The 126,268-nt window shown below is 41.4% G+C and overlaps 3 protein-coding genes across 3 annotated transcripts; 2 read left to right on the top strand and 1 right to left on the bottom strand.

The window, feature by feature from the left end:
- The first annotated feature begins 18,440 nt into the window (after positions 1 to 18,440).
- ZDHHC2 (zDHHC palmitoyltransferase 2) lies at positions 18,441 to 68,866 on the top strand. Its single transcript, XM_087814128.1, has 13 exons — positions 18,441 to 18,571; positions 40,728 to 40,754; positions 41,997 to 42,091; positions 47,246 to 47,366; positions 48,749 to 48,818; positions 49,637 to 49,669; positions 52,131 to 52,251; positions 54,401 to 54,533; positions 58,152 to 58,278; positions 58,578 to 58,670; positions 62,261 to 62,373; positions 64,313 to 64,387; positions 66,764 to 68,866. Exons 1-12 carry the CDS (start codon positions 18,445 to 18,447, stop codon positions 64,351 to 64,353), a joined length of 1,101 nt encoding a protein of 366 aa, XP_087670254.1. The 5' UTR covers positions 18,441 to 18,444; the 3' UTR covers positions 64,354 to 64,387; positions 66,764 to 68,866.
- Positions 68,867 to 75,882: 7,016 nt separating this feature from the next.
- CNOT7 (CCR4-NOT transcription complex subunit 7) lies at positions 75,883 to 93,385 on the bottom strand. Its single transcript, XM_016209036.2, has 7 exons — positions 93,206 to 93,385; positions 91,746 to 91,956; positions 89,379 to 89,572; positions 84,292 to 84,453; positions 81,500 to 81,644; positions 79,108 to 79,218; positions 75,883 to 77,531 (listed from the first exon to the last, which is right to left on the bottom strand). The coding sequence occupies exons 2-7, from the start codon at positions 91,860 to 91,862 to the stop codon at positions 77,403 to 77,405; spliced, it is 858 nt and encodes a 285-aa protein (XP_016064522.1). The 5' UTR covers positions 91,863 to 91,956; positions 93,206 to 93,385; the 3' UTR covers positions 75,883 to 77,402.
- A 122-nt stretch (positions 93,386 to 93,507) lies between these two features.
- Positions 93,508 to 119,230, top strand: VPS37A (VPS37A subunit of ESCRT-I). Its single transcript, XM_016209034.2, has 12 exons — positions 93,508 to 93,870; positions 103,258 to 103,332; positions 105,029 to 105,143; positions 105,747 to 105,847; positions 108,507 to 108,732; positions 110,158 to 110,228; positions 111,448 to 111,575; positions 111,656 to 111,714; positions 111,792 to 111,860; positions 115,451 to 115,594; positions 116,739 to 116,819; positions 118,642 to 119,230. The coding sequence occupies exons 1-11, from the start codon at positions 93,746 to 93,748 to the stop codon at positions 116,817 to 116,819; spliced, it is 1,194 nt and encodes a 397-aa protein (XP_016064520.1). The 5' UTR covers positions 93,508 to 93,745; the 3' UTR covers positions 118,642 to 119,230.
- Positions 119,231 to 126,268: the final 7,038 nt, after the last annotated feature.

Raw genomic sequence — 126,268 nt, 5'->3', positions numbered from 1 at the left:
AGATGTGTCCAGTATTATAAAGGAGTAGAAGGACACATGTTTATGAGAACTAGAATAGAGGAAATAAGAGGATGAAGTGGGAGTCTGAATGAGGATAGATGTTTAAAATTGGGATTGAGTAGACAGTTTTTAGAAAAATAACTTTTTTAAAAATGCAATAAAGCAATAATGTCAATACATCCTTTCACATACCAGGTTGAAAAGATAGAGAGGCTCTGGAGTAAATAGTATTGGTAAGTGTGTGGGCAAGTGCTGGTGAAGCTATAAATTTGGATGAACATGTCAGAGGGAAATGCAGAAATATCTCTATGCCTTGACCTAGGATTTTACTTCTGGGATTGTAATATCCCAATACATATGTTTATAAATTTGCATTTCAAAAATATACCTATACAATGAAATAGTTTGCAACTCTGAGAAAGAGTGAAGTTCATTTTTCATGCTGATATGAGATGATCTACAAGATATTTTTATGGGAGCATAGCAAGGTATGGAAGAGGGAGCAATATGCTTCTGTCTGCACTCAAAACACACTTTCATTGCAAAGAATTCTATCTTAATGTATCTTTACCAAAATTATGTGTACGACTTAAAAGTCAAAGAGCTCTAAAGGGTTTAAATAAAACAGCATTCCTTTTTCCTCACTTCTGCTCCTTAGAAGCAATCACTTTCAAATCCTTTAGCAGTTTCTTTTGGTATCTGCCTTCATATTTCAAGATAACATGCTTATACCAATATTTCTTGATTGATTTTATTTTTAGTATATTAACTGTTGACTTCCTACAATGGAAGATAAGGATTTAGCTTTATTACTCAAACCCCCTTCAAGACACACACACATATTTTCCCTTTTCCCATCCTTTCAGTATAGTTAGAGCATAATTTTTGTTAAATCAATTATTACATCATCAATTACTATATTTCCTTCCTTAAACATCATCTTACTTTCCCTAGAGTTAATAATTTTCTCCTTTTCAGCTCCTTACTTTTTGTATTGTTCTCACTTAACTGTCATTAATTCATCCCCAGTCTCACTTCCAGAACTAAACACATATTGTTAATACATTGCAACACATCAAGTAATATGTAAAATTTTATTATAATTTTAGAAATGCCTCCTGGAGCTCTCTGTCTTACTGTCTCATATTGAATGGTTGTTCTCTAGTCCCAGTGCAGAGCCTTAATTCCAGGATCTCCCTTCATCTCTCGAAGATCCTGTTTTACCCTTTCCATATCCTAGGTCTTCCTCTTATCTTTTCATTTTTTTGGAGTGGAGCACAATGCTCCATATTTCCTGAGAAAAGCTGCATGGTAAATAAATGTTAGAGATCTAGTATGCCTAAAAATGCCTTTGTTCTACTCTCGTGCTTGGATAACAATTTTGAACTTTGAACTTTCAAAGCATTGCTCTATTGTCTTCCAGCTTTCAATGTTGTTCTCAAGAAATCAGAAGCCATTCTAATTCCCAACCTGTTTTTTCTCTCAGGAAGTTAGTAGTCTCTACTGTTCTAAAATTTCTCAATAATATTACTTGGTAAAGGTCTTTTACTCATTGATTGTGATGGGCACTCAATAGTCCTTTGAATCTAAAAAAGCATGGCATTTAGTTCTGGGGAAAAGAATTATTTCTTTGAGAACTTCCTCTCTTCTTGTTTTCTCTGTCCAGTTTTTCTGGAACTTCTATTACAGGTTTTCCCTCCATTCTGAAAGTAGAGCATTTCTATGAAACCTTTCGTTAGCCAAAATGGCATAAAGCAAACTAAATCCTCTTTTTCCGAAAGTTCACATTGTCTCTTCACTTTTACGAGAGCCCTACACCAGTACTTCTTTCACTAGCCAAAACAAATCTGAAGAGGACTTCTCACTTAAAGAGGAAGTCATTACTGTCCTACTTAGGGGTCTTTCATAAAAGCCAAGCGGCGTAAGGTGAACGTTGGGAAAGTGGGGGATGCCTGTTATCAGATACTGAATCTCCTGTGCTCATCCTATCATTTTTCTTTTTTTCTTCTCCTTTTATTGAACCATTTTTAAAAGAATTCTTGAGATTTCTTGAGAACCTTCTTGCCTTTTATCCATTATCTGGATATTAATTTATTCCATTATATTTTTAAATTTTTTCTCTGCACCTTTTATCTCCTGTTTATCTTTAGTGTATTCAGTAGCTTTTATTCTCTTATTATTAATTTTAGTGTCTGAAGTTTTCTGCTTCCTTCATGGCCTCATTCCTTTTTTCTGTTTGTGGTTTGGTACCTCACAGTAGAGGTTTTCCTCAAATATCTGGTAATTTTTCACTGTATGTTCATGTTTGTAAAGAACAACTTGGAAGCTGAGTGCATGAAATGAACTTTCGACTGATGGGTTTCCCTCACTGCTCTTGCCGGGCCCGTTCCAGTGAGAGACCTTGACTAATAGTATTGCTAGATCTCTTCTTGGTCAGATTTCTGCTGCCTCATAATTCTGCTATTTGGTGCAGAAGGCCCTTTGAAGATGGGACCGTAGGTATAGTTAATGAAGCGGGTTATAAGGTCATATATTTAATGAGCATTGTCGCACTGTTTTGAGTGTACTTACCATATCTTTGTTTACTTTTTCAAGAAAGGCACATTTTTTAAACTTAGGATCTCAGTCTGGAAAAAGTGGGAATACGTCATAAAGATCACGTATGGAGTAGAGTTGCTCACCAAATCCAGAGATAGGTTACTTTGTGAAGCAGATATAGCTCAAAAGTGGAATGGTGATTGTGAGTTTATGGAACTATCACATGGTGTGAGCTTGGATGGCAGGGACGGGAAAGAGATGAACTGATGAAGGAACGTCAGTGGAATAAGTTTCTGGATTTAAAAAGTTAAAGACAGCAGCCATGCTCTCTTACAGAACATTCTGGTGACATTCACCGTAAGAGACAAAGAACTGAACTTGATTACCAGTCTAATTCAGTGTGGCATTTCCTATTGCATATTTTCAAGGATGAAGCAAGAAGCTTGAAAGCAAGCAGATTAGTCTACCAGCAGATTGTAAATGGAGGTAAAATGAGAGCTTAGGACAGAATGAAAGGCAGTTAATAAAGATATTCCCAGTCTGTGGTATATAATGCTTTACTCTTTGCAAGCTCTAGGTGCAAAGAGTTAAAAGTTCAAGCTGAAAAATCTACAAAAACACTCTGAAAATCTATACTATTTAATGTCATTGCAGTTTGGTGCTAAGAGGTTCTCAAGAAGGTGAGTATCTTATATACCATTTGTGCTGTAATATTTAATTACAGTGAGTGTACAGATTAGCTGTCTCAAAGATTCTTTTGAAATCAGATTGCACATCAAAACTGCATTGTGCCCGGCTAAGCAAGCAAATTTAAGAAAGTGGAGAAGGTGATGTCAGGACTTATTGCAAAATGAACAAATAAAGGAGTAGGATTTGCTTGATGTTCAGCCTGTTAAAGCACCACCAAATGTTAGCCTTTGTTTGTCAACTTGAATGTGTTTTTCTAAAATTTACAGCGACTCGGGACATGGAAAGTGTCCTTTAGCTAGTACAGTACTTGTACTTGAGAAATAAAATAAGCAACACGAGGTTGTGAGCTTTTCAAAATCTATTTAATCCCTTTGTATACTAAATCTATAAATCATTTGACTGTCATAAATTGCAAATATTCTTCCAATGTTTTTGTTGAGTTTTATTTATATATATCAAACGTATTTATTTTTATGTATTTGAACGGTCTTTTTTTTTTTGCCATTTTCTTCCATTGCTTTTAAGCTTAGAAATTTCTCTCCCAATTTGATAAATATTCTCATATATTTTTGTAGTTTGTTTTCTTTGCACTTCACTAAAAAAAAAAAAAAAATTCACCTAGGATTTTATTACATGGCGAAAAAAATGAGGGCCTAACTCTAAATTTCTCTGCAAATATCTGACCAATTTATCCAGCAGTACTTACAGAATAATTCTTCCTTTTTGCTACCTAATATAATGCAAATTATATTTTACATACTTGGATCTGTCTTAAGATACTATTCTCTTCCCGTTGACTGTCTGGCTACCTTTATAACCATATTGTTTTAGTTATTGTAGCTTCATAATGTCTTCATTTTCCATAGGACGAGTCTGTCTCCCCCTCAGTAACCACACTTAGATTCCTCTTGCTTTACATTTTTTGTTAACTCTTTTTTATTCTTTCAGATAAACTTTAGAATTGTGTTACCATATCTCCTTTATTTTAAAGTTATTAATTTGGAAAACAGTGACACCTGTATCAATCAGGGCTCTCCACAGAAACAAAATCAATAGGATGTGTGTATGTATGTGTGTGTGTGTGTGTGTGTGTGTGTGTGTGTCCTGTTATATAGAATAGTATAGATGTATATATTATGTATATATATCCATATATATGAAGAGAGAGATTTATTATAAGAATTGGCTCAGAAGATTATGGAAGCTGCCTCTCTTGGGAGACCTGCAGGGGGAGTCACCAGCTGGAGACCCAGGAGAGCTGACAGTACAGTTCCAATCTGAGTCTGAAGTCCTGAGAACAAAGAGAGCTGATGGTTTACTTCCAGTCCTGAGCCTGGCAGACTCAACACCGGGAAGAGCTGATGTTTCAGTTCAAAGGCAGGCAAGAGGATTTTGTTTTGTTTTTATTTGGGGGAAAGTCCCTTAATTGTTCTATTCAGGCCTGCAACTGATTGGATGAGGCCCACCCCCGTTAGAGAGGGCAATCTGCTTTACTTGGTGGACTGATTTAAATGCTGATCTCATCCAAAAACTCCCTCACAGAAGCACTGAGAATAATGTTTGATCAAATATCTGGAATCTCCATGGCCCAGTAAAGATGTCACCAAAAATTAATCATCCCAGTCAGTACCTTTGTAATATTTCCATCCTACCCAGGGACAATTATTACAATTATTTATTCTCAAGATCTATGGCTTTTATTATCTAGTCATACTACTACCCACAAGGTCTTTTCTAGATCCTATATGCTTACTGTTGCTTTCAAGAATGGAATTTTCCAGTTAGGTTTTCTATCTGATTATTGTTGACACATAGAAAAGTAGTTGATTTACTCAGCCACTTAACTGAACTCTAAGTAGTTCTGATATTTTTTCAGTGGATTCTCTTGAGTTTTTGGTGGATGATCATGTTACATGCAAATGAAGGTAAGTGTGTCCTTGCCATTCCTATATTATTGCTCTTATTTCTGTTTCCTATATTATTGCATTGATCATAGTTTCCAGAACAATGTAAAGTAATAACAGTGACAGAAAAAATTATTCTCTGTTTTAATAGGATTATCTGTTTCAAATTAAGCATAACATTTTGCTGTCAGTGTGGGGAAAATATTCATCTTGTGAAGAAAGCATTCTTTATTTCCTGGATTTGGAAGAGTCTGGAAAAATGAATCAGTGTTGAGTCATCCCAAATGCCTTTCCAGCTTCCCAACATGGTTATGCACTTTTCCAATCTGACCTCCAGATGGGAGATATCGTCTTTATTGGCTTCCTGACATTAAATGATTCTACATTATTGTAATAAATTCTGATCATGGTAGCACATTTTTTCATTTCCTGGTCTTAGGCACGTTGGCGTCCCTCTATCAGGTTCCTCATCTCTAAATTGGGGCTAAAAATTGTGTTTTTCCCAAGTTATAGGGATTAGATGAGGTAATTGACAAAGTAAATTTATATAAAATAAGTACCCAGCACAATGTCTGGAACATAGAATATGTTCACCTAATCATACAATCATTACTATTATTATTATTAACTCAGAGGCTTGAATACAGTCTGAGTGGGAAAATTGAATTTCCTGTAGGGTTTTTATATTCGTGAGTGAGATGTTCCCCGTATTTTCTTAAAGAAAAGAAAATAGCTATTTTACATTTTTATGTGTGCGTCCTAGGAAGGAATAAAAAGCCACTGTCTCATGATCTTACTTGACAACTGTGTTGTTTGCTTCACCTGCCCCCTTGGAGGTTAAATCCTGACTCCCTCACAGTGTCCTGGGCAGGGCTGGCTCCTGGGCGGTGTGACCAGGCAGGTGCACAGAGCCCAGGCCAGAGGGGCCCCAGCTTGCGTTTAGTGTTCAGCAGCCACCACCCTATGGTTCTTACAGATACTCTCCTGAAGCTTTGTAAGCGAATCAGTGGGAAGTGGAGCCTGTGCGCGGAGCCTCTGCTGGCACACGGTCTCCACTCCTCGGAGGGGCTCCTATTCCGTTTCGCCCAGCTCAGCCTCCCCACCCACGCCAGCGACGGCCTGCACCCTGCAGCCCCGTGCAGGGGCCCGGTGCAGGGACGGATAGGAATGGGGACGGGTGCCGCGGCCGAGCCCTGCGGCAGAGGTGGGGCCGTCCTGCCCTAGGCTGGCAGCAGCCCCAGGCCGCAGCCCGGTGGGGGGCCTTTCACCAGGCCTGAGCGGAGCACCAGAGCTTTCTAACGTGTTGGAGGCGACACCCTTGGAGGTGCCTGTCCTCTGGGGGCTGGGGCATCAGGCCTGTAGAAGCAGAGATGTCTGACTGGACTTCCTCAGGGCGCTCCCCCAGCTGGAGCGTGGCTCCTCCGTCCAGCAGCAGGCACAAGAGGGGGCCTGGCATCTGTCAGGCCCAAACAAATGTATGTGGGTCCCAGGGCACCTGTGAGGGTCCATGGCTCGCCCTGAAAGTACCCCAGGCTCAAAGCAGCGTCCCTGTCTGGCTTTGTGCTGGGAGAAATCTCTTCCTCCTTCCAGCCGTCGGGGGTCTGACTGGCGCCCGCTGGAAGCACTCTCGGGAGCTGGGGCATGACTTCCAAAGTATGTCATTTCAGGGATTCCACCTAGCAGTACGTGCTCCAAAGTTTGCATTTAACACTGGCATTGCACATTATAAAGACGCATGGGAAAGCCATGCTAATAATTTAAATTTTATTTACTTAAAATGACATGAAATAGCAAATAAAAAACATCATGACAAGTTGAGAAAGAGAGAGACCACGGAAGAAAGAAAAAAGCTTTATATTTTAATACCTTAACATTTTTTTCCTGTTTTGTTTTGACGAGCCCTGCATTTTCCTTTTGCACTAATTTCCAAATATGATGTAGCCAGTCCTTCTCTGGGATATGGAAGTTCAGGCCAGTGTGCAGGGGTCTCAGTGGGCTTGGTGGGATATAGGATGGTAAAAAAACAGATGAATAAAGAGCAATCGTTTATGCTATTTGGAAGTGGACATGGGTTTCCTCAAAATTACAGTGAGGAAAACGGTTTCTGTATTAGAAAACTAAGAGAAAGGAATATTACGTATGCTGCTTGCAATAGACAACACAGTGTTAAATTCTAGAGAATTTGGTGTCTAGGGAACAGTTACGATGAACTGTCTGAACTGATTTTTTAAGTCTCATCAATATGATTTAGGAACTTAACAACCCAATTTCAAATGGGGTCGCTTAAAAAAAGATACAAAGTTAACCTTGTAACTCCAGCAGAATGGAAACCTGTGAAGAATAATAAGATGTTATCACATTTTAAAATTTTTTACATGAGACAGAAGCTATTTAGGTTAAAGTGGGGATTTAAAGGACACACGGAACATAAAGGCCACAGAGAACATACTCTCAGCCGAGGGTAAGTCACGGCACAGCCGAGGACTACGGGCAAATGGCTGGAATGGCAGGGAGCCTCGTCGGGGGCAAATCAGGGAAGGAAGTGATAAATGACAATCACAGAGAAAAAATGCAAGAACTAGCGAATGATGCTATCGGCTTTGTCTTCAATTTCCCCGACGCTGGAAAGAACACCGGTCGCTGGCGTGAAGCGGGGAGGAGCAGTGCCTCAGGGCCGCGTCTCCTGGGCCTGAGCGGTCACTGATGCCACAGGATGTCCTGCCCGAGGCACTTCCACCCAGGACGGCTGTGTCGGGGGTGAGCACTTCCGAAAAAGCAATTGTCTGAGGCTCTCTGCACTTGAGGTCCCTGATATCAATTTCTCATTAAGGTGATTCATGAAATTTTTTCAATTAGATGCCTATGGCATTTGTAAAAAATCCATTTCTACCTTTCAACGAAGCGAGCGAGTCGGCGTGTCATTCCGACGGGCGGACCTGCATAGCTATAAAGTTAAGTGACCCTTGGGTAGAACTGAGAAAATGGGCAAGGGCAGAGCGGGAGCCGAGAAGAGAGAACGATCTGGAAAAAAGAGAAACGAAAAGACGCGCAGACGGGCGAGGCGCACTCGGCCGGCACTGGGAACAGGCTCCCGCCTTCAAACCCACCGTCGCTCCCACCCGGAGTGAACAAGCCTCTGCTGAGAAAACAGCAGCCGGGTCTGTTACGAGAATTAAATGGGAAATTGCCTGTAAGCCCTGAGCTGCACAAACAGTAAGTGTTGGTGGTTATTATTCGTAAAATAATATCCCTGTTTAGAATCAGCTTATTTGTACGTTCATCAGCGTGGCCTTGGGGATTAAGACAAAGTGAAATGCATGGGCGACTGAAAATACGAAGTGCTGCTTACTGTTAAAGTGGAATAAAAATCATGAGAATAGATTTCTTTAAATTTTCTTCTGGTAAATACTGCTCGATACTTTAAACCTGTCCCGTACACTTTTCCTGTTTTAATTATCACCACCACCTTCATCTGCTGAATTCTCGGGCTCCTACTTAACTTTCCTGAATATTTTGTGCTGTGCCTGTGAAACATACGTACAGTCCCTGCACCTAGAACTATTTCTGTCTACTAGTTTTGTTCTTAAAAAACAGAAAAGAGGAATGCCTACAGCAGAAAAAAGAAAATCCACCTTTCTGTTAGCTCCTTCTGTGATATTTCAAGGATTCTGAATGATAGATTCACATAATTTGCATTTTCCCACGCTTAGTTTAAAAAAAAATTAAGTCAAAAACTAAAATAATTTCTTTATATAGCAGAAAATTGTTCTATTGCTCAGAGCTAATTTAAAATAAAACCCAGTCATCCAGAAAAACATATATATTTTTTAATTTAGCGTCAGATCCCTAGTCACTCATGTTCCCACACTACACCTTTATTTTTCAAGTGTAATGCTTCCCTTTAAATAAATGAGCCTTACGGGGGAAAGCCGTGCTCCATCCGTGACTAGCGTAGCACCTGGGATCCAGTGAACGAACATGAATAAATGAGTGAACAAAGTGAGGCATAACCAAGCCCGGAGAGCAGACAGTCTTTGCCTGACCTTTGCTTTACCCTCAACACATCCCCTAAAGTAGGCCTCTGCCTTCTAATATTAAAACTAACAAATACGATTCGTCCCGCACTCGAGGGCCTGCCAGTGAAATACACGCCCGGCGGCTAAGCCCCTCGGCCGCGGAGAGGAGCTGCCCCTGACGTGTGTTCACAGACACGCGGGCGGGCGCCTGGCACGGTGCGGTGCCCGCCGGCGCTGTAACGCGAAGCCGCTCTGTGTGCCGGGCACCGGGCTGGACATGTTAATGATGCTCCTCGACGGACGACGGGATCACACACCCACTGTGAACTGAAAGTCACTAAGTGGAAAATGCATTTAATACACCTAACCCCCCAAATATCACGGCTTCGCCGAGACGACCTTACGCGTGCTCAGGACACAGCGTGCCCTTGAATATCTGAAGAAAAGGCGGCAACGCAGCGCCCGGTGGAGGGCCGGCGGGTGACCCTCGCGAGGCGTGGGGCCGGCTGACCCGCGGCCGCGGAGTGCATCCCACCAGCCGACAGCCCAGGCGAAGGGCGACGTGCAAGCCCAGAGTCGCTTCTGCTGAGCCTGCGTCACGGCCACACCATCACGAAGCTGGAAAGCTCGTGAGCGGGACCATCCTAGGTCGGGGTCTGCCCACCCAGAGCCCATGACCGTCCTCGACAGTCCGACGGGGAGCCGAGGCTTCAGCTGTGCAAAGCCCCCCTCGTTGCACGAGGCTCAGGTCCAGGTCTGCCTCTTTTGGGGCCGGTCTCCGCTGGGAAGCGGGCGGAGGCGACAGGCTCGGAGCCAGTGTTTCCGAGCGGCCGGGACGGGTGGTGGCCCACGGGGCGCGGGGAGGGTGGACCATCGGCACGGAAAGCTGGGGGAGGGAGGCTGAGACACTGGCCCTGTCCGGGGCCCTGTAACTCCGCACCCAGACCAGGACCCTGGAAAGCCAAAGGGGCGCGGCTACGATTGCACCAGGAGAGCACCACGCCCGGGCCTGGCCAGGGGGAGCCGGGGCGCACGGCCGCCTCTCCCATGTCCCCTCCGGCTAGCTTTCTCTCCTCGCCCCGCCCTGTTTTCCCCAGCCTCTCTCCTCCCCTCCTCTTGGTTCTTCCCGTGTCCCCCACGGGCCCTTTCCTTGCACCCCGAGTGCCCAGAACTTGCCACGACTGCCTGGCGTTGGGATGCTCGCTGAGCGCCTCGTTTCTAAAATTTACAAAAATGGTACAGTGCCTATTTCCTCTGCTGCTGCATGAGTTCCGTATTGCGTAAGAAATTAGCCCAAAACGCAGGGGCTTAAGAACACATGTATTCCCGCGTAATATCTGAGCGCCCGCAACGCAGCGGCGGCCCCTGGGCGGCTGCCCCGGCCGCTGGCCCCTGCCCGTGAGTCCGGCCACGCTCGGGGCCAGGAGACTGGCCGCCACTTCCTGAAAGGGGGCAGCGAAGAACTCTGGGCACGTTTACAATCAGTACCTCTGAGGAAGTTTTTCAAACTTTGACTCTTTGATTCAATTTTGTCTCTGGGACTTGATCCCAGCAAAACTATAAAATATGAGGAAATGTTATGAACTAAGCTATTTGTGTTATATCAGTGAGGAAAAAACATCAGAAAACACACCTACATATCTGGCAATAGAGCAATGGTTTAACAAATTATAGCACTTCTACAGAACAGAATATTGTGCAATATTTAAAATTATCCCGAAGCCGGTATAGTCACATGAAAACCATTTGTGATGAAATTTTTACGAGCGAATGCAAAATCGTACGTTGAAAAAAAATATATGCAAAAAGAGTCCCGATGGGAACATACGACATAACAACAGTGGTTGTGCTAGTTGGTGAAATCATGAGACGTTTTTGTCTTTCTCTGTTACCAAGATTTCTGTTATGTCTTGTTCTGTAATGTATAATTCTGTTATTTTTTATTTTAAAAGAAAGATAATACTGACTTTCAAAATAAGGATTCAGTAGGCACTTATGTATTTTTTTTTCCTATGTGGCAAAAAATAGACTGTACTCAGATTTACAGACAGGCTCGTTAGGGGTTACAGTAGCGATGGAAGAGGCAGGGAGGAGATGGTGCACAGGGTAGCGGGGCTGAGAGTTTAATGAAAAGGAAACCAGCAGGGTGTGGCTGAGCACCCCAGGGAGGCAGGTCCTCACCCAGCCCCAGGCCTGACCAGACAAAGGGGGAAAGCAGCTGCGGCTCACAGGAGCCGTGGTCAGTGACGGGGCTGGGGGGTGAGACAAGCCCCCCCGTGCTATTTTCTGGCCCCCTGGGCCTGCCAGCTCCCATTCACTGAACCAACCGGAATCCGAGTGCAAGGGAATCTATTCCTGCAGGTCTTAAAAGCTGGGCCTTGCGTGACACAAAGAAGGGCAGAGAGAGGATCTGGAAGGGCAAATGGAAATTTCCAGCCCAGGGGACTATTTGAAATGCCGGGGATGCTCCGCTGCGGCGAGAAGATTCCAAAGATCTTGCGTGCAGTCCGTCTGCCTTTACACGGAGACCCAACATCGGCCACGCCTGACGCATACACGTTTCAGCATCGACCTGTTAATGTACACGAGCCCAGGTACGCGCCAGGGGCGGACAGTGTCACCTTTAGGCCCAGCCAGCCAGCCTGCCTTTCCCATCAAGGCGATTCCAACGGAGTCTCACATCTGGAGGTGCACGCCGCGCACCCTGCTGTCCGTGGGAATAAACCGTACAAGCCAGCGGGCATTTCCCGTGACACCCACACCCGTGACCCTCCTAGGGAAGCTGCCCGCTGACCTAACCATCGGAAACGCGGACCTTCTCCCAGCTGCACGGTGAGCTTCACGAAGGCCTGCTCCTTGTTTGGTCTGGGCTGAGTGTCTCTGCTCACCAGGAAACCACCACCACCTGTCGCAACACCTCACGCACAGGAAGTCGTCAGAATTGGTTAAATGGACGAAGGCATGACTTATTAAAAGACTTTCATGCATTGCTTTCCCAACTGATTTGCTGAGCAAACAAGAGCTATCCCAAGAAACGCCAGAGGACTGACGTAACCTGCGGCAGCTGGGAGCGCCAGTCGGGGAGGAATGGGGGTTCACACCCGGGTTTTCCAGCGGCAGCCCCCCAGAGGGAAATCATACCCCGACGCTGGTGCTTCAATTATATTGCTAAATATCTGGCCTGGGGTATGACCGTGGGCTCGCAATGCGAACGAGATAAAACGTCATCTCCTCCTCAATGTCTCTGGACATAGATTTAACGTTCTTCCGCATGAGAATGTTTTATTACATAAACACTTATTACATACATGTACCCTTTTTCTATATGGGTGGATTACGGAAAAGTAACCCCACACCCCACTAAGACGGAAGCTCCTGGACCATTCCTTCGTAGTCAGTGGTGGTCTCCAAGGCCGCGCCTCGCATGCGAACTGTGGACCCTCAGCCACTATCCTGAGCATCTGAAAAGCAAAAACTCACGTTGTCTCATGTTCCAGGTACAAAGGGTATTGATGCCCCACCGCCGACCCGGCATTTCTCACAGCGTGGCCCGTTCTCGGAGAGACTGAAATACGAGCAAAGGGAGAAAGGGTTTATCCACCCGGAAAACAAGACAAAAAAAATAAATCCACAACCTGGAGAATGCAAATATCACTTCAAAATAATCATGCTCCAAGACTACACGGAATGAGATGTAATTTATGCTGGATTATTTCCAGCTGTCGGAAGAATCCCCGAAGATCACCATTTTTTCTATGACAGATATGAAGCCAGCGTGCCTTTTTTGTTAAATGTCAGCATTAAATATTTATTTTTTCATTTGCCGGCTCTTTTTGAAGACCTGAGAAAACCCTGGTGAGACTTTTCCCCTCTTACCATATAAACTGCAATGTGACCTTGAGCTCCAAGCTACATTTGAGTCATTGACAACAACTGGAAATACTTATTAATATTAATATTAAAGGTTTTTATAATTTACTTTCAGAAGCGTGTGCCTTGAATCGGAGCCAGTGCGGATGTACCCAGACCACGGGGCCAGTCACAGTCATTCCACCCCCAACACACACGCGGAAACCCCCCGACCAGTCCCGCCTGCAGCTTGAGAGGCACAGAGCTGCGTGTAACAGTGACGGTTTGGGTGCCCCAGAGATGATCTGATCAACCAACAGAGCTGAAAGGTCCCCAACAGGGCTGAAAGGTCCCCAACAGGACTGAAAGGTCCCCGCGGCCGCTGGATGGAGGCGCGATGCTGCGTTTCAAGGCCAGAGGTTTCCAGAACAGCCCTAGGCCTTCAGGCCAGGCCTCGGACTCGGCTCTGCACGCAGAAGTCTGAGCACAGCGGTCGCTAAGTTTCTCCCCGCGTGTCCCTGGAAGGTGATCATTCGCACACCAACCTCGGGCTAAAGACTCTCTAACGTTACCTCTGATCCCTCCATTTTCACCCGCTGGTTCCCGTCTCTTTAGACTCATGTCTTCAAGGGAAGAAAGCTCCCAACACCATGAAGCTAAGTGCGTCTTCAGCTCCCGAGTGCCTCTCGTTTTCTGTCCCCGCAAAACAGCAGACATAGAATTAGAGAGGGGCGTCGTTGTTTCTGCCGCCGAGGACCATGAAGCCTGCCCGGGGAACGTCCAGGCAGGACAGCGTGGCCAGCCGGCTCTGCGGGGCCCGGGCGTGGGGACGGGGCCGGGACTGTCCGGATCCCCGCTGCCCAGCACAGCGGGCCAGCCACACGGGCGGCGAGCCCTCGCGGTGCGGCCCCGCGGCGAAGGGAGCTGCGGCTTCCATCTTATTACTTGCATGAGCTTCCGTTAGACCTGACCCGCCTCCTGCGGCCAGCAGCTCCTTACGGCGCGGCGCCAGTGCCGCCTCCTGAGCCCCGCCGCCTGGGCCGACAGCCGACAGGCTCTTTAAGGGACGGGACGCAGAATGGGACGCACACTGCGCTGCGGCCGGCGTGCGCGGCTGCAGACAATCAGTGCTGGGTGATGTACACAGGCCGGGAAAAACGTTTTGCAGGTAATAAACCCCGCAACCTCAACGGGAAGCCCGGAGGCTCGAGCGGAGCCCACGCGGACCGCCCGATGCAGAGCCAAGGCCCCGCGCGGGGAACAGCCTGCCCCACGCCCGCGCCGCACGGGCCTGCTGCCCGCGGCCCCTCCGCTGGCCGCCGGCCTCTGTCCCGCAACGGCCGCTTCCGATGGCCCGGCTGAGCTCGCGCCTCGGGCCACCCCTGGAGGTCCTGCCGGTCACCGGGGGAAAGTATCTGCTTGCCTTTGGGTTCTAAAGACGGCGCCTTCTCCCCATTCTGGCACAGGGGAAGGGCTTAATGTCGGCAAAAGCAATCGTTTAAGTGAAAAGTTCCTATTTTATCTCTAAAGAGGTTAACTTGAGTGCCCACTGGGAAGAAGCGGAAGCAGAGCAGCGCGACCGGCTACACAGAAAGAACGTTCTCTTCATTCTTTCCAATTTCCTGAATAGGGTTTTTATTAATTCATCATTAGTTCCCGAACTGTAACATAAAACTGTACAATTAAAATGTAACTGGTTATAATGACATATAACCTGTCATGAAGCTGTGACTCACAGCTCGTAGCGGGCTCGGGGAAGCGCCGGGCTGAGGCCGCGTCAGGGCTGGCGGCCTGGAGCGCGCCTGCCACCGACGGCGGAAGCGCTCATGCCCAGGGCGCCACGAGCGCGGGAGCAGGGTCCTCGCAGCTCGCCCCAGCTTAGCTGGCATTCCAATGTTCTGAGCCAGTTAACCACACGTTCCTCAGGCTCTTGAAGTCATCTTGCACCGGGTCCCATTCCATCCCAGGTTAACTGCGAACCGTCGTTCTCTGGGAGGCGGGGAATCATCTTAGCACGGCATCGGCCCCGCGTCCCCGACACCAGGTTCCCTTCCTGAGGCCGCTTGGATTCCACATGTGTCCAGAACCATCTTGGTCATTGCCACAAACGTGCAGTTAGCACCAGGGTCGTGGGTATGGACGGCTGGCTTCCAAAGGATGGGTTGAGTTTAAGAAAACGGTGGAAGAGGGTCTGGGAGCCTTTTCCCAGACCACTCAGTGGGAATGGGCGAGCCGGCAGTAAACGAGCAGATCCAGGCCGCGGCGGCCCTCCTTCGGGTCCTGGGAAAATCTGGAAGGCAGCACTGGCCCAGCACCATGCTCTGACAGGAAGGTCCACGCAGTTTATCACGTCTCAGTAAGAAAACTGACCTCATACTTCAAAAATGCAATGTTTCCCTCTAAGAACTCTCCCCCCTCCCTCCAAGAGCACTTTCCGAAGGAGGTCACTATCAAACCAGCCACCTAGTAAAGTCTTGGCTAGGTGATCCGGCTGGCAAGATGAGCGGGGGTTGTCCGTGTGGGCCGCACGCATGCCGGTCTGTGCTCCCTAGAGTCACGGTACGTTCGTGGGTCTAGCTGACGGGCTATTCTTGATTCGGACTATGAAAGGGAGTAAGTGAAAATTTAACCTGGATCTGGAAGTGGGAGGGAAACTTGGAGAATTAACTATGATGGCAAGATACAGTTGAGGTTCGGGGACCGAAGTATCTGGGGGACTGGTCCAAAGTCCACCTTGGCTAGCGGGACAGCAAGGTTGTTTCCTTTGTGGGAGTGGGGGCTGATAACAGGGGTTTTTTAATTTCCAGAGGTTAATGACTTTGATAAATCACTGAGTGGGTGGAGCATGCGGCAGAGGCCCGTAAGAAGGAACTGCGGCTCTTAGGGACTCGGGGGGCAGGGAAGGGGGCCCTTCTTCTGTTCGATGCTCCCCTCTCCCTCCCACCTGCCTGGCCATCCGCTTGCTCTTCATAGTATTGCCCTCTCTCTCCTTTGCCGCGGCCGACTCTCTTTTTCAAATAAATGGCTGTAGCAGTTTTATCGAAATTATTACATGAAAGTCACAATTTGTCGTAATTGTGGAAAATCTCAAACTGGCGAGTTAACCTTCTGTACGTCTCTCCAAGGAGTAAGTCTCTAGTGAAGTTTCTTCTTGTCTGTGAACTCCACACCGTTTCCCAATCCATGCACAGCCCTAAATAATGAAACAGTTCAAAGGCTCTCTATTCCTAAAAATTAAAGTTATTTTTTCCATTTTCACCAAAGCCTGATATTTAGAGGCTGGCAGCTTACCAAAGCGCTAACATGCGTGGACACATGCTCCTCCTGTCTAATCGGTCCTGTCATCCTGTGGCTTTTGAGACAATTCTTCCTGAGCTTGACTGTTCTTTTTTTTTTTTTTTTAAAGAGAAGAGCAATACCCTTGGAGAACTCAGTAACAGTAATCCTCTTAAAAATGGTTAAAAATCAGTGGTGATTATCCCACAAGTATTTATAATACGTCTGAACAATTAAGCAACATTTCAGATAACTAATAAAAATGTAGCCTCCTGCACAGATGTCACACCTGCGTATTTTCCCAAAAGGGTAAAAGACGTGAAAACTGTGTAGAATGCTATTGCATTTCTGACCTCAGGACCCCGCACGACTGTTAGAAGCAAAGCACCCGCCACACAGAGGCACAGTCGGCACCGTTTCCCACTGTGGGACGTTGGCACCCTTCCTTCCTATGTCACCGCAGTCCTGACGCGCTTCAGTCACGGGCCCGCTTGTCTCTGTGAGGGCGGTTCGGGCCTGGGCCGGGCTTTTATTTCTTGTTTTCAGTCTGTTCTGATTGGGAACATAGGGGTAACATCCGTGGGAAAAGTTAAGATTTTTAAGGAAGTTGTATATTTATACTCATCTACCCTGCAGGGAATCCGGTAGAGGGTAAAAGGTGCTGCAGCAACGGAAAGAGATTCCCTGGGCCAGGAATTTTCTCATCGCCATTATTTCAAGTCCGTGCATTTTTGAATAGATGTGCAGAGAGACCTGGGATGTGAATGTAATACAGTAGCTATTTCAGGAGAGAAGATTAGCTTAATCCAGTCACAGAAAGATAATGTCAAACACACAAGAGCTTAGATTTCTTTGACCAAATTTATGCAAATAAGTGCTTTTTCCCCCTACTTTATCTTTTCATTCTCTTCATGAACATGAAGTAATACCATGTATAAGCACATACATACCCACCGGCGCCGGGGGACACTGTCCAGCGCGCACGGTAACTATGTACACGACTCATGGTAACTATGTACACGACTCATGGTAACTATGTACACGACTCATGGTAACTATGTACACGACTCGGGGCGCTACACTTACTGAGGTTCCCGCGGAGCCGGGCGCGGTCGCGCTCAGATGGAGGGATAACAGGAGCTCGCAGAAGCATTTCTATCTTTTCCGTTTCATCCATCAAAATCCAGGCCTTTGGTCTAATTACCTTCAGGATCCCTTCCAGGATTTTCAACAAGCACTTGAGAGCCAGCGCTGCGCCAGCTCGGCCCCGCGGAAATGGCTGGGAGCGAGGACCCCGGGGACCCGGCTCTCGGAATCGCCGAGCGCCCCAGCAGAAGGCAGTTTAAATTCTCCGAGCAAACAGTGCGGGTGTCTAACTCGGGTGCTCCCTGGATCTCAAGCGAAACTGCTGCTTCCTCAGTCCCCAGCCTCTTCCAGGCCAGAAGACGGCCCCGCACCCCCACCTCGCGGCGCACCCCCCGCCCCGCCCCAACCCCGCACCCGCCGGGGCGCTCGCCCGCACGCCCGGAGCCACAAGTGGAGGCGGCGGTTTTCGCAGCAGCGGGCCTGGGGCCCGGGCGCCCAAGGCTCCCCCCGGCGCGGGGCCCGGGCGGGCGGCTCGCTGTCCACCCGCCTCGGGCAGGCGGGGTCCCGCGCCCAAGGCCAGCTGCGGTCTGCCCCGCCCCGCATCCCCCGCGTCCCCGCGGGCCGCTCGCGCGCAGGGGCCCCTCCGGCCGCCCCGCCCCCCGCTCCCGGAGCGGCGCCTCCCACCCGCCCCGCGGGGTTCGCCCCCGGGGTTCACCGGCTCCGGGGCCCCAGCGGCGGCGCGGGGCCTCGTGGGCGCCCCCGAGCGCCCGAGAGCGGGCGCCGGGCGCCGCGCGGGGAGGCGGCGGCGGGCGGGGCGGGGCCCGGGGGCGGGGCGCGGGGGCGGGGCGCGGGCTCCCGCCGCCTCCCGCCGCCTCCTCCGCAGCCCCGCTCGGCCGCGCTGAGAAGCCGGGAGCCCGCGGCGCGGGGAGGCTGCGGGATGGGGAGTTAGCGCCACGGCGGCGGCAGTGGCCGCAGCGCAGCCGGCCGCCGCCCCCGGGCCCGTTCCGCCGGGGACGCCGGGCGCGCCCAGCCCGCCTCGGACCCAGGCCCGCGGGCGGCGGGGGGCGGGGGGCCGCTGCTGGAAGATGGCGCCGTCGGGCCCGGGCGGCGCGAGGCGGCGCTGCCGGCGGGCGCTGTACTGGGTGCCCGTGCTGTTCATCAGCCTGCTGCTCGGCTGGTCCTACTACGCCTACGCCGTGCAGCTGTGCGTCGGTGAGTGCGCCCGGCCCGGCCCGGCCCGGCCCCTGCCCCTGCCCGGCCCCTGCCCCTGCCCCTGCCCGGCCCCTGCCCCTGCCCCTGCCCCTGCCCCTGCCCCTGCCCCTGCCCCTGCCCCGGCCCCTGCCCCTGCCCTGCGCCCGCCCAGCCCGGCGCTGGGGATCCCCGCGCGCCCACCCGCCCCCCCCCCCCCCGGGGACCCCGGGCGCCGCCGACCAGCTGCCCTCCCGCTGGCACCCGGCCGCACGCAGCGCGGGGCAGCCTATTCCCCGCCAGCCCCGGGGGACGGGCCACCCCGCTCCAGCGCCCCCCTCCTCCCCACCCCCCGCCACCTCGCACCCGCACCTTGGCCCCGGGTTTGCACCGGGGCGGGAGGCTGCGGGCCCCGCGCCGGGCCCAGGATCGCAGCCGCACCTGACCGCGGAGGGGGGTGGGGTGGCTCGGTGTCACAGCTGTCCCCTTCTGGTGCCCTTAATCCACTTTTTAAAAACCTGCCGCCGCGCCCAGGGGCGTCTTGGCCGCCTTTGGGGCGCGTAGGACCCGCCGGACACTCGGCGGGGGGCGGGCGCGTGGGGGGGGGGGCGCCGCAAGGAAGTGCTTTTTGGAGACAGGGGCACAGCGTAGGCGTTACCAGGACAGAAAAGGGGTTTCATCCAGAAAGCCAAGCGGCTCAAGCCCCTGCTTTAGGCTCCCGGGCCGTTGGGTAAGGTGCTTTCCATGCTGAAGATTGAAAAATGGGCAACGGAGCGGGCGGCGCACGGCGGGGTCGGTCCCTCGCGGTGAGCGGGCTCCTGCCTCCGGGGTCCTGAGAAAGCCGACCCGCGCGCCGCCCGCCGGCGACCTGGGGACGCCGCTTGTTTGGGGGTACACCCAGGAAAGTGTCTGCGTTGTTGCCCTAAGGGAGCGCCGCCGAGCCTGAGGTGGGTGGGGCAGGGAGAAAGGTCAGACCGCGGCCTGCTCGGGCGACCCTCCCCAGCGCAGGCGTTTTCAGAGTTTCAGGATTCGGGCACAGAAACTTGTCCAAAGCCGCCTCCTCTCCAAATGCTGCCCCTCTGAGAAAGGGTAGGTGCCAGAATAATACACAGAGATGACTGACGTTTAAGCGAGCTGGGACTCACGTGCAATTCCATGTAGTTTTAGAAGTTGACATTATTCCTTTGTCGATTGAATTTAGAAATATTTCAGTTTAAAAAAAAAAAAAGTGTTGTTTGTTTTTTACAAAAGGGTGGGGTTGTACTGAAATCGGGAAGAGAGTGCATCTAAATATGCTCTTACCGCCCTCCGAAATGCCCGGGAGGAACGTTTTCAGGAACAGGTCTGACTTCTCTATGAACTGTTAATGTTACAATAACTTGCCTTTCCTGGGTGTATGTTACATAACAATCGGAGACCTTTGTGGTGTTTCAAAGCAGCGAACTGTTTCAGTTAATGTAACTGCAAAGGAGGGAGGTGCCAGGCAGGCGGCGTGGCCATGAAAACAGGCACCTTGTTCTCTCGTCTGGTCACATTAGGCTAAGAAGCTTAGCCCGATACAATGTCTCAAGTCCTGTGATGGCCCGGAGAGCTTTCCTTCCCTACGGCTCCCCCTCCCCCGGCTGAGGCGCCACGGGAGGTCTCCCTGTACTGGGTAGACAGGTGATGGGGGTGGAACTAAGTGGAAAACTGTTATTATGTCTGGATGATTTTTTTTTTTTTATAGACACGGTGGGCAAAAGTAGGTTTCCAGTTGTGAGCTCGCGCATTTATTCTTGTGTTATTTCCTAAACCTGCGCGTCTCTTTCCAGATAAACAACTGTAAGCCTGCTTTTGCCCCACCCTGTATGCTTTCTGTATGTTTAAGATAAGTTTAAAGTATCCATGAAACCCACATCACTGTCTTAGCAAGTGAACATTTGACTGAGAGGGGGAATATGTCTTTTTAAGCTGCCTGAGTCACGCGGCCTGTTATTGGTACCCTGCCTCGTGATCAAAAGTGAAGCCTTGTATCGCTTCTCTTCCTGCCTCGCCTGGTGCAGTGTCTCTCACCTCGAAAGCAGTCCGTGAATGGTTTTGAATGAACCAATGCATGATTCAGAAGCAGTGCCTCTGAGGTTGTCAGAATGTGGTTTTTATTGCTTTAGAAACAAATAGCAAGTCGTTCTATGGAAAGGTCTAGATCCCAGAGTCCGGAAGACAGAACAAGTTGAGAATGAACTTGATTCTAGAGACGATGGCAGTTCAGGAGCGGTAAGCTCTACAAGCTTGGGTCCCTTGGGTTGAGTGGGAAATGGAAATTAACTGTACAATTCGAAGATGGCGACTGGTAGGCAGACACACAAAACCAGCCTCCCCTCCTTTTCACAAACAAAGCAATTGGGAGTGAATGCCAGCCCCCCCCCCCCCAGCATTAATCACAGCCCAGACTGCCCTGCCCTTTGTGGATTCTTTTTTCCTCTTGGAAGTTGCTATTTATAATCAGATCTTCCCTCTTTCACCTATAAAACATTGGCCAGGGTTGGGACCGGAGTGGGGGGGTCAGGGGCTGGGACCTGGACTAGGTAAGGAACAGAATGGAACAATCGGGGTGATTGACCCTGGCCCGCCTCCTACATCTGCTCTCAGCTGGAGATGACCCTGAATATAAATTACTCGGTGCCCTTTGCTGAGTGAACTGCAATTTAGGAGTAGCGCTTATCCTGGTATCCTTGGAAACCGGAGATAATGATTCTCATTACAGTTCGTTTCTATATTTAACAATGTGGATGTGTGTGGCTCTCTAGGCACCTTTTCAGTTAGCATAATGTTTGCGTAATGTCTGTATTTTATAGAAATAGACTCATATCTCTTCTTGGAATATGTATATATAGAAAGGACATGGGAGGTACCTGTATGAAGGTGTGGGGTAAGTTTTCTTTCTGTTCTGCCAGAGAAAAGCGAAAATAGGACTACTAATGCTTGTGGTCCTTCAGAACGTGTTCGTCTCGTTTGTCGATTAACTTTATTCCTATTATTTCCTCCCCTCCTTCCTTCCCTCTCCCTCCCGCTCTCTCAACTCCAGCTTCTTCTGTCTTAAAGTCTTTTGATCCCTTTAATGATCAGTTAGCTTGTTTTCCATAAAGTAAGATAAAGCCAAAGGGTAAAATTTGTCAGCTGGTACTTTAGGCCACGGAATTAGAGGGAGTAAAGGCAGTCTGCAGCCTCAGGCGTGCTCCAGTGGGCATACCAGACATGGTTTACATGGCTTACAGATCCACTGTGGGAGACATTGTATTAACTTCGCTTATTGAAGAAGGTAACATTGAAATTTGTTTTAACTATTTTTTAAATCTCTTTATTTTGTTATAGTTTCAAATTTACACTTTTTTTTTTAATCCCCACCTGAGGATATTTTTTCCATTGCTTTTCAGAGAGAGTGGAGGGGGGGGGAGAGAAACACCGAAGTGAGAGAGAGACATTGGTTGCCTCCCGACCGGGGTGAGGGATGGAGCCTGCAACCGAGGTACCTGCCCTTGGCGGAAATTGAACCCAGGACCCTTCAGTCCGCAGGCCGATGCTCTAGCCACTGAGCCACACCGGCTAGGGCTCTACTTTTAAATTTATAGAAAAGTCTCAAGAATAGTACAGGAAACCTCCACACTCGCACCCTTGTTTAACCGTGTGTCATTTTCTCTTGTGCTTGATTTAATCTCATGTTGCTTTGTACAGTGACATGCGGTGCAGGCTTGTAGCCGAGGAGCAATAGGCTAGGCCTCACGTTGCGTGTCTCAGAAGGTATCCCCTTCATTAAGCAGCACATGACCGCTCCACTCTGCTGTTGTAGCAGAAAAGCAGCCTTAGCAATGCTTTAGCAAATAGGTGTGGCTGTGGTCCAGTAAAACTCTACTTACCCGAATAGTTGGCAGGCCAGACCTGGCCCGTGGGCAATAGATTCCTGACCCTGGAGCGTGTTAGAAGTTAGCCCATTAGAACATTGGGGTTTTACTCACAGTTTTGCAGTCTTTATGGATAAACATCTCAGATGTTTGCAGCGTCCTATATTCCACAGTGATTATTGAAGACATTTAAGAACTAGGCTACATACTTGGGGTCAATTTAGGAGATATACACTCATGTTTTACTTCTTTTAAACAAACAAATACCCTCAAGGGTAAAATGCATAAAACCTTATACTTGGATACTGTTAAGCCATGGTCTACCATTAATTCAAGGCTATTGCAAGCTCAAGGATGGAGACTGAATGGGGCTCTAAGTTGCCTTTTATCATGAAATGAATGAGCCACACAGACAAAGCAGTGTGTTCTTGGTATTGGAACTACCATTTACAGAATTATGCAGGACATTAAACCTTTTTAAAGGAAAAACAGGTGATCTTAGGAACACAAGCTACTATCTATAATAAGAGTATTGTTAAAATACTCTTAATTGAGATGAAGGACACATCCATAGAAAACCGATGCATGGGAAACATTTAATGTGTGAAACACTAAGACATTTTTTCTTGTTGACTGTAATGATGCAAAGTATATTACCTCTGTGACTTTTCTTGATATTATCAAACATTTTGAAGATTTAAAGTTCTGTGAACATGTCTTCAAATCTAAAACTTAAATGTATAAAATATGATATGCTCCATCTTCTTGATCTGTGTTGCCATTTGACTTTAATATAAATGATCCCTGGGAAAGTAGAAGACTGGTTAATGCTGGGGTGGGCAGTTAGACAGACATGAGCAGAGCAAGGACAATGGTCCAGGTACAGAAGGTCACCAGGATGGAAAGCCCTGGAAGCCTAGCAAAGGACAATTGTAGGGTGGGACCTCGCCCCCAGGGTGGCCTTTCCTCCCCTAGCATATCGCTGGTCCTGTGGTTTGGACCCTAGAGATACTGTCCTGTCCTCCCTAGAGGTAATATCTAGGCCTCAGTTGTATTTCAGCTCCAGGCCGAGAAAAGCAACAAAACCAGCCATGGCCAACCTCAGGACCAGCTGCGTTGAATAATGACCCCCACCCTGGTGCCCACCAATCAATCAGTGGACACCACAATCCTGAAAGGACACACTTGGAAAGCTGCTGAATGCTTTAATGAGCTCTTCCCCTGGGACCTCCCCTAAAATCTCCTCCCTTAAAACCCTTAGGGCAGAGGACCCAGTGCACTCCTGGGAGCACGTCCTGCCTGCCCCCTGAGTTAGCGTTAGCATTAGCATCAGCTTCCTCACTCCCAAGCTCCTGGGGCCCTTCTTTTGCCTCTTATAACTTGTTTCCTAAGCCCATTTCTTCTAGGAATTACTTCTACGTCTGTGATTAACGAAATAAATGTTCTCTTAATAGTTTGGGTCTTGGCTCTGACTTCTTTCCTAGCCAGAACCCCGGTACCGACGGAGGTTGCTGAACCCAAGTCTGGTCTGATCCCACCGGACTAATACCCGGTGCCATTCCCGCCGCCTGCCACAATGCTATCTTGGTTCCTTTGTGTCAGAAAAAATTGTTTTCTTTTGATATATTGGGTAATGCAGCATTATTGTTTGCTATTAAATCCTATTAGAGATAACATGTAAAATATCACGGTGTTTAGTAGAGGTGCTTAATAATTGTTGAATGAATTAATCACTTTGATTTTTAAGTATTCAACCCATTTTTAATATGAAAGCAAGAAACTGTATAAAGTCATTAGGTAAGTGAACAGGATCTAGCAATCAAAACTCAATTTAAACTAAAGTTTGTTGTTAAAAAAAAAAATTTGCTTTCATTTGCTTACTGAGATTGTCATCCATGCCACTAAATGAAATACTTGCTCGGGTGTTCCTGGTAATTAAACAGAAGCTGAAGGGATGGTTTCTTAAATCAAGATAATTAATTGTCTCCAGAGAAGGTGCATCTCCACAAGGTTAGAGAAAGGTGAGCTTCAGAAGGTTGGAGTAGGCTTCATTCAGAAGCATTTATGGACCCGTCGTGCCAGGCACTTCCACCCACAGAGATGTTTAGAGGAGAACTCAATAGAGAGCTTTTCCTAATAGCTAAAAAAAAAAAAACTGCCTCCGGGGTGGGGGGGGACCCCAGAAAAACCAAACAAAAAACAAAAACCCCTGAAACCTTCCGTCCGGCTTGGGCGTGAGGAGAGGGGAGAGGTGGTTGCCTTTCAGGAGGCCACTCGTGGCACAGTGGCAGGAATAGCAAACAACACCCCTCTGCTAGGAGCCTGGGAGTTGGTTGCCGGCCCAGCGTAAACAAACAAATCAATACAGCATAGAAAGAGCTGATGACGAGCACTTCCGTGGTCATGAATTTCTAATTGTGTTATAAATCCTCCCACCTATAAATACCCCAGAGCAAGGTTGTGACCAGCAGTTTTTGCCCCTGCTGCCGTCTAGGTGGCTGCTTCGGCTCCCTCACGATTGCCCGATGCTGGGGCAACTTTTACTCGGCCCCCTGCACGGGGCCCTTGACTTGGAGGGTGAAGCTGAGCCTGGTGCAGAAACTTCCCGAGGCAGCTCAGTGCACCCGGGGGGAGACTGGAGAACTCGCTTAGGAAATGGGCAGGAGCCAAGAGAGGCCGGTGGAGTGGAGCTGACCTTGTACCAGAGGAATGGCCATTGGCCCTGGGGACCTGCCACCGGGGAGCCTGAAGCCACCCCCGCTCCCTTTGGCTCTGTAGAGATGGTTCCAGCTGCTCCAGCCGGCTGAACCCAGGTTGTGCCCACGTCCCAGGCAACAGGCTTCAGCAAGAGCAGGTGTTTGATCTCTTTGGCTTGCATGGTAGGAAGAAAAAAAAAAAAGATACTTTCCAGAGAATTGGAAGGATGAGTTCTCGATGAGACAATCTCACTAATTTTTTTTAATGTTTCACTTGCCTTTATTTTGCGTCTTGATAGAAAACTTGTGGCTTTTCTTCTCAGAAACATGAAACCATGACAACATTTTATCACTTACATTGATGATTTCATTTACTTTGAGGGTTATATCACATCGCTCAGCCTCTTTGCTCTAGGAAGTGATGAGTTCATGGGGCCCCCGAGACTCCAGCGCACTCTCTGACTGTAGAAACACTATCCTGTCTGGCTTGCAGAATGCTAGATTGGAACATGGCATAGACCCTTAATGATCTCTGGTGGGAAACCAGCTTTCCAAACCTCATTTGGAAAGACAGTTTTAATAGTGTGTGGAATCCTATAATTTAATATTAGCGTTGAGGTGTATCACAGAGTTGATACCAAAAGTATAACATAGTTGAATTAATTTTCTTAATAGTCCATTAGAAAATTGTTGAGATATTTTTGCTAATTCCTTTAAGAGAAATTGTACTGTAATGTCTTATTTGGTGTCTCAGTCAAATGCTGAGAGTGGAAAGGGGTGGCATTTGGCAGGGCAGGGGGTGGAGCGAGGGCAGCAGGGAGGTGGTAGATGACCTGATTTCCTAAGAAGCATATGGTGGCAATAAAGTAGCAAGCTATGGTTGCCTGAAATTTTCCTTTACAAATGATGCCACATTTTGAAACACTGTGTAGTATTTTTCCCAACTTGGCTTTTCGTCTGACTGTGCCTTTTAAATTCAATCATAAGTATTAGTTCCTGAAGTGTTACAAAATCCATTTTCACACTTGATCTCAGCCAAAAGGCTGAGGGGATAAAAATCCATTTTTATTTGGGAGGCACTCTTGAGCACAACAATATGCTGCATTTATTATCTTAGCACTTCCATCCACTCTAAACTGCATACGTGCCAGTAGATCATTTTAGATATGTTGTCGATTACATTGGAAAAGTGCAAATGGAGGACTAGTGCTTTTGTAAAGACGGGTGAGTTCTGTTTCTTTGCCAGCGTTTCTCCGTGCTATCCTGAAATTTCTCCTCACGTGGAGTGTGGATTAAGCATTCCCGCTCCACGCACATTAACTCGGCCCCGTTGTATGATTTCATCGGCGTTGCCGGTATCCAGGGGCGCGCATCACCAAGACACCAGGCAGTAATCAAAACACCTGTTTCTCTAAGTCCTTTAAAATCAAATATCCAGAGAGCCCAGTAGTTTCAAGGTAGTTTGCGTATCTTCACATTCGTCGTATAATAGATACAATCCTTACGAAAAGCAGTTCATGCATTTCCAAGAACTTCATAGATTCATTTGATTATAATCCAGTGAAATTTGGCAAACTGGAGTGCTTTGTCATGCTAATCTGTTTTCTTATATGTAGATAAAATTACACTTCTGTTTCTGTGTTGATTGCATAATGTAAAAAAAGGGGGGTTCGCCATATTTGAAGGATATGTTTAGAATGAGGCGTTTTAAAAGTCGGACGGGCTTGTGGCGCTGACCCTTTAGAGGCAGGTGAACCTGAAGCGTGGCGTTCCACCGGGTTTGTGGGGGCTGAGGGCCGGTGCGATGGGAAATGCAGGCTCTGGAGCGGTGTGACCCCGTGGGAGGACTTCCCTGGCAAAGCCGCCTGCTTCCAAGCAGCTGGGGGTGAGCCCAGTGAGAGGCCCCGGCACCGTTTATGAGAAAGTGAAAGATTCAGCAATGAGCCTCAAAGTGAAAGGCAGACGGAAATTGCAGGGGCTGGCTTGTGACCACATTTCTTACCAGGACGTCGGCTACATGGGATGCGCCTTGGGAAGGAGGCAGGAAGGGCTGGTTCTGCTTCACTGTGACCCGTGACTAACCAGGCCTTGTTCAGGAGCCAGCGACTGTGAAACGATGCAGGGCAGACACCAGTTTGACTCAATCAAGGGTTTGATTATAGAACATTTTAAACGAATGCGGCTGGTTCCAGGACTAGGCCATACTAAAAACTAAGATACTCAGAACCGGGAGCAGTGCGTCCGTTGGACGGGGTAGAGAGTAGTGATTCATTATACACCCTCCCAAAACTTGCATTTTACAAATTAGTATGAAATCCAAGAACCGAATGCATTCCAACCATCTGTCATTTATTGAATACTCTTAATTTATTCGTTCATTGAAAAATATTTATTAACTACTCTCTTGGGGTTTTCATTCTAGTTGGGGGCCGGGGAAACAAGTAAGACGCCTAAGTAAGTAGCTTTTATGATTTGTCAGAGCGTAATCAACATTACGACACAAAGCCCAAGCAAGGCACGGGGTGGGAATGCGGTGGGATGTTGAAATTGTGAATACGTTGGTGGAGGCGGGTGAGGAGCAGAGGTCATGAAATTTAAGCAATGACCCGAAGATGCCCAGCGTTTTCACGATGCCGGTGTCAGGCAGAGGGAACAGCCAGTGCAAAAAGAGGCCGGAGGTCTGCGAGTGCACCGGAGGAGGACCATCAGGAGACACTGGCTGGAACAGACTGCAGCGAGCAAGGGGCAGGGAAGAGGGTGACAAGGTCAGAGAGTGAGGAAAGGTACAGATTAGGGGGTCTCATGGGCCACTGGGGAGACTTTGTGGTTGGAGGGAGATGAGGACCTTGCTGGGTGACATGCTGTGACTTCTGTTTGAAAAGGTCACCGTGGCCGCTGTGAAATCTGGGCCACCCCGTCAGTCCAGGGGAGGATCGGAGGCGTCACACCGTGGGGTGGGGTGGGGGGCGTGCAAAGCAGAGACTACAGAGTTTCCGGACAGACCTGTGAGTTGTGAAAGAAACAAAGGAGTCCAAAGGATGCCAGCGTTTTGGCCGAAACAACCGGAGGAGGAGAGATCGGCTGAGATGCAGAGGCTGGGGGTGGAACAGCACCGGGTGGCGGGGAAGGGCGGCCTGAGGCCGGAGCCGAGGTGTTGGCACTGAGGGAGAGATCCGAATGGGCAGTTGGCATTTATGAGTTTGCTGTTCGGGGAGAGTCTGAGCTGGAGGAATAAACTTCAGAGTCTTCAGCATATAAATGGACTTAAAGAGTTAACGTTGGGATACATTTGTCCCACCAAAGGAGTGAATGTAAATTAAGCGGAGAGGAAGACCAAGGATGATCAACATCCAGAGTTGAGATGAGTAGGAGCCTGCAAGGAGGTCTGAGGAGAGGTGCTAGTGAGGCGCAGGAGAGCCAGGGCGGCCTGGTGAGGGGCAGGAGAGCCAGGGCGGCCTGGTGAGGGGCAGGAGAGCCAGGGCGGCCTGGTGAGGGGCAGGAGAGCCAGGGCGGCCTGGTGAGGGGCAGGAGAGCCAGGGAGGAGTGAGGGGCAGGAGAGCCAGGGCGGCCTGGTGAGGGGCAGGAGAGCCAGGGTGGCCTGGTGTCCAGGAGCCTGGGGCCTCCGGGGAAAGGTAGCGAGGAGGAGGGAGGGATCAACTTTGACAGATCTACTCACTTGGCTAGTGAAGTGAAGACTGAGCATTTTAACAACGTGGCCACTGTACTCTTGTTTTCAATTTGTTACTGACGATACTCTAAACACCCCGAATTTAATTTAAAAGGTTAAAGAAAAAAAACAAAAAAAATCCACTCCACATATCCCACTGTATCTTGGGATATCCAAATTCATTCCCTCCAAATTTAAAAGGCTTTCTCTGTCAGGCAAGCTTAATTTTCTTATCCTCTGGGGATAATCTACAGAAAATTTCGTGAGCGCCGTGACCTGGTCCTGGTGCCTGATGCAGGACAACTCATTGGGCACATACTCTGACGGGAGTGAGTGCTGTTGGGACCTGTCTGACTGAGCCTGTTGTGAGCGCAGCAGACATTTCAAGCATCATGGGACGTGAATCTTTTGGCTCACACATTCACCTAGGATTTCTGGCCTCCAGAACTGTGGGCAAGGACATTTCTGTTGTGTCAGCCACCTGGTCTCTGGTACATTGTTGCGGCAGCCTTAGCAAACTGATACACAAATAGAACAATCAAGTCCCTTTTTTTCTTTCTGGACATGGAACACAATCATCTGTCGTAAGGATTTAGGTGACAAAATTAATTATGGAATCCACTTGACAGTTTAGAAGAATAATGTAGACTATGTAAATTTTTTGCCCTAATATACTTATAAAATAATCAGTTAAAAAAAAAGTTGCTAGCCTATTGTACATAGTCTAAAATTTAACAACAGTGTTTGAGTGACAGGGCACTAATGCTGACTGGTAGAAACTTTGTCTTTTTAAAGAGCAACATGTCAGCAGGTGTCCCTGGTGCACACAGTGGGGGAGCGGGGGAGACATCCCTGCTTCTGTGGCTGCGCCAGTAACCCTGGTTATTCATCATGAACCCGGCCCTTACCCACAGCACAGGGACTGGACCCAGGCCACGAAGGAATTGCAAGGTATTTGCATCGCTTGCAGCTCTAGAGTAAGTGAAATGGTTCTAGGAAAAGAAAGCAAACATCACTTAATTGGGGGAGAGACCCAGACAGGAAACCAGCGGCAGCCCACACACTGAGCCGAGGAGGAGGTTCGGTCCAGACCCTACGGATGACTGTCTCGTTCATTTCTGTGGACAGCTTCTTACACTTCTTGCATCGAATGAATGACTGCATCCAGCGTGGAATGAGGTGGCGTCTGTGTAATGCTGCACTGTTATAACGGACTGCGTCTAACAGCGGGGTGGTGCCCATCTTTCATCTACAGGCCGCAGTTTACGATGATGGCAGATTTGCTTTCGCTGCGATTGAACGTGTGTACGATTCCCGTCAGCCAGTCTGCCAGCGCTGTGGTAAATGCAGTCCCGGGTGAGGGGCTGATTTGCTGCAAGTTAGAAGGAAAAGCCCTACTGTGATTCAGGCTGAGATCTAAGGAGGACTGTGTGCGTGAGATGTTTACCCCGTGAATGTATGACAGTGAGGTTATGAAAGGAAATAGCTGTTCCCGGTGACCCAGGACAGAAGGAAGGGTGAGCCCGGCAGAGCTGCATTCCCTCGCAGGCGTTCGTGGATATTGTGACCCGGGGCTGTACCGCGGTGACCGTTGCTGGTGGCAGTGTTTTAAGTCTTTTAAGTCATCCCTTCAAGAGTGCCGCTGTAATTTCTATTCTGATGAGCATCATAAGCACAGAGGTTGGAATTGCAGCTTTATACAGTTTCTGGAGTACCACATAAGCGTCAGATAATTTACATGAACCTAGAAATATGGGCTTAATTTTTTTTAAGTGTTATGTGTGCTCTATTATATACACTCTGATCATAGAGCAGCTCAGCATGTGGCTGCTAAGCCTGCGAGGTGGTTTTAGAAGGATGTCTGTTTCCTTGGAGAAGCATTCGTTTTTCTATGTAATAAATCAGGCAGCTAATGTTCAGCACTGAACAGAAAGCACTCTCAGTGTTGCCTTCTGTGATAACTCTGAGTATACCAGATAATAAGAGACCGGTCTAAGGACAATTAAAAAATACACTACAAAAATTGTTCCCATCTGATCTTACATATTTTTAAATGATGAAATAACCAAAATACAAGAGGGATTCTGCTAGTTACCAATAAATAAACACATACTTACATACATAAGAGAGATACATAGCTGCATTGGGCAAGATCATCAAGACCCCTCCAATTCTAAAAACTTGGCTCTGACTATGAGGGGAATGTGGTCGGGATCTGAAATCCCCATTTGACCCATCCCTGGTAGCAGACAACCTCTATGCAGGGGCCAGGTAGAGACCTTGGCTGAGGGTGGCCCCCCCAGACCTTCATGGTCCTGAGGAGTCAGTCTTTGCCTCTGGGGCCCAAGGGCATCTGGAATTGGAAATGAAGGGGGGTGGAATTGGAAAGATCCAGGCATTGCAGGGACTTGCATGGAGCCTAGCCCAGTGTGGAAGAGGGAGGACCCACACCGTCTGTCTCACAGGACAAGTAAACGCCCCTGCACTGAGGTGCGCACCTGCTGGCTTGGGGAGTCTCTTCTGTTTTCATTGGAGACCGAGGGATTGCGGGGTTCCATTGAGTAAGCTTTGAAATGAGCACCCTGAGAGCAAGGGACCAGCCCCCAGGTCGGATTGCCTTATTTAACTGCACCGCTTCGCAGTCAGTGACTCGGGATCGTCTTTCTCTTTGCCAAGGGGAAGTGGCAGTGAGGTTCTCAGAGCCACAGTCCTGAGGCAGAGTCATTCCCTTTCAAGGCCGGTACATTGGGAGACCCACAATCCGCGTGATGAAGTACGAGCATTCGGTGCGTGTGTTCGCAGCCTTCAGTCGGGTACATCAGATTTTACCTGCCCTTTTCCGTAGAGTAGAGCCTTTTAAAATGACAGTGTGTTGGTCAGCTTGCTAAAGAAATGTTGAGAGAGAGGGAAAAATACTTCTGATTTGGAAGATTTTGATAATGGTGGGAATTACAAGTTACCGTTTCAGGACAGGTCTGTGTTCCATCTCCCTTTATTGCCCATTTATGCTGGTGGCGGATATGCCGGTGTGTCTGGGCAGGACCAACCTCAAGAGTGGTCTTTCTTTCCCTTTGCTGGTGAGGAGGGAGGTCAGGAAACCCCTGCCCATCTCCTGACCTTCCTTCCTATTATCACCGGAACCCTTGCCCCGGGAACCCAACGCTCTGTTCTTAACCCCAGTTCTTGAACTGAGAGCTCAGAAGGCCCAGCTCCAAGCACTGCCCTGAAATATGACGAGTATTTGAATTATTTATGTCCAAAGCTGGTAAAATGATCTGTTTCCAGGTTATGTTTAAGCTGGTTGGTGGAGGAGGGGTGACAGAAAGAGGACTGCAGAGCATCCCTAATCAGAAGTAGCAGGTATTAAATGCAGGCCAGCATGTGGGAGCAACCAGAGGAGGAGCAGCCGCCCAGAGGGGTACACAGTCTGGGACGCCAGACAGGACAGGCCCTGGGAGGCCGCGTGGATGCTTTGAAGGAGTTTTGGAGTCAGACAGATCCTGGCTCCATCTGATGATGTGACTTCAATGTCATCCATTAGAAAACTTGTTTTACCTCTGTGAGACTGTCTTCCCAACTTTCAAAATGACAATCAGGGGCCATCGCTGAAGACCTGGGGCGTGATGAGTGCCTGCTCTTTTACAGCCCAGCTGAGAGGCGAAGGGAACGCGGGCAGCCCCTTGTCCGCTGTGGCCGGGAGGAAATGAGCCGGGTTGTTGCGAGCTCGAAAGGCTCCCCTTAACACAAAGTAGCGAATTTTTGTGATACTGTTCGTTTATAATTTTGTCATATTGTTTCCGGTGTGTTACGCACTAGAAAAGCTTTTGATGGCTAGCTAATACCGAGGCCTCAGCACCCAATAACAGATGACTTGTGTAACCTTCTGGAGCATCACCTGTTGTGGGGGACTTCCTCTGTCCTGGCTTGTATCGCCTGGCTTCCTGAGGTCCGCCTTTGCCTTTGATGTTCCATTGCGTCATTCCTCAGGAAAAGGTCTGCACTAATTCCTCGACCATTTTCCATGGTGGTTTGGTCACTTCCAGCACGTAGTTTAGATCAGTATAGTCTGTTAGATATAAATTCTGGGGTGGACGCAGGGGGGATGCATCAAACCACCTGGAAAGTCCTGCTTCTCCCCAAATTACACAGCCCCCCCTCATACTGAGATTCTGGTGCATATCAGGCCCTGTCAGAACCTGGCCAAGTCAAGGTGGGGTGCACCGGGGGTGGAGTGGGAAAAGAAAGCACTGTTTAAAAATGCCCTGGCTCAGTGTTTTCTCGTTAACTTCCCCACATTATAATTCACCTGCGTTTTTCTGCTTACTCACTCAAAAGGTCTCCCAGCAATTTATTCCCATCAACTTGACATTTCACTCTGCAGAGAACTGTAGCACTGCTGAAAGCTAAAAAATGCACGACGTACTTCTTTCCCCAGCCGGGATGAAAGCACTAAGGGCTAGAGTGTTCTAGAAACAAGGCCAGCCTGCTTGCGGCTTAGTGAGCAGGGGAATGGGCGATGAGACGTGATCCTGGAGAGGTAAGTAGGAGCCAGATCACCCTCTACCCCTGCGGCTTAAGTAAGGAGACTGCACTTGCTTGTCAGTCCTGTGCAAAGCCGTGGGAGGGTTTGACATGAAGTTACATTTTCAAAGAGATCGTGGTTTCTTATTGCAGAGCGAGTTTTTAAGGAACTGTGTGGGATGCAGTGAGGAATGTAGGCTGCCTGGCACCGTGTTTGTGGTTCGGGCCCTTAGGAATGTGAGATCTGGCTTTTATGGTAACCGGGGGACCTCAAATCGGAAATTGTGTGTTCAGGGTCCAAGCTCTATGCTATGAAGCTGTCAAAGTAAGAAACCTCCAGGCCTGTAGAGAATTTTAACCAGTTTATTTGAGCCTAACTGATGACAGTTGCCAGGATGCAGAATCTCAATGGATTGAGAAAATTCTCCAGAAAAGAGCAGTTGTACCTCTCATTTTATACGTCAGAATGGAAGGGGAAGACGTTACAGGGTTACATGAAATCCATTGGTGATGGATTAGGGGGGCGGGAGAAAGCAAAGAGGGAAAACCTCAGATCGGATAAAAAGTAAAGTGGAGAGACACATACCTCTCTTACATTGGTGGGCACAGGATAGTTAATAATGAACACTTACAGCACATAGAGAGGGAATGAGGGGAATGAGTTATCAATGAGGGGTTCTCTGTCTCCTGCTCTGGTGGGAAATTGTGCCCCGAGGGGTCTGGAAAAGGGGGATCGGATCACTCTGATATTCCAAAGGCACGTCACTGTAGATGCAAAAAGACAGTAGACAGGCTCAGTTAAGGTAGAGACTGACCTTTGTCGTGGGAGATACGGGCCTAGGACATGACTACCTGCCATGACTCCCTTTTAGGAAGTTTTCGTTCAGACCATCCTGTGTTGTTTCTTGGGGTCTCTGAGTGTGTAAGGCGCCATGCAGGCTCCCCTGAGCTTGTCAGGTTAGCGTGTGGCCCCTTTTCATCCACAAAGCCTTCTCCTTACTCATTGTTTCTACCCTGAGCTACTTATCTGTCCTTGACAAAACAGTTCCTGTAAACCCCCTGATAAATGTATTTGTAGGGCGACCTTTGCCCGAGGTTTTTAAGTGTTGTTTTCTTCTAACACATCACAGTAGGACTGAAGATCATTTTAGAGCCAGAGGAGCCTTTAAGATAAAGTGCACATTTTTGTTTAAACAATAAAACTGAAGCACAGGTCGGCTGAATGTCATGACCAAGGTCACCCATGCTGGGTGGGAAGATTGGCCTGGAGTCCAGGTGTCCTGCCACCCGGCTGAATGCAGGTGCAGAGGCTCCAGGGAGGGACAGTGTCGGCATCATCACGAAGCAAGAGAGCCCCGAGATGCTGAGCCCCGGCACGAGAGGGGGCGCCTGTGAGCTGTGGGCAGTGAGAAGACGGGGCTGCAGTTGTCAGTAAATCACAGTGGCATGCGAGGATTACCAAGGAAAACAGTGTGAGAAAGACTTAAAAATGTAAGAAAAATAAAAAATGTACGTAGCTCTGAAAGGTTCAGGTTGGTGGTGCGCAGGCAGGCTGAACAGCCATCTCAGACGGCGAATAAAGAAAAATTAAATTTATTAAAAGGGGGTGGAGAGATCAAAGGGAAGGGCTACACAGCACCGAGCCAAAGGGTATTGGGTCCCTGATGGCAGCGAAAACATCACTTGGGGCAGTGACCCAAGGAAGGGCGTAGAAGACGCCCAGGAGAACCAAGGGCTACAGGAGAACCGAGGCTGGGCTGCTCTGGTTCACTGAGGAGTCAGAGAGAGAGAAGGGGGCCTTGGAGACAAGTTTAGGGGGTAAGCCCGGGATGAGCTGCCACTGCCCATTGCTCCCCTGGTTGCAAGTCTCTTGGGGACCCCAGCAAGGAAGAGGGGGAAGGAGATGGTGCTGGCTGCTCCCGTGGTGGGGAGCGGGCACTGGGTCCTTTATCCTGAGCCTGTTTGTCTCTCTCTTGCAGCTGGAAATCTTAGGGGAGGTCTCAGGGGAGAGTCTCAGTAGAATATTCACCGGCTTTCCAGGGGTGCTCTTTCAGGGTGTGGTCTCCACTGATCAGTCGGTGCCAGGGCAGGGGGTCATTAGTCCATGTGTCTGGTCCTGAGGCAGCCACAGCAGCCCCTTGTCTGGTTTCCCTGCTTATCTGGGCCTGGAGCTGAAATACAGCTGAGGCCTAGATGTTATCTTTAGGGAGGAACCCTCAGGGGGTCTAAAGCACCTGGCCAGGGACATGCTGAGGGAGGGTAGATTACCCTGGGGACGAGGTTCTTGTTTTCCCAGTTTCATCCCTTGCTAGGCATCCGGAGCTTCCTGCCCTGGTGAGTCTCTGTACTGAGTTTCTGTACTAGGGTTTCTGTACCTGGCCCATCTAACAAGATCTATTCTAAAGGAAATAAATTTAAAGATATTTGTTAGGAATAAAAGTATTCCTAATTTGTTAGAATTCAACTGGAAATATCAATTTGAATATCTATTTTTCTTAGGCCTGCCATTAAAATGGTCTGGCAGTGATGCCACCAGTATTCATGGGATGATTTCTTTTCTTTTTCTTTTTTTAAAATATATCTTTATTGATTTCAGAGAGAGGAAAGGAGAGGGGGAGAGAGAGATAGAAACATCAATGATGAGAGAGTCATTGATCGAGCCCACAACCCGGGCATATGCCCTGACTGGGAATCGAACCCCAATCGCCTGGATCCCAGGTCGACTGCTGAGCCACGCCCGGCCGGGCATTCATGGGATGATTTCTCGCCCCCCTCATACTGCCCAAGTTCTGATCTTAATACATTACCCAGGAACTAGAGCTGGGAAAGTAGCTGAAAGGACAAAGGATTGTTCTTCAGGGGGCTCCCCTGGCCAGTTCAGGCAGAGAATTCACTGGCTGTAGGACAGAGTGATTCAAACAGAGCTTATCTCACCCTGTTAGAGGAGGCTGAGTGGGAGAGCGAGGCGTGAGGGTGCGGGTGACCCTGGCCGGAGTGGTAGCAGCAAGATGCTTGGGGTGAGGGACCCATTGGGGTTGGTGGGGAAAGCAGGAGGGCGGGAGGGGGGTAGAGACGGTGCATTTGAATGATTGTTAAAGGGAGTTTTCCTGCAAAAGGGCCAGAAGTGGGATGGCAGCTACAGGCATGAGGTCGAAGGAGAGATTTTGTTGGGACAGGAGAAGGTTGAGCATATTTGTACTTATTTTTGCCTTAATCTTCTGAATCTGAGCTGCTTTTGTGATTAATTGGAAATGCTTTTTAAATTTTATTTTATATTTAAATTACAGTTTACATTCAACACTATTTGGTATTAGTTTTGTGTTAGCATAGAGGTTAGACAATCATATACTTTGCAAAGTGTTCCCCCCGATACTTCCAGTACCCACCTGGCACCGTACGTAGTTATTACAATATTATTGACTGTATTCCCAATGCTGTACTTTACATCCCAGTGGCTGCTTTGTAACTACTAATTTGTACTTCTTAATCCCTTAATTGAAAATATTTAATAACTCTGTCCTGGTTTTTTGTTTTGTTTTTTCAGTTAGTTTTAACTTCTAACTAAAGTGATTTCTCATAAACTTTAAGCTTTTTGATCACAGGGACACCGCCTCTTTATCAATTTATCCTCAACAGGGTAAATATAACATAGTCAGTGAATGTTTTCAATAAGTGAGTTACACAGAAGCAGAAAAAAATAGAGCCTGGCTATAAAGTATCCTTAAGACTCATTCATTAGAACCACGTCTTTGTTTCTGGTTCTCTCCATTCTCAGGCTGTATGTATGGTGCTAAGATGTATCTGGGCCAGACTCAGTTTGGAAACAGTGTAGTGGTTTTAGACAGAGGAGTTGCTGGTATGTGCAATATGAGTACATTATTCCTCCAAAAGAGGGAGTTTCAATTTGAAGGCAAGTTAAAGAAAATTCTGATTAAGAAAAGAAATAAAAAGGTCACAGCAATACACATTTGCAGCGAGAGTACCAAATTGTTCTAGCGGCCAATTATGTAACTGTTCTTTGCTAATTTAAGGGGGAAAGTTCATTTTTAAAAATCTACTATGAAAGCGTATCTTCCATCTGAAGTTTTAGATGTTATTTTTGTTCAAGCCAAGTTGGATCAAGAAACAGTCTGTCATCCTTCTGTATATTAGTGGTTATTACCTTGACCGACAGTCTCACTCTTCAGCTCTGGTTTTACCTGTTTTGTTTTTACACAAGGATTTCATAAGGATCAACATGGCAACAAAAAGTATCGCTCTTAACCATTCTGAACCAATCCAGCCTTTTCTCTAATGCTCCATTCTGTTTCTCAGAGAAGTGATTAGTGAGCGAGGAGGGGATTAGGCAGAAAGGGGACCCAGAAAACAACCGGCAACCCAAACTACCAGCCTTGCTGTATGCACAGTGGCTCCAGGTTCCAAGAGGAATCTTTAAAGGCCTTCATTTGCTCCTGGCAAACAGGAGCATCATCCCTGGTAAATGGTGATAATGTTCTATTCCCACTTTTCTCTCTCTCTGCACTATCAGTGCCAAGAAAATGCTGAAATTCCTTAGGATCTTAACAAGTCAGGGTCCTTGTTTTCTAGCTGCACTATAACTAATCTATAATCTGGGAAGAGTTTAAGTTCCAGAAGTATACTGGAAAGTTAGAAATCTTTAAATCTTAAAATGTTATCATTGTAGGCCATGGACCAGAAATAAATTAGGCTAATCCAAAATAAAATTAGACAAATAAATTTTTGAAATGAAAATTAAAATAGTGACCCACCGTGTTACTATTATATGTATTTAGATGATCACCCATTGTACAAATTGTAAATATTTCAGGTAATGATGCAGTGCTCTTATCCCCAAGAGTAAATTGCAACCTTTTCTTCCACAGTCGTTTAAAAACAAAAACATTTGCATTTGAAAATAGCACTGTACTTGGTGTATTTTTATAGTGAGAAAGGAAATGTTGAAATTGACAGTTCTGCTGAACTGAAAATTACAAGGTGACTTGCTGACGCGTAGGTTTACATGTTTGAGAGAACATTAGTGTCCTCAGCCTCACGAAAGTAGAGACCATGTATCTGTTAGTGACATAGGTCAATTTGAAAATTTTGATACTGTTATTTAATCATGATAAGCCACAGATTTTGCTAGTATATATTAAATCATTTGAAAGTAGTTATACACAACTGTATTTGCAACATAAGTAACACACGTGGGATTTCTGTCCATAATATCAAAAGCTCTCCATAAGTAAAAGAGATGTAAACTTAAGGAAATGGTAATTCAGTCAGGGAAGAGAGAAAAAAGCACCCTTCACCAGTAATCAGGGAAATCAGTGCTAAAACAGTGATTTTTATTTTTACCTAAGTTATCGACAGAAGGTAAAGATTTTTATGTTTATAGGAAATTGCACAGGCTCAGAATCTTTGTGGGGGTATAATTGACGCAGCCTTTTTGAACTTTCACATTTTATTCTATAAATGTTATTGGAATTATTTACCATAGGCATGCATCCATGTCCATGCATATAACTTGTTTAGTTGGAAAAAATAGAGCATCTGTGGATTTTGAAGTCATTTAGAGAAAAATGAGCTATGAAGGGAAGAAATAGCCTTTAACATGATGTCTTTCAATGCATATCAGGCAATAAGGTAGTGGTCCAGGTCAAAAAGATTATCAGTTCATACTAACTGTACGTTTTCCTTTTTAAATTTCATCTTGTTTTGCTTTGTTTTTTTCAATTCTGACAGCTAGAATCATGGGTTAGCAGATACATTTTCTTTAAAACACCAGCACCTCTGATGGTCCTTCAGGGTCGTTCATGAGGGTCGTTCATACGTAAATGTGCAAATGGAGTCAAATTGCCTTTCCAATTCTTTAGATTAGCTCCACTGAAGGATTGGAAATCTTGATCTGAGGAAGAGCTGCAGTCAGTTATGGAGCACTTTTGAAGGCTGGGAAGTCAGTGCCTAGAGAGAAATGCATCTAGGGTGGGGTTGGGTCAGATTAATAGACAGGCTCGCCTAGGCCTCTCCAGTCCTCAGACCAACCACTGCAGGGATTCTCTGAGAAAGTGAACTCTGACCCTCCAGCCTCTGATTTACAAGCAAACCTGTGGGACAGGCCATTTGTAAGTCAGAGTTCATCTGCGTCTGCCAGTCCGTTTTGGGGATCAGAATGTTAAAGGGAATTGAGAGCCTAGGAAGGAGCCTCATCGAGGTTGGTGAGAGATCTGGAAGTCGTGTATTTGGGCTTGAAGAGAACGTTTTTAAGGGAGGCACAACTTTAAGTATGTGAAGGTCTGTCATTTAGATTTTCTGTTTATGGCTACAGGTTGGAAGCGTAGAAGCCACAAAGAGGCTAACTTCAGCACAATAATCTTATAATTATTCTTAGAGCAATCTAATACAGGAATGGGCTGCTCTCCCAAACTGCGGGCTTCTGCTCCTCCAGAAATGCCTAAACCGACGTTCAGTAGCTCTCTTGGAAAGGAGGTTGGTTGGATCAGAAAACCTTTTTTCTTTTTTGCTTATGAAGTATGTTTTCTTTTTGCTTTTTAACTTTACCTTTATTGTTGGGTCAGGTAATCTTAAAAATCCCTCAGAACATGACCCTCTGATCCCAGTGCTGCTTAAGACAATGAAATTATATATCCCAGGACTGTACCCCTTTCAAAAGCCAAACAGGAACAGAAATACATAAATGAGCAGTCATATCTTTTGCTACAAGCGATCTAAACGGGACCTTCATGGAGGAGAAGACCAAATGAGAAACACAAGTAGCCAGTGCCGGTGCTCAGAAAGCTGCCTGGGTTACTACATTCAGTTTCTTGTCCCAGCTTGTTGTAGCTTTGCCGTCCCTGTGCTGATCTGGCTGCCACCTTGGGATACTTACGGCGGCCCCTAAGGCATGGCAGTTTCTCTGGCACCTTGCCTGGGCCCCTCATTATAGGTAGGGGGCAATGAGTCATCGGGCACAAGAACTGGCACTTAGAGGAATTGGAGTGTGTGGCATGGACACAACGTGTGTGTTTTTCTTTTTGGAGCGCTAACTAGGTGGTTGACAGCTTATCAACAACAACAAATGCCTCTGGAAGTGGAATAACCTGGAAAACAATGCTTTTATCTGAACTCTAGTTGGAAGGGGGGCTGAGAGAGCCGCTGGTTCTCTAGGAGCGAGACCCACGAGGCGCAAGGCTGGCAGGCTTTGTTTTCTGTGTGGGCGCCGGGCCTGACCTCGTCTCCCTCCACCCTCTCCACAGTGCTCAGCTCTCCTAAATGAACTTGAACTAATATTTAGAGGATGTGGGTATGAAGGGGAATCCAGTTATTAACCTACCTAGTGCCCTCTCTCCGTCAGGCCCTGTGCTTGCCAGCTGCTTCACATAACCTGTTTCCTCTCTTTTTTCTTTTCATTTCTACAGTATCCATGGAAAACATTGGGGAACAAGGTAAAATCTATTCTATTATGGTTTTAGATATAAAATCTTAAAAATCATTTGTAAAAGCAAGTAGAATGCACTTTGATCGGGTCGGGGTAAATAAATAATTCTTTAAGAATGGGGAGACGAGCTGGGGTTGAAGATGTCCCGTTCCTCGGCCCCCACACAGCCCTGGCAGACACTGGCCCGGATCTGCCCCCACACGGCCACCACAGTGCCAGGGGTCCTCCTGGCTCCAGTCAGAGAGCCTCCTGCTACGGGAATATCAGCAGCTTCCTGTTCTACCCCTTACCCGTGTCGCCTACATAATTCATGGACAATATCGTTGGCTCTAGTTATCTCACACTGATTCATGCCGTAATGGATAATTTAATTTTTAATGCTTCTATAAGCATGAGTATTATTCTTTTAAAAAGTTAGAAGTGCTACTAACGGTTTAAAATACCAAATATGCTGTATTTTAAATCAGCATGTTTTATTCAACCGGATCTCACAGAGTTGTTATGTATTAATGTATATTCCAGAATTAATTGCTGTCCCTGTATACAAAACTAACATTTTACATTCGCATAGTGCTTCAAGAATAAAATACCACACGAGCGTGTTTATATGTGTTACCTGAAAAAAAGTACCAGAAAGCTTTTTGTAACAGTTGCCCCATCTGGTAAATCAGACGCTTGAACTTCCGTTGGACAACATTGCTCTTCATCCAGATGGTTCTCTGTTTAGATGTGTTGTCACTGAAACAGTGGGGGCCAGCGGATTTGACCGGGGCTGAGCCAGGAGGCAAACGGCTTCTCACGTGGGAGCCGCTCTTGCTACGCTTTGTGAAGCCAAGTTCTTTAAGCCTGAACGTTTTGACATTTGTTTAAGGCTGTGTTTATTATTTGGAGTTGCAGGCGTAACTGCTCACTTTTGCAATTTAGGAAAGTTCCCTGGGAGCTGTTTTGCCAATAGATGGGCCTGTCTGCAGGTGGGAGGGCACTAATCATGGTCATAGATCTAATTATGCATTATTAGGGATTTTTTTTAAAAAAGCTCTTGGCTTTAGGTGTAAACATTTATTCATTGAGTTGTACCTATTTCGGTATGATAGAGATGAACTTCTTTACAATAATAAAAATTAATGTTAAAAATTCAGAATAAAATGAATTTTTTATAATGGGTAATTTTGGCGTTTTTAGAACAAGCAGATTGTTTGTGAGCGCCAGTGTGCATATCACGGTGGTAATTATGTTTCTCTCACTTTAGTTGTGTGCCTGGTTGCATATCATCTGCTTTTTGCAATGTTTGTCTGGTCGTATTGGAAAACTATCTTTACACTACCGATGAATCCTTCGAAAGAAGTAAGTGAAAATATTAGTAAAGTCATCCTAACGTTGGAAATCAATAATACCAATGTCTGAAGAATGGATTTTATGTCTTTTTATTAATATTGCAAACTTATTGAGTGTGATGGTTTTTTTAAATATTAACGTGTCTATTAGTAAATACTTGAATTTTCACTTGGTAAATATTAGTTTTACACTGGATGAGCATTATATTTCTTGTGTTAAATCTGTTATGTGTCCTAGTTGTACTTTAGACTTAGACATCAGGATGGATGGGCGGATAGATACAAAGTTAGATAGATGGAGCTGAAGGTAGACATGCTTCTGTTATAATTGTCATACTAATGGGTGTTGGTTGGCTGTTAGCCACCAAACAACAAAGTAATTATTTAACTAATCTGTATATTCAAAGTCTATAGCTAGGCCACAGCTGCCCAGTTTCCAGGCTTCTTCTATTTTGTTGCTCTGATAGGTGTAGCCTCCATTCCCAAGGTCACCTCTTAGCCTAATATGGCTGCTCTGGTTCCAGCCATCACGTCAACATTCCAGCCAACAGGCCAGAAAAAGTAAGAAAAAGGAGTAGTAGTCAATGTCCTTCTCTTTAAGGACACTTTTTGGAAGTTGCTGATGCCATTTCCACTTACACTTAGAACTTAGTTACATGGCCCTAATCTGTTTGCATTTTAACCATGTTAGAAGAAGGAAATATTGGGGGCCAACTAGCGGTCACAGCCACAGAAACTTTTAAGTAAAGTGATATGGTCAGATATACATTTCGAAAGATCATCCTGGCTATTTGTTTCTGGGTCTTTAATCCTGGTTAAATATTCTTGGAGCATGTCTTACACATTTTTATATCCTTGGTGTACTTAGTCCGGTACATGTTCGTTGAATAGAAATAAATTTTGTTCCAGTAATAATAGTGTGGTTTTAGTAGGCTGATCTTAAAAAAAAAAAAAGGTCTGGGCATCACTGTAAATTGTTTCCTGAAGGAACCTGTTTGAAATGCAGCTGTGGTGAAAAAGGCCAGTAAATACGCTATGTGACCTAGGAAGGGATATTAAAAACAAAGCCACAGTACTTGCACAGAATTAATGGTCTGCTTGGCCAGAATGTGTTAGATGCAGCCTTTTTTCCTTCTACTGGCTACTTTTTTTTTTTTTTCCCTACCCCTTTCTCTTCCCTCCTACCCTATTTACCTCTTCTCTATTGTCTCTCTTACCCCCATCCTGGCCTTGGTTGCATGTTTGAAGGAAATTGCTGACTTCTGCCGTGGGTGATCTCATCCACTGTGCTGATGATTATGACCTTCCCTGTGACCTCTATATTGAAATTTCCAAATGTGTTTTTACTCCTGACCTACCCCGTGAATTTCAGACATAATCTCCCTGCCAAACGTAGCTTCTTGATCATTCCACTGACGCCTCAAATATAACACATCGGAAACTGAATTCACCACCGTCTCCTTCCCCAGGCCGTGACTCAGCCGTGTCTCAGACCAGTTCATGGCCCTGACACCCATCACGTCGTTCACGCCAGAAGCTTGGCGGCCGTGCCAGATCCTCTGGCTTCCTCACCCCTCTGCCAGCATCCAAACTCTGCTGATGCTTTCAGCTCCTAATATTCCTTTTATAGTTCCAACTCCTTCTCCCCCCCCCCCCCCTTTATAATCATTGACTTAATTCAGGGTCTCAGGCCTCTCTTTTGTCTGAGACATTGCAGTCTTCTCCTATATGGTGTCACTGTTTCCAGTCTCGCTGACATTCCCTTCCCAGAATCCTGCAAAAATTCACCCCCCACCCTGAAGCCGGAGTGATCCGTCTGAAAACAAATGTAAGGCCTCCACTCTCCTGCTTGTACCTACTCAGCGACTCCACACATCCCACAGGGAGAAGCCATCTCCTTAGTCTGACAACAGTGACTCTTATCGACATTTCTGTCTTTCCAGCCTGGCCCGTGTGGCTTAGTGGTTGAACGTCGACTCATGAACCAAGAGGTCACGGGTTCAATTCCCAGTCGGGGCACATGCCCGGGTTGCAGGCTTGGTCCCCAGTAGGGGGCGTGTGGGAGGCAGCCAATGGATGTTTCTCTCTCATCAGTGTTTCTCTCTCTCCCTCTCCCTTCCTCTCTCTCTAAAATCAATAAAAACATTTTTTAAAAAATAAAAATTAAATTTCTGACTTCCCACTTTATACTCTAGTTGTTCTTAATTACATGTAGCTTCCTAGGCATATCATGCCATTATTTTCTTTCTAGAACATTCTTATCGCCTTTTTCATCCAAATAATTCTATTTTTTTTTGTACTGGCACCTCCTTCTTGGCCCCTTTGGTGGTCCCTCATCATGTCCTGAGCTCTAAAGCGTTGGATTTTCCCAGAGTTCAGTCTCTGGACCTCTCTCTGATTTATCTGCATTATGGTTTTATATACCATCTCATTCGTTACGGTAGCTTTCAAATTGATATCATTAGCCCGGCCCTCTCCTTTAAACTCCAGGCTCATTTGCAGCTACCTGTTTGGCGTCTCCTAGGAGCTTCAAATTCAACACCTGAAAGCAAGCTTCTGATGTCCCACCCTCGCCCCTAAGCCTCCTGTTGCTAAGGTTTCCCTGTCTCGGTAACGGCAGCTCCACTGCTCCAGTTGTTCAGAAAACCCTGGGGTCGTCCCTGGTGGCGTTTCTTCCCGCGGACCCCGGGAGTGTCCCCAGCGTGAGCCCGCGTGCCCGCCGCCCCTCTGCCCGGCTGCCGCGGTGCCCGCCGGCCCCGGGCTCTCGCACTGGCCCCCTCTGCGTATCTCCAGCGCGGCAGCCAGAGCCCTTCTTCCAGACCCAGGGCAGGTGTGTCACGTTCTCCTTCCCAGGACTGTCCTGTGCTGCCTGAGCCACCCGGAGTGAAAGCCTGGCCTCCTGCTGTCGCCGGAAAGGCCGGCGTGGCCCCACGCGCCTGTGTGGCCCTCTCAGCGCTGGGCCGCCACCTCGGCCTCCCCGCCGTCCCTCCCTCGGGGGCCTCGCAGCCTGCCGGTCTCCGTGGCCCGCGACAGCCTTCTCCTGCCTGACCATCTCCCTCCTTTCTTCCTGTCCGCCCCTGTTCAAGTGGCACTAATCTTGGCGGCTTTCCGTGACCGCCCTGTATACAATAGCAAAGCCGTCCTGTCCCCAGCGGCCCCGGTCCCCCCGCCCTTGCTGTGTTTTCCCCACAGCGCGTCGGTCTACAGCACAGTCCGGGTTTTATAACATCCCTAGAACATAGGCTCTGAAAGGCATGCGCCTTACCTGTGTTCGCGAACCCATCGCCGCTGTTAAACAAGTGTCTCAGCCGTGGAAGGCACTCAGGCAATGTTTGTTCACCAGCTGAAAGCAGAGCAGTTATGAGCAGAGGCGCGAGTTGGTGCTCGTAGCGTTGGCAGGACGTTGAAACGACTCCTGACTTCTCTCCGGTTGCGTGCGAGGTGATCGGCCGAGAACGAGGAGGGGGTCGGGTTGACTGAGGTTTGGGAGAGCAGAGAAGGTTTGGAATGTGGGTGGGTACAGTGGGAAAACGAAACGACACAAACGCAGAGGAAATAGCAGTGTCGGTGGGCAGCTGGGATACGGTGAAGTTACAGCTGCCCCAGGCTTCGTCGGATGATTTTTCCACAAAACACATGTTTACCCTATTTGATTCATATAACTGTGTGAGATAGATATTATTTATTACCATTTTTCAGATGTAACAATAGGCCCCAAACATTGTAAGATTTCTTCCTCAATATACAAGTGATATAACCATACCAAATTACACTTAGAAAATAGAAGGAAAAACATCCCATCCCACTAATTCAGTTTATATTCTGAATTTTTTTCTAGTTAATTTTTTTACATAATAGTCCATCATTGGCTTGTTTTCATTTTTAATAAAAGCATAATATTCCCACTGAAACATAAAAATTTACTCAGCTGCATCCGAACCTGGATTTTCAGGTTGATCCCAACTTTTCATATTATAGATAATGTTAACATGTTCGTACATGGGGCATTACCCATTTGGGGATTATTTCCTTAATATAAATTCTCATGTTGAATCACTAGATCAGGGAAATTTAAGTCACTTGCCAAATTATTTCCCAAAAGGACTGTAGAAATTTACATACAATGCTTCCAGTTTTATCAGACCCTTGGCGTTGCATGTTGTTATTAAGAAAACTGTTGCCAACTTCATAGGCAAACAAAGTTCTGTTTCAGTTGGCCCATGTTAGGTACTTGTGAGGTTATATTTGTTTTTGTTGTAAGTGAGAAACAACTAGCAAGAAGAAAATACAGTTGAGAGTTTTCTGTTTACTTGTTTTTAGATTCTAGTTTTTTTCTTAATTGGTATGTCCTTTTAAAATTATACTTTCCTTTAATCTAAAAACTGTATTTGAGCCCAGATCTTGGTTTTTAATACCATTCTTCAGTAAAAGGAAGGAGGACTCCTTGGAGAAACAGCTGATCCTAGAAGTAGAACAGGAAATATTCAGGATGAGCCAGGAGCACCTTATGGTCCCAGAAAGTAAGGAAGTTCAAACAGACTTTCATAGGACTTTAAACAGACTTTTAAAACTGTGGGTTTTTTATTATCATATTGGACCCCAAACAGATTTTCATTTTTCTCAACTAAGTATTTTTGAATTGGTTGGGCCAAATTGGCAGTATAAGTATAATTAATGATTAGTCTGTTTTGAGTGTTAGAATTCATGTAATAATTATTCGTAATTTAAAACTCACTCACATGAGAAAACGTGCATGATTTGCTTCTATTTTTGTTTCTAATGATATCCAATTGAAAAATGCATCTGTTGAGCCAAATCTGTTTCTTTTGCCATTTTATCTATTAATGTAACTAATATTCAGATAGAACTCTACAGTTTATAATGTACTTTTACATACTCTGTTCCTCTTGAGTTTAACAAACATCTGAGGAAGATGATATTATTATTATTATTATTATTATTATTACTATTACCCTGTTTTCTAGATGCATAAACTAATAACCTGTGAGGTTAACAGACCTGCCCAGATTTCAAGCTCTATTACCTCTCTGAATTTACATGCTATATACCATTACTATTTTATAAATGCCTTTTTCTGGGTTAGTAGATCAATATGTTATCGTTTCTTTGAAAATACTGATTGAAATTTAACTCTGTTCCACAGTTCCATCTCTCGTACGCAGAGAAAGAATTGTTGGAGAGAGAGCCGAGGGGAGAAGCCCATCAGGAAGTTCTTAGGCGAGCCGCCAAAGACCTTCCCATCTACACGAGGACCATGTCTGGAGGTAGAGGCCCGTGATCAGTGCTCGCACGGTGGCTTGTGGTGGCTGGGAGACAGCATATCTGTATATACTTGAAACTATCAAACGCTCATTGAGAAACATTGTGCCCTATCTCGGGCCGCTGTTAAATCTCTACTGCACAGTTCCGTAAACCACAGTGGGAGCATGAATAACAGTGGCACAGAGACCCCAGCCAAATCACAGGGACTGAACATCTATTCTGCCTGCTTGGTTGTGACTCTGTGAATTGCTGAAATCTTGATTTGTAGTAGTATCCATTTTTAGTTTTAATTATAGACCTTCCTATTCTAATTTAATTTAATAATTTAATTATTTAAGGAAGCAATATCTATAATGAGCATAACATTGATAATTTTACATACCTTTAAAACAGCAGTTATACAAATTATATAAAATCTAAGTAAGGTATTGGTACAATTTTTCTTCTTTAAAATTTATGGTAATTTTTTAAGAAATGCAACTCAAGATCTCTTTTAGTTGGGTCAGATTTTTAAGATGACAGCTTGTCTTAAAAACTAGCACACATGGACTATTGACACTTGCCTACCAAGATTTACCCAGGAACTTTGTAACTTTAGACTTGTGCTACTCGTTTGGGTGGCCACTAGCCCCATGTGGCCATTGAGCACTTAATGTATTTCTAAAAATATGTTTTTATTGATTCAAGAGAGAGAAGAGTGGAGAGGGACCAACATAGAAACACTAATGAGAGAGAAACTTCTATCGGCTGCCTCCTGCACGCCCCCAACTGGGGATCAAGCCCGAAACCCAGGCACATGCCCTGACCGGGAATCGAATCGGTGACCTTCTGGCGCCAAGGAAGACGCTCAGCCAGCTGAGCCACGCTGGCCAGGGAAGCCACTGAGCACTTAAAATATGGCTAATCCAAACTGAGATGTGCTTTAAGTGTAAAATACACAACTGACTTGAAAGACTTAGGATGAAAAGGAGAATGTGACCTACCTCATTACTATTTTATATTTACATTTGTTTTTAACTCACTTTAAAATCATAATTGAATCCAACTCTAAGTCACACGCCATTTTTTCCTGTTTTCTAAGTCTCTGATTTAATACTGTGTCACCCGTCCTATCCCACAAAGCCAGAGATGTGCTGAGGTTCAAGTTCAAGACTATTTACCCTCTGTAAACCTGAGCAAACTGGGGAAGCCTGAGCCCCCTGTGAATGAATCACTGCACACGTTTCCAAAACCGGTTACTGACGGTCACGGTACCAGGTAGAGAAACCTGCCTCTGCATTTCTGCGGCAGTCTTTGACCCGGTGCCCTTGACCCGGGGGATTAAGGGAAGGGGCGGAAGCGTAGGCCTGTCAGTCGAAGGCTGAGTGGAGCTTTTTGTTCCTAGCAATCCGGTATTGTGACAGATGCCAACTTATAAAACCAGACCGCTGCCATCACTGTTCCGTCTGTGATAAGTAAGAAAACCTTTTATTTCTAAAATGTTTACATGCTAGTGGTCTTTTTATTGAATATGTTTCTTTTTTTTCACTGTTTCCCAGATTGTTCCCTTTCCTCCTGATTCATGTTCTCACACCTTTATTTAGGAAACATAATTGGCATGTTCACTTGCATTAGCAACGAGCGTGGTTTAGGGCCAAAATCAGTCGTCCCTTTTCCCCCAGATTCATGCTGACGTGAATGAAGTGCATGATTTTTAGCACCTCAGACTTGGCTAGTTTGATTTAGTAAATAGTTCCTCTGTGACTCTTTCCCATCTTTATAAGATAACTAATTGACTTTGTGACAGTCAGATGTTCTATATTTAGTATAACCACAAGAACACTACTTCCCGGCTTAAGGATTGAGATGAAAGGAAAAGTCTTACTTAGACTTTCTGTAAGTCTGTTGACACTTAGCACTTTCTTTAGCATAAGATAATTGTATATTAACACACTGCATTGTTTTTAGATGTTAAAGCATGTTATATTTTGAATTAAAACTTCTGTTAATGCATCATAACTGGAATTGCTATTGTCTTTGTTTTAGACAAGGACTTTTGCTATTATTCAATTTTTAAAATTAATTATTAATTAAATTTATTGTTGATACTATTACAGATAGTCACCCATTTCCCCTCTCCCCCTTTACCTACCTCCGTCCAGTCCCTGCCCCCTCCTATTATTTAATTTTTAGATAAACAAATAACTTAGATAAGTAAATATATATATTTATAATTTAATGGGACTAAATTTTTATGGGGTGTTGAGTTTTGTGTATGTATGGTTCTTTTTAGATGTATTTTGAAGATGGATCATCATTGCCCATGGTGAGTCTGGCTCTATGCTTAAACAAATTTCTGTCCCTTATAACTTAATAAATGGAATAATTTATCTATTTAAATCTTCTTATAAATGAAATCTTACCTTAGCTGACTTAGGAGGTACTTTCAGATTTAATTTTTGATATTTGCTTAATTAATTCAAAACAATCTTTATTTGGGAGAATGTACATGAAATTAAAACCAGTAGCTTAACAATTTAAAAGTTAATTTCTCATATTTGCTCAGAACAAATGGTTTTCTTTGTATGCACATGCATAAACATAGAAATTCAAAGATATTCCCAGAAATTACACCAAAATGTACATATAAACACAATACCTCACTGGAAGTTGCTGATAATTAATTCATCTAAAGCTTTAACAGTTTATTTTACATAAAACTTGGCATTAAGGAGTAGAAGAACAAATATGCAAATACACACATATGTTGAAATAAGGGTTTCCACTTAGGATTCGTTAGTATTTAAGAAAGTATTTCTGAGTCATGAAATTAGGTGTCCTCATAGAGGATTCTTTGAAAATCTAATTAACTAAAGGAGGCCGATGTTTCCACCCTTCCCTCTACTTTCTCACCCCGATGCGCACGTACTTTTGACAATCCCACCGAGGCTGCCAGCCAGGTTGGGTTTGGATCTTAAGCACGATTGTGCCACGAGCCTTATCTTCTTTCAGGGGTGGCACTAGGGAAAGCTGTGCCAGGTGTAGGTTGAAGCACAGACATGCAGGGAATGAAGGCCTTAGTTGCAGGAACAGGAGGGAGATGCCAGGGTCGCTGTCTTCTGTGCCCCTCTCCAGGATACCTTTTCCTTCTGTCCATGCAGACTTCCTCCTTGAACAGGTTAAGGCTCCTTAACTCCTGGGAGAGTGATGTTCTCCTCAAAAGAGGTCGCAGTAAATAACCTCCGTTTTGCATTAATTTTCATACAATGTGAGCCCACAATTTTTAGCTTTTTTATGAATGTAAAACAAGATCCTTAAGTTCCAAAATGATAAAAGCTAATGCTATCCCCTTTGCCTTATATTATTTGAGATCAGAAATATAAACATTTTCTTTTTCCCACCAAATTTCCGGTTTACTCATAGGCCAAGTCAACGTTTGCCTTTAAAATTTTTTTATTGTAGTAAAAGCACTTCCCTGAGCTCCGCCCTCTCCAGTTTTGAAGCGTGCACTCGGCGCTGCTCACTAGAGGCAGAGTTGCACCGCAGGCTCCAGAACGGGCTCATCCAGTACAGTGAGCAGACATTTTTCATACCAACAGTGTCACTTTCAGTCTAGAAAGAAAAATGCTTCCGTCTATTAGCAGAGTCAGTAGAGGGCGAGACTGCTGGACCGACGTCAGAGCAGGACCCCGACCGAGGGCAGGAAGCACCAGGTGTGTGCACTATGCGCGGGCTTATCGGGCAGCTCACGGGGCTCGCTCAGCCAGTGCAGCTGTCAGCCGGTTTCGCTTAGGTGCTGCTGAAACCTTTACACACGATTATCCGGTGATCCCCTTGTCTATGAAAAGGGGAAACCAAGTCTTCGATAGATAGAGTGTGACTGTGAAGTATGAGGGCCATTTGTATTTATGTTTATTGATGGAATAGCTTGAATCGCAAACATGCCTGTGTTATGCTGACGGCATGCAAGGAGTAGCTGAAGATGTTCATCTAATTTGGGAAAACCTGAAATATGTTAAATCACTTAACCGTAATTGGAAATCAGACCCAAAGGTAACATAGAAAAAGAACTGAGTAAATTCCTCGTAGCTGCCTAACGGCATTAGGTTTCTAACAAGTTCTGTGCTTTCAGGCATGTGCTTATTTGTAGAATTGGACATGAAATGCAGTTGATTCTTGAACAACGTGAGGGTTCGGGGCGCTGACCCCTGCGCAGTTAAAAGCCCAGGAATAACTTTTGACTTCCCAAAACATCAGTTGTCCCTCGGCATCCACACGGGATTGGACCCCTGCAGATGCCAAACTCCATGGAGACTCGAGTCCGTTATAAAAATGGCATCGAACAGTGAGCAGGGTCGGCCGTTCGCGTCTGCGGATTCCCAGTCGTGTTGAAAATGCTGTTTTCAACCCACAGTTGGTTGAATCCATGGATGTGCAACCTGGGGATACGGAAGGCCGGCTGTATAGTTATTGAAAACAATCTGTGCGTGAATGGCCCTGCGCAGTTCAAGCCCATGTTGTTCAAAGGTCAACTGTATGGTTATATGGTTCATGATTGATTAAAGCAATATTACATGTCAAATTTGAAAAAGCTAAACACAGAATTCCTTTTTAGGGAAGTGGATTTTTTAAATATTTGTATGTATAAAGAAATCTTGAGAATTACACTTAAGAAATGCCAGTACACTTTAAATGACAGGAAACTAAACACTGTGTTACGGTCCGACACGTGTATGCCTATGTTGAAAATGTAAAACTCATCGAAAATGTTTTTGTTCTGTCAACAGGGTGAACAATTGTGTCGGATTTTCAAATTATAAGTTTTTCCTCCTTTTCTTGGCTTATTCCCTGCTCTACTGCCTTTTTATTGCTGCTACAGATTTACAGTATTTTATCAAATTTTGGACAGTAAGTCATTACCTTGTTGACTTTTTTTGGTACAAAAAAATATATAATACGGATTTTTCATTAGCGAGTTATTTCAGACACTGATTTCGTAGAATTGAGCTCATCTATACATAGTCAGTAGTAGTTATTTGCAGATTCTGTATTTGTGAATTCACGCCTTGCTAGCATTTCTGTCACAAAATCGGTGCTCACGGACCTCTTGTGGTCATTTGCAGCCATGCACAGAGTGGCTAGAGATTTGCATGGCCCTGTGTGCGCATTTCCAGTTGAATCAAACAAGGAGACTCAGCCTTCTTGTTTCAGAACTCATATTGTTACACAGTGTGCTTCTCAGTCTATTTAGTGCCATGTTTTTTTGCATTTTTGTGCTTTTTGTTGGTCATTTCTCTGTTTAAAATGGTCTTCAAGCTTAGGGCTGAAATACTGTCTAGTGCTTCTGAGCACCCGTGTGATGTGCTCTATGGAGGAAATATGTGTGTTGGATAAGCTTCCTTCTGGCATGAGTTATAGTGATGTTGGGTGTGAGTTCTGTGTTAATGAATCAACAATAAAAAGTACGTTTTCAGTAATGTGTCTTTAAGCACAAACATGCAGAAAACCAGGTTATAAATAGGTCAGTTGACAAAAGTGCTGTGACCAGAGGCTTGCAGGAACCTAACCCTGTTTTTGCCCCTGGGAGGAATTCAGAGTTCATAGAACACAGCCGTATAGAACACAACCACTGAGAATGACAAGAGTTCACTGTATAAGAAGGTTTGTTTTTTTAGTAGTTAAAAATAGAAGGGTTTTTTATGTGTAAAAAGATTATTTTAAAAACTATTATATTTGTAATGCCCCAAATTTTTATTAGGTATTGCTTGATTAGGCCTTAGTTAACTCACTTGTTTTCTGCACTATTTATTTTAAGTGCAAGCAAAACAAAGTTAAAATTGAGTATTTTAAATAGCCAAAGATACTCCTCGTGAACACCAAACAGTGGTAAAAACTAGTTATCCTCTGCCAGAATTGCTTTATTATTTTCATGAAATTATTCTTTATTATGGTAAGACTTTATGAATTGCTAGATCATTTATGTGGGATTTTAAACACATTCCGTTCCAAAAGTTTATTGAATGGCTACTATGTGCCCGTTACATTGCTAAGCACTGGGAATACCCACGCGTGTGGACATGCTCCCAGCATTCAAGTACACGTCCAGAGTCCAGCTTGAAGAATGATCCCCAACGAATGTCGGACAGAATGTCACCCCGCTGCTCCTTATTTCTGTGAATGGTTTTAGTTCCAACCACAAATACATTCGTAAAGGAATGACCAGAGTTTTCACTGTGAGGACTCTGCTGTCAGAAGCTATTGGTGAGATCCTGTGACCTGTGTCAACCTGACAGATACTGCAGGGCATTGAAACACTATGACCTTCTATCAGAAGGAGACGCCTCCTAGCAGCTCCGGTGCTTCACTGTGTGTCCGTAGCCCCAACCCTGCTATTCTAGATGGAGTCCAGGTCTCCTTGGACTGTACATGCAGTGCGAGTCAAACTGGCTTTGCTTTGAGATGGCCTGCTGTATCCCATGGCACTGTAAGGCTCACATTGGACAGGTGTCATGCTCTAGTGTTAACCTTTCCTAAGATGCTCTTATTTACATAGCCTGAAGCATTGCTGTGGATGTGTTGCTCTGTGTGGTGTTGTAATTGATGCTGCTTGTAGTAAAGTAAAACATCAGTGAATATAGCAGCTACATTGTGCCAATTAACCTTCATCTTCTGGCACTTTAATAAAATTACTTAATCATTTATAAATCTGTAGTATGTTAACAAAACATATTCAAGTAGTAAATTCCAAAGTAAATTTTATAGTTCCTTTTATCTTGCTTCTGTTACAGTTTACACACATATTACCACGGTTTTTCTATGATTCAGTTAATAGAAAAGCAAAATAAATATCCCAAGCTTGAATATCTTTTCCATATATATTCATATTCTAATAAACATTTATTTTAGTCTGATGCTATATATATTTTTCTCAAAGTTTTAACATAAAGCCATGTATCTTTCTCCATATCTAAATTTAAGCAAAAAACAATCTTACTTATAAAATAGGGGAATACTTATCCCTTTGACAAAGCATTTCATTTTCTTCCTTTCTTTATAGAATGGTCTACCTGATACTCAAGCCAAGTTCCATATTATGTTTTTATTCTTTGCCGCAGCTATGTTTTCTGTCAGCTTGTCTTCTCTGTTTGGCTATCATTGTTGGCTAGTCAGCAAAAATAAATCTACATTAGGTGAGTATGCAATTATTGTAGTTAAAAGAACTTAAGTACATGAATAGATATTCATCACACATTGCCATATGATTAAATGTCAACCTGTTCTGAAGTGGTAAAAATCATTCTTACTACCCACATTGTTTTGTGGGATGTGACTTAGACACAAACAGATTCACTCATTCCATATGTTTTTGACCGTTTATTGTATGTAAAGCATTGTGTATATTCAGTGGTGAGCAAGGGAAGAATAGCTTGGTGAGGGGCATAGAAAAATCAATAACGAAACATAAAAGTAATTACAACATGCAAAGTGCTTTAAAGGAAACAAACAGGATGCTGAGGTATAAATCAAGGGCTAAGGGTGGTAGAAGGGTACCTGTTTAGGTGAGTGATCAAGGAAGAGCTCACCAAAATAAAACATATTTAACCTAGAAGTCAGTCATGGAAAGAGCCAAAACGTCTCAGGCAGAGAAAACAATGTGTTCAAAAGCCCAACAGAGGTGGGATGCTGCAAAAGCAGTGCTTAGAGGAAAATAATTATATAGCTATAAACGCTTACATTAAGAAAGAAGAAATATCTCAAATCAATAAGTTTACACCTTAAGGAAATATAAAAAGAAGAGCAGAGTTATCCCAAAGCCAGCATAAGTTAGGAAATAGTAAAGATTAGAGGGGAGATAATGGGAGAAATAGAGAATTTAAAAATAGAAGATCAGTGACATCAATAGTCTGTTCTTTGAAAACAACAAATTTTACAAGCCTATAGCTAGAAAGAAAGAAAAAGAGAAGTCCCAAACTATGAAAATCATAAATGAAAGTGGGGACTACCAATTTTATATAAATAAAAAAGGATTATTAGAGAATACCATGAACAACTGTACATCAAAAAAAAAAAAAAATAGTCAACCTAGATGAAATGTACAAATTTCTAGAAACACACAAACTACCAATCTCACTCAAGAAGAAATAAAAAATCTGAATAGACCAATAGCAAGCAAGGAGGTTGAAACAGTAATCAGAAACTTTCCAACAAAGAAAAGCCAAGGACCGGAGGGCTTCACTGGTAAATTCTACCAAACATTTAAGAGAGTTAACACCAATTCTTCTAAAACTCTGCCAAAAATTAGAAGGAAATACTTTGTAACTTATTCTGAGGTCAGCATTGCATTAATACCAAAGACAGAGAAAGACATCACAAGAAAACTACAGACCAATATCCCTTATGAACATCGATGTAAAAATCCTCAATAAAATACAAGCAAACCAAATCCAGCAGCATATTAAAAGGACCATATACCATGACCAAATAAGATATATTTCAGGAATACAAGGATGGTTCAATATTCAAAAATCAATCAGTGATAATATATCACATTAATAGAATGAAGGGGGAAAAAATACATGATTATCTCAACTGATACAGAAAAGGCATTTGACAAAACACAATACCTTTCATGATAAAAACACTTAACAAACTAAGACTAGAAGAGTACTTCTTCAGTCTGATAAAGGGCTTTATGAGAACCCCACAACTGATATTATGCTCATTGGTGAAAACTGAAAACCTTCTCTTTAAGATTAGGAACAAAACAAGGATGCCCTCTTTCTCTGCTGCTTTCAACACTGTACTGCAAATTCTAGCTAGAGAAATTAACCAAGAAAAAGAAATAAAGATATCCAAATAGGAAAGAAAGCATTGAAACTATCCTTTTTCACAGATTACATGATCTTATAGGTAGAAAACCTTAAAGAATCCACAGTAAAAACATAGCTAATAAATAAAATCTGAAAAGTTGATGACACAAGATCAACATGCTTTTAAAAAATCAGTTGTATTTCTATACATTAACATACCATCCAAAAAATTAAGAAAACAATTTCATTTACAAAAGTATCCAAAATAATAAAATACCTAAGAATAAACTTAATCAGGGAGGTACAACACTAGGAGACTGAAACCACAAAGCATTGCCGAAAGACATTAAAGACCTAAGTAAATGGTAAGATTTCCTATGTTCATGGATTAGAAAACTTAATATTGTTAAGATGGCAATACCAGCCAAAGTGATTTTCAGATTCAGTACAATTCCTATTATAATTTCGATGGTCTTATAGAAATAGAAAAGCCGATCCCCACATTCATATGGAATTTCAAGGGCCCCAAATAGTGAAAACAATATCCACCAAAAAGTAAAACAAAGTTCTTACTGTTTTCAGAGCTTACTACAACTTTACAGTGATCAAAACAGTATTGTACTGGTATAAGGATAGAGATATTGACCAATGGAATGGAACCGAGATTCCTGAACTAATACATCTTTGGCCAATTGATTTTCAACAAGGGTACCAAGACCATTCAATGGGGAAAGAATAGTATCTTTAACAGATGGTACTGGGACAACTGTATATCTACATGCAAATAAATGAGGTTGGTCCCCTACCTCACACCATATACAAAAAATGAACTCAAAATGGTTCAATGACCTAAGTGGGAGAACTAAAACTATAAACTCTTAGAAGAAAACATAGGGATAAATCTTCAGAACCTCAAGCATGGCAATGAATTCTTATATATAATACCAAAAACATGAGCAACAAAAGAAAAAAAAAGTATCTTATTTCAGAATACGTGTGGGACAATTAAATTTTAAATCATCAAAAGTACAGTAAATGAATTGTTTCTAGAACTTTTTAACTTCTACAGCCTGTAGATTGAATTAGTAACACTGAAAAGACTTCCTCTGGACAATATGGTCCTCTAATTGTAAAAATGTTTTATATGAAGCTGTATAACAGGGTGACAAATGCTAAGGATTTTGCCAATTGCCACATTTTTCACAGTACCTTGACACCGTTAGTTACGAGTTTTCTTTTTTAAATGATGGGCAGAACTCATTATACTTGTATGTTTATTCATATTCAAAAAATAAAATTTTAGATTCTTGCATCTCAGAAAATAATGAAGCATTATGGCAGGAACACTGATGACCTTGTTCAGGTTGCATTCTGACATTTATTTTGTGTGTGATCTTGGGCAAGTCCCACCGCCTCTCAGCACCTCAGCTTCCATATGCAGAGGGCATAGCTAGACACGAGGTATGATTCTGCCTTGGCTCTTGGTTTGGACAAACCAGCTTTCAAGTACATTTTTGGTTAGCTGGGAAAAAAGGTATGACTGGATGATATAAAATTTTAATGAGATTGTGAAGATGGAACTTACTGACTGTAAAATGCAGGTTATAGAATGTATGTAAAGCATAGTCTCATTTTAATTAAAAAGCTGTAGATTTGTATATATCTACATCCATCCATCCATCCACCCATCTGTCTAAAAAAGTTTAGATGTAAAGTTTTAACTTATTTGCTTGTTTGTATTTTCTAATTTTCTGCAACATACATGTGCTGCTATAGTAATTAAAAGGTTACTTAGAAATTAAAATAAATGTAATCATTAGATTATGTTAGAACAGAACAGGCATTCTGCATTGCTGAGCTGTGGGTAGACACATAAGTGCTCACAGGGGGTTAGCCATTGAATTTAGAGTTCCCTCGTTTAATTCAGTCACTTCTAAACATACGGGTTACTAGTTGATACATTCTTTACTCATGCGATTGCTCTGCTATCTTTTGTAGAGGCTTTTAGAAGTCCAGTATTTCGACATGGAACAGATAAGAATGGATTCAGCTTGGGTTTCAGTAAAAATATGCGACAAGTTTTTGGTGATGAGAAGAAGTATTGGTTCCTACCCATTTTTTCAAGGTATTTTGTTGTGAAATTCTTCAGGTCTTAAACTAATGAAAGTAATCCAACAAAGGAGCTCCATTATTCTGCAGAGAAACTCCTGTTTTTGTAAAGTATTATTTTATGATTCACTATTATATCGATGTGAAAGTCAATTAATTCACCATGTCCCTGAACATGCTGTATTGAAACCAGTGTCTGATATTCGTTTGGTCCGTAACATAACTATGTTCTGCTCTCAGACGTCAGCGCTTTAACAAAATTTCACTCTGTTGTTTGTTTTGTTGCTCAGTTGTAAGTTTTTATTTTAATTATAGTCTAGGTGATGGCTGCTCCTTTCCAACTTGCCTCGTTAACCAAGACCCTGAACAACCATCTACTCCTGCAGGACTGAACTCAACATCTAAAAAGTAATCCCATATTGTTTTTTCTGTTTTACTTTCGAATAACATACTTTATCCTCATGTATCCTTTGGTTACGTTTTTTTGAAAAAAAGTTTTAAAAACATAATTTACTACAATGGTTTCCACTTGGAATGAGAGAGGGAGGAAAGTATAGGGAGCTTCAGTTATACTTGTAAATTCTGTTATTAATCTGGGTGGTGGGTAAACAGGTTGTTAATTCTTTAAACATTTTGGTTGACTGAAATATGTTATGATTTTGTAAAATATAGTGCTTACAAGAAAAAAAAAGTCCAAATTAGCTCCCCTAGTGATCAGGTGAGCCGACCCAGCGTACACTTTCCTCTGACCCTCCAGGTCCTCCCTGTCTGGTAACTGCTATAAAGAGGTCAGAGAACTTCCCTGATCAGGCCTCTGGAGACCAAATGGGATCCCAGCCCCCTGCCTGGCAGTTTTGTTAACAAGGTGCACCGTTAACAAGGTGCAACGTGTTCCTAGTGCTCTTTAGAGACCTCTAAGCATTATCTGAGCCATTTCTGTGGAGAGAGCAAGGAAGGGCTCTTGGAAATTTACTGTCTGGAGACTTTTGCCTGCACTTTAAAGTCTGTTTGGGTTCTAGCCTATCAAGAATCTGAGGAAGACCTGAAATTTGATTCTGACTTGACTACTACCTGGGAAAAGGCAAAATTACTTAAAGGTTTAAAATGCTAAGCATATATGAATAAATTTTAAACATGAATTTTTATATTGTTAAGACAGTTATTTGAATATGGCCATACTTCTAATTTTTAATGAAATTCAATAGCATAAGCATAACCATAATAGCATTCTTAGTTAAATTTTAGAGGTTTTCTTAGTTGCCAGAATACTGTGTACACAGCACCCACACCTACACTCCCCGTCTAGTGCAGATTTCTTATTGCTAACAATACTTTCTCCTCTGGAGCCTGGTGTGACCGCAGAATGCTTCTCAAGGCTGTGATCCTGGCAGTCATTCCAAATTATTTTAAATTGTCATGAGATGAAACCTATTTGCCACCCCATCCCTAGAGGGAGCTATGTATAGATCAGACTATCAGTTAATGAGGAGGGATTTACATGTGTTTCACAGGGACATTCAGAGTATTTGGGGTCATGCTCTGTGAATTTTGGCTTGAAAATTCCACAGAGCTAAATGTTAATGGTTTTCCTTATACTTTGGTGCAGAAAAATCTAGTTTTAATAAGTTATTTGTTATGTTTTGAGGCTTTTAGAAAATTTAACAGTTTTCAATAATGATTATCTTTATTAAGTGGTTTTTGTAGTTGAAGACTCTGGGTTTTAGAGATAATGTCTCTCCCACTAAGTGTACCGAGGGCACTGGGAGAAATCCAGTTCTGGTGCTGTTACCCAGCTAGGTCATCTTGAAGAGGTCAAGTAACTAGGCTTCTCTTCCCTTTCCCTTAAATGTTGAGATTGGATTTTGACAACTAAAGTATCTTCTACAGAATTCTATAATTCCCCCATTAACCCCTATAAAATTTCTGTGGTTAATGCTGGTATCTCCTCTGTGCTCCAGAGTGTTATATCTGACTATTCACCCAACATTCCCACTTAAATGCCTAAAAGTCATGGCCAGCTGAACAGGTGCAAGGCAGAACTCTTGACCCTCACGCCCACCTGAAACCTGATTGTAACCTCCATTCTTCCATAGATGAATCAGTATCCATGACCTCTGTTCTCCCAGGTGCTCGGGCCCAAAACTCGAGTCATTCTCATTCCTTTCTTTAGTTACCTTTACTCCATTTGCAAACCCCGTCAGATTCACCCTCAAAATATATTCATATAATTTCTCACATGAATTGTTTCAATTCGTAACTGATCTTCCTGATTCCATTTTTGCCCTACTCCAGTCTGTCCATTAAGAAGTCAGCATGATCCTTTTAAAACATAAATCAGATTGTGCCACTCTTCTGCTCAAAAACCTCCATTGATTTCCCATCTTACTCTGAATAAAGACTAAGGAGTGTTCTTACCTCGTCCTATCTAGTCTGGCCCCCAGCACCTCTCCACTGATGTCAGCCCTTAACCACTTTTCAGCTACTCACAATTGTTGGACACACAGATCTTGGCTGTTCCTTAGATGTACCAAGCATGCCCCTTACTTAGTGCCTTTGAACTTGCTGATTGCTCTTCCTAAATGTTCTTCCTCCAGAATTCTGAATGGCCTGTGCCTTCTCTTCATTCACTTTTACTCAGATATAACTTCACAAATAGAGGCAAGCTTTTGTATAATAGTAGCCTGCTCCAACATTTCCTTGTACACTGTCCTTTTTTAAAAAAAATTGTCATAGCTCATATTGTCACCTGACTGTTTATTTATTTATTACTATTATTCCTCAGTTACAATGAAATTTCCATGAGGTCAAATACTTTATTCATTGATGTAACAGGTACTCAATGAATATCATTGAATGAATGGATCCTTGCCCGCAATCAATCTCCAAGGAGTCCCTAACCCAGGACTTAGTATTCTGCACCTGGTATATGGCCTCTTTCCTGAGGAATAATAAGAATTAGAGTAAAAGAGATTTTTCATATGAGTTTTTTAAAAGATTTACCTTCAAAATTTTACTAAGGGTGTGTTAAAGCTGCACAAAATTGAAATATTCTCAAATTTTAGATATGAAGTGATTAGTAAGGTGCAAAAGCATGTCCTTTAAAAAATAATAATTATAGACAATTGAAATACGTGAAATTATTCTTGGAAGAATTTTAAGTAGGTTTTTTTTTCTTTTGAACATTACTGTAAGTAGTATTTCAGGGTGTTCTAAAATAAGCTTCTATGCCAATAATTTTTTCTATATAACTCAAATGTTAATTTATGTATATATTTTTTCATACCATCCAATATGTCAATGTATGGCAGGTTTTCAGTTTTAAACTTAAGTTCTTCTTTTAAGACTCTTCATTTTCCCAAAGTAAACACCAGGTTTGTAAGACCTGATAATGTTAGATGTTTTCGACATTCCTGCAAGATGATCCTCAAATTTGTTGTTTCAGTCTCATCGAGGACAGAGAGTTCTTTGTTCAAGACCAGTCAGGCCACTTTAGAAACACTAGATCAGTTTTTCCTCAAACCTGTCTTTCTACCATCACCCTCATATATTTTTTTCATATCCACATACCACTTAAAAATAATATTTTTCTTTAATATATTTATTTAAATTGGCACAGAGATTTATTTTTAAACCAAACTTCCTATCACTGTCACAAATGAGAAACTAGTATAATTTGTCGTAAATAGAATGTAACAGCGTAAAATTGGTAATAAAATACTGATAGGTCTAACTAGATTCCCTTACCAGCTAAAGTCCGAAGCTGAGGCTGTATTAAAAATGGAAATTTGCCAGAGTTAAAGATTGTGAAAAGAGAGCCGAAGAGGGGACACGTTTCTCAGTGTGAGCCAGCGTGATGTGCTGGTTCCTGTGTCCCCCCATTCCCTTGGGTAACTCCGACAGCATCTCGCAAGCACCGCAGTGGTTTGAGGGCCATGCTCTGAGAAACGCTCGCCTTAGTGCCGTTAAGAGTTAATGTGATGACGATTATTATTGTTCAGTCCTGAAAACCATCAGTTTCCTGCAAAGCCCCTGAGAGAGTCGCAGAGCCACCTCCTTCCTGATTCTCAGTCTTGGGCAGACGGCAGCGTGAACCCCGGAAAAGACAAAGCTGGTAAGGGTGTGCTTGTTTGGCGTTCCGTACATATTTTATTTTTATTTTTTTATTATTTTTTAAATATATCTTTATTGATTTCAGAGAGAGGAAAGGAGAGGGAGAGAGAGAGAGAGAAACACCAATGATGAGAGAGTCATTGATCGGCTGCAGCCCACAACCCGGGCCTGTGCCCTGACCGGGAATCGAACCCCGGTCGCTTGGATCCCAGGTCGACGCTCAGCCGCTGAGCCACGCCCGGCTGGGCTATATTTTACTTTTAAAAGGTTAAAGTAGTGAAGAAATTACATTATATTAACCTATAGGATTTTTCTTGCTTTGATGTCAGACTTCCAGTGTAAATTTAGAATAATTTTAGGAACTCCTATTTGTGAAGTACTTGAAAGTCTGTTAGTTCTAGAAAATCATCCTGTGAAAGACAGAGCTACATTGTGGGAGTGTTCCCAGTGGAAAGAGCCAAATCTTTATTACTGCATATTAAATGATAGGAATCAACTCAAAGTACAGGTTTTTTTAAATGGGAAAATGTAATCAATTCAGACAAAAGGTTGAAAAATATCTGCTGTAAAGGATCTCAAGTTACGCCGTTCTTTTACCCTAGGTTTCCATCCAATTTAAAAAGGTTGAAGTGGTTGCATAATTACTGTAACTTTAGCTACCTGTAATTTCTTCATATTTCTCTTGTTATTGTTGTTGATTTTAATCCTTTGATTACTTCTTTATTGGCAAAGAACAGCAAGGCTTTGAAGTCAGACAGACCTATTCAAATCCCAGTTTGGGCACCTCCTTAGGATGCGCCGTTCGCTGAGTTACCAGCCTCAGGCTGAGCCTCCCTGTGTTGGAAACACGCCTGTTCCTCAGCGCTGGGCAGGGTTAGGCAGGGCAGAGCCCTGCAGACGGCAGACGCGGGGTCCCTGCGGGAGCCGGAGCCACTGCCCTCCACCGAGGCGCCCAGGGCCAGTCTCCAGGGTGACAGCTGGGCTCCCCTGCCCCTTCTCCTTCGCGCCCAGTCTCGTCAGACTCTCACGCTGCTTAACTTGGCCTCGCTGCACTTGACTGCTTCATCTGAGATCTCTCTGGGATTCAGTGATGGTGACAAACAAGGGGATTGTCCTGATTAAAAACCCGAAGGTCGTTATGAAATACATAACCGGGCATTGTCTCCTGAAGCACCGGCTTTCTTCAGAAAGGCTTGTCCCTAGAGAATATCCCGGGCGGGGGACAGGCAGGTTCCCAGTGAGTGTGCAGAGCGGCTCTCGCTGCTGTGAGTCGCTGTGTCCCCGTGGCAGTGACTGTGAGCCCGCCGCCCCCCGGCCACCGGAGCATCACCACGTGCCCCCCGCCTGCAGACCCGTGTGGGAGGGCGCGGCCGGACCTGGACAAAGCCGGTGACACCTGTCCGCCCAGCTTCCTTAGAGGCAGAGGAGCGGTCGTGCTTGGGGGGCTGGCGACACAGGGCTCTGCTCTCAGGGGGCCCGCGTCCCACCCCACAGTGGCCTGAGCGCGGGAACGCTCCCTGGTTTCTAACGGGCTGGTCATTATTTGGCATCTGGACAGATTTCCCCATTAGGGTGACGACGCCAGGAGTGAAGTGTGAAGGGTGGTGTCAAAGGAGCCCTGAGAAGGGCGAGGCACCGGGCTCGGGTCGGTTACTAGGCGGCGAGGCCGGGAGCAGGGCCTGGGGCGCGCACCACAGGAGCCGGCTCCAGGGCGTCCTTGGTTCCCCAGGGGTGTGGCCCCGTTTTCAAGTGCTTTTTTTGTGACAGTGCCTGTGGCCGACGCTGCTTGCCATGTGTGCGTTTACATGACCATCTTGCTGACGAACAGCGGACTGCGCACTGCATGGCACCTGGGGGGGCGCGGGGAAGCCGGGGCGGGGCGCCAGGCCTCTGCCGCTGTGCCCAGCGGCCACAGGACTCACGAATGTTCTTTCTTGAAGGCATGAGCAACCCTGCGCTCACCATGGAGAATGAGACCTAGCTCTTCAAACAGAGTCAATTCCTGTCTTAGGAAAGTAAGTTGAGTTTTTCCTTTATTGTTACGTTTTATATTTTTAACACTTTTCTGGTTCTCTTAGGGCACCTTGTTTCCATAAACATTATCACTTATTTTTGAGCAATGCGAATGAAAAGATGCCTTCGCTGACCTTGGGACTGCATCAGTCGTGCTGGAGACCTCTGACACGGACCTAGCTTCAGGACTAGCTAGTATGTAGGTCAACTTGATAAAAATAAAAAGTTGATGCACAAAATTCATTTTTAGAGTAATACATTAAATAGCAAGGAGGGATCCTAAAATATTAAAGTGTACACATTAACTGTCTTATCGTTTCATAGGATTGTACAGTTTTTAAAAAAAGTTTTCTAGCCCTTCGGATCTATAGTGGTCATGCCGTGGATCACCCATTCGCAGAACCTCCCCGGGCCTGAGTACATCATAATCCTATGTTAGCATAAACCTTTTATCCCTATTTTTGGTGACAGTAGGACGCTTGGCATATGTCATTCTTAAAATAACAGGCATCCCAGATCACTTTCTTTAAACCATAATTTTTAAAAACCTGTCCTTCAAAATCAGTTTCTTTACTACATAACCTATTTATAGGCCTGCAGTCAGTAGAAAGATATGAGAAAGCCCCTTTGGAACAAAGCCATACACATGTAGACAAAACAACAAACAACTATCTGTACAATTATAAACACAAATGTAAAGACTTGAAATTAAAATTATCAAGACAACTCTGTAAAACTTCACTCTAGAATCGTAAAGTCTAAGAAGCGAGACGGTAGCATCTAAAACAAAATCATTTGTGTCAACATACATCATGGATATGAGTTATTTTTGTTTTTTAGTTTGTGTGTTTGTTTTTTTAACCCATTTTAATCCTCAAAATCTGTGCTGTTATTTTTTAAATCTTTTAAAATTTGTTTTGTTTGGTTTTAATGAGTAGCTCTTTAATAACAGCAAAATGCTGATCTGGCCATTTGCCCGTTGATTCTGGTTCCGGACGACTGCGTAAGATGGTAGAGTGGATCAGATTAATCCTAACTGTGCTTAGGGGGCAAAAACTTAATCTTCTTATATGGTTAAATAGCAAAGAAACAATATTAAACTTCTGGAAATAATTCTTAAAATGTAACTATGAATAAACAAATGTGAATCACTAACCAATACCACAAATAAATACTGTACAGAACATAGATCTGTAAAGCACGTAGTTTCACAGGATTTTTTTTTTTTTTTTTGCGTATCTTGAATTATTAGTGATGATCACCATTGCTTGTGAGGTCACATGTTAAATAGTTTACAAGTTTACATAGTAACATCGTGTCCTGTGGACGTCCCAGTGTTTCGGCACAAGACCGGAGTTGTGTTTGGTCAACCTTGTTCTCAGCACTCTGCCCAGTACCAGACACAGAGTAGGTTCTAAATGAGCATTTAGAAAATAAGTGATAAAATAACTGTTAAAATTAAAAATCTCACAAAAACCTGATTTTACTACATTTGAATATAAGACATTCATGGTCATAATAACGAAATGGCAGCATGAATCAGCTGCATTGACATTAATAAAAAAAAGTGAGTTTTCTGATATAATGTTTTTCATTCTATTGATATAACCAGTAACATTAAAATATTTTTTAAAAATTGAATTATCTTAATGTAGTTACAGTTTTTCCAGTTTAAAAAGTTTTTTAGTTTGTCTGCTTTACATCTCAGACTTGCATTTCATTCAGTGCATTTATATTGATCATATGCTCAATTTAATCATATTGCTGAATTCCTTTATGTTATGTTCTCTTTTTGAACTAATTAGTAAATGATCTGTGGCCTTTTAATAAATAAACTATTTCTTAGCATATGTCCCAGATAGTTAGAATGTGCCTAGACCTAGACTAATGCTAGAGTGTAGATTAAATTTAGCCTATCCAGCCTTCCTTATAAATTATAAACAAAAAATGCTGTGCTTCTATGCACCTGAAATTTCAAACTTATTTCCCTAAGTCATCCATCGAACTCAGTTCTCACTCCTAAATGCTTAGTAGCCTCAGACAAATGTAGAACATAGAAGAACCCTGCCACTCAAATTGGGGTCCCAAACCAATATCATTGCCCTCGCCTGAGCTTAATAGAAATGCAGAATCCTGGGCCTTGCTCTAGTCCCACCGCATCAGAATCTGCATCTTCTGCATCGTGACAGGATCGTCTGGTCTAGATGTAGGGGTCAGTATTCAAGAGCCACTGAGCCTTCTAGTATAGAAAACGTTTTATTTTGAACAAGGGATGTTGTTGCATCAAACAGTGAGTTGTTTGTTGAATGAATGAGTTGGTTAGGTGTGTTTTTTAAATACTTAACACAGTAGTTTTCTGTTTTCTGTTTCATTTCAAGGTATCAATGCTGTAGATGGATGGAACAGGCTTCCCGCAGGACGGCACCACTGGCCTGACGTTCCCATTTCCACGTGGCTGGATTTGCAGAATATGAACTGATTAGTTCTCTCCAAGCTGTTGCTTAAAACATCACATTTTAAATTCAGGATACAGATTGTTTCAACGAAAACAAATTCCTGTGAAATATTAAAAATAATTATGGTTTATGAATCAAGGGCAAAAATATCTTCTATTATAAAAACTTTGGGTAAATTCATGGGCCAGTTTTCACCCAGATAATTCAGTAGCACAATTTATCACGATTCTCATCCAGAAAATTAAGATGAACATACTGAGATACAAAAGGTTTCCAGTCATATTATAATGATAAGATTTATTCGTAAAACCTGTTACCCATGAAAACGTGGAGGTAGCCGGTCAGACTTCTGTTCTTTCCTTCTGATGTGAATCCAGCTTCACACTGAGTGACTTCATTACAACTTCCAAATGACCTACAGTTGAAGGCCACATCCACTCTTGCTAGAATTTAATCTAATTCTAGCTTTTGTTCCCTGCTAGACAATGGCTATGATCACTGATGCTGAGCTCACTGATAAGCAATTGGCTAGAATATTTTTGTCAGAATGAATACATTTGTATTACATCTGAAATATATTTTCATCTCTTCTTCTTAAATTGGGGGAAAATCTGTAAGAATTATGAAAATTGTGTTTTTTTTTTATGATATTCTTTAGCCAGTTTGGCTTAAAATTTTTTTTTAATTTTTTTATTGATTTTAGACAGAGAGAGGACGGGAGAGGGAAACATCCATCAGCTGCCTCCTGCACGCCCCCTGCTGGGGACTGAGCCCGAAACCCGGGCACGTGCCCTGACGGAATTGAACTGGCGACCTTTGGTGCCTGGGAGGACGCTCAGCCGAGCCACATTGGCCAGGGCTTACGTTGTGTGTTTTTTTGTGTTTTTTTCTTTGAACGTAGCAAAAGTACCGAATTTCTGTTAAGAACTCCTGATGGGTCAATAGATGAATCCTGCATTTATGTCTATATTATTTCTGTGTTCTCTCATCAAAAGTATGACAGTTAAACGATATAGTTCCTCATCTATTAAGATTAAATGATGCAAATTATCCAAAATTATATACTTTGGGAAATTTAGTTCAGCATAACTCAATGGCGTGCTGTTTGGAAATTGAGTTTCAAGATAAACTCAAGTGTGTGTTTGTTGATGCCAAAATGTTGGGTTTCAGTAAATATACTGAGCAGCTCTTGTGCCTTGTATGCACTATTTAAAAAAAAAAAATTTATTTACTCTTAATTTGTTGGAGTGTAAGTTTTGTAAATGTTAGTGATTAGAATAAGCGGTGTACATTTTTTTGGTACTGATTTTCAGAGTTTAAAGCAGATTAGCTTTTAAAACTACACAGCTAAGGAACTGGTATTTAATCCAGGAGGAAATGGTGTTAAACTGTTCAAAATCTGAGTTAGACAAAAATTTATCACAAAACTGATTAGAAGGCCATAGGATAATGGAGTAATAACATCCTTGTAATTACTCATCCTTGCCAAAAGTACAGTTTTAAATGAGTTAATGGACGAACCAGTATCAGCTCAGTCCATTTTATAGATCATTTGAGAGCAATTATTTGAACAATAGGATGGCAGTTTTTTTGTTTTGTTTTAAAGCTAAATATTTTAACCTGACAATCTGCTTCAAGAAATTTCATAAGATATATTTTTACTTTTAACTTAAAGCATTGTTTGGTCATCAAAGTCTTCTTTACCTGAAGTGCCAGGTTGGAACCTGTAGCTCCTGCTAGGAGTCTTACGGGCGGCAGCATTATGTGATGTATTAAGAATGATATGCAACCCGATATTTTTCGAAGCACAGTATTGCCGTTTTTTTTCGGAACAGGATTGTTAGGGGTTCCCTCTTGTCAAACTAGAAGCTAGGGGAAAAGAGAGATTTTTATTCTTTACCTTGCTAGAGTACTCTGAATCCTTTCTCCATTTAAGTCATTCGTGTAATTATTGAAATACATGAGCCAATACACGTTAGATTCAGATTTGAAAACATTTTTAAAAAATAAAATTTTTTTCATTAAGTTGCAGTGGTTCCCTTTTTGTTTCATACAGTAAATAATCTTTAATGGGCTGTGTAGTGTGGGGATTGCAGTTCTCGGGGGTTATAATTTTGAGAGATGGCATATCTCGTTAGATTTGCAGGATACATTTTATTTGAATGACGCATCATCAAATAGACCTACATTTTGTATATGCTTATAATATGTACCTATTAGTTAACTATTTGCCATTGTTCAGTGAAAGGGGGTTTGTTTCTTTCAAAGATAAAGAAAATTACATCTAAATACAACCGTGAGACATTCAAGGAAGTGCTTAACCACAGAACCCCTCCTGTCATACCGTAATAAAGCCTGGTTGATGATACTTAGCAGCTGTCTACGTGAAGGTGCCTCCGCACTGACAATCTGAATCGCTTTACAGATACATGTTTCCTAATAGTCCAGCAGAGCTAGCTACTGCAGGCAGAACTCACGTCTACAACCTGGCCGTAACATAGGTCTTTCGAGGTGCAGTAAATGATCCTGAGGACAATTGGAACAGACTATATAAAACTTGAGTACACTGTAATCAACAGACAAGTACTGGAAATACAGCATGTGTCTGGCTAAACTGCCTTCACGAGGAAAATCAAATACAAAGGATTTATAAACCATGCTCGTAAAAATGGAAGCTAGTAATCATGTGATACATAGGAATCAAAAGACCCCATGGAAAAACTGTTACTCCATTATATTATAAACTAGCAAATTTTCCTTATTTTGAAATACCTGTAAACTTGCTGATTCTGAGGTTATACAGTATCTTTGGTATATACATCATATTATCAAGTATGTACTTGTAAAAGTGATAGTTCTGATACTGTTGATTAGGGGGAAAAACACCCACATATACCGACCACATGAGCGGTAAATGCAGCACATCCACTTGCCTGTAAACCACGATGAAGGTACTCAGTGCGACCATCCGCGATAGCCCCCATTTACAAGTCCTAATCTGCTAACGTTTTGTCTGATCTGTGGCACGTTTGGACAGTGGATTTGCACAAATAACATGTCTAAGGTAAGAGCCTTCTGCAGAAAACGCCTACACTCCTTTCCCACATACTTACCAACTTAGAGCGTATTTCCTCTTATACGTGGAAGCAGATCACTTAGACACCTTAAATGCTTGTTACTCTTTTTTTTTTTTATCTTTATTGTTGAGAGTATTACAGGTATCCCATTTTTCCCAATTGATCCCCTCCACTTCCCTCCCACCCCCTTCCCAGGCCTTCACCCCATTATTAACTGTGTCCATGGGTTATGCATATATGCATATAACTTCTTTGGTTAATCTCTCCCCACCCTCCACGCCCCCTTCCCTCATTCCTCTGAAATATGATCGTCTGTTACATGCGTCAATGTCTCTGGATCTATTTAGTTCATCAGATTCATTTGTTCATTAGCTTCTTCTTAAAGAAGACCCTTCAACATTTCCTGTAGTGCTGGTCTGGTGGTGATGAACTCCTTTACCTTTTCCTTGTCTGAGAAGCTCTTTATCTGGCCTTCAATTCTAAATGATAGCTTTGCTGGGTAGAGCAACCTTGATTGTAGTTCCATGTTTTTCATCACTTTGAATATTTCTTGCCACTCCCTTCTGGCCTGCAAAGTTTCTGTTGAGAAATCAGCTGACAGTCGTATGGGTGCCCCCTTGTAGGTAACTAACTGCTTTTCTCTTGCTGCTTTTAAGATTCTCTCTTTGTCTTTAACCTTTGGCATTTTAATTATGATGTGTCTTGCTGTGGGCTTCTTTGGGTCCCTCTTGTTTGGGACCCTCTGTGCTTCCTGGACTTGTAAGTTGATTTCTTTCCCCAGGTAGGGGAAGTTTTCTGTCATTATTTTTTCAAATGGGTTTTCAATTCCTTGGTCTCTTTCTTCCCCTTCTGGCACCCCAATAATACGAATTTGGGCCTCTTGAAGTTGTCCCAGAGGCTCCTTATGCTAACTTCATATTTCTGGATTCTTTTTGCTCTTCTGGTTGGGTGTTTTTTGTTTCTTCATATTCCAAATTGCTGATTTGATTCTCATTGTCCTCTACTCTACTGTTGATTCCATGTAAGTTATTCTTCATTTCAGTTCCCATAGCCTTCATTTCAGATTGGTACTTTATTATGTTTTAGATTTTCTCAGTTATTTCCCTAATAGTCTGCTTAAACATCCTTATAACCATTATTCTGAACACTCTATCTGTTAGCTTGCTTGCATCTATTTCATTTAGTTCCTCTTCTAGAGATTTCTTCTGTTCTTTCCTTTGTAACATGTTTCTTTGCCTCTGCATTTTGGCTGCTTCCAGGTGTTTGTTTCTATGTAGTAGGTAGAGCTGCTGTGTCTCCTGGAATTTGTAGAGTGGCTTTGTGTAGTAGGTGTCCTGTAGGGTTCAGTGGCTCAGCCTCCCCAGTCACCTGAGCTGGGCCTTCTAGGTGCTCCCCTGTGAGGGCTGTGTGCACTGTCCTGTTGTAGTTGAGCCTTGGTTGCTGTGGCATCCCTGGGAGGAACTGACCCCCAGGCCAGTCGGCTGTGAGGACCAGCTGCAACTACAGCCAGAGAGCTGTTGTGCTGGAGACACCCCTATGGAGCAGGATTTACTTCAGTGGGGCTTTGGTGTTCACCAAGTGCGCCCCTTGAGTGTCACTTGTGGATGTGGTCGGGTTGTCATCCAGCGTGGTTGAATCTGAGCACCAGGTGCACTGTCTCTAGGGCCTCCCGGGAGGTGCAAAGTCAGCCTGTGCCAGTGTCTTGCCCAGGGCCACCCAGCATGAGCTGCACAGCAAACTGCAGTTGGCTGCTACTTGTGCTGGGCTTGGAGGTGCCCAGGAGAGGCCAAGCTATGAGCCAATGCAGGCTGCCGCTAGTGCCAGGCCTGGGCCACTTATAAAGCCATATGGGGCCCGCTGCTGCTTGTTTGAGAGATTTTAGGAAAATCCTAAGCATGAGGCTCGAGAGGCCACTTGCACAGAAAAGCCCCTGGAAATGGCCTGGATGAGCTGCAGGTGGGGAGGGGCGGGGCCTCCGGGAATCACGGGGCGGGGCCAACGGCGGGAGTCAGGTGCTGGTGACTCAAACATGGCGCCTGCCTGCCGGCTGTGTGCGGGGAGGACTCGCCACAGGAGCCATGGCCTCCGCCAGCCCTTCTGCCTGGAGGAAGCCGCCCTCCGCCTCTCGCCCGGATCTCAGGCAGGTTAGTTCCTCCCCGAGTGTCCCGGGTCCTTTCAGGCTGCTCCCGGCGCTGGGCTCAGAGGGAGCGTCCGAGTGAGTCCGTGCCGGGCCCTTTAGAGGAGCTGCTGGGGCTCCCGCAGCCTCCGCGACCCTCAGCCACAGTCCCCGCTGGTTTCACGGCCTGGAGTTGTGGGGACGTCTCTTCCCAGCCTGGAGCCCTGGGCTGGGGGCCTGTTGTGGGGCTGGGACTCCTCACTCCTCTGGGAAACCCCCGCCGCCGAGATTCCCTTCTGGGTTTCAACTGCGACACCTGGTGTGGGCCTGCGGCCGCGTCTCCAGGATTCAGCCCCAACCCGCCCGCGTCTCCGCCCCTCCTACGGGTCTCGGTGCTGCTTCAGGTCCTTGGTTGTGGGGCTTCTGTGCAGCCGGATCTCAGGAGGCCGAGTGACGGTGGTTCTGTATTTTAGTTGTGATTGTGATGTGGTTGCAGGAGGCGGCGGGCACAGCTGCTACCTACGCCGCCATCTTGTTTCTCTGTTCTGTTACTCTTTTATATAGATACCATATAGATTCTCTTTCACTGACATTTTAGCAGTTTGATCATGTCACTTATTAACAGCATTAAGCACATGCTAACATTAAAGTCTTTTATTTCTAAACTAAGCAATCTGTTCCCCAACTAGATTTCCTTTAGAATTCATTACCAAAGAATCTCCTTTTGTTACAGAACACAGGAAATTGTGTTACACTTTATGATGGTCCAAACCATGCACTTCCCTTTTCTCTGTGTCAGGATGGGCTTGTCCTTGTATAGATTAGTATCCAGTGGCCATCACTGAAGGCATGAATTCCAGTAGGCTTGTTTCAAAGGAGCTTTGTGGATCAAAATTATGAACATGAAGCATCTCCCGACATAGCGGGAGGCTCTGAAATAGATGTTTTCTTCTGTTCTCGAACACAAGAGGATGTAAGTAGAGGGTGCTGCACTGTAACGCAGCCTAGATCAGCCACGAGCCCAACCTCTGACGCCCTTCAACTGTTCTACCAAACAAAGAGCTCAAATGTGATCACCTGAGCGATGCCAATGTACTTGAAGTCACTTGCAGCCCTCTCACTGCGGGAGAGTGACGAGAAACCTCCTCCAAAAACTGGTGATGGCGCCCAGTGGGTCTTCGATGTTCTTATTCATGGCCGGTATTCTCTGTATCTGCAGCTTATGGTTGGGGTGAGGTGGGGCGTGGCTGTGAAGGTCACTCATCTGTTGAATTACTTGAGTACCCTTTAAACCAAAGGGGGCCTTCTGATAAGTTACTTTAAACTCTGTTTTATGCTACACAAAGGAGCTCATTGCTCGTAAAGGACAGTAGTGTTTCATGATTTATGTGGCACCTTCCAGGGAAAGTTTAACACTGTTAGCTCAATCCTGACCTATATTTATTAATACTTATTAGTTTGACAGATAAACGTGCTTAATTAAACTGAAAAAAACATATGCATCAAAGTAGAATTCTGCTGAACAAATTAAAGAACTAATACTCAAGAATTAAGGATTAAAGAACTAGTACTTTCAGCTATGAAAGGCTGTTGTCAGAGTTTAGGTTTCCCGTCTCTATCATGTACAGCCCTCTAAAGCTAGTATTAAAAGCATCTTAAATGAGTTCAACATTTATATGAGAGCTGAATATTAAAAAAAGCAACCTTGCCCGGCTGGTGTGGCTCAGGTGGTTGGAGTGTCCTATACGCCAAAAAGTCATGGGTTTGATTCCAGGTCAGGGCACATACCCTAGGTGGCGGGTTTGGTCCCCGGTTGGGCGTGTATGAGGCAACCTACTGACGTTTCTCTTTCACATCAATGTTCCCCCCCCAAATCAATAAACATATCCTCAGGTGGGGATTAACAACAAAAGCAACCTTAATTACATAACTATCCTTAGTGTAACATGAAACATGTTTTAAAGTTCTTTAAAAATTACATTTAGGCTGGAAGTAGATGTGGCTGAATCCCAGAACAGTCGTGGTCAACTGAAGGGAAGTCAGCATACATACATACAGTTTGATTTCATTCCCTCTTTCTACATGATCTTTGCAGAAATGAGACACCAACTAACAATGAACAATGTTAATTCTTGCTTAGAAGAAAACAAAGGTGTATGACAAAAGTCATAACACGCAAGTACATTTTCACAGGTTTTTAAATGTGACCACCTACTTTTTCCTGCTCCGTGCATATTTTTACCACCATCAGTTGTATCACATCTTAGTAGATCCCACTTCAGGTTGTACTGACTTACTAACTAGTAGTTGTTCCACAGAGCCTATAAATAGAAACAATTTTTCAGTTGCTTCAAACAGCACAGATCTCCCAAATAACAGCTGACAGTACTGACTCATTAAGAGCCAAGGAAAAACCCTCAAAGTCATTTGCCTTGTTTTATAATTAACAGTTGATTTTGTATGCAGTGTCCTCACTCTTCAAGCAACTATTCTCATCAAAAGGCCAATAGTTTTATTTTTTCTAGACACATTTCTTTGGGCTACTGCGTTAAAAAAATGTGACGTTAAGTCACCATCAGTAATTGGCTTTGCTTGGCTAACAAATGGGCTGCTTGTAAATGTACTTTGGTTACATTTTCTTATTTTTGTGAAGAAATTATGCTGTGATGAGTTATTCTATTTTAAAATTTCGAATTCTCCCAACTCTTGCTTTCCCATGAATTGGGAATATTGTGATGAGGCTTCAGCCTGGTTATGGCAACATATGTTGTCTTTTTTGGCACAGTTATAGTGTCATTGCATGATAAACACAGTATTTTACCGTATCATTTGGTAAGATAATCCATACTTCAATGTGCCTTAAAAAGCACACCGTTCAAAGTGCACTTTCCTTGTTTTGACACAACGGGTATGAAATGGTAACAGAAAGTAATAAAATATTGTGGAACACTCCAAATGCTGCCCTCTACCTACATCACTGATTTTGCAGCACACCAAGCAGAAATGTGAAATTAAAAGAATGTCGTGGGCAGTTTCTGTAGCAGCCACTCAACTTCCCCACTGTCGTGCAGAAGTGGTCATAGTACATAAATGCGTGGGGCTGCATTCCAAAAATTTAATTGTGGATACTAAAATGTAATTTTCAAAGGTCAGGAAATACTTTCTTCCCAACCATTTTAAAACTGTAAAAATCATTCTCATCTCACTGGCCATACAAAAACAGGCAGCAGGCTGGTTTGGGCCTGCAGACCATAGTTTGCTGACATTGCTCTAGTGAATTAAACAGAATATAGTGAGTCCAGAATTAATGGCTCAGGAACACTAAATATGTATCAGCTAAATGTCTCTCATCCAAAAGCTAGACTTAGTAAAAGCCACAATGTTCCTCTTATAGAAATTATAAAATATTATATTACTTGAGACAGAAACCAATATTGATACAAACTATAAACTTCAGCAACTATGTGGCTATTCAAAAGGCAATCTTCATAACTCCTGTGTTTTTTTCTTGAGGAGGAGAAGATAGAAATAAAAAGAAACCAATTAGATACCTGCTATATTGGATCAGCTTTAAAAAGAAGCTACAGTAAGTTATACCAAGTGCATCTGCTTTGTAAATCTTCAAGAATAAATGCATTTCTGGAGAGATAGAAAACAATTCTTAAAATCTAGTAAAGGAATTAATAGAGAATAATAAATCAACACTGTTGAAATGCAGAAGGCTTAGACTGATTTTTCAATAATTAGCTAGTTATTGACGTTACCGAGTTCTGTTCAGCTGCCCAAAATAAAAATAAAAAATCCCCCAAATAAGTATTTTCAAAACAAAATTACCAGTCATCAACATATATAAGAAAACATTTCTGAAGCCTTTATTTACAAAAGCTTTAAAAACAAATAATAGACTTTATTTTGTAAATAATGTTTTGTTTAAAAAGGACCACCCAGTTACAAGCACTGTAGTATCATGAATAAAGAAATGTACAAGGAAAACAAACGATGTGGCTGACATCTGGAGATCTGCTCATACTACTGACTGAAGTGTAGATAACATATCCTAACTTGTAGTCCATCATTTCTGAATAGAGCTAATGATTACCCAAATGTCTTCCTGCACATGCTCTGGTCTAGTCACATATTCTGCATGGCTAAATATTTCACAGTCTCTTTTGTCAATATATATAAAATAGATTGCAAAGATATACACACAAAAAATAAACAAACATTACACTCCTCGGGTAATTTTATTAGCTACATATTAGCTCTATGTGTATATATACACACACACACACAGCTAACATATCTATATATTTTTGTATTTTGTTGTGCACCAAATCTCTCCATTCTTTATCTTTGTAACAACTATGAAAGCATAATTTTTTGTCTTCTAATTTAATCTGGTACAAAATATACCTAAAGATTTGCTATCTTTGGACTTTAATGAAATTGATTTGTGGAATCAACAAATCAAGAGCTCATAAGTATGGCTACAGAATTATAAAAAAATTAAAACAAGGTGAACAGTGATGGAATAAAGAGCAGATCAAGGGAAGTGTGCCATCATAAAGTAACTGCAGCGTCAACATCTTTGAGACCAGTTTCCTGGCAGACAACAAAAGTCCAATCATAAATAAGGGATTTTTTCCTGAAGGTTGTAAAGCTGGTTTGAAAAGTTCTTCAGTCACAGAGCAGCCTACACACGCCAATCAGAAACTGACAGACATCAGACGTGCTGGAAGATTGAACACTAGTAGTGAAACAGCAGTTAGTAAGCTCCTCAGCAGCTTTTGTCTGTTATTTTTTTGTCATCTTGCTGAATCAACCATTTGCACAATGCATGTGCAATATTCCACGGGTGAAAAACAAGGAAATACTTTACAAGGTTGGCAGATGGTCATTTTTCCAGCTAAGAGCAAGAAAACCCAAATTTTCTGATAAAACAGAAGATCTGAGTCAGAATCACTCTCTAAAGTGCAAAATTGATGGTCCACAATCTCAAATAGCTAAAACTCCTGCAGGATGGAAGGGAGACATGAAACAGGGAAATAAATTACAGTCAGTGCTAGTTAATTTAGGAAAGGGGAAACACAAGCCAAGGTCAAGTCGGTCAAGTTTATATGGTGCAGCTTTCCCACTCTCTGTCACACGCCTGGTAACAAGCATATTCAGTTAAGGCCAATTTAACCTAAATGCTTTTCTATTTAAGCTGAGACAGGAATGGTCATACCTAGTTCTAAAGGACAGAAAATAAAAAGGGCCATGAAAGAAAAAAAAGTACTATTGTTCAAAGGATTCGACCAGAGATAAAACCTATATACAAGCATGGGTGCAGTTCAAATAAAATAAAAAATAAAAGGGCTATTTCATGTCATGACTGCTTGTTGGCTTCCTCTTCATATGCATTCCCTGTGCCATTCTGTACATAGGATGAACCAGAGCCAAGGCCATACAAATGACCACAATATTTGGCATCATCAATATGATCTTCAAAGAACATCTAAAAAGGAATTTTGGAAAAAACAAAAAAAAGATCATTTTAACCAAAAGGTACCACTGGTAATTTATATTTCAGCAATGTAAGTACTGACTGTTCATTAACTATAATGACAGCTCTTTCCTATAGTGCTCCTTTGAGGCCACACATTTAAATCAATGAATAAGACAGGTTTTCAAAGTACAGAGCTCAAAAGAAACCAAGGAAAACAACTACCAAACAAATGCCTTTCCTTTTACCATTTAGACCATTTTTACAAGAATTTGTAATCACGGGAAAATGGCAGACATTTGTATTCCATTTAACAGTATTCAGTGATAAGAATGAATGAAAATAGCCAATAGTGAGGGAGGTGGGAGTTAAGATAAGTAACTACGTGCAAGGCTGAGTTGGCTAAAAACAAAGCCTAAACATGTTCTGGAGAGTAAAATCTGAACATTCACACTCGGTGACCATCCTTGAAGCCAAGAAAAATAAATTAGTAGAGAATCCACCATAAATTGAACCATTAAACTATTTTTAAAATGCAAAGCTGAAAATCCAAAAGGTTGTTTTAATTCTCTAACGTAGCACTGGAAAGACGCAAAGTACTTTCATGAGAATAGTCCAAACCACTTGGCAAAAAAAGTCCACTACTACTTGGCAAAATGGCTACTATGCTATTAATACATTTCTATAAAAAGTTATAAATTTCCAAAAGACCTCTTAGTTGATTCTTTAATGTCTAGAAGACACACTCAAAAGAATTTTAACATAAACATTCTACAAAAAGGAAAGCTTTTTTGTAAGCAAAAAAATCCATTCTATTTTGTTTTGGCACAGATAACTTTTCTTCTTTGCATTTTACCTATGGCAAGGTGCACCTGTATGTATCACTTAACCTACAGTAGACTCAGTTCATTACATTTTGCTCTTCCACACCTAAGTTCTTTATCTCTTGGTCTTTTACTACTTAAGGAGGATCTGTTCAATATAATTTTTGATTCAATTACTATTTCAGATTTTATTTAACTCCTTTGGATTTCAAAAACTTCTGGGTAAGACTCAATCTTCTAAAAAGCACAAGTCCTCCTCTATGAATCCTCCGAGTACTAGAGAACAGAATAATCAAACCTTAAGCGCTTGACTATGGTTTTTACCGGAAGTTTAATGCCTAAGATTAAGACAATGCCAGAAGAAACAACATGTGAATGGACCCTTGACTTGGCAGCAGTGGCACTGATGTGGGCTACAGAGAGAACTCGAGTTCTCCCACTAGTAATGTACATGGCCGTGGATAAAAGGTACTAGCCTCTGGCCTCAGTTTTCTTACTTAAGAAATAATATGGTTGGACCTACATGATTTCTAAGGTAGTTTAAGTTTTTTAGTCTCCAAAGAACTTAATTCTCATTTCCTACTCAACTACATTTCAAGATGACTTATTTTTAATTACTTTCATTCAAGTGTGGTAGTTATGACTTACATGGTACCTCTAATTATATCTTCACTTGCTAAGTACTTATTGCCCCAAAACTTTGCCATACAATTTTTAATGTTCTTAACCTAACAAACTGAGAAAAGGCACTGATGTCTTCATACTTCTCTCATTTTGAAAAAGGCCATTCCTGTGAGCAATGAATCAGATCCTGCCTGATGCTGTGGTCCTATCCGTTCCAGCTCTAACTGTTCAGCAACTTCCTGTAAACCACCCTAAAAGACAGAAAAAAATGCCAGTCAAAAGTGAAAAACACTGCAATGCCTGAATCCACAAATTATATAACTTACACAATGACCAAAATAGAAATAAACTTCAGAACAGACAGATGGACCTTATGAGGACTGGAAAACACCAGACAATGTGAATCATTAATATATTTGTTGAATGTGTGTGAAGTTTATAATTTAACAAAAAATTAGATCTTAATTGGGCAAATTTATCTTTATCATATGCTTTAAGGCATGTAACAGGCAGACAACTCTTCTAAAGATGTGGGGAAAGCAGATCCTATACAAGGTAACAGGTATCCAGGGTAACATCATCGAGTACGTGCACAGTCAATCCGTCCACTGAACAAGTATTACAAAAGCAATTGTAGGTACTTTCAAATTTTCTTAAGCTTCTGAGTAATCTATGTATAAATAGTTTCATCTAAATGATTTGTACAAAACAATACTATTATGACTAATCAAATCTTAAGTATCTATCATTTTTGCTGGTTAAAAAGAAGAGTATGTTTTTATAATACAACTCCTTAGAAGAGTCTGCTAAAAACCTGCCTCTGTTAATAATGCTAGGATTTCAAAGAAAGATGAGAGTGAAAGGAAGAGAAAGAATAAGAGAAAGAAAGAAGAAAGGGACAGTAGTGAGGGAGGGAAGCGTAACAGTAGGGTGAAAGTGGGAGGAGAGAATGTAAAGAAAGGAAAGCAAGATCAGGAAAAACAACAAAACACAAACAAAGAAATTTCTCTTATTGTTAAGGCCTCTAGCAACCAGCCCTTCTGTTTATCAGTCTGAAAGAGTGTTAGGACAGCAGCTGCTTCTGAGCTAAAAATAGCATGAAGATTAGGTATCATTAGCAGCTGCGCAGGAGAGCAACAGAATAGGGTCATTTGGTGGGTGGACTATAGGTCAAAAAGCACCATTGTCATGAATCTGAATTTAACACACAGGTCACTCGGTGTATTCAGAGTATCTGATATACTTAGAAATTTTCCAGTAACATATGAGCAATAATTTGGTCCGGTTTTCAAAAACTGTCATTGTACAGATACCAATTTTAAAAAGCATTTCCAAAACCACATTAAAACATTCTCAGCACGTAATACTTTCAGGGTGTGGACTGCGTTTCTAGAGGAGTAAAGATATTCTACTGCAAGTTCACTTGCGTTGCACAGTTAGAAGTCTCAAATTGCACCGAATTCCACTGCTCGTAGGTGCTACAAACATGAAATAATCTTCCTTAAAAATTTCCCTGGTTATGTGCCATATCCTATAATGAGGCAAGCTGACTTTGGCCAAGACTGCTACTCTTACGAATTTTCAGTTCATCTGTCAAAGCAAAGTTTCCCATTTAATTCCTAAAATATTACTTTCTGTGTAAAAGTATTGCTCATAAAGTTTTTGCCATCTCCTAAAAGTATAACATAATTGCACTTCTAAAATCCTTGTGAGGAGAAAATTTGATCAAACTTGATGTAGGTTCTCTGAAGCAACCACTTTACCTAAATGGCTTTTTATTTATTTACGGCTTAAATACAAATACACCTGAAACAATAAAACACTGTATTCCTGAGGAGACTGAAAGATCATAGGTGAATTCATTCTCAAATTAAAGGAACACTTTACCTTATTAAAAAAATGTTCCTTTTGAAAAAATGTTCAAAAGTAACAAATTATTACACATATTAAGCTGTGTCAGAATGTAAGATACTGTCTGGATAGGATATTTATTTACTATAGCACTTACTACTAACAAGTCGACATCTGTGGGCCAGGAAAACAAAACAGAACAAAACCCTCTGAGCTATGTAATTTAATCCCTGGAACATGATCCCATGACTAGACCCACAAGATAATCTCTAGCCAAGACCAGCTGAAGGAGAAACTTTTGCACACTACTGACTCCATCTGCACACTGCTGGCCCCTGGATTCTGTCTTAAGTAGATGCTGGGAGAGTGAGAACTTGCCCTTCTGTGCATGAGAGCCTCAGTTTCTGGGCTGGTTTATGATTTTCAATCTGGCAAGCAATGACAAAAATTTGACTCTTGGCTTGAATTTTACTGAAAACATATTCTGCCAGTATATATGAAAGCTTTGCAAAAGGATTTCCTATAAAGCGTTATTTATGCAAGAAAAAGAATCAAATGAAAAGATAATATAACTGCACTTAATATAAAACTAAAAAACATCATCCCAGTTTGGGACCTTATATGTTGGTCACTGGGTCGGAATGGTGTGCTGATTACAGATAAAGCCATGTGAAGCCTTACTTTGAGATTTTTGCAGCTCTTCATGAGGTACTTCACATCATAAATGACAGGAAAAAACAATCGAAGAATCTCAAAGAAGTCAAGTTCTTCTTCAGGCAAGTTAGAATTGGTCAGGATTTTGATTAAGTAGCCAAAGTCATAACCACTACAAAAGGGTAAAAGAACACAGAAGAGGGACGTAAATACCATAGAGATGAAGAACCTTTTCTGTTACAAATTTTAAGTGAGTCACACTGTAGACAAAAAAGGAAATCTATATATATATATAAAAAAAAAGTGCACAAAACCCAGAAAATAACATGTTCACAATTATAATGGGAAAATGTCATCACCTTACACAGACTTTGTCACTTCATCACTCAGATATCAATATGCAGATCTCTACTACCATCTCAAGCCTGTAGTCACTACACTACTGTTTTGCTGATCCTTGAATCGAGAACTCTTCAAGGAGTGTCAACTGTCCACAGTAGATGTCTAAAAATTTAAGTACTATGGAAACGAAGACATAAAGACGAATGGAAAGTTGACCAAAATGTGAAAAGGTATCAAGAGAACTGGCATTCAGAAGGCAAAAATAATGCACATCTTCCCATCTTTTACATAAAGAGGTCACATAATTCAAAAACCCAGAGTTAATTCCCTACCAAAGTATATTCACTTCCTACAAGTGACTATTAATAAGTGCTCTCTTCCCTCAAAATTCTTTCTGCTTCTGTCTCCTGAGGGCTCCCCAGGAGACCCTAACGGGAAGACTGCACATGAAAAAGTGAAGGCAGCAAAGGCTGAGGACCACTTGCAGATGCCCTCCCTGAAGAGCCCAGCTCCCACAGATTTGTTACACAAGTTTTCTTGTACTATCCTTTAAGATGCATATACTGTTTTCTCCACTAGGTTAAAGGGCAGGAATCACATTTAAAAAAATACCTTTTCTTTATTGCACATGGTTGGAACTCAACATTTGATGAGAGATATTAACATATCTTTTGGGGAGGATACAAAATAAAATTTATATTTAATATTCAGAACTTTACTTCTAATCTAAAAAGTAAAAATAAAAGCTTTACCATTGAAGACCACTTATAAATATTAAGGTATGAAAAATAAACAGTAGAAACCTTTAAATTCCTGGTAGTTGGCAAGGAAGTACTCTGCTATCTACTAAAACATAAGTCAATACAGCACTTGCTTATTACTACTAGTAAAAGTAAGATTATATTAGAGTTTAGGATTTATAAATTTCTTAAATTAGTCCATCTTCTAGAAATCAATTACATTATACAATAAATCTTAACATATCTTGACAAGTATTCAAATACATCAGAGTCTAATCTAGACTCTAAACTCTAAGACAACATGAACCCTTTCTGTTTTTGTTCATCTTAATATTCCCAGTGCCTAGTACATAGTATTTGCTCAGAGTATTTTTTGAATGAAAGACCTTCCTATATACAGTAAAAGGACAGGCCAATTCTTTCCCATTCTTTTGTATCATTCTAACCAGGAAAGTAAAAAAACAAAACAAAAAAAACAAACAAAACTCAAACATTCCTCAAATTAACAGACTGAAGTCTTGTTTCCTACAGTATGGGCTCAAGTGGGGGAAAACAGAGAGAAAACATGACAGGTAGTATGTTCAGTATCTCCAGCTCAAAAATGACTGCTTAGTGCTGCACCAAAGTTTACCACATGTACAGTCCTTTACTGGAATCATTTCACAGGCCAGAGCTGGAAATGGTAAAGCAGGTGGGAGACTCTTATTTTTTTTAAAAAATGTATGAAGTGGACCGAGAATAAGAACATTAACACCTGTATAATACAATACTTTACAAAAAATAAAATGCCAAATAAAGTCATACCCAAGGCAACTTTTAGTCCCTGGGCTGCCAGTTTAATTTAATTTACTTAGGAAAACTTTCTCTTACCTGAAGTCTGTTTTTACAAATGAAACTAATTTCCTTTCTAGAAATCCTCTTCAACAATCTAGTTTTATTTTACAATAACGAAGAATTAAAAACTCCCACTTACTAAGAGTATACTAAGAAAACATTTCACTGGATGATTTAAATATGATCTTATTGATGATTAAAACAATTCTGCAAGATAGTTCTAACTGATGCCATCCTGATCACTATTTTTTTTTAAAAATTAAACTCGACCACACACCAACCCCTAGCATTTTGTGTTTTTTCTCCATAGCATTTATTACCACCTGAACTAACCACATAAAAATTTCATCATTTAGAAAAATTGTGTGCCTACTCCCACCAGAATGTAAACTCTATGAGGGCAAGGATTTTGGTCTGTTTTGTTTACATCTTAATTCCTAGAATATTATCACAGTGCAAGGCATGTGGTAGATAATAAGTAGTTTTAATAAATGAAACTCAGGTTAAGTAATGTTAAATAACCTTAGGTACCAGATTACAAATGGCATTGCTGGGCTTAAACCAAGGTCTATTTTTGCAGCCTGCACCCTTTCCACTATGCAATTCTGTCTCTCATAGGCTAAAATGTATCCCATGTTATAAAACCTTTAAGTACACCAGCATGAATCTCTTAAGAGTTAGGAGACTGCTATATGGCAGCCAATTCTTTACAGAACTAAGCCTGAGAGTGACCCAAGCCAAGTGTGAAGCTGCTAGAAAATGCTAACACATATGCCATTTTCTTTTTTTGTTTCTCTTCCCTTTTATTGTTTTTTTAAATTTAAGCACTTCACTCAAAACTGTTGGGAGTGTGAGGTTTTGTGTGGCAAAAACACATATGCCATTTTCAATGCAGTCTCTTACCTGTGAAATGATAACCATTTGACCCCTTCACAGAGGACCACTCCTGATGTCATAAGGAGTTCTGCAAAGTACTGGGTTTCAATTCCTTCCTCCTCATGCTTTTTAAACTGGATACCAGACGTTGTTAGTAGCTCTATAGAGTCTTGGGCATACATGTCCTCCCTGGCAGGAGAAGAAGAAACACAACACTCAAAAGAGCCACACTTCAAACTTTTTCTCGACTTACGCCTACAACTACAATGCCATAATCAAGAAAGAGGACAGGCTTGGGTCCAGTTGTTCCAATGTTTCACATATATGGAAAGAAAAATGCAATTTAAACATAGGTCATGATTTCAGAAAAGTGTGCACACATTAAATAATCACTCAAAACAGTCCAATGGTGAGATTTTAATCTTTACTATGAACTAGCTTTGGAAAGTTAAATAAATTTAACCGGGTTTGACAAGTCTTCTACTCACCGGGGACTAGCACCACAAAGTAACAGACATGTTCTTTCAGGGGCTTTCAGACTCAGTAGCCATTGCAATGCTGCCAGATGCAGCTGCAGCCACGGGGCCGAGGGCCTATGCTCATCTACTTGCTCTCAGCAGCACCAGAGAGGAGAAGGGTGGGAAACATCTGTTGTGGCTGGTTAGACGACATCAGTATTGAAGAAAAAGGAGATGCCTCCTCTCCCTAATAATCGCCTTGCAAATGGTCCCAATAGCAGGAAACTGATTAAAATGAAGAACTCTGCTATAACAGCAATCACTTCTTCTGACAATCTTCGTCCCAGAAGATTACCTTCCAAAAATCAAGTCAGGAAATCTAAATATAAACCAGTCACTCAGGACTTTACTCAAGCCCAAAGAAAGCCATCTCTACTTTCTAAGTACACGCAGGTATCCAAAATATTAAATAAGTGATCAAAATGAACGTATATGTTTCTGAGAATAAATGAAAAGTATTTTGTACATTGGCCTTTAGATTCTTCTATTTACTTAAATTGTAAGAATACCGCTTTCCATCATTTAGCAAAAGACAATCCCACTAAAAGCTTAAAAAAAACTAATTATACCAAAATAAACATCACACTTGAGCCAAAATATATCCTCATGGTTGTCTCTGGAAATGAATCTGCTTCCAAATGTCTTTGAAAAATAAAACTAGTCACTGAAATATTTAAAAATGGGAAAACCACAACAATCACTCAAAATTTCCCCTGGAAAACTTCAGAAAGATATCTGAATAAACCCAATACACGTTTTTTCATTCAACAACAGATATTATTGGCCTTATTATACTAAAAGTATATATCTTAAACAACTAGAACCTCACTCACCAGGCCTGCTGCTCACACAGGGAGGCATGTTTAGCAACTATAACCAACCAAGGCCTACTAGATTCTTTCTCCAGGCTCACATTATTCTGGGCCATATGCTTACTTTTAAAAGTTCATTGTCTCTCCATTTCTCTCAGAATGTAAGCCTCAAGAGGGCAATCATTTTTGTCTTGTTTCATTCAATGTTTTATTATCAGATAAAAAAATATGTGAAGTGGAACAGTGAGTGTTGCATTCACTGTTCAGTCAGTACTTCCCAAACTTGCCCAATGACGATAATCACCCAGAGAGCTTACCAAAAATACAGACTCCCAGGTTCCATACCTAGACCTACTGAATCCCAATCCTCAGGAGAGAGACTGGATGACTACCTCAGGTAATTTATGTCAAGTAAGTTGGTAAACAAAAATAAGAATATAATTTTTTTCCCCCTGCATAGTTCACATAGCTCAATTCAGATAAGTTAATGACGGTCATCTAAATTTCACTGACTAAAGATTTTATCACTTGGAATGAATTCCATGCTTTATAATACCCATGTAAAGAGAAAGCTGGGAACCCCATTTAGGTAAGCTAACTAAATCTCCAAATAGGATAAAAAAAAAAAATGCGTGGGGTAAGGGAAACTCCATAATCACTATGACTTGATTCTCTAAATCAATAGAATGTCCCTTTTCCATGGTGTCCATTTCAAGTTCTGAAATCATTCCAACCTGCCTTCCCCCCTCTCAAAAATCCTAGCAAATTTAGAAAAATATTAAATTATACTAATCTCAAAGTAAAATACTGTTTATATATTAGAATTGCTGTAGGTGCAAAAGCTGTCTTACTGATTAGATCTGTTCAGAATAGCAACATACCGTAATGTGATCACTCCTAACACCAATCAACTACTGAAGTTGATGGTCACAAAATTCCCAGTTCTGACAACTGAACAGAAATGAAAGCCATGTACAAAGCTCTAAAAAAGGTTTTCTAAAAAAGCAGATACAAGGCTGTCCATCTTCAGTAATATCTTAAAGTCAGAAACTAACTCAACTAGGTATGCTAAATTCAGTAAATGTTTTGAAATTGCCTCTACCAGCAAATACAAACTTAACCTACTGCACAAATGCACATTTTTAAACATGCAGATTAGAGATTTTACAAACACCTTCCATTTCAATACACTCCTGGCTCAGCACACATTTAAAAATGCAAACTCCTGCCCAGCTGGGCATGGCTCAGCGGTTGAACATTGACCTAGGATCCAGGAGATCTAGGTTCGATTCCCAGTCAGGGCACATGCCCAGGTTGCAAGCTCGATCCTCAGTGGGGGGTGTGCAGGAGACAGCTGATCAATGACTCATCACTGATGTTTCAACTCTCTCCCTCTCCCTTTCTCTCTCTGAAATCAATAAAGATATATTTTAAAAAAAAAAAAAATTTGCAAACTCCTATATATTTCAATTGATGCTGAAAATCATAAGAGGCAAGTGGACTATAGATTGTCACAAATACAGATTACTAAACATAGTATTTAATGAACTCAAACTGGTAAGAACACAAAGATGCCCCCCAAATCTGCAAAGGCTGTGAACGATAACATAAACAGCCAGCAACTCCGTAACTGACAACTGTTCTTCAACCTTCAAGTGCCTGTGCATTACCAGTAACAAATAAAAGCCACCTTTTCTGTTTCCCTTTGTTTCTGTTTCCCTTCTACTTATGGCACTCTCTCCTTTGCACTTGCATTTTCCTTAAATGAAGTCTTCCTTTTTTGTTACCACTGAAGCCATGGGCCCCTGTAATCTCTACTACACTGTACAAATGATTCTCTTAAATAGCAAGAATTACTGTCATTATCAAATTGATGCCTCTTTATAAAAAATTCATTCTAATCTCTTTTGACTTGTTAGTGTAATTCTGTCCATGGCTTTCTTTTTTTCACAGCTCATCAATATCCCACTTCAACTTTCATGTATATATCAACTCCAAATTCAGTCTGGAGAGAATTCTTGTATGTCGATCAGTACCTAACAATTCTCATTCTTGGACTTTAGTTATAGGCAGCAGACAGAAGAGTTATGGGTACACTAGTTAAAATGACCACAACCAACTGTCCTCAATTCAATATCCCTGGTGCCTAGCACAGCTGCTGACACATTCATTCTAGACACAAAATAAAGAGGGAATTTTCACATTTCTTCAAAATATCCAAGATTCTGTTCACAGGGCTCTGTTTCCACATTAGATAGCACTGGTTTTATTGTCCAACTGACTTTTCTACTTAAATAATATTTTTCACTATACCCTTCTCCTTCAACATCTCTAAGACATTAACATTAGTAGAAATGGAGGCAAAATTTGGCATAGCAAATGTACAGTAGCCCTCTCTGTATAAGAAAAATGCCTTTCAGAAACTGTAATAACAAAGCAGTTATATCAGAACAAAGATGTTTCTAGTTAAGGAAAAAGTCTTTTTTACCAAAACTGAGACACTGATGGGTCACCTTCTAACTCGTGCGCTGAGATCACAACAGTATCTTAAAGACAACGTTCTAATAATGTCCAGTTTAGGAAAAAAGTAACATGGAACGAATGAAATGGTAAAGAAATGATTTTAAAGGAGTTCCTTTGGGACAAGGGTACAAAGGCATTTTCCATGTTTCGGAACTACAAGATGTACAGAAGGCTATTTTCAGTTTGAATAGAGACAAGTATTTCTGTACCCTTTACAAGGTTCCGGAGGGTACATTTAAATCCAAGAGAGTCAAACAGGGAGTCAGGCTAAACACAATCAATTACAAGCCTGACTATTGCAACACTGACAACACTGCGCTCTAAAATTGTCAGCCCTGCTTCTCCTTAAATCTTATATGCTAAGTTTCACATTCTCTAGAGAATGGGAGGTTCATACACTGGCACTACCATGAATTGCCCCATGTATTCTTTTACTATTTTTCAAATCAGATGTTACACTGTATTATACAAGTACAGGCTATGGAACAGGACATTGCAATACTGTACTGGAACATACTTTGAATGTATGAAACATTTCTCCAACTTACAGTCAGTTTGTAAACAATCTGCTCTTGGCCCAAACAATGTGAGTTTCCATGAGCCATCAAGACTCCTCCTACCAGTGACAGAGACGGAACCTGGGTTTCTACCCATGGCTTGAGTTAGTATTCAGATTCTGGAGACAGTCTGCCAGATTCTGAACTGTTTCTGAAAGAAACGCCAGGTTAAAGGACACTATTACTTCTCCTATATGTAAGTTATAAGAGGTTTTGTGGGCTGACCTGGGAATACAACCATTACATAACATTGATTTGACAGGAAAATGCACCCAAGTTTCCAAGAAATATCTTACCACCCTTGACATACAATCTACTCATAAACTGGAATATGACTGTAATAAAAATCTCTTCACAAGGAGCACAACTATTACAACAAAGACGTATATATTTCAAATTGATGACAGTCTGAAAGTGAAACTAATGTTCTAATTATTTTTTTCTATTAAGAAGTATTTTCAATACACAAAGTTTTCCAAATTTCAAAAAATTGGCAGTCATACTTTTCACATAACATTTCTAAAAATTTTTTTAGTCCTATAATATATAAACAAATCTAACCTTTGAAATTTTAGGTTTTAATTATTTCCAGGATAACTATGCCATATTCACTTAGAATTTCATTTACTATCCTTGAGGAAAATCAATTCCAAAAATCAAACTGAAAAAAAAAAAAGTTCAGGTTATATTTACTTCCCACTTACGTCAAATTAAATTTAAAATTAAACTGCCAAGTTGAAGTTCCTGGAGGGTATTCTCCTTGCTCATTCATAAATGTCAGTCCTAGCTGAATTATCTTTAACAAGTCTACATTACACCGCAATAGTTGGTACTGATAGTCAGCATTGCTCCTGAATTCTCCAATAGGTCTTGCAACCACACCTGGAAACTCGGTGTCCTGTAAAATAGTTTAAAAATTCATTATTTACTAAAAACCACAGTCCACAAATTCATAGAATAAATAAGCAATTTTTGGTGCAAATCAAAGAATCCTGTTATAGATGACATTATACACACTCGTATTCCATTACAAAGTACCTTTTAACAAAAAAGAGCATTACTTTTGGAACCATAAAAATGAAACTCTATAACCTTAATAAGTTTTCCTCACTTTAAATATCACGTCAGTAAAACATTACTTATCTATAGTATGATAAATGCAACCAAGTACTCTATTCCTAAGGAAGGTGAAAAAAAATCATAAACTGATGTTTCTCAAGAGGTATGTGAAACTATGTTATTCCAATGTTAAAATCAATTGAGAACTGGAAAAAGTAGAAAATGCATCATACTTTCCAATCGCTTTTCTCAGGCAAGGTTTATTTAAACATGAAACCCTCCTACTTTCTTGAGCTAAAGCAGCACTCTCTCTATACTCCAGAGAAAGCATGTCATCAAAAATTGCATGCCACTACACACTCATGTAGGATGTTATCTCGTCTCTAACGCTGTCACTCCTTATCACCTGAGAAATAAATGACCACCAGTAATTTCAATTGGATAAAAAAACTTCAATTCTATAAGTACACCTTTTTAAAATAGAACATTATCTACATATACTCAAATACTCATATTTTAACCAATCAACTTCCTCCCCATAGAAGTGTATTTATTTGTATTAAAAAATACTGAGAAAATGACACATCAGTTTAGTATTAAAATTCAAATTAGGAAGCCAAGAACAAAATTTAAATAGCAAGTCATTATAAAAAGTCAAGAAATGACAACTTCTCTAAATTCATCCAACTCAATACCTTTACTGGATGTGCTGTGCTACGCTAGGTGTTAGAGGACCAAGGACTGTCAGGCACTACCCCTTGCTTCACAAAGCTAATTATTTGGCCCAGCCGGATGTGGCTCAGCGGTTGAGCATTGACCTAGGATCCAGGTGACCGGGGTTTGATTCCCAGTCAGGGCACATGCCCGGGTTGCGGGCTGGATCCCCAGTCGGGGGCGTGCAGGAGGCAGCTGATCAATGACTCTCTCATCATTGATGTTTCTATCTCACTCCCTCTCCTTTCCTCTCTTTGAAATCAATAAAGATATATATTTTTAAAAAAAGCTAATTATCTGGAAAACCGGAGAGTAGCTAGCTGTAACAGATGTACAGGAAAGAGCAGCAGAGAAGCAAGATAATTAAGACAGCCGAGGCAGGCTAGGTAGCATATGCAAAAGCAGAGATGCTTAACAGCACAGTGTGTTAGTTTTTAAAAGAATTAAAAACAAAACCGCAGATCAACCATGTTTCACTGGGAGATCTGATTTTTGTTTGAGAAAGACATCCAGGAGCCCATCCCGTATTATCTGCCTCAGTACTGCCAGGGGCTGACCTGGCACTTATTGCTAGGTCCTAATGTTCTTCCGTTGAATATAAACAACTTCACACTTAATTATCAGACCAGGCCACTCCGTAAGCATGACTAAACACAGACAAAGACACACTGTCCAAACCATGAAAATGACCAAACATCCTTCTATCTTGGTTAATGACTGACTGTTGCTTCTTTACAGCTTTGGACTTACTCTAGTCTTCTTTCACTCTAGTTAAGACTTATTGCCCTGGCTGGGTAGCTCAGTTGGTTAGGGTCGTCCAGCTATGCCAAGGCTGCAGGTTCAATCTCCGGTCAGAGCACATACAAGCAGCAACAAATGAATGCATAAATAAGTGGAACAACAAATCCATGTTTCTCTCTCTCCCCACCTCCCTCCTTTACTTTTTCTCTCTCTAAAAATCAATTAAAAAAAAAAAGACTTTATTAAGGTACCCTATCATAGAATTACCCCAGCTTCCCACAAAGCTCTGCTTCCTTAATCCCTACCTAAAACCAACTGATACAAGTCTCCTCCAATGGTATGCATTTTCCCTCACTCCAATAATAAACCCAATTTGTCACATTGCTGGTATGTTTCCGCTGCTCTTCGGTTGGAGGACACTGACAACACTTTCTTTTCATAGTTAAATTAATCCCTAAAAAAAAAAAAATCAACCAGAATGGTTGAATTCAAGACTTTTAAAATCTCTCTTCCCCTTTTATAAGAAGCAGTTTAAGGATATTTGATCATAGGCATACCATAGCAACATAATTATATTTTCGAATAACTTGACGAATTTTCTTCATCTCTTCATCCAGGTTGCAAGCCCAAACTTCACAAATTCTTTGGCTATGATCTACCGTTGCTGCTGGCATAGTGAGGGCACAAGAAGTCTAACTGCCAAGCATCAAAATGTTACACTTGATTGAAGATCTGTTTCATAAGATACTTTATCCTTTATTTGTGTACCTGTCAAAATAACACAGGTTTCCTAGTTCTAATATCAGTTATGTAAAAACTGTGTGTTTTATGTGTACATACTAATAATTTCTCACTAACTAAAGACTGTTCTGAATTTAACTCACTCTGACCAAAAATTGATAAAGATACCCATGTTCGGACAAAAATGAAAAGTGAAATACTGACATGCGAGAAGATCACCTTACGAGGACAGAAGTAACATCTGCTTTTATTCATAATTAACAGAACACTCAAAATCTGATTTGATTACAAAATCTCCTTTTACTGGCCTTTATTCAAGCCAGATTGGAGGGGACAAAAGTAAACCTCCCTTAAAAAAAAAAAAAAAAAAAAGTTCTTTCTGAGAAATAACAGACAGAGAGCTTGTCTGAATGTCCTTAACTGCAGGAGGAAGAAAGAAAGGCATTTCAAAAGCATTTCTTTTTAATTTCCTAAAAATCAGAGCACTTTTCACTGGTTACCAAACACACACTTCACGTTTCTGGCCCATAGACACTGTGTTCATGGTATATGACGATAACAGGACAGATTTTGATTCTTGAACACGGTAAGGCTTCTTCAATTTTCCACAGTTTGGAAAAAAGCATAACAAAGATTTAAAAAAAAAAAAAAAAAAAAAAGGATCATGAACCTCCTCCCCCCCAAACTCTGCAGTCAGAAATATAAATGAATGCTTGAAGAACAGAAACCAAAGATCCAGGGGACCCTTCTTTACAGGCCCCCCATCGGCCACACACGCTCTGGGAAGACCCTGCGGCTCAGCATCTGCTCTCCTCCGCCTCTCGCTCCGCTCGCGTCCCGGGGGCGACGCGGCACCAGAGCCCCCACCTCCGAACTGCAGGCTCCCGAAGGCAGGAGAGGGCAGGACGGAAGCATTCACGTCCCAGATAACTCTCTCCCCTGGCGGAGCGCCCGCGCGAAGGCGCAGATAACCAGTCACTGGAGCCAGATTGACTCCGCAGCCCCGCGGCGCGAGGGACTCGGAGCTGCCGGGGGTCCGTCCCACCGCCTCCAAGCCCCAGGTACAAAGCCTCGGCGTCATCACTGCGCGCCAGCCCCCGGCCAAACCCCCCTCCCCAGTCGCTCTGCCTCCCCTCAGCCCGCCGCCCATCCTTCCTCCGCCCGCCGCGCTCCAGCTGGCGCCATCGCGCACCCTCTCAGGTTCGCCGTCCCCACCCCCTTTCTACTTCCCCAGCCCGCCCCTCCCCGCGGAGTCGGCCGCAGCCCCCAGATCTACTTGTGTCACTGAGCTCGCGCTTCTCCTCCTCCTCCTCGCCATAGAGACAGCACCCAGCAGCGGCGGCGGCGGTGGCGGTGGCGGCGGCGGCAGCGGATGCCCCATAGACACCTCTCGCCCAGCGAGGGGGGAAGGGGAGCCGGAGCTGCGCCGCGCCGAGCTGCACCGTCGCTCTCGTACGTCCTGGCGCGGCTCTAGGCGATGACGCGGCACGCCGAGGGGGCGGGGCACGCAGGGGCGGAAGTGGGGGTGGTAAAGGCCGGGAGGTGAGGCGGCCAGGCTGGCTGGTTCGGCGTCAGGGCCTGGGCGGTAGGGGGCCGGTCCGGTGCGCCGAGTGCCCCGTCCGGCCGCCCGCGGTCGTAGCATGCTCCCCAGGACGCGGGGACGCCCCGCCGGGCTCGCTTAGAGAAGACGCGGCCGCCCAGCATTTGGGCCCCGGGCGTCCGTCCCGCTCCTCCGTCGCTGGAGAACCGCCGGGCTCGCGGCTGGGAGCAGCAGGCCGGAGCCGTCTAGGGCCTCGGGCCCGGGGTCCCGTGGAGGATGAGCTGGCTCTTCCCCCTGACCAAGAGCGCCGCCTCCTCCGCAGCCGGGTCCCCCGGTGGCCTCACCAGCCTCCAGCAGCAGAAGCAGCGCCTGATCGAGTCCCTCCGGAACTCCCACTCCAGGTGACTGGCCGCTCCCTCTCCGACCCGAGGGAAAAGCAGGGCGGCGGGGCGGGCTGGCACGAATCACCTTCTCCGCGCCGCAGGCCGACTCCCTGTCAGCTGCCTCTTCTTGATACCCCTCCCTTCGTCCTGGGTCTCCCTGCTTGCTCTCCCGTCTCGGACCCATGTTCAGGATTTTCCTGCGCCCCCCCCTTGCCCCACCCCTGCTCAGCTCTTCTAATTCTGACCTGCTCATCCCTCCTGACACATCGCTGCTGACTGTAAGCTGGCTCAGTGTCTGTCCAATATCCCTTGTTTGTCCTCCTTCCTCACGACCCTTTCCCTTTGGCCACCTGATTGCTGCTGTGGCCAAATTGTTAAAGTACTGTGCTTGGCCAGAAAGAATTGTCAAGAGTTAATATCCAAGTTTAACAAAAAGTGGAAAATTTGGGGGAGGGGAGGAAGAACTGTTGCAATATCAAAGGAAAAGGAAACCGAAGTTTTAGCAGTGAGTTCCCTGGGAGTGACATACTCAGTCCTCTTAAGTCTCTAATTTAAGGTTTCCCTTGTTCCAACAACCTCCCCTGTGTGGCAGCTACCAGTCTCTGTCCATTTCTCACTGCTATTCTTGCTCCCACACTCAGAAGTTGTCCTATATTCATCTTGGTTGTTCTGTTGTCTTCCTATGAGGTTTTCGTTTTCAGCCTGGTCAGGTTTGAAATATTTTGCAGTTTAAATGATTTCAGCTGTTTTTGCTGTACCCTGGTTTGCTCCTCCTTTTATATTGCAAATACCTGTGGCCTCTAATGGTTTTCAAAAATCAGTACTGCTTCTATATTTTTGTATGAATTATGCAACTATATTTACTTAACAGTGTCGCAGCATGTATCTTAATGTAAAGATGTTAACTTCGTTCAACCCTAACCTTTTTAAAGTAGACTTTTCATTAATTTTAAAAATAAGTGTTTTAAGGTAATAAAATTGAGTAACTCCTGTTGAACAAACTTAGGGGCCATTTTATCTTTAATAGTTTTTACCAAGCAAGTAAGTTATAGTGTAGAATGGTTTTAAATTAGATGGTTAAAAGAAAAATTCACAGCAAAATCCAATTGGCTAAAATGAGGCCTATTGCTGATTGAACTTCAGCTGTTTCTTGGTTCTTTGTCTCAATTGTTCTGCTTGTTCAGAACTTTCAAAAGGTGAAAATTCATGGCATTTAACTGGAAAGAGTGGCATGCTCTTTGATCTAGTGGTGGCTTTCTTTTTGGAAAATTAAGTTCACAGAGTTCTTAGAAGTCTTGTTCTAAATAGTGTTCTGTACTAGCCTGTAAAAGCTACTCTTACAAGATAATGCTTATAAAAATGTCTCATTTTTAACAAACAATAATAAAAGTTTGTCCCCTTAGAAAGTGTCACCGTGTAAGACTATGTACTAAACTAATACTACTATTGCCAAAGTACTTTTTTAGATCCACACCTTTGGAATTGATTGCTTTTAAGCCTTTAGTATATCCTGTTAAATATTCTCACTGTTGACAAATTTTTATTTTTGGAGGTTGGAGTTGAATTTTTGAAATATTCCAAAGTCCCTTGTTCCTAAGGCTGGTAAATATGGGATGTGATTGATCTGAAATGTATTTATTTTTTTGGTCTCCCAAATAAGGAGAGATTCTAAAGCAGTAATGATTAATCTAAGGAGTTCTGGAGTTCGTTTAAGAGGATCAGTAAATACTCTGAGTCAAATGCAGAAAGGATCCATTTTATTTATTTTTTTTGAGCCAGAAATTATGGACATATAATTGGGCATGTGACATTGTCTACATATTTTGTAATTTACAAACATTTAACTTTAAGTGCTCTTTATTTTTGTAAGTTCTGTTGTAAAAATACTTGAAGTTTTACTTTATTGAAATATTACACATTTATAAACTGAACTTGGATAATCAGGAGATAGATAAGTAGGTCATGCACTTCCGGTTTTCAAGGAATGGTATAATTCCAAAAAAACATGACATCTACCTATGTTAAATCTGCCCTTTTAACTGATGACATACATTTTAAAGCTAGCTAATAAAAATGATTTATCTGTGCAGTATACTACAAATTATACTTAAAGATGTTTGTGTAGAGGATACTGTGATTCGTCATTCTGAAGGTGCACTGTGCAAAAGTTGCAATGTTTTGAATGGTATTTTAATGAATAATATAAAACTTCCTAAATTGTAAATATCAGTTCTGTTTATGCTGCCCACCTCCCTCATTTTTCATATCTATTCCTTTTCCAAATGTAAGGTCAACCGCTCTTCCTGACAGAGCATCTCACTTACTTTTTCTGCCCTCCCCCACCCCCCCTTCTCTCATTTACCTTCCAACTCTTAATCTTTTAACTCCTTATAATTCAAAAACTTTCATTTTAGGAGAGAGCCTGTTGTTTCCTTCCTTTTCTCTATGAATGTAAATGCCTTTTTTTGTTACCTTAAGGAATTCTTCCTCATCTCCCTCAGGCCTCTTCTAAAGGTTAGATGAGTTTTATGTGGATTTCCTCATCTCAGACTTACTGGTAATGCAGGGCAAATGGACGGAAAACTGTCATAGATGACAACATAAAGTGTTTAACCAGATCTTAATAACATGTTTGTCTGCCATGAAAGTGGAAACTGAAAGTTATGTTGACTAGGCTCAAGTAATATATCCAACTTTCTGAGTAACAGGTGTCACTATAATTCACGATAATCAATTTACCACCCAAAATTCCTGACTTTCTGGGCAGGAGTAGACTAGGTCTGTTGTTTGTTCTCCTTCATAAAGAAGCTTTCTCTAAAGCGCATGTTTTGTTTCCCACCCAAATCCACTTCCCTTGACTTCTTCGAAGAACACCTGTTTTTATCTGGGTGCCCTGTCTGCAGGGCCACATACTTACTGGAGGCTGTGCTCTTTCAACCCCCGTAAGTAAAGGATGATTGTCTACGCCGATGATGATGGTTTCATTCCTCCTGCTAGTTATTGTGAAAGCAGGATTCTTAACCTACGCTTGGTCAGTGGCAGTTGGAGGAGAAGTCTGCTCGGGAGCTTTCATAACATTTTCTCAATAATAGAGATGTCTAAAAGGAAATGCCTCTTATGTTTTGGATATTTGTTGTGTTACATGGGACACCTGGAACTGCTCAGATCGGGGAAGGAAGACAGGCTGACTGCAGAGTAGAAAGCTGGAATGTCTGTGATAATATTGTGATGCTGAATTAACCAATTCTGGAAACTTCCTGCCTCTGGACCTCTGCTGTATAAGATTAATAACTGTCTAAGCCACTTTCAGCCTGTTTTTTCAGTTACTTGTAGTTGAAAATGTTCCACGTGATACCCACTAGTCCTGATATTTAAAGATTCTTTAGAAGTAAAGCTGTTAAGTATTTCCCAGCATTGTACCTGCAATCAGAAAATATTAAAAACTCATGATCTTAACAGCTACCATCCTAACTATCTTGGCTTCTTCTCTCAATTAGCTTTATTATTTTATTTCCTTAGTTCTAAAACCACAACGATGTTATAAATGGTAACTATTATCTTTAATTAACTATGTAAACTCAAAGTTATAAAATAGTAATCCTTCATTACGTTTTGCTTAGGGATATGAGTTATCTCAAGTAAAGGACTTCTGATCATTTTAATAATCAGGTACATGGTAATTCTGGTGCTATTTTTATTTTATATTCAATAAGAAAATCTAATTTGGGAATTCTGCTTATCAGAATTGTTATTTTTACTCTGGTATGACTAATAGTGTTAATGAAAGAAGCTTTGTACCAGAAGTCCGGAGATACAGATGTGTCATTAACTGGCAGTGCAAACTTGGATGTTCACAGAACCTTAATAGGCCTTAGGGCTGCTGAAGTGAGAGGACTGACTACCTTAATTCTTACTGTCCTACCAACTGTGAAAGTCTGTTGGTTCCTCAGGCTTCTTGATGTGAACATTCCATTCGAGATAAAATGAATCTGAGCAACATAAATGGAAGTAAGCAAAAATTGTTGACCTTAGGAAAAGCTGCTTGGCTTTAGGTAAATGAAAGCTTTGTAATCAAACTGTCATGGATTCCAGTTCTGGCTCTTAACATACACTATATACTAGCAGTATGACCTATTGGCAAGTTAACTCAACTTCGCTGAGCCTCCATCTGTAAAATTAGGAACTGCAGTTCCTCTCATACAGGATTGTTGATATTTAAGTAATATATATAATCATTTATTATTGTGTCTTGCACATAGTAAGCATATGACAAATGACATCCCTGTTTCCACTGCATAGAATCAGTGTGCCTGGAACCTTTGCCTCTTAGCCCTAACTTTTTTTTTTTTTAAATATGTTTTTATTGACTTTTTAGAGAGAGAGGAAGGGAGAAGGGGGAGAGAGAGAAACATCGATGTGAGAGAGAAACATCAATTGGCTGTCTCCTGCACCCTCCCTATGGGTTATTAAGCCCAGAACCAAGACATGTGTCCTGACCTGGAATTAAAGATCTGGAACAACTCCCACATAGCAACATTAGCTTTGAGCTCAAGAGTAGCTGTTCCCTACTCTTCTCCATTTTACCAGTTTGCAGTCTCTCCCTGCCTTTATTCATGTACATTATCTAACAATTATAGGTGTTTGGAATTAAAGCTTCCTTATGGAAGGAAATCACCTTAACTTGTTGCAATAAAAAAATCCAGTGATCTGCTCTGCCCTAGCCTATTGAAGCTACAGAAATCTACAAAATGTCAGCATTTTGACTATAAATGGATGTTGAGCTCATAGTAAACTTTATAATTATGTATATCAAACAGTCTCATAATTAAGTGAATTTTAATTCAGTACATTAAATCATATAGTCTATTTATAACCAGAATTATAAAAGTTATAATTCTGGATTATATGATGCAATAAAGCATGTTGCCATTTAAGAAAAAGTTTCCTAAATAGAATCATAACAGCTCAAAAGCTATCTCTAGTTAATTTCCCTTTAGTAATTATCGGTCAGTACCTATCTCGAAAAAAGTTACCACACAGGTGGTCATGTCTCCCTTGTCAGTTAAATCCAGCCACACCTACTCTCCCTTCCTACCCATGAACTCTTAAACTGTCTCTACTCTGCTCACCTAAGCCAAAACCCTAGTCGTTCTGGTTCCACTCAGCCTTCCATCCCTCCTACTGCTGGGTTTTAACTATTCTCTCTGCCTCCCTTAATTCTCTCTCTTCTTCTCTTACTGTTTTTCTTCCACTGGGCTGCCAGAGTAATCTTTTTAAAATTCAAACTTGGCCATGTTATTCCTTTCAGTAGTTTCCTAAAGTGCAGCCTCCTCAGCTTAATGCCTGGTTTTCACAGAAGATGGTTATGTGACTGATGGAAAGGTGTCAGCAGACAAAGGGGATGTAAAGTTTCTTGAATGGCAGAGGATACAGAGACTATTAGAGACCCATGTTATTTGTAGCTGAAGCTTTTCTCGTGGTGTTTACTCTGTGTAGAGTGTCCATTTCTTTTCCCTGATTTTGCTTTCCTGAGTGTTCTAATTTGACTTTTATATGTAGTTCAGATATGATTATTTTCCTAGAAGACCCCACTGCTGCCAACGTTGGTATTCTTGGGTTCTCCAAGGTAGAAATTGAAAGGAAACCCCAGAGAAATTTCCAGACAGATTGTATTAAGCTTATGCTCAAGCACAAGGGAGGCAGCACAGAGGAAAGGAAGGTCCTCTGAACTGGCTCAGGGGCTGGGTCTGCTTGATTGCTTTCATAAGCTGGGGACAAAGTGGGATTGCGCCAAAAGGTGGGCTTTTGGGAAAAGGCAGGCTTACAGAATTTTCCATTTTAGGTTCTGATGACTTCCTTTTCCAGCCACTTTCCTTGATAGCTATGTTCGCCCCTGTCCTGTGGCGGCAAGCTGGCTAACTGCTCATTACTGCCACCCTAGGAAGGTTATTTAGTGGTCCAACCTTGATCCCTGTGCATGTGGGTTAGTAGTGTAAACAGGCATTTGAGAAGAGACCTAAAAGGAGTTACCTCTGTGTTTTTGAGTAGGGAGTGGAGGGGTGGTGACATTTTTGCATTCAGCTAATACCTGGTATTTTCCATTCCTGTGCCCAAGTCCTTTTGCTGTCTCACTACCACTCCTACCTCTGTTTGATTAGGTGTTTTCTTTGTACCTATAGCTCTTTGCACATCTCTGTCATTAGCCTATGTGTTCTACAGAACACTGTTAAAAAAATGTCGTGAAATACGTGGTCCGTGTTAAACAGATCTAGAAAACAAACAAAATCAAGCACTTTAGAATTTCTCACTTTAATATGCGTAAGTGCATCAGTATTCTCCAAGAAAAGGATCATTTTTATATCAGGTGTGTGTGTGAAAGCCAGTGCCATTTTCTTTTGTTCCTCTGAGGATTTTAATTTCACAAATTTATAGTTTTTGCTCAATTCTGTTTCCTTAAGTTTTTGTGTTTTGGGCCTGTTGAATTTGGTGCATGCCTTGCATGGTTTTGTTTTGTTCAGACCTTTCTGATGTGTTTGTTTCTGTATTTGAGATTCCTTGTTGACTTGTTTGTGGATACCTGTTTAACGTAGCCTGCCTCTGGTGATGAATGAAAAATAATGACTTGCCCCAGTATGGGGCACACTGAGAGTTGCCTTCCAGAAATGAGCTTCCTGAGGCACTGCCAGTCCTTGAGTTACCCAACATTGTGGGAAATGCATGATATCAGCATCTTGATCTTTTTAGTTACTTGACTATCTCTTCATGTCATGTGTCCCTCTAGAGCAAAGACCATACTATATCCATCTCTATATTTGTATTTCCTTGCAAGATACTGCAAATATGGTAGTTATTTCAATTGAACCAAGTTATTTCAATTGAAGTCTTATTAAATCGAAGTTTACACAAAATATGAAGTAGGAGATAAATACTGTTCTACTTAAACCACAACTAGTACCTCTTTTGCATTTCAGGCTACATTTGTTTATAGCTTTAGGGACTGTTAAAGAAATGAAGATTCCAGTTAACCACACATTTCTGACTAACAAAGTTACCTGTTTCATCTTTCTTTAGTCCCAGATTCAGAGCCACTGAGGTAAAATCATATTACTTCACTTGTCTCAGAAAACCTAGAAAATAAAATTATTAATGGGACATCGTTTAAATTTCCTCTTGTGGTGTGATTACAGTATTGCTTAAAATGGTGTGTGTGTGTGTGTGTGTGTGTATTTACATCTGAAGTAGTATTGCCTGTCAGCATAAAGATGTGGCTGTAAGAATGTTCATCAGAGCATGGTTAACAGTAGTATAAATTGGAAACAATCTAAATGTCTAAAAGTAGAGAATAGGTTAAACAATATACTAGAATATTATGCTGTCATTAATTGTGATGACAATGAATTGAGTATTTCTAACCAATGATTTCAGTAAAAATAACAAACTGTCTAAAAAAACAGTTAAAATATTAGTACTACAAGTTTTGGCAGGCTCCAACTTAGATATGTGTTCTAAATGCTTATTTAATAATAGCTAACATAATGAGTAATTTTTATGTATTATTACATAATTCTATGTATTATTACAACTCTTTTAGGGTAGATAGATGCTGGCAACATCCTCTTTTCCCATTTGAGAGATGTGGCTTAGACAGGTTAAGTAACTTGCCCACGATCACACAAGTAAATGGTGGTAGAGGATTTGAGGCCAGGAAGCCTAACTTAATAGGTCATGCAGCCAATCACGAAGATGCTCTACTTGGCATTGAACTGGTGGATGCTTTTGTGGCCAGTATTCCCTTGAAGCAGTGACACTTCAGGGTCCCAAGATAACATAGAGGAATAAAAAAAATTAATAAAAACTTTATTGATTACATGGTGTTCATACAGTTGAGGAGGCTGTCAGTAGCCTATTCCAAACCTGATCCCCAAAGAGGAACATTCGTAAAATTTTGTTAAGTCCTAATATTGAATATCGTCTTGAGTTTCCGTATCTGTTTCTTCTCCTTGGTCATAGCCCCATTCCACGGATGTCAGAGGAGAAAGCTTATCAACATCTGTCATTTCTTCATAACTCTATCCCAGCACTTTTCAACCTTTCAAACTACCTAAGATTTACGCACCCTAGAAGCTAGATTTTTTATCAAAAGATCAGAAAATGTAGTAGTTCCAAAAATGAGGAAAATAGGTTTTCTAGATCTATTAGTTGAAGCAACCAAAACAACAAAAAGTAAATTATTATGTAAATGCTAGACCTCTTCCAAAGGTTTTCATGCTTGAAAAGTTTATGTCCATTTGATTATTAAGCTTTCTCCAAACCATAACTCAATACTACGTAACATTTTTCCCTTTGGAATATTATAAATGTTAGTTAGAATTCCAGGTGAGCCACCCAAAATTTGGTTGCTAAATTATAATTGTAATAATGTACGCCTGCAAAATAACAATAAATTAAAATTCTGAATGTAGAATGTTAAAGGATAGGGCCTTGGAATAGTTGGCAATTGTGTTTAGCCGCTAGTAACAAAGACTCCCAACATAGGGACTTACACAAAATAAAGGTTTGTTTTTCTCTCACATAAAGGGAATTCACTTTAACGTTTTCATAGCCATCAAGGACCCGTGCTACTTCTGTCTCTTCAGTTCTCCCTAGTGCCCGCCTTCCATTCTCAGGGCCACTCAGGGTCTAATGTAGCTGTTTGAAGTCCAGCTATCTGGTCCAGGCGGGAGGGACAAATATCATCAGATCAGATTTTTTGTTCCCCTTTAAGATGCTTAAGATGCTTTCCTGGAAATTCTGCCCCACAACTTCAATTTTTCTGTATCTTACTGGCTGGCAATTAAGTCTATAGCAATAACCAGTTGCAAGAAAGGCTAGAACGTTGCTATTTAGAGTAAAATCAGGCTTCTGTTAGGAAGAAGGAAAGTATCTGTTTTTTGAAAACAACCAGCAGTCTCCATCATAAGACTGTAGGAGACTTCTCATCTAAACTTTTAAGTTTAAGTTTAAATACATCTGGTGAGTGGCAGAGGTGTAGTCAGAACCCAGATGTTGTGCTGATCTGTATTAACTAGAGGGCTCACAATTGCTTCTACTAGTGATGAATTAGGTAAAGTGAGAGTAAGTCAGTCTAGCATTATTATAAGAGTTATTCTTTCCCTCTTTACCTCAACATCTATCCCCTCCACACATGCTCACTCTCACACACTTGGATATTTCAGAATATTATTGCCTCTTATTTGATAAACCTTTCTATGATCATTTTCCCCTCAAGATACAGGTTATATTGGACATCTAGATTCTGTGATTAAAAATAATTTTAGTAGGCTCTAAAAGCATTTAACATTTGTCTTTAATATTAATGGTTTTATAACTTCAGGTACATTTTTTCTCTCAAATTTTTTCCTACAGTATAGCTGAAATACAGAAAGATGTGGAATACAGGTTGCCATTCACCGTAAACAACCTGACAATTAACATGAATATGTGAGTAGAATTGTATCCTGTTTTTCGATGTAATAAGAGTAAAAAAAAAGTAATTTTATTATTTTGTTTCTTAGTTGTTTTTAGAAGAAAACTGTTTAAAGTGAACTTCCTTTAAATAGGTATTCTCCTTCCAGTAACCATAATTTATCAAAGTCACACAATTTTGTGAAATGAGCGTTTTTAAAAGACATCATTGTAATGTATATTGCTGTAAGAAAGAAGTATAAAAGAGGAAATGCAATAAAAGATATAATAACCATTAATACTGTAGTCAGTTTCATTGATTTGCACTAAAGCCTGAGCTGGAGGCGGCCGAAAGGAGAATGATCCGAACCATCAAGGGGATCCCGCGTGGCAGGCCGTGCGAGGTGTATTCACCTTTACAGAAAAACGAAGTTAAAATACACTACTTTTCAGAAACACGCTACATCAGCCAGAAAGTTCAGGCTGAATTTGACTTGATTGTTTTTAAAGGGAAAAAAATCCCTAAAAGTTAAAATAATTATGAGGTTAAGTTAAAAAGAGGAAAGTTGGACAAAGTGACTCCTGAAGTATTCATTTAACCTCAAGTGCAATTATTAGTCTTTGGTCCGAAAGAATTAAGTTCTTGAGTTCTTACCTCAGATTGCATTAAGTGGCTGGCTTCTAGAGCCAGTGTTTGGGTGAGTCCTGACAGTAGCAAATTGGGGCAAATTATAGACACATAAGTAGTGATAGCATAGTCAGAATACAAACCCAGATTGGCCACTTGTTGCCTTTTTTACCAAACTAGTTTAACATCTTCAACTATATAAACTAAGTAGTTTTATTTCTCTTCAAATGTTCTATGTACAGCTAAGTAGGAGAAGCCAACAAGGACCCAGTTTTCTTATTGATATTGATATTGATATTGCTGCCAACAAATAGTTTTCTGAACCAACATGGGAACAGAGAAGCAATTTAAAGGGACATACTCTTCTGAGTTTCAGAGGAGATTTGGAAAACATAGTTTCATATCCAGTAAAATCCCATTTTTTAAGACTTCACTCCATAATCTTAAATTTGTAATACAAAAAAGTTAAGGTTTTCCTTTTTTGTATTGAGAATTTACTGTTTTTTATTTAAAACCATGTGATTGACCTCAAAATTGGGAGAGATGTGTTAATGGGGACATTTAGAAAAGAGCCAGAGAACCAAGGCATTATGGCAGCTTTAATATTTCTAGTACTTTCCATTTTTTGCCACTTCTTAAAATTCAGTAGATAGTGAAGTAATTCTTGGCAGCATTTCAAAAGTAGGAAAACCACATGCAAAAATATTATGTGGTCCAATAAATAACAAGGCTGGGTTAGTATGGCTCACCTGTTACAAATGCCTGATCTTATTTTTACCTGAGAGTTGTGTAGCTTGGTATATTGTGTCTGAAAACAATTAGTTGGTATGGTGTGAATATTCTGTAATTCACGGTACCCATATTCCACATTATGAAGGTTTTACTGTATGGAATTACTTAATAGTTGTATTGCCAAAGTGTATCCTTTATTATGTTTTCAGTCATCTCAACAACAATAATAGAGCACTTATTACTGAATAATTAATCCAAATGAAAGTATGAAAATTTAATTTGCTTTAAACTAACTTTGTTTTAGGATTACTACTATGTAATGTAACATTTGTTGTCTTTGTTTTTGTTTTTCATCTGTTCTACCTTTACCAGATTGCTCCCTCCACAGTTTCCTCAGGAAAAACCAGTGATCAGTGTTTATCCACCAATACGACATCATTTAATGGATAAACAAGGAGTATATGTTACCTCTCCATTAGTAAACAATGTATGTTTATGGTATATTTATTTCAGAATAATATAACAGGTGTATTACTTTTCTACTAAATATTTTAGAAATCTAAAATGCACTTAAAATTTCATTTTAGAATCAGTAATTTTCAAAAATTTTCACTGTCTATGATAGTGCTGATTCAAAGGTTGTTTTTCAGTGGCAGGACCTGTTGATGTTAGAATTTTGGTTCATAGTAGATATTTCATAGTTGTTAGGAAGCAGTAAAATTCACATATGCCTTAAAGTTCTCAGGATACATACATGATCAATTAACATGAAGGACTGTAACTTAATGCACTCTCAGTATTTACCTTTGAACCTTCCAATCATTATAAATAGTGAAGTGTGGAAATATTTCAGCTTCATCATTGATAAATAGACTTTTAACTTAATTTATGGTATTGATTCTATTAGAAAAATAGTAAGTTGTGGATTGCTAATTGGTTATTTGATACACGATATCCTTTGCTTTTCATTTAATTCTTGACTTGCAGAAGTGGATTTAATATTAAGTTTTTGAGTGAAGTTATCCTAATGAGAACCTATAATCTTTTTCTGAAAGTGATTTTAATCATTCTATATTACTGTTATTTTCAGTTTACAATGCACTCAGATCTTGGAAAAATTATTCAGAGTCTGTTGGATGAGTTTTGGAAGAATCCTCCAGTTTTAGCTCCTACTTCAGCAGCATTTCCATAGTAAGTATATTTATAACAAAAATGTATATATTTATTTTAATCAAAGTAATCAAAATAGTTTAAAAATTCAGATGAATGCTAAAGAACACTCCTGTTTTTACACCCCCATCTTCATAAAAATACATTCATACTTTTTCAGAAGCAACTGTTTTCTTTTAGCTGCTTCTCTGTCATCTTTTTTAAAAAAATTTTATTTGTTGATTTTAGGTGTGGGGGGAAGAGAGGGAGAAAGAGAGAGAGGGAACATTGATTTGTTGTTCCACTATTTATGCATTCATTGGTGGTTTCTTATATGTGTCCTGGCTGGGGATTGCACCTGCAACCTTGGCGTATTGGGACGACATTCTAATAACCAACTGAGCTACCAGGCCAGGGCTACCTTCATCTTAATCAGTACTACATACCTACTGCTGTTTCTTTATCCTGTCATTTTAGATATTATTTATTGAACCCCCCATTATGATTAATGAGGATTTTAGTTCTCTTTTATAAATCTTTCCCTCATCCTCTCAGTGAAATTATGTCATGATTTTTACTTAAATTCATGTTTAGTGTTTTTATTACTTTGACTCTCTACAAATTCACTGTCTCTGAACCAAGTCCTTTATCATAATTACATTTCCCTGTTACAACTTTTTGTGTTTTTCCTGACGTTAATTACTTCGAATTTTTCATTGGTTTTCTTAGGTCTCTTTAGTTTTCTTGCTAACAGTCTTTTTGAAGCCCTGCAATCTTTTACACTCTCCTGAGGTGAGGGTACATCTGGCTTTTACAAACTCTGGTTCATCCCGAAGCCACTCCCATGTTTTGGATTCTTTTTGGTCATAGCAGCATTCCTCTTCCAGGTGTTAAAATCCTTTCTGGTTACTAAGGCTTCATAACAAATTATCCACAAAATTATTGCACAAAACAATTAACACACTTAATGTGCTCCCTAATCTTCAATTCCAGAATGGTTCATTAGCGAGAGCTCTTGTCTGCTCTGCTCATCATAAGTGGGCTTTTCTGAGGAGCCTTCCTGGGGGTGTCAGCTGGTATACTAGATGTGACCTCTATGTGTTGGGCTTCCTCACAACATAATGGCTGGTTTTCTAGCATGAACATCCTGAGAGAGAGCTATGCAAAAGCCATAATGACTTAGTTGCTGAAGTCCTTCACTTCTGCTACGTTTGATTGATTGAGGCAATTGCAAAGTCTTGACCAGATTCAAGGGAAGGAAAATAGGCTTTTCCTCCTGAGAGTGGAGTGGCATGGTTCTGGAAGAGCATATAGGGCCAGAAATAATCCTGTGAACATTTTGGTAAAATAAAACATGGATGCTTGGAAGATAAATTTTGAGTCAATTTGAAAATCTGCAAATGCCTTTAATATACCCTCACTCTTAATAATTGGTACAGTTCAGATTCTAAGTTGAAGTGGATTTTCAACTTTGAAGGCATTCCTCTGTGTCCGTAAATACGCTATTGGTGCTAAGATGTCCAATGCCGTTTTGATTTCGCTATTGGTGCTAAGATGTCCAGTGCCATTTTGATTTCTGATCTTTGTAACTTTTTTTATCTTTGATATTCTGAAACTGCATAATGATACAACTTCTTGTTGCTTTTTTTCTCTTTCCAGAATATTTCTTGATTTTATTGCCCTGTCCTTCTGTTTAACTTTAAAGAACTCTTTCTTGTTCACAAGTCAAGTGGCATGTTCGACAGTGCTTGGACATCTGCTTAACCAGGTTGTCAGGTTCCTTAGCTGCATCAGCCCCAGCCTTCATCTTTGCCTCTTGTGTCTATGTCCTGGAGTCATGAGCCTCACTGATATTCTTTATCTCAAAACTGTATTTTCTGCCCTGGTCAGTGTGGCTGAGTTGGCTGGAGTGTCATTCTGTACACCAGAGGGTCACGGATTTGATTCCTGGTCAAGGCACATGCTCCGTTTGCAGGTTCAATCCCCGGTCAGGATGCGTATAGGAAGCAACCAGTCGATGTTTCTTTCTCTCATCAATGTTTCTCTCTCCCTCTCCCTTCCTCTATCTCTATCTCTAAAATCAATAAAAACATATGCTCAGATGGGGATTCAAAGAAATTAAAAAACAAAAACCTTTTTCTGTCTTCTCTCAGGATAGGGCTAGATATGAACTCATTCACCTTATCTGAAAACAGAAGTTCTCATTTCATATAAGTTCTATGATAAAGTGCACATTACTAAACAGCAAGTTTGATGCATCTCCTAGATTATTTTATAGGTTGTACAGACTATTTTTAGCAACTCTTCTATACATTTAGTTTTTCCTTAAAATTTTCTAGAAAATTAGACTTGACTTTAAATCATATTTTGTCAAATACAGTGAAAGTTTAAATTTTCTGGATTAAATGTTACCATTCTCTCTGTGAAAATACTGATTGATGCCAGTGGAATGCTCAGAACTCATATATTGCCTGTTTATTTACTTCTGCTGACAAGTTGAATTGTGTGTTTTCTGAAACATTTTTCTTTTTCATGGAAACCAAAATTTTCTTTTTTGGGGGTTCATGTTTTATCAATTTATATAATACTTAATTCAGTTACATAACTAGTGTCACCTGCCATAAATGGATTCCATCTATAACATAGGACCATTTTAGAAATTACCCCTAAATTCTAATCTAATGTTTCTCTTTCTCTTTAGCCTATACAGTAGCCCAGGTGGAATGCCTCCTTATGCTTCTCAGGGTTTTCCATTTCTCCCTCCATATCCCTCACAAGAAGCTAATAGGACTATCAGTTCTTTATCTGTTGCTGACACTGTTTCTTCATCAACGACAAGTTATACAGCAGCCAAACCCGCTGCCCCCTCATTTGGCATCCTTTCAAATCTGCCATTACCTGTTCCCACAACAGACACTTCAACACAGGTTGGTATCTTCAGTTATCTATATTTCATATGTTTGAAATGAATTTAACTAACAAACACTTACTGTGTATCTCCTTGTGTCAGCCACTAAGTTAAGTTAGGAACAAATGATAAAAAGATTAAATCACATTTTCAACTCAATTACCAAACTCAGCCAGGTCACCAACATTAATATAATCAAATTAATTGTAAATTAGGAATTTCCAGCAGAGTGGAAGACATAGTCTAGAGTTACGGTGAAGACACAGCTGAGGGAATGGTCAGTGCTCCCAGCGCCCGAGGCAGAACTAGAAGGAAATCATGGTTCTGTTCTTTCTCTACTTTTTACTTAAGTGCCTCCAGCCCTGCCCGATACAGATAGTAGGTGCTCAGTTAAAGGAGGAAGATGAATGAGTGAGCGAATTTATGCTCGAGGCCAGATTTTGATACATGATAATGAATTTGCCAGGATGACAAGTGGTTATAAAGCACTCTGAAGAGGCAGCTGCATTAACAGGCATGGAGGCATGCTGGATGGTGTGTTTGTGAAGCTGCCTACGAAAGATCTCTCTGGCTGTCATATAGGACTCAGGCAGAGGCACTCGACGTGATGGCCTAGGAGAAGCAGATTATGGAGGGTCTGCCATAGCATACTAAGGGCTTCAAGTGTCCCATTGATTTAAAAAATTGTGTGTTCCTTAATTAAGCTGATAACTTGCCATGTGGGATATTACTGGGGTAGAGACTAATGCTTGTGCATAAAACATATAAAGGGGTTTAGAACCTTCATTTTTAACCCTAAGTAATACTCAAATATTATAAAACCTTTTATATACAACTTCTCTAGTTTTACTCTTTGTAATCATTTAAAATATAGACCCAAGTGGACTTTATTTTCCAAAATTTCATCATTATATTAATGAATATTATGAATAAACTATAATTAGTATAAACAAAATTACAAGAGAACTTCTCATGACTCTTCAATTTTAAAAAGTCATCTAATATTCAGACGATGTATACTCTATTACTTATCTACCCTGCCGTCTCATTGAACTTAATTATGTAACTCTTCAGACTTTTGTTAACTTATTAATGTTCTCCTATACTTAATTCCTTTCATTTGAGGCGAATGTATTCATATATCTCAATGAAATCCACAGATAATTTTCTACACTTGTCACAGATATACTTAGATTTATTTTACAGCCTGTAGTTGCCCAAGGAAGAGAGCTAACAAGATACTCACATGACCCCCCCCCCACCCACCGCTCCCCCATCCCCTGCCAAAAAGACACCCAGTAACCCTGTATCTATAAAGGCACACTGAAGAGACATAGTCAAGAGAGCAGGGAGAGTAAGGAAAGTGCAAAGATGAAGATGAGATGATGAATACAGGAGCAGTCAAGAAGATGGCTGCAATTTAACACCATTTTGCACTCTTTAGATAAGCCAAAGTGATTTGGGTTACAAGATGCCAGATGTCCCTGATGAATTTCCAGAACTCTCAGAACTAAGGTAAAAAACTCAGAAAATAACATTGATATTTGTTGTCTGTTTTATTTGTAAATATGAACCAGGTCCTCATTGTTATATCCATATTAAACAAAATATTTTTTAAATCCTTAGTATTTCTAAGTTGTACTTTCTTTGGGAAATCAAACTGTTGGAGGGGTGCTTAGAGCAGTTGGCAGAAGACAGAGCATGCAGTAATGGAAGCCTAGGGAAGAGATAGTCTCAAACAAGAGAAGACTTCCAAAGGAGGCGAAATCTAAGAAAACAATGCCTGACTTAATAGGAGTTTGCTGATGAAGGTCGCTGGAATTGTTTCTTAGGACCTTTTTTATGGACTAGGAGTCATTATGTTGGCAGTTTATTTGCAGTTTGAAGATTGTGGTTTTAATGGAAGACTCTCAATTAAATTGATATAAATTCTCTGCAACCTTGGTTTTTTGATGCTGTGCCTGGTAGGAACTCAGTAAATGTTTGTTGGACTCATTCATTCAATTACTTGTTTATCTATTTAAAAAATATTTACTAAATGTCAAAAAATACCAATACCAATATTATTACTGTGAATACTGAATGCAGGTAAGGTTTAGTTTGTTTTTGTTTTTACACTACTTTTGTCCTTAGGATATACCACACCAGAGATGTACAGCCAAATACTATTTTTAAAAGTCTCTTCAAATAATATTTTTCTGGATGATTATGTAACTTAGAAAAAAGTTTACTTTGAATCTGACACAACTTTTTTCTTCAACATTGCATTTTGTTTTTTAACATACATTGCTATTGTATGGATCTGTAGTCAAAACTAAAAGATATGTTCAGAAAGGTTTAGATCCTCTCCCTATCCAGTTGCCTCTTTCACCCTATGGATATTGAGTTTTGATTTGGTTTAGCTTATGCTTATACACATGCATTTACATTTCTTTTATTGTGACAGCCACATACCTATTAGCTAAATAGGCACAGAGGTTAAAATTGGGAGGTGGTTATGGGTGTTCAAGCATCCTAGTCTTCATAGTCCTACAGTGATTTGACAGTACATTCAGACTATTTTATGGTCCATGTCGTTGATGTTTTATTTGTTTAAATTTGTTATAATTTGCCGTGTGTGTGTTTCAAAAATTTAGAACCCTATCAGCTGAATAAAAGTGAAAAGTGTGAATATTTGTCATAATGGAGCAAATCTAGATTACTGATGTTCATTAACACATTGTTCTGTTTCTAGTGTGTCGCAACTTACAGATATGAACGAACAAGAGGAGATATTGTTAGAGCAGTTTCTCACTTTGCCTCAACTCAAACAAATTATTACTGACAAGGACGACTTAGTAAAAAGTATTGAGGAGCTAGCAAGTATGTCTTCCCTTACTTCTTAAATTTCTGAAGAAAAATGTGATCTTTATATAGAAATAAACGAGAAATTTATCTTACAGGAAAAAATCTGCTTTTGGAGCCCAGCTTGGAAGCCAAAAGGCAAACTGTTTTAGATAAGGTGAGTTAGTGCTCATTTTGAATAAATCCACATAATTTACATATAGAAGAAAACAGCATTTTTATTTTCTCTTTTAGTATGAATTACTTATACAAATGAAGTCTGCTTTTGAAAAGAAGATGCAAAGGCAGCATGAGCTTAGTGAGGTAAGATGGCCTAGCTCGTCTCCTTTACCTCAGGAGTTTTTAATCTTAATGTGTATCCACCACGTTCTTCCCTTGTTTTCATCGGAAGGCGTTGATTAGGTGTGTGATTTTACAGGCCTGATACCTTTAAATGCTGATGAACAACCCTCGGTTACTCTGCATTATAAGTCAATTGTGCTCATGCAAGAGCATATTTGGTTCCAAAACAGGAAAATAACCCCATAAATAAATCTTCTGGGAAAGTTGTTATAAAGCCAGTTTAACTCTTGTAATAAAATCTACTAAGAAAAACTTTAACTTTAGACTCCCTTGTAGTTTTCTGTATAGACACCTTAAATGAAAAGTGAGCAAAAACAGAAAAATATGTAAGAGTATAAAGTATAATTCATCACAAATAATAAATCTTATGTTAGAAATCTGGTTATATGAAAAACCAAAAACATTTTATAAAAGTCAATTTTTTTGAAAAAATAAATCTCTAAAAATAAAGGAATAGAGGACATAACCTTTATATCTCATATCAGTAACTAACATCATAATTAACTATTGTATTTCTTTTAAAATCAATAATTCTGGAAAGTAAAGCCAATATAAAACAACAGCAAAAAAAATTATGGGTAAAGAGAGTATAAATTCGTAATAGATTTCTTATGTGGCCATTCTTTAGAAAAAAAAAAAATAGCTAACATTGAGCATTTATTATGTGTTTTGCATTGCACTAAGCTATTGACATATACTGCCCATTATTCCTCCAAATCCTCTGAGGTAGGTATTATTACTATTTTTCTGTTTTACAGATAAACTGAGGTACAAGGATAATAAATAACTTCCCTGACTCTTATAAATAGAAAGGGTCAGAGTCAGGAGTCAAACATAAGTAGTTGTTCCTCACTCTTAACCCCAAAATCTGACAGAACAAACTTAAATACTCTTAGGTGCACATTAGAGCTTAGTAGATGCTGAAGAAGCTTTTCACAGTAATCAACATCATTCCTTGTACAAACTCTTAGTAAACTAAGATAGAAATTAATTCCTTAAATTGATTAAAAAAATACTGGAAATCAGCATGTGTAATGACTAAACATTCCCAAGGTCCCATTAATATTAGGAATGAGACAGTGATGCCCCAGTTTCACTACTGTTTAACATTGTGTGTGGAGGTCTGGCCACTGCAGCAAGGCAAGAAAAAGAAAAGGTATCATGTAAAAGAACAGATGAAACAGTTGTTTACAAAAAACAAACAAGCAAAAATCCTAGCATATTGAATCCTAGCAAATAGATTCCAGCAGCTGCCAGTTCAAAATGAAATAGAGAAAAACACTCATTTATAATAGCAACAAAACTGAAAAATACTTAGAACTGAACCCAGTGAAGTAAGTTAGGAAACTTGACTGAATAGCATAAAGAAAGACTTGAGTAAATGGAACAAAATAATACGGACTGAAAGATTTAGTATTATAAAGATTTCATTCTTTCCAAAGTAACTTAAAAATTTAATATACTTCAGTCAAAATCTCAAGAGTATTTTTTTTTTTTAATTTTGACAGATTTATTCTTAAGTTCTTTTGAAACCCTAAATGGGTAAAAGTGGTCAGAAGAGCTTGAACAAAAGGAAACAATGAGGACCACCTCCCTTTCTCAGTATCAAAATGTGCTGTAAAACTGCATTATTTAAACAGTAGAGTAATTTCATAGGAAGAGAAGAATAGTTTTATGGAATAGACTGTGCAGTTCAAAAACAGACTTGTGTGTATATGAGTAATTAGAAACAGTTGAGGATTTAATGAATATAATTGGCAGTCCATTTAGGAAAAAGATCCCTGTATCATACCAGCACAGTAAGATACTCTAGAGTATTTAAGTGGAAACCATAAAATAATGAGCAGCAACTATCTCCCAGGTGGTTTGTTTGTTTTTTAAGATTTTGGAAGGAAAATCCTTTCTAAGCATGATATAACAGGCAGGAGCATAACAGAAAAAATGATACATTTAAAAGTTACATAAATGTAAAACTTTCATATATAATTATCATAAAATCAAAACTGAAGGGAGCAAGTATGTCAAGCACATGTGACCCTTCACTGCCGGTAGTCCGTAAAGAGCCCTTACAGATAGGCAAAGGAAAGAGAATAGGAAACCCACAGGAGGAAAAACATAAATGCTCCATAAATATTTTGATCTAACGGAATCTGCCCTCTGGACCACTTATATAAGAAGTGCTTGAAGTGATTCTTGAAATGCTTTTTAAAAAAAATAACCTTGGTTCCTCAGCTCTTCTCTAGGTGTGCTCACTTAGAATCTCTGTATATGATGAATCTTCTACACTCGAAAGTGTGGAAACCACTTCACTAGACTACTGGTGCCATGAGTCCAGGAGCCTGTCCTGTTTTATTCCCCCAGTACACCCATTACTTGGTCCAGTGCTTGTCACATAGTAGGTACTCCATAAATATGCACTGGATAAGTAAATGGAAGCATTTGAAAAGATTCTCAGCTTTCTCATGATAAGCAAAGTTATATCATCTTTGTGAGCCAAACTTGTAAAGATAGGTAACCTTGGTTGGCAAGAGTGATAAGAAAATGGTGCCTTCCTGTGGGTGATGCTTAATGACTTACCACCTCACACCCACTAGGATGACTGTTATTAAAAATAGCTTTAGTTCCTTCATTTAGTCCTTGGATCCATTTTGAGTTAATTTTGCATGAGGTAAGGTAAGGATAAGGGTTCATTCATTTCTCCAGTTTACCAACACCAGTAGTTGAAGACTGTCCTTTCCCCACTGAATGGTCTTGGCACACATGTTGAAAGTATTTGGCCATATACGGGAAGGTGTGTTTCTGGGCTCTCTGTTGCTCTGATCTATATGTCTCCTCTTGGCCAGTACCACACTGTTTTGATTATGTAGCCTTTTAGTTTTGAAATCAGGAAGTATGGATCCTCCAACTTTGTTCATTTTCAATATTGTTTTGTCTATTTGGGGGTCTCTTGAGATTACATATGAATTTTAGCAGAAATTTTTCAATTTCTGCAAAAAACACCGTGAAGATTTTGATAGGGATTACATTAAAATTCTAGATCACTTTGGGTAGTTTATTGTCTTCTTAACAATAGTAAGCCTTCCCATTCATGAACACAGAATGTCTTTCTACTTTTTTATGTCATCTTATCTTCCGTTTCTTTCAGCAGTGTTCTATAGTTTCCATTGTACAAGCCCTTCAGCGCTTTGATTAAATTTAATCCCATCCCTTTTGTCATGTTTTGTTCACTAGAAGTGAGTTGCTACGTCCAGCCCACGTGGACGGGGAGGAGGATTACACAAGGGTAGGAATGCCAGGAGTTGGGGTGCACTGGGGATCATCTTAGAGGGTGCCGCCGCAGCGATCCGATTGCTGACTCCAAGAGAGGAGAATGACTTGCCCAGTTTCTCTCACTAAAGAGCTGGCAGCCAGTGGATTGGTTGAGGACCTGGTCCAGGTTTCCTCAGGAAGGGCCTTCGTAAGGCTGTAACGAATTGTTTCTCCCGAGCTCTGTCTCTAAGGCGGTTTTCTGATCCTTGTAAACTAACATAGTACTTGATTTTCTTTTTCAGAGCTGTAGTGCGAGTGCCCTACAGGCAAGATTAAAAGTAGCTGCACATGAAGCTGAGGAGGAGTCTGATAATATTGCTGAAGATTTCTTGGAGGGAAAAACTGAAATAGATGATTTTCTCAGTAGTTTCATGGAAAAAAGAACAGTAAGTAAATACTCTTCGGTTGAGGACAAGTTACAGTGTAATACCAAATTAAGTAGATTCATGAGCAAAAAACTGTTAGCACATTATTGAACTGGGGTTTGAGTGCCCTGAAAGGAAACCGAAGAGCCTCTGTTGAGAATGATATTAACATCCTCCTGTCATTTTAAACCTGCTTGTTGTGAGGGGACACAGGCAAGTCAAATAACTGTTCTTTTCAGAACTCATAGCGGTGTGTCATTCTGTGGTAAATATTTTTTAAATATTATTAAGAACATTCCAGAATAGTTTGTTTGTTATTTCCATTATATTTAAAGAAAAATTTAAAGAGCCTGCTTTGCCCTTTGATGGAGTCCCATATATTTACCTAATTTCTCTGAAACATCACATTTTAAAAAATAACCTTTTGTTACTAAACTTTGTAAAATGTGCACTATACACACACAGACACACACGTGTGTGTGTATGTATATGTATACATATGCCTGTTCTGTTAAGGAAGGTGAGTCAGGTTTTATCCCCATTTTCCATGTGAGAAAATTGAAGTTCAGGGACATTAACAACTATGGCTATAGCATTAGTAAGGCACTGATTTTTTCACCTGTTGTTCTTTGGTACTATATAACTTGAAGTTTTTATTTGTTAACCTTCCTGGTTAACAATGGTAGGGTTTTCATATTTTTAAAACAGATATTTGATACTACATAATCAGAACTGATATAAAGCATTAGTTTGTTTTACATTCTGGAAGTTTATAGGTAAAGGTTATCTGCCAAACAAAATTAATGTTTTTAAAAAATATGTTTTTACTGGTTTTAGAGAGAGAGGAAGGGAGAGGGGGGAGAGAGAGAAACATCAGTCGGCTGCCCCCTGCACACCCCTTACTGAGGATCAAGCCCACACCCTGGGCATGCGCCCTTGCTGGAGTCGAACCAGTTACCTCAGTGCATGGACCAGGCTCAACCAACTGAGCCACACTGGCCAGCGCCAAAATTAATCTTTCATTCTTAAATTCTGAACTGCCTTAAACATTCAAAACAATTGTCAGCAGGTTAAAAGAATCCTACTTAGAATTCCATCATAATGTAGGAAGTAGCAGGCACACTGTTGGAGAAGTAACTGGTATTTTAAATGTTTTATTTTCTAGATTTGCCACTGTAGAAGAGCCAAGGAAGAGAAACTTCAGCAGGTGATAGCGATGCACAGCCAGTTTCATGCTCCACTATAGGTAAGTGTATTCCAGAAGGCTTGTGTCTCAGGCTATTGCTTGGCTCTTCTTTCATTGATGTGTGCTTACCACTGCCTGTTCAGCCAGCTTTAAGCCAGATACTGTCATTATAGTTCTTCTGCTACGTCACATATAGAATATTTTGCATTATATATTAAGCATAATGTTATATACATAAGCATATATCTGGTAGAAATCTGGATATTTTCTCAGTATGATGTTGGCTTAAATGAAATTTTTCAAGATCGGATAACTAATTATGTATCGTAAACTATATTCGTTCCTTTCTCTCAGCTGGTGTGTGGAGTATACCATGTCCTCATTAGTCTCCTTTGTCATTTCTTCCTTTAAAGTGAACGTCTGGTCTGTCTCCATCCCATCTCACACCAGGATTATTCCAGTAATATTTGAGCCAGTCCCCTGACTAGGGGTTCTCCTTCCTGCACAGGACCAACAGACTAATTTTTCTAAAATAGCACTTCATGATATAATCTCTCTGCTCTAAAGCCTATAATGGGCCCCTAGCAATGACAATATCAATGCCAAGTTTCTCTCTCTGGTTTTAAGCCTTTTGTCATCTGCCACTTGTAAGAGATTATTTATTTTAATTTTCCATCTTCCCCTGTTGCCTCACGTGTCATGTTCTTCTGTCTACACCATGTCTTTGTTCAGGCTTTTACTTGATCTCAGGACACCCTTTTCCTTTCCATCTGTCTTGACAGGGAACGTTTTGATTGTAAGAACTAATTATCACCCCAACAAGTCAAAAGCTGTGTTACTGGATAGTGCTGGGATTCATCATAGAGCCAAATACAAGTACAGCTCAGTCATCTGAGTGAAAGCACGACTAGAGGCCACAATAACCAAAGCAGCTCCTCTTTTTCACACCCATCCCGTCACGCTTTCTCCATTCTGCGGCTCTGTTCTTTTCTCTCACTCCCTTGTGCTTTCTCCCTTGCTCTTCAGCGAGCCTTTCTTTGCTGTGCTTGCAGTGCTTCAGCCATTGCTTCCCACAAGCCCAATCTTATCAACAGTTCAGGCAGCCAGTGGAGACTGACCAGAGTCTCACTACAAACCGCTGGGAAAGAGACTGGCCAGGATGGGTGGTGTCCATCCTGACCTCGGCAGTTTGGCTTGGAGATTGGTGTCATGTGGTCCTCTGCCCACTCAACTCCTTTGAAGGAGTGGACTTTGAGAAGACAACATTGGAGGGTCCCTAAAAGAGGGAGCAGGCTGCAGGGAAGGAACTAACAGGCATTTCTGATCTCCAGTTCATCTGCCCCTTCAGTCTAGTTGTGTTTAAGATTATGGCCAACATTGAATTGTTTTACATATTATTTTACAAATCATATTGTCAATCCCTGAGGATAAGGGTTGATTTTTTTTTTTTTTTTAAGGCTTTTTACTGATTTTTTAAAGACAGGGAAAGGGAGCAGGAGAGAGAAAAAAACATTGATAATGAAAGGGAAACATCAATTGGCTGCTCCTGCATGCCCCCTACCAGGGATTGAGCCCACAACCCGGACATGTGCCCTGACCAGGAATGGAACCAGCAACCTTTTGGTGCATGGGACAACACCCAACCAACTGAGTCACATGGGCCCCAGGGCAAGGGTTGATTTTTAATATCAAGTGTGCCTTTCTCAGAGCTTGAGAAGAAATCGGGCACTGAGTGATTGCTTATTTATATGAACATGCTAGAATCCTTTCCCCGCCTCTTTCCCTTGTGGTCAAGTTATCTTTTTCTAGGTAAATCTTAATGGAAAGAAAATGTAAAAGGATGAAAATTTCTTAGGTTTTTTAAATTTTCTTTTCTTTCTAGATTTTCCTGAAAACATGAACTGCCATGAGAGGAATGGGACACATAACTAAGCACATTTATATTTATGACATGCAAATTGGCACTTCATCACAGCAGCTGACTTCACAGAAGTACTTTGTAGATTGTATACAGAACTGAGACTGATTTTGTACACATCAGAATGATTGCTATGATCTTGACTTTGAGAAAATTTTCTGCGCTATTTGCACTAAAAATGTTTATTTATTATTGATAAATCCTATCATATTTAAGTTCCACCGCTATTCCTCTCTCATTAATTAGTTATGCATGTAATTTTAACTAGTTTTGATATTTTATAAAATTCATTTAAATTTGTATTTTTAATTTGAAATGCCTCATTTCTTTATCAAAAATGGTTGGTTTAGATTTTTTCCTCTGAGCCTTTTATGAAAAATTACTATTTTCAGCTGTAGAAAGACTCTGATTTTTCTTCTTTCTTTCTGGATAATCAAACTTTCAGAAACAATTTCTTTGAAAAATTACTAGTGTCAGTAAACATAAAACCTGCCAATGTGCCATCTCAAGAAAATAACTTTTAATACTTAAAATAAACCAAAAGGACAAACCAGCGACTCTTATATATTGTTTTGTTTTTAAAATTAAAGATGCATTTAAGAAGCAATACAGGTAAATATTTCAGCTAATAGAAGAAAATTGTCCTTCACTTCAACTAGTCCCACATAAACTTTCCTGCTCATTTTCTAATATAAGTATGTGATGTGGTTGAGTAAGGATGGGCTGTCTAAATTACTAATGTTAAAGGTAAAAACAGTCTTTGTTACTAGTAAATCTGGACCTAAGAAAGTCAATGAAATTTTCTGACCTTTACTGTGAGTCACATTTTTATAAGAGAAAAACTATGGTAATAAGTGAAATTAATGTTTAATTTTTAGGAAGTTGAATTTTTTAATAATTTAATTGAATTTTTCATTTACCTTGTACTGTGTTCATCAGGTCGCTTCTATTCTATATTACAGAATGAACACATTTAATGGGTAGCTGTAAAAGCTAATAAGGAGGAAAACTTGAACTGTATACCTGGGGCCTGGTAAAGCAGTGAATCTAAATCACAAAACACCCTAATGCGTACTTTTGTTTAAATTTCACCCCGTGTGCTTCCATGTCAAACTCCAGCATACAGCAAGCACAGTTTGTTGTCTTCACTTTCTGCTCACCTCTAACATATTTTTGGCAGTAGACTTTTAGGAAAAACAAAATTATTTTCCTAGATTGAAATATATTTAACACTTAGTCTGTGTTTATGGAAAGGCAAGTGTTCACATGGATTATAAAGATGGACTTTGGATAAAGAAGTTATCTTTTATTAATCACCTGTCTTCCTCAAACTGTGCGAAGGGTATGCTGTTAGATCTTCAAAGTGGCCAGACAAGGAAGGTATAGTAACTGCTCTGAATTTACAGCTAAGTAAAATAATTGTTTCACATTTGTGGCATAGTCTTCTGGGTATTGAGAAACCTTTCCTTACTGTACCAGCCAGTAGAGCTTCAGTTTTCCCCGCAGTCACTGCAATGGAGCACATAGTGGTCCCAATCTTTTGCCAACAGGTAGCTTTCTTATAAATCAGGTAGATCCAGAAGAAGACACCAGCAGACCACAGCCATTTAAAAAGGCCGCCAGTTCATTTGATCTACTCATTTTATTAAGCACTAAGAATGTGTATTGTGGAAATACTATGCAACTATCAGTCAGACATGGTTTAGGTGCTTATCTACCTTCCCCTCAGCCAAAAAAAAAATTTCTTACATAGTCTCTTCAATCACATAAGTAATTCATCTCAATATATTTATTCTTTAAACTTGAACTATTCCAGTTTTATTCTATACCAGTTAACATAGCTTGGTTACTCCCTCCAAAATTAATTTATTGGATAACCTCCTTAGAGCCCAGGTATTAAAAAGAGGGGTTTGGTCATCATTGTCTGCATTTAAAATACAGACACATTAGTTCAGATACAGGTTATGTAAGTCGTCCAGGATGGAAAAAGTCTGCATTTGAACATGTCTGAATTTTGGTTTTGTTATTGCAACGGGAATTAAGTCACTTTTTTTGGTAATTTTATGGCTAGATTATTTTCTTTTTATAATTGGCCATATTGGAGAAGCAGTGTCAGGGAGGAAAATGCCTGACAAAGCCGAGATTCTGATTTTACTTTGAAAGACTAGGCGGAAATCCATATGGTAGAAGCTTAGGAGTTGCTAGATGATTCCGAGTAGGGGACTGTCATGAGTAGAAGTGTAAAGGCTAATATATCAAAATAGGAAGTTTTCTAAATAATTGAGATACTTAAGATATATTTCAAAATTGGATTATTTTCTAGGAATAAACCAGGAAATTTATATTGGAATAAAGGTAAGTTTGTTCTTAATTTACATATGCTAAAATTAAAGGATAACTCAGATTCATTTTTTGGGAAAGAAACATATTGTGTGCTTTTAAAGAGTAAAAACCTATGTCAGGGTTTCCCTTCTCTTCACCTTCCTATATTCTAAAAAAGTTCCTTTGTTGATTGCTGAGTTATGATCAAAATTCTTACCTACTTCATATTATTAAATTTACCTGAATATGATTAAATAGTCATTTGAGCTCTAAATATTACTAGTTGGGATGTGATTTGCCTTGGTCAGTTTTACACTGGTTTATTCCCTCTGCTTAACCAGCAGCCCGAAATAAAACGCTTCCTGATCGATGTTTGATTTAAGACAAGAATGTACTGTTAGAGACTTCAGTCTTGTCAAATTGGCCATATTCTTGTTCTTTCAAAGCCCTGTGAAAGCACACAAAAGTCTAATAAGCAATAAAGGTAACCTTTCATATAAATTTCCGTGTTTGGTTAACTTCTAATAAGTAGTCTAAATGAACAGATATGCAAATATGGTTGTAAGGTCTTTGGGAGGCTGAAAACAGTTTGTCTAATGTGAAACACATCCCATTAAAGGATTAAACTTTATACTATCAAATATTTATACTATGTTTCAAAATAAATGCATAGTTCTGTTTGGTATATTTATAATGTCATATTTAAAAAATTTATTATGTGTTTTTGTAGATGGACATTGCCAAATGGAAGAAATTAAAGTCACATCCTCAGTATCAGGCAAAGAAGTTTCTAAGAGTTGGTAACGACAAGAAACACATAAAGTGAGTTATGTTATAAAATGCAGAAGCCATTATGACTGTATCCTAAGTGTCATCAACAAGACATTCCTTATTCCATACGATATATTGCAGTAAAAGAAGAAACATTCCTTAATTTGGAATTGCTCAGCAGAGCACACTCAAATTCTGTATTCTAAAAAAATTACACTTGCTTTATTTACATTTAGAGTACTTCTATAGTATAAGTTTCTAACATATTAAAGTTCTGTTTTTAAGTATGGTTAACATAATTGCAGTTATGCTGGTTATTTCATATATATGTGTATGTATACGTATATATGTGTATACGTGTGTGTGTGTGTATATATACGCACACACTGCCACACTCCTCCTAAATCTTTCATACTAAAGATTTCTGCAGTGTCTCTTGCCTTTTCTTTTTCCCCAGTTTTATTGAGATACAACTGACATCACTATAAGTTTAAGGTGTACAACATAATGGTTTGACTTACATATATTGCGAAGTGATTAGTGCAATGACTTTATTTAGCATCTGTCATCTATCTCATAGATACAATAAAAAGAGGAAGTAAAGAAAGAAAAAATGTTTCCATTGTGATGAGAATTCTTAGGATTTACTCTGTTAACTTTCATATATATCAACAGTGTTAAGTATTGTTACCATGCTGTATATTAAATCCCTAATACTTATTTATCTTGTAACTGGAAGTTTGTACTTTTTGACCACCTGTCTCCAATTCTTCCTCTCCCCACTCCCCACCTCTGCTAATCACAAGTGCGATCTCTTTCCCTACAAGTTTTGTTTGGTTTTGTTTTTTCCTTTAGATTCCACATAAGAGTCATATAGTATATAGTATCTGTCTTTCTGTCTGATCTATTTCACTTAGCATAGTGTACTGAAGGTCCATCCATGCTGTCACAGATGTCAGTATTTCCACATTGTTTATGTTTGAATAATATTTCATTGTGTATATATACTATAGCTTTATCCATTCTTCTGTCAATGGACACTTAGGTTTTTTCTGTGTCTTGGATATTGTAAATAACGCTGTGAATATGGATGGGGTACAGGTATCTTTTTGAGTTAGTGTTTTTTGTTTCCTTTGAATATATACCCAGAAATGGAATTGCTGGATCATTTGATAGTTTTTAGTTTTTAAGGCTCCTTCATACTGGTTTTTTATGGTGCCTATACCAGTTTACATTCATTTCCCTGATGACTAGTGATGTTGAGTGTCTTTTCATGTAGCTGTTAGCCTTTCATATATGTGCTTTGGGAAAATGTTTAAGGTGTTTTGCCAGTTTTAAAATTGGGTTACTTGGTTTGTTTTCTATAGTTTAATTCCTTTTTAACCCTCACTCGAGGATACTTTTTCCATTGTTTTTCAGAGAGTGGAAGGGAGAGAGAGAGAGAAACATCAGTGTGAGAGAGACACATCGATTGGTTGCCTCCTGCACGTGCCCCAACCAGGGCCAGGAATGGAGCCTGCAACCAAGGTACATGCCCTTGGCCATAGTAGAACCGGGACCCTTGGGATCCGCAGTCCGATGCTCTAACCACTGAGCAAAACGGGCCAGGGTGAATAGTATGACTTTTATATATATTTTGGATATTAACCCTTTATAGTTTACAAAATTTTCCCCCGTTCTGTAGGTTGCTTTTTCATTTTGTTGTTCAGCTTTTCAGTTTGATGTTGTCACACTTGTTTATTTTTGCTTTAGTTGCTAATGCTTTAGGTGTCATAGCCAAAAAATCATTGCCAAGACTCATGTCAAGGAGTTTTTTCCCTTGTGTTGTTATGCCAGTACATACTGCTTTGATTACAGTAGCTTTATAGTAAAGCTTAAAATCAGGAAGTGTGGTGCCTCATGCTTTGTTCTTTCTCAGGATTGCTTTGGCCATTTGGGTTTTTTTGTGGTTTTATATAAAGTTTAGAGTGTTTTCTACTTCTGTAAAAAATGTCATTGGAATCTTGATAGGGATTGCATTGAATCATAGATGTCTTTGGTAATATGCACATTTTAACAATATTATTTTTTATCAATGAACATTTATTTGTGTCTTCAATTCCTTTCATCAGTGCACTATATTGTGTTCAGAGTGGAGATCTTTAACATCCTTGGTTAGGTTTATTTCTAAGTATTTATTTTGATGCAGTTGTAAATGGGATTGTTTTATTTCTTTTTCAGATGAGTCGCTGTTAGTGTGTGGCAGTGCTACTGATTTTTGTATGTTAATTTTGTATCCTGCAGTTTTTTTAATTTGTTGATTAGATCTAATAGTTTTTCTGTTTGAGCTGTCAGTGTTCTTTCTATGTATAAAATCATGTCATTTGCAAAGAGACAGTTTTACTTCTTTCCAATTTTGATGCCTTTTATTTTTTTCCTGCCTGAATTCTCTGTCAGGAATCCCAGCACTGTGCTGAGTGGAAGTGGTGAGAGTGGGCACCTTTGCCTTATTCCTGATCTTAGAGGGAAAGCTTTTAGCCTTTCACCATTGAGTATGATAGTAGCTGTGGGCTTACCATAGAGGTCCTTCGCTATGTTGAGGTACATCCCTTCTATATTCTAATTCACTAAGAGTTTTATCGCGAGTGGGTGTTGAATTTTGTCAAATGCTTTTTCTGCGTCTTTGAGATGAAGTGATTTTTTTCTTTTATTCTATTAATGTGACTTATCACTGATTGATCTGTGTATGAACCATCCTTGCATCCCAGGTATAAATGCCACTTGAATGGCGAATAATCCTCTTTAATGCGCTGCTGAATTGGGTTTGCTGGGGCTTTACTGACAGTTTTTCATCCGCATTCATCAGAGATACGTGTCTGCAGTTTTCTTTCCTGGTAGTGTCTTTTCTGTCTTTGCTGTCAGGGTGAGGCCTCATAAAGTAAGTTTGGGAGTGTTCCCCCTCTTTGATGTCTCTGGAAGACTTTGGGAAGGACTGGCATTAATTTTTCATTAAATGTTTGCTAAAAATTCACCAGTGAAGCCATATGGTCCTGGGTTTATCTCCATAGCTAGTCATTGTTCTATTCAGACTTTCTATTCCTCACTTTGTCTTGGTAGTTTGTATGTTTCTAAGAATTTCCCCATTTCTTTAGGGTGGCTCAGTTTATTGGCACGTGGTTTTGACTCAAGCTAATCCATATCCCAAGTTCTCTGGCCGAACTGGGCCCCTAGCTTTGCTCTGAGAGTGATCAGCTCTGCCTGCCCACCTCTCAGCTCAAAAGTTGCTGGTAACACCGCTTGCCCTTCTGTCAGATGGGGCCCACTTTCTGCAGTGGGTGAGGCTTTCTGGCTCCTGCCTGGGCAGGACTGGTAGCGCCCATTTCAGACAACTCCAGAATTTTCCCCGAACAGGCTATCTGGTTAGGAGGGGCCAGGAGCCTTGATCTGTAGTAGGTGGGGGGATGACTCAGCTGTTCCACCTGGGCAGATGTACACCAGGCCTCAGGGCCAGCAGAACTCCTCCTTAGGGAACCCAAATCCCCTGACCTGCGCCACTGACCTGACTGCAGATGAGCAAAGCTGCTGGTTGGGGCTACTTGTGTTCTGAAGGTAGGAACTCGTCTTCCAAGACCTGAGCACTGATCATTGGAAGCCCCTCCTTACTTCTGTCTCAGTCAGAGTCCCAGTGTTGGAGCCCACAGATTCCCCTGAGATCCCTGGGGGACAAAACCAGAGCAGGGGCTCCCACTAACACCCACCATGCTGGGATGCTGGTTGTCACCCCTGGACACTCTGTTCCCACTGGAGGAACTTCAGGCTCAGGGGAAGACTTCCAGGTGGTACACCAGCCTGGTGGAGGAGCAATGTGGCAGTCTGCAGCCCCTCTGACCCTTCTCATGCATCCTCTTGGTCTCTGGTGCACGGGTGCCTCAGCCTCACTCTAGAGTTCTCGGCTCCCCTCAGTGGAATCCTGTCCATAAATACTTGTTCTTGTGAAGGAATGAGCTACGTTGCCATCTTAGTGGCATCACTCCTCTGCTTTCTCTTTATTTTGTTCCCATTTCAGCAAAATTTAATACATTATCCTATTTTTTAAATTTACACATTCAAAATATTGATGTAGATTGTACCTAATAATTGAAAACCATAAAGTATGCATGTTATCTCTATCCAAGGAGGCTGCTTTTCTCCACTAAGTTTTAGATCAGAAGTTGAGGTCACCCAATAAAGTCCCATTTTTATCAACAGATAGGGGAATGATTCTGCTTCCAATGTGCACGTTAGTAAAACAAGAGCTTTTCAGAACTAATTCAGCAGTCAGTGGTCATGAGATGGAACAATGTTATTTAAACCATCTTAACCAGTTACAGTTCCTGAAATGATAGATGGAACTTATTCCACTGGTTAAACAGAAACAACCACCAAATTCTCTAGTTCTTAATTGGGATTTTCCCTCATTGAAATATTACTTACTAACTTTACACTGTTATACTTCATGGATCAGGCTGGTGGTTGGCCC

The sequence above is a fragment of the Miniopterus natalensis genome, chromosome 2 (assembly GCF_054644295.1).
Source record: "Miniopterus natalensis isolate mMinNat1 chromosome 2, mMinNat1.hap1, whole genome shotgun sequence".
Lineage (NCBI taxonomy): Eukaryota > Metazoa > Chordata > Mammalia > Chiroptera > Miniopteridae > Miniopterus > Miniopterus natalensis.
Note: the sequence above shows the minus strand (reverse complement) of the source record. Positions and strands in the feature narration are given on the sequence as shown.

Excerpts from the sequence above, each read along its gene's own strand:
- VPS37A (XM_016209034.2), top strand. The coding sequence starts at position 93,746 with ATGAGCTGGCTCTTCCCCCTGACCAAGAGCGCCGCCTCCTCCGCAGCC. Across the intron at positions 110,229-111,447 it reads CCAGAACTCTCAGAACTAAG|TGTGTCGCAACTTACAGATA; the intron begins GTAAAAAACTCA and ends TTCTGTTTCTAG. Across the intron at positions 111,576-111,655 it reads AAGTATTGAGGAGCTAGCAA|GAAAAAATCTGCTTTTGGAG; the intron begins GTATGTCTTCCC and ends TTTATCTTACAG.
- CNOT7 (XM_016209036.2), bottom strand. The coding sequence starts at position 91,862 with ATGCCAGCAGCAACGGTAGATCATAGCCAAAGAATTTGTGAAGTTTGG. Across the intron at positions 89,573-91,745 it reads AATATAATTATGTTGCTATG|GACACCGAGTTTCCAGGTGT; the intron begins GTATGCCTATGA and ends ACTATTTTACAG. Across the intron at positions 79,219-81,499 it reads AGAGCTGCAAAAATCTCAAA|GGTGGTTTACAGGAAGTTGC; the intron begins GTAAGGCTTCAC and ends TCTGTCTTTTAG.
- ZDHHC2 (XM_087814128.1), top strand. The coding sequence starts at position 18,445 with ATGGCGCCGTCGGGCCCGGGCGGCGCGAGGCGGCGCTGCCGGCGGGCG. Across the intron at positions 49,670-52,130 it reads ATGGATCATCATTGCCCATG|GGTGAACAATTGTGTCGGAT; the intron begins GTGAGTCTGGCT and ends TTCTGTCAACAG. Across the intron at positions 58,671-62,260 it reads CTGAACTCAACATCTAAAAA|TCCTGAAAACCATCAGTTTC; the intron begins GTAATCCCATAT and ends ATTATTGTTCAG.